Source organism: Rhinolophus sinicus, chromosome 2, assembly GCF_057876585.1.
Source record: "Rhinolophus sinicus isolate RSI-liver-muscle chromosome 2, RSI-T2T, whole genome shotgun sequence".
NCBI classification, from domain to species: Eukaryota; Metazoa; Chordata; class Mammalia; order Chiroptera; family Rhinolophidae; genus Rhinolophus; species Rhinolophus sinicus.
In genome coordinates, this window is record NC_142502.1 from 106269445 (window position 1) to 106391340 (window position 121896).

At 45.7% G+C, this 121896-nt stretch overlaps 1 protein-coding gene and 3 pseudogenes across 5 annotated transcripts; all 4 read right to left on the minus strand.

Annotated features, from left to right (window-relative positions):
- Positions 1–23298: 23298 nt before the first annotated feature.
- LOC148758871 (high mobility group protein B1 pseudogene) lies at positions 23299–23996 on the minus strand (annotated as a pseudogene).
- A 16807-nt stretch (positions 23997–40803) lies between these two features.
- Positions 40804–115228, minus strand: LOC148758872 (class I histocompatibility antigen, Gogo-B*0103 alpha chain-like). 4 transcript variants are annotated; one of them, XM_088795854.1, is made up of 8 exons: positions 114831–115082; positions 114218–114502; positions 113690–113965; positions 112818–113093; positions 112587–112700; positions 112135–112167; positions 41268–41315; positions 40804–41112 (listed from the first exon to the last, which is right to left on the minus strand). In XM_088795854.1, the coding sequence occupies exons 1-8, from the start codon at positions 114892–114894 to the stop codon at positions 41084–41086; spliced, it is 1125 nt and encodes a 374-aa protein (XP_088651980.1). In that variant the 5' UTR covers positions 114895–115082; the 3' UTR covers positions 40804–41083. The 4 variants fall into 4 exon arrangements, with proteins under 4 accessions (XP_088651980.1, XP_088651982.1, XP_088651983.1 ...); XM_088795856.1 differs by lacking the exons at positions 40804–41112; positions 41268–41315 and adding exons at positions 111379–111694; positions 111945–111992 and having other exon boundaries at positions 114831–115228; XM_088795857.1 differs by lacking the exons at positions 40804–41112; positions 41268–41315 and adding exons at positions 111379–111778; positions 111945–111992.
- Positions 42317–44591, minus strand: LOC148758873 (class I histocompatibility antigen, Gogo-B*0103 alpha chain-like; annotated as a pseudogene). Its single transcript, XR_016020358.1, has 3 exons — positions 44157–44591; positions 43559–43843; positions 42317–43324 (listed from the first exon to the last, which is right to left on the minus strand). The product of XR_016020358.1 is annotated as a class I histocompatibility antigen, Gogo-B*0103 alpha chain-like (transcript).
- Positions 57210–97361, minus strand: LOC109439859 (di-N-acetylchitobiase pseudogene; annotated as a pseudogene).
- Positions 115229–121896: the final 6668 nt, after the last annotated feature.

Genomic DNA, 121896 nt, shown 5'->3' on the forward strand with positions numbered 1-121896 from the left:
TTTACATTTATTGGGGTGACAATTGTTAGTAAAATTACATAGATTTCACGTGTACAATTCTGTATTACATTATCTATAAATCCCATTGTGTATTCACCACCCAGAGTCAGTTCTCCTTCCATCACCATATATTCGATCCCCCTTACCCTCATTTCCCACCCCCCACCCCCCCTTACCCTCTGGTAACCACTAAACTATTATCTGTATCTATGTATTTTTGTTTCTCATTTGTTTGTCTTGTTCTTTTGTTGTTTTTGGTTTATATACCACATATCAGTGAAATCACATTGTTCTCTGCTTTTTCTGTCTGACTTATTTCATTCAGCATTACACTCTCAAGATCCATCCATGTTGTCACAAATGTTCCTCTATCATCTTTTCTTACCGCCGAATAGTATTCCATTGTGTATATATACCACAGCTTCTTTATCCATTCATCTATCGAAGGACATTTTGGTTGTTTCCATGTCTTGGCCACCGTAAACAAAGCTGCAATGAACATTGGAGCACACGTGTCTTTATCTCTAAATGTTTTCAGATTTTTTGGGTAGATACCCAGGAGAGGGATTGCTGGGTCATATGGCAATTCTATTCGTAATTCTTTGAGGAACCTCCACACTGCCTTCCATAACGGCTGCACCAGTCTGCATTCCCACCAACAGTGTATGAGGGTTCCTTTTTCTCCACAGCCTCTCCAACACTTGTTACTATTTGTCTTGTTGATGATAGCCATTCTGACTGGGGTGAGGTGATATCTCATTGTGGTTTTGATTTGCATTTCTCTGATGATTGGTGATGTTGAGCATTTTTTCATATGTCTATTTGCCATTTGTATGTCCTCTTTGGAGAAATGTCTCTTCAGGTCCTCTGCCCATTTGTCAATTGGGTTGTTTGTTTTTTTGTTGTTGAGTTGCATGACTTCCTTGTATATTCTGCATATTAGCCCCTTATCGGAGGCACTGTTTGCAAAAATATTTTCCCATTCAGTTGGTGGCCTCTTTATTTTGTCGATGGTTTCTTTTGCTGTGCAGAAGCTTTTAAGTTTCATATAGTTCCATTCGTTTATTTTAGCTTTTACTTCCATTGCCTTTGGAGTGAAATTCATAAAATGCTCTTTGAACCCAAGGTCCATAAGTTTAGTACCTATGTTTTCTTCTATGCAGTTTATTGTGTCAGGTATTATGCTTAAGTCTTTGAGCCATTTTGAATTAACTTTGGTACATGGTGACAAATAGCAGTCCAGTTTCATTCTTTTGCACGTGGCTATCCAATTCTCCCAGCACCATTTATTGAAGAGGCTGTCTTTCCTCCATTGTATGTTTTTAGCTTCTTTGTCAAAAATTATCTGTCCATATTTATGTGGTTTTATTTCTGGGTTCTCAATTCTATTCCATTGGTCTATGTGTCTGTTTTTCTGCCAATACCATGCTGTTTTGACTATTGTAGCCCTGTAGTACAAGCCAAAGTCAGGAAGTGTGATACCTCCATTATTGCTCTTTTTTCTTAAGATTGCTTTGGCTATTCTGGGTCTTTTGTGGTTCCAAACAAATCTGATGATTTTTTTGTTCTATTTCTTTAAAATATGCCATTGAGATTTTGATGGGGATTGCATTGAATCTGTATATTGCTTTGGGTAATATGGCCATTTTAACTATGTTGATTCTTCCAATCCATGAGCACGGAATGTCTTTCCATTTCTTTGTGTCTTCTTCAATTTTTTTCAAAAATGTCTTATAGTTTTCAGCATATAGATCTTTCACATCTTGGTTAAGTTTATTCCTAGGTATTTTATTCTTTTTGCTGCAGTTGCAAAAGGAATTGTTTTTTGTATTTCTTTTTCTGAGATTTCATTGTTAGTATGTAGGAAAGCAATGGACTTTTGTACGTTGATTTTGTAGCCAGCAACTTTCCTGTATTCGATGATTGTTTCTAATAGCTTTTTGGTGGAGTCTTTAGGGTTTTCTATATATAGCATCATGTCATCCGCAAAGAGTGATAATTTAACTTCTTCATTCCCAATTTGAATGCCTTTGATTTCTTTCTCTTGCCTGATTGCTCTGGCAAGGACGTCCAACACTATGTTGAAAAGCAGAGGTGATAGGGAACAGCCCTGTCGTGTTCCTGAACGTAGAGCAAAGGGCTTCAGTTTTTCACCATTAATTATGAGATTAGCTGAGGGTTTGTCATATATGGCCTTTATTATGTTAAGGTATTTTCTTTCTATATCTATTTTATTAAGTGTTTTAATCATAAATGGATGTTGTATCTTGTCAAATGCTTTTTCTGCATCAATTGATATAATCATATGCTTTTTGTCCTTTATTTTGTTTATGTGATGTATCTCATTGATGGATTTGCAGATGTTGAACCATCTTTGTGCCCTGGGGATAAACCCCACTTGGTCGTGATGAATAATCTTTTTAATGCATTGTTGTATTCGATTTGCTAGAATTTTATTTAGGATTTTTGCATCAGTATTCATCAGAGATATTGGTCTGTAGTTTTCTGTTTTTGTGCTGTCCTTACCAGGTTTTGGTATCAGGGTGATGTTGGCCTCATAAAATGAGTTAGGGAGTACTGTCTCTTCTTCAATTTTTTGGAAGAGTTTGAGCAAGATTGGTATTAGATCCTCTTTGAAGGTTTGGTAGAATTCACTAGTGAAGCCATCTGGTCCCGGACTTTTGCTTTTGGGAAGGTTTTGGATGACTGATTCAATTTCATTACTGGTGATCGGTCTGTTTAGATTTTCCAGTTCTTCATGGTTCAGCCTTGGAAGGCTATATGTTTCTAAGAACTTGTCCATTTCTTCTAGGTTATTGTATTTGGTGGCAGATAGTCCTTCATAGTATTCTTGGATGATCCTTTGTATTTCTGTGGTGTCCGTGATAACTTCCCCTTTTTCGTTTCTGATTTTGTTAATTAGTGTCTTCTCTCTTTTTATCTTAGTGAGTCCAGCCAAGGATTTGTCGATTTTGTTAATCTTTTCAAAGAACCAGCTCTTTGTCACATTAATTTTTTCTATTGTCTTTTTGTTCTCTATTTCATTTAGTTCTGCTCTAATTTTTGTTATTTCCTTTCTTCTGCTGACCTTGGGTTTTACTTGTTCTTCTTTTTCTAGTTCTTTAAGGTGTAACATGAGGTTATTTATTTGGGAGTTTTCTTGTTTCTTGAGATAGGCCTGTAATGAGATAAATTTCCCTCTTAAGACTGCTTTCGCTGCATCCCAAAAATTTTGGTAGGATGTATTTTCATTTCATTTGTTTCTATGTATCTTTTGATCTCTCCTCTAACTTCTTCTTGACCCAGTCGTTCTTTAAAAGTATGTTGTTTAATCTCCATGTATTTGTGTTTTATCCCAATTTCTTTTTGCAGTTGATATCCAATTTCAAAGACTTGTGATCAGACAATATGCTTTGTATGATTTCAATCTTCTTAAATTTGCTGAGACTGGTTTTATGTCCCAATATATGGTCTATACTTGAGAATGTTCCATGTACACTAGAAAAGAATGTATAGTCTGATGTTTTAGGATGAAGTGCTCTATAAATGTCAATTATGTCCATTTCATCTAACGTGTCATTTAGGGCTGCTATTTCGTTATTTATTTTCTGTTTGGATGATCAATCCATAGCTGTCCATGATGTATTTAAGTACCCTAGTATAATTGTGTTTTGGTCAATTTCTCCCTTTAGTTCTGTTAGTAGTTGCTTGGTATATTTTGGTGCTCCCTGATTGGGGACATAAATATTGATGACTGTTATGTCTTCTTGTTGTACAGTCCCCTTCACCATTATGAAATGTCCATCTTTGTCTCTTGTTATCTTTTTCACCTTGAGGTCTGTTTCATCTGATATCATTATGGCTACACCTGATTTTCTCTGGGAACCATTTGCTTGGAGTGTCAATTTCCACCCATTCACTTTGAGCCTATGCTTGTCCTTGTAGCTGAGATGTGTCTCTTGGAGACAGCATATGGTTGGGTTTAGTTTTTTGATCCAATCTGCTACTCTCTGCCTTTTTATTGGTGAGTTCAGTCCATTTACATTTAGGGTGATTATTGATATGTCAGGATTTCCTGTCATTCTATTCTGATAGGGCTGTGTCTCCATTGTTTCTTTGCCTTTTTGTTGTTGTCTATTATTTCTGTGTCGTGATATTCTATGATGTTTCCCTCTGTTTCTTCTTTTATTACAGTATATATTTCAGTTCTGGATTTTTTTTTTGAGTGGTTACCCTTAAGTTTATGTAAAAGAAAGTTTGATATTTAGAGTATTCCATTTTCTTCAGCACGCTTACTTTCTCCATTCCCATATTCCAGTTCAGGCCTTTACTCTCCCCCTTTTTCAGTTTTGGTTGCCACAAATTGTCCCTGTTGATGGTGGTCGAATAGCCTCCTTTAGTATTTCTTGTAGTGCAGGTCATGTATTAGAAAATTCCCTCAGCTTCTGTATGTCTGGAAAGGTCTTTATTCCTCCTTCATATCTAAAGGATATATTTGCTGGATATATTATTCTTGGCTCATGATTTCTCTCTTTCAATAGTTTGAATATTTGGTTCCAGTCCCTCCTACCTTGTAGAGTTTCTGCTGAGAAATCTGATGATAATCTAATGGGCTTTCCTTTGTAAGTTACCGTCTTCTTTTCCCTGGCTGCCTTGAGCATTCTTTCTTTGTCGTTGATTTTAGGCAGCTTCAATACAATGTGCCTTGGAGAAGGTCTGTTGGGATTGAGGTAATTAGGTGTTCTACTTGTTTCTTGGATTCGAGGATCCAGTTCTGTCCACAAGTTTGGGAAGTTCTCATCGACAATTCGTTTGACTATATTCTCTGTTCCCTTCTTTCTTTCTTCTCCTTCTGGTATGCCCATTATTCTAATATTGCTCTTTCTGATGGAGTCAGAAATTTCTTGTAGAGTTCTTTCATTTCTTTTAAGTCTCAAGTCTCTTTCTTCTTCCATCCGTGTAATTTCCAGGTTTCTATCTTCGATGTCACTGATTCTTTCCTCCATCTGGTCAACTCTACTACCTAAGCTGGTTATTTCATTCTTAATTTCTTCTATTGAGTTCTTAATCTCCAGAAATTCTATTTGGTTCTTTTTTAAGATTTCAATCTCTTTCGTAAAATGCTCATGCTGTTCTTTGATTGAGTTTCTGAGTTCATTTAACTGCCTATCTGTGTTTTCTTGCATCTCGTTTAGTTTTTTCAGAACTGCAATCTTGAATTCTCTGTCATTTAAGTCACTTATTTCTGTATCTTTAAGTGCCTTTTCTGGAGATTTTTCCCTTTCTTTCTGAGCTATCTTGTTGCCTTGGTTATTCATGGCAACTACTGGTTTACTATTTCTCTTCCTAGACATCTACAGGAGTGGCTTCTGCAACAGCTTGATAGGAAGCGGTCTTTCTTTTGTTTTCCAGTACTTGTTGGTAGAATGTTTTATGTTTTCTCCAACTGCAGCTTATTTTTCTTCTCCCACACAGTAGTGCTATGTTTTCTCTGCACTATTCCAGCTTCTCACACAATGGGGGGATTCCCTGGGAGACGGGCTCCTCCTCTGTTAATAGTTCGTCTAGGTCACAGGGCGCAGTGTCCCGGTGGGTATGCGGAGAGCTTTTGATCTTCCAAAGCTCTTCCAGCTCCAGATTCAGAGCCCAAATGTTTCAGCAGTTCTGTTTACTCCTGCAGGGATCTGCCCAGATATGTGGGGCCAGGGGTGGGTTGAGTTTGAGACATGGCCCAGAGCAATGGCGGAGACCACCACCACAGTCGGTCCTGCTTTCACAGCTCCCTCCCCTTTGCCAGAACTAGTTGGGCTGCAAATCTTTGTCTGCAGTCCACAGTTCTCAGAACAGCAAATATTCTATTCTTTTGATCTGCACTGCCACTGTTATGTTTCTTGCTCCGGGTAGGTGGGGGTGGGGCGAACTCTGGGAAGTTAGGGAGGGGGCGGCTAGTCTCAGTGCCTAAGGCTTCCGTTCTCTGCTTGGCAGTGAGGGCTTAAACCACCGTTTGCAGCCTTCTTCCCTCAGTCTTTGCTCCGAGGTCTCTGCCGTGAGCGTTGGGTTCAGCCGTGTTATATGCTGCCCCCTCAGCCCTGTGGGCCATAAGCAGAGCCCTAGCAGTCCGAGTTCTTCACTGTCCCGCAGCTGCGGTAGTTTCAGGAAGCAGCGAGCTCGGGGCACTGAGCTAGGTCTGCGTCCTGCGCCCGGGCGGCTCGATCTCTGCACTTCTCCCTTCCCTCCTCCCCTGCTCACGCGAATCTCCCACCTGTAGGTGATTTCAGTCGGTAGTGGGCCTCTTCGTCTTGCCTGTCTGCTGTGCAGGGAGTCCAGTGTGGAGTTTTTGCTGTTCGATTTGTTGTAAATTCCAGGGGAACTTTACAGAGGCTCACCTCACACCGCCATTTTTCCTCCAAGTCAATTTGTACTTCTTAATGTCTTTACCTTTTCCACCCTGTCCCCCAAATCCCTTCCATCTATCACAATAAATCTAGTACCTATCTGGCACCATACATGCTTATTACAATATTATTGACTACATTCCTTATGATGTACGCTACATCCCCATGATTACTTTATAGCAACCAATTTATAGCTCTCAATTCCTTCCCCTTCAACACCCTTTCCTAATCCCCCCTTTCATCAGGCAACCATCAAAATGTCCTCTGTATCTATGAGTTTGTTTCTGTTTTATTTGCTTATTTTGTTCTTTAGATTCTACATATAAGAAAAATCACATTGCATCTGTCTTTCTCTGTCTGACATACTCCACTCAGCACAGTACCCTCCAGGTCCATCCATGCCACTGCAGATGGCAAGAACCCATTCCCTTGCCTGTTCTTTTATTTGGGGAATGGTTGTCTCCCCATTTTGGCTGCCTCCCTGTGTTTGTTTCTATGTAGACCTGCTATGCTTCCCGGTCTTAGTAGCATGGCCTTATGCAGTAGGTGAACTGTGGACCCCAGTGGTGCAGTCTCCCTGGTCACCATAGGTGGGTGCTCCAGGTGGGCCCCTTGTGTGGGTTGTGTGTGCCCTCTTGTTTAGTTGAGACTTGATTTTTGTTTGCACATCAGTAGGGGGTATTGACCCTCAGGCTGATTGGTTGCGAGGACAGGCTGTGACTACAGTGGAGGAGGTGCTATGCAGGGGCTGAGCCTATAGAGCAGGCTTCACTGGAGCGGGGCTCTGGTGTCTGCCCAGTCTGCTCTTTGGGTGTGTCATTGTGGAGGTGGTCAGGTGATGCTCTGGCTTGGTCCAAAGCTGGTCACTACGCCTGCCAGCTCCGGGACCTCCTGGGAGGGGACCTGCTGCAGGCCAAGTTCGGCCACAGTCTGTGCCCTGCCCAGGGCCACCTGGCATGAGCCACAAAGCAATCCAGAGATGACAACCACCCAAGCCACCAACTAAGTCCTGCTGTTGCTAGTGCTGGGTTTAGGGCTGCTCAGTTAGTGGTTCAAGACACATGAAGTGAGATGCTGCTTGTTTGGGTTTTGTGAACCCTGGAGAGATTTTAGGAAAGTTTACAGCATGAATCAAGGCAGGCCATTTATAAGGAAAAGGCGCTGGAAGTGGCTTGGGTGTGCCCAAACGTTGGGTAGGGTGTGGCCTCAGGTAATCACTAAGGTGGGGCAGATGAAATGTGATAGCCAGTTTGATAGAGACTCAGATATGGAGTCTGCCTACTTCTGCACACAGAGAGAGAGCTGTACAAAGAAACAATGGTTTCCACCAGCTCTTCTGTGTAAGAGAAAGCTGCTCCTCCAGCCCTCATCCTGAAACTGGACAATTTAGTTCCTCCCCGTATGTACCTGGTGCCTCTCCATCTGTTGCCCCAGCTCTGGAGCTCAGAACCAGTGATTCTGCAGGTGAGTAGGTCCAGCACAGTCCCTTTAAGAGGAATACCTGGGACTCCACCGCCCTCTGTCTCACTTAGCCACAATCTCTGCAATTTTCACAGCCAGAAGTTGTGGGGACTTCTCTCCCTGGCACTGAAACACTGGGCTGGGGAGGTGCTGGGTACCCTCGCTTCTCAGGGGGACCTCCACTGCCTAGATATTCTTCTCAATTTTTAATGTTCACACACGGATGTCGGACCAGGCTGTCAGGCATCTCTGCCCCTCCTACCACTCTCCAGGTGGCTGCTTCTGTGTGTCCTTAGTTGTAGGGCATCTCTGTACTGTACACTTAAAAATGGTTAAGCTGGTAAATTTTATGTGTTTTTTACCACGATAAAAATAATTAACCCCATTAGTAATTCAGAAGGGAAACAAAATACTTAATTAATTACAAATGTGTTAGTATTGGCTTACCACTGAGAGAGAGAGAGAGAGAGAGAGAGAGAGAGAGAGAGAGAGAGAGAGAGAGAGAGAGGTAGTAAACACACCTGGAGATGCAACACAGGAGAAAGACAAGGAGACATATTCTGGTGACCCCACTTGTCATCCATGGACCAGCAGAAGCAGCATCACAGGAAACTAGATAGACAGTCAGGCTCACTGTCCCCATCCTCGACATCTTGAATCAGTCTGCATTTCAGCAGGATGTCCAGGTGACTCCACTGCACTGAAAAGCACTGCCCAGGTGAAGGTGGAGGGAGATCCTAGGACCGTGACCATGATCCAGATGTCAGGGATCCACACCAGATGGGAGCCTGTCACAAGGCCCAGGATGGATATTTTCAAGAAGGTGAAATTGACAGGATACCCAACATATCTTCAACTCTAGAAAGAGTCATACAAATAGAAGAAATACCAAAGTTAAGTTAGTAGATGCTACATAGGAAATAATAAGACAAAAACAAAGGCAATTATTAACTTTGGGGAGAACCAAAGGTTATACAGGAAGTGAGAACTAGTAAAGTTTATATATAAGAGCATTAGTAATGGAAAAGAAAATGCTGCATGACTGAACTAAGTGTAATTACTACATAAATATATTGGGAAAATGAAGGAATGGAAAAGTGAAAGAGAACAATGACTGTTAACTATTCCATCAGCCACTGTGCAATGCAGCAGACAATGTCTGCCCCTGAAAGCTCAAGCCGCAGTGCTTACGACCTGGTATGTAGAGCTATGGAAGTAAAGACCAAAGGAATCAGCTAGAAAATATTGAAAGAGGTTCCCTCTAGGAAGGTATAAATTGAGAAGAGGCAGAGAGGACTATAATAGTAGATTGCATAATAAATCTTGTACAAATATTTGACCCTTTAATTTACAGGCAATTGTGACTTTGATGAAAACAAAAATCGAATGAGCATGAAGGTTTATGCCTAATGACAACTGGATGCAACAAATGACACTTGCGGGCTGACTGAAATGCAGGAATGCTGGGACGACAACATGCACGCACAGATGTGTGAGTCACATCGATGCTACATGAACGAACATGTGAGTATCCACACACCTGAATAAACAGATGCGTGGATGAGTTCCCGTCCCATTTCCTGACTGTTTGCCCTGTGAAGCCGGCAGGGAGGGAACAGGACCTGACTGGGGCCCTCGCCCCTCTCTTCCTACCGCGCAGGTCCTGCTGCAGGAAGGGCTCCTGTCCTCCACCCCAGCTGTGGGAGGCGCCCCCTAGTGCTCTCTGCCCCTGTGCCTCACTGGTGGGGCTCAGGTTGTCCTGACCAAGGAGAGCACCGCCCCTCTGTGCGCCCCAAGACCAGAAGTCAGGAAGGACTGAGCATCAGATGGGGGATGTCTCGCCTCCCCAGCTGCCCCGCACACGTCAGTCTGAGCTGACGGAGGTGGTGCCGATGCTGCCTCACTCAGCCACATTCTATGTTCATTTATTCTCTCAACTCAGCCCTCGTCCGCCAGCAGTCATGTCACCCCAGACGGAGACTGACGCCTATTGTTCATACTCAGGAACCCCCAGCACTGGTCCCGCCCCTGATGTCACACTTCAGCCCTGCTTCACTCCGTGAGGGTTACACCTGTTCAGAGCGCATTCCCCCCCATAGGGCAGCCCCTGAACACTGGCCCAGATGTCCCAGTTCATCTTCTCTCAGCCCTTTGTGCTTTGCTGTGAGTCACTGGGGCGGGGGTGGGGGGCGGGGGGCGGGGAGATTTCTTAGTGCTGCGTCAGGTATTGAGATGTACTTCTCCTTCTCACCGTCTACCCCCTCCCAGACACAGGAAATAAAACACAGACCAGAAATGTTTATTTACAGAGCATTTAAACACGTAATATATAAAATTATAGATATAATAGACATAAAGTATTGCATATGACAGTGTGATCGGGGAGAAGGGGACCTCAGGGTGCCAGAAAGCTGGTATTAGTCTCCTCATGAGGAGCCATGACAAAGAAGCTTATAGACAAAGCTCACAGACAAAAATAAAACTATTACACATGTAATATAGTACCTATAAAATAGCAAAAATAATGATAATAACTAATGTGGCAGAGCTACAAGCACCTCACGTGTACTAACACTTTAAATCTTGCAAGCACAACTGGACATAAATGCTGTTATTTTCCCCATTTCACAGATGAGGAAACTGAGGCACCAAGAGGGAAAGTGCTAGTGACACCAGAGTGGGAGCTGAACTCAGGCCTCCTGGCTGCAGATTCTGCTCTCTCAGGTGATCAGTGGGCCCAGAGCTGACAAGGGCACTGAGATCTCAGCTGCCTGCTGCCATTATGGTCTGTTGGCGCCATCTGCCATGGACCCAGGTCCTGTAGGCTAACGAGCTCCGGGGACAGAGAAACCAGTAAACGTTCAGCTGGTGGCAGAGTACTGCTTACTGTATTGTTCCCTCAGGGATTCTCCTTCTGTTGCTGCAAAATCAGGCCTGCCTTTCTCTGAGGGAAGATTACACCCCACTTTTTCCCTCTCACCCACTTTCCCAGTCCCTGCTGGTCTCCTCCCATGACTCCATGCACATTGTCACCTGTCCCTGCTTCTGGCACCCACCATGCAAGAGGGGGGGGGTGGCTCCCATTTCCCTCACAGGCACCCAACGTCCAGCTCCTCTTACAGAGGCTGGTCACCCCCACACCTGTCTGTGCAGAGGGAGATGGGAGGGACCCTATGTAACAATCAGATCCTGCCCCCAATGCACTGCCCAAATTTCTCACCTGGCTTATCCGCAGCTGAGGGTGTCTTCTTCTTGCACCAAAGGACACAGAGAATGATGACAGCAAGATCAGCAGCAGCAACACCCAGAATGGTTGACCAGCGACTCTGATAACCAGGGCCTTTCCTGAGAAAGGGCCTTGTTATAACCTGGGCACCACAGCCCACAGGCCTGCTCTCCCCTCCCCCACCCAGGCCCCTGGCCCTGCCAGGGTCAGAAGCCCCTCTAGGGTCACCCCAGGCTCACCAGAGGGCACAGGGTGTGCACTGTGGTTCCCGCTGTGTTCCCCGGAGCATGTGAACCTCTGCTCCTCTCCTTGGGGAGCCCTCATGGTCACCCAGCTCTGGTAGGTCCTACTCCCATCAGGCAGGACACCCCCAGACTGAGCGTCCTGGCTCAGGGGTTCCTCATCCTGAAGCCAGGCCAGTGGGATGTCCTGGGAGGGACGCCGAAAGCCCAGCACATCAGGGTGACCACGACATCCAAGAATGTGGCAGTGAGGCAGGGGTGCAGGGGAGGGCATGGCAGCGAGGGAGGGGCCATGAGGGGCTGGGTTGTGGCCCTAAGGAGTTTAGGGTGGGCCAGTCCCCCTGGGCAGGTAAAGGTTTGGGCCTGGGCCCAGAGTGGAAGAGACATGGTGGGGTCCTGGTAGAGAGGAAGGGGGACGTACCAGTGTCCCCTGGGGAGAGGCAGGTGGCAGAGGTCTCAAGGACTCAGTGCAGTGTGCCCAAGGGTAGTTTACAGTTAGACAGGAGGGGGTGGCAAGAGAAAACAGAACTTAACTGCCCAAGCTCACACCTTGGGGAAGGACGGACACGGTGAGAGTGGTTCAGGGTGTGGGGGTGTCATACCTCCACAGAGGCCAGGGTTAGACATCCAGCCCAGGAGGGGAGGTGCTGGAAGAAGGCCTGCCTCTTGCAGGGAAAGGCCAGAGCTGACCGAGTGGTATGAACAAGGATTTTGGACCCATGGTGTAGGGTGTGAGAGCCCACTGGGTCCAGGACCCAGTGGGGTGGGGGAGGGGTGAAGACCAAAGGGCAGATGGACCAAGAGGTGTTTGCAGGTCTGCGAAGGGTGGTGAGGTGGGAAGAACAAGAGGTACCAGGGGAGACTAGTGCTGAGGGCCTGGGACTGGGGGGGCAGGGGCGGGATGAGCCTGGTGCAGGGGTGACCCTGGGAGAACTAGGGTTAGGAGAGGAGGGGTGCTCTGGGTGAGCGTGGGGTGGTGACTGCAAGGGTCCCTCGGGAGGGGGCTGTGAGCTGTGAGAACTTGGTGAGGGCCCAAGGGCAGGTGGCTGCACTGGAGGGGTGTGGGGGATGGGGTACCAGGACAGGGAACAGGGCTGTGCACAGGGGCTGTGCTGTGCCAAGGCCCAAATGGGTCAGCACCAGGTCTGTCCTCGGTGAGGGTGCAGGGGAGTGGGGATGGGGGAAGATCCACTGGGCAGTAAGCACCCCCAGAAAATGTGGGTTAGTGAAGTTTGGGGAGGTGGAGCCATGCAGGGGAAGACTCCTTGGAGGCCAAGGCCCATGAGAGGAGGAGAAGGGGCCTAACGGTACAATTTATAGGGGCGAGTAATGTGATATATGAACCGCATCTCAGTAATAATGTTGATAATAACAATAACGCCATCCCAGATGTCGCCTCCTACTGACAGCTGTGCCTCAGCCCCAACACACATCTCCTGCTCCCTGGAGATGTCCCCGGAGGTCCGGAATCTCGGCTGCTTATAGAACGAGGTGGAGAGTTCTTCCACAGGCCCAGGCCACGGCCAAAGCCATTAAATCAGTACCCTTGGGTCGCACCCAGGCCTTCTGCCTTTTAAATCTCCCTGGTGACTCCACTGTGCAGGTGAGTTTTAGAACCACTGGTCAGCCCATGGTTGACCCTCCCTGCTGGTACCCAGGTACCCTGCCTTGAACCCACCTGACCATCTTACACTCCCCCCATTAGACAGTGAGCCGCTCCAGGACCAGGAGCTGTGTTCACTCTTCTCTGTCTCCCTGAGGATGCTTTCTTACAGTGGGGCTCTGCCCATTGTCACTAACCACAGGGACCCCCATCCTACACGTGTCTGTGGATGGAGATGTCACGTATCACAATGTTTTAACAATTCCTTAGGTTACACATTTTTGTATTGATTAATGACGTGATCATCATGATTTATTTAGCACGTCAGGGATGGGGTGTTGTTGTGACTGAACTTAGAATGGGTTCACCTCTTGGTGAGTCACGAATCAGACCATACACCAAGGGTAGTTAGCACACAAAGCAAGATTTATTTGCAGCGAATAAGGAGCCCACGGGGAATAATTTCCAAAGCCGTGGCTCTGCTAAGTGGGGAGACCTGTGTTTTGGTCCTTTCAAATCAATGCACATGCACAACGGGAATGTTGTCACACGTGCACAGGATGCAAAGCGTGGTGTTGGGCTGTCCCGGGCCGGTAGCAGCTGATGCTTCTTCACGTGGGGCATCTTCACATAATGGCGTCCAAACTCCTCCCAGAGGCGGGATTTACTATTATATGAGCTCTCCCTCCCCTCAAGTTCATAAAGGCTTCCTTATCCGGTTTGGGCAGGTTCTCTCTTTGGTGCCTTAGTGGTTTCTGCAGGTGGTTATCTGGGGGCCCAATTGTTTCCTGGAAAATAGGCTAACAGAGCAGTTATCAGAACACTTAGTGACTTTGTCAAACTTAGTTTGGGGTGACAAAGGAGTGTCAGCCTCACAACTAGCAACCCTCTTCCCTATTCTTCTTACACTGTCCCAGCTCAGAGAGATTCCTTTCATTGCTAAAGGTCACAGGGGAGTGCGGGTGTGGAGAGGGAGATGGAACCCAGCTCTCCTGACAGCTGGTCCCAAGCGCTTTCCTCCATGATGGCATCAGCCCTCCTTCCCGGGCTTCCTAGGTGTGGCAGGTCCAGCAAACGTCTCATTCAGTCGTCCCCACACCATTTCTGTTTTAATACAGTAATAATATTAATGACGATGATGAGGATGATGATATGCTAGGTTTGTTGCAAGGCATTTAGAGATGGTTGCAATGAGACATTGAATCCAATCCTACTCTTTCTGGGGATGGAAGGGGCCCTGATGGTCTGGGGCTCAGGATTTGGGGTGCACCCCCAAGATCTAGGGCATCAGCCCCTTCCCCACAATCCTCCCAGGTGGCCTTTTGCACAAAGTGTTTCCCTCCACCCCACCCTGCTTCCAGCCCCCTCTGCTCTGCCCCATAAACTGATCTGTCTCCACTCCCTCCCTTGGAGCCCCGCCTCACCAGCACAGACCCCCTCCCCTGCCCCGCAGACCTCAGGAGCCACTGCTGGGTCAGGAAATACTCAACCCAAGGCTGGGCCAGAATCTACATGGAGGATAGAAGGTCACCCATCCCCCCACTCTGGCGTGAAGGAAAGAAAAGTTGTTCAATGATCTCAAAGCAGAAGAAAGGTGCTTACGGGCAGGCTGGGAGCAGAGCGCGCTGCATGTCGGTTTCTGGTTCCTAAGCTGTGGGCGGTTGCACCTGCCGTTGGGGAAATGCAGACCTACCCGGGTTGGTGGAAATGGGATTCCCGGGGTCTGGAGGGGACCTGAATTCCAACTCGTTTTAAACAGCCCAGGAGTAGGGAAGCGCTTCTTCCAGCTTCCTCACCATGGGATGCCCGTGGAATCTAAGATCCCAAAACACCTCCTACAGCCCTTCCTCTTCAGGGAAGAAGGGCCTCCAGTGGGGGACACTCCAAATTGAGTCGAGATTGAGGCTTCACCCGCTTGGATGAAAAGCCACCACTAAGGATCGAGGAGAACCCCACCGAGGTTCTGCCACGTTCAGGGAGGACCTACTTTACACCCGGTGTCACCTCCGTCACAGACTGGAGTGACTTCCCTGAAATGACACAGGAACAGCGGCCCGACAGCACTTACAAAACTCCTTGACCAGCGCCCTTCCCAGTCTCTGTCCTTGACCTGTCCCAGGGGACACAGTCACCTGTGTTGACCATGAGGCTGGAATGTGCAGGGACAAGATGTAGAGGGGAGAGTGGAAAAGGAGGGAGGGAAGGGGAAAGTGTTGAAGAAAAGAAGTGGGGAGAAAAAAATTAAACGGGAAATAAATTTTATAAGTTGTAATATTATTTCTAAACTTTATTTTTACTCTCTATCTAGTTTCATCATTTATTGACATTTCACGCTAGCTGTTTGATCTCTCTGAAGACATAAATAAACACCTGTTACTGTTACTGCGGGACCTCTTGAGGGGAAGTTGTTACATCAGGAAACTTCACCTCCATTGTGTCAGGGTGTGTCTCTTTGGATCAAGGTGTTTCCTTTGTTTTATTTACACAACCAAAGTGCACATTTCAAAGAGGATAATATGCTTAAAGCCAACTTTGTTGGGACACACGTTACATGCAGTAAATTTCATCTGTTTGAAATGCACAGCTGGTTGAATTGTGGCAATTGTACACCCTCGTCACCATTACCACAGTAAAGATGGAGACCATTCCATTGTCCCCAAAGAAAAGCCTGTCATAAAATGCTATGCGGGGCTTGCCCAGTGGCTCAGGTGGTTGGAGTGCTGTGCTCTTAACTGCTGAGGTCTGGGTTCGATTCCACATGCTGAGATTGTGAATAATAGCTCTCCCTGGTGCTGGGCTGCCGTGAGTAGCCAGAGGTTGGCTGAGCTGCCCTGGGCTGCTGTGTGCTGCTGTGGGCTCCCGTGTACTGCCATGAGCTGCCTGTGGCCAGAGTGAGTGACTGGCAGCCCACGGAGAGCTGCTGTGAGCTGCTGCTGTGAGCGGCCAACCGCTGACAGACTGCCTCAGCTGCGGGGAGCGCAAGACTCATAACACCAGCATAGGCCAGGGAGCTGTGTCCTACACAACTAGACTGAGAAACAAGGCCTGGAACCGGACTGGGGAGGGGAGGCGGAAGAAAGGGGGGAAAATGCTATGCAGCCAATAAAGGAAGAAAGATCGATTTTAATGTACTGCTATGGAAAGATGTACCAACACACTTTTATGCTTTTTTAAAAGGTTAAGAATATACTGAATTATAATGTCACTGACACCACTTACAAATTAACTATGTTGTAAAGAGGTGAAAACCTGGAAGGTTCCTCACCAAAGTTTGGACAGTGGTGTCTCCAGGAAGTGGGGTAACTTGGTGACTTTCACTTTCTCTGCATGTTGGAATTTTATCTTTTAGTATAAGTTTGGATTTATATGAGGGTCAGGGAGAGAACATTTCAGTTTTAAAGTATCATAAACCTAAACCCCAAACTGAATAAATTACAGATTTTTAAAAAACAAAATAGCAATTAAATTCAACACCAGAAATTGTCTTTTGAGATACTCATTCACATTTTGATAGCATTGACTCTTTCTTAAAGTTCTTTTAAAGGGATGTTTTTACTGGAGTAGACAGATGTGTAATAAATATTTATAAAATATGCAGGCTGTAATTTTCAAAAGTGCAATATTGAATGGGGGCACAGGGGACTCTGTCACATTCATACTCAAACCCAGTTTGAAGCTGCAGTTGCCACAGCGTCCTTGGATCAGAAACAAATTTGGGGCAAATCTTGTTCCTTGAGCACCGATTTGCCATTGGGAACGTCAGAGGCTTTCACAGCAAGTCTGAAGAATGAGACTGACTTTCTGATCTGAAGAAGTTTCAAGAATGTCTGTTGCCTGGCTCCCTCCCTTCTCCAGGGGATTAGTGATGAGATAAACTGGAAGGAGACTGAAGCATTTATCCTTTGAAAAATAGGTCCTTATTTTTCACACCTGCTGGTTTTCCAAATTCATCTTAACAGAATACAAAAACAAAACAAAACAAAACCCCAAGTTCTATAGCAATGTTTCTGGCCAGTGGAAGGTCCTGCCTCTCCCCATTCCTCACGGGCTGCAGGACCCTGGGCAGTGAGGCTCTGGGCTCCTGACCTGCTGCCATCAGGCCAGGCCCCTCTCCTCCTGGACTCTCTTCACCTCCTGCCCAGCCCCACTGTGCTTTTTCCCTGTTTCCTCTTCCTTTTCCTCTCCCCACAGGCACCCTGAATATTTGTCACTTTCTACAAAGGCTTTCTCCTCCTGAGAATAAACTCCTCCAAACTCTAGCAAAACAAACACCAATCAAGAAACCCTGAAGACACCTGTGGCTGCTACTCTGGACATCAGCCCTCTTTCCACCCACCCCCACTTCTCTGTGTAAATGGAGAGTCAGGGTCCTAAGCTGGTGTCACCTGCACATGTGCCTTTATTTCAGGAAAGGGACAGTGATATTCAGCAGATCAGCAGACTGCAAAGACCCCCCCCACACACACTCACACCAAAGAAGACCTTAAAGGACTCTGCACTAGGGGGGCGTGAGATTAGGGGAGCCCCTTAACTCCAAGTCTACTGATGGATATGTTAACCTAAATAGAAAAGGCCTTTCGAAGTGAGAGTCAACAAGCATTTAGTTGAGATTAAAAAATAAGAATCGCTGTTCAGGAAGCAGTGATTCAGGCAGAAGCCCAAAGGTGTTCTGATTAGGAGACAAAGGCAGGGGGTGTTTATGAGAAGGGAAGGGGAACAAGTCCATCAATAGAAGGAAGACATTTCTATTGGTGCAGACATAGCGGTGTTTATTCTAAGGGAAGTTTTAAATTTTCAGTCACGTAATCAATAGTCATAATATCTGTGTTCTGCTTATCTTTGCAAACAGTTCTTTAGGACATAATTCTGCTTTAGGCCCAGTGCAAAGGTTATTTTGCTGCTTAAACATTCATACAGGTTTGAGGCATAAGATGCACAAGGCAGTTCCTCGGGGATGGCAGCTCTGGCTCCATTTTTAAAGTGGCTCCATTTATATTATGACTGAAATTTACACCCCTTTGATCAAGATCTTTCCTTTTTTTAAAATTATTTCTTTCACTTACAGTTGACACTCAGTATTATTTTATATTAGGTTCAGGTGCACAGCATAGTGGTTAGACATTTATACAATTTATGCCGTGATCCCTGTTGTGTCATTGGAATTAACCCCTCATCGTTCCTCACGACAAAAGGTGAAGAAATTCACAGTCTCAGCCTGAAATGAGGAGAGCAAGGAAGTAAGTTTATTCAAGAACAAAGATGCCGGCATAGAAAGTTGCCAGGGTAGATAACTGCACCTAACTTCAGGTTAACTTTTTTTTTTTTTTTAAGATTTTACTGGAGAGGGGAACAGGACTTTATTGGGGAACAGTGTGTACTTCCAGGATTTTTTTTTCCAAGTCAAGTTGTTGTCTTTTCAATCTTAGTTGTGGAGGGCACACTCAGCTCCAGGTGCCATTGTTAGTTTCAGGGGGCACCATCCCCTGCTGCAGTCAAACTGGCAACCTTGTGGTTGAGAGCACGCTCTCCAATCAACTGAGCCATCTGGGAGCTCAGCTGCAGCTCAACTCAAGATGCTTTGTTCAATTTTAGTTGCAGGGGGTGGAGCAGCCCACCATCCCTTGCGGGACTTGAGAAGTTGAACCGGCAAACTTGTGTTTGAGAGCCCACTGGCCCATGTGGGAATCGAACCAGCAGCCCTCGGCATTAGGAGCACAGAGCTCCAACCGCCTGAGCCACTGGGCCCACCCCTAACTTTTTCTTATATAGGAAAGGGTAGGTAAATTTCCTTACAGCAGAAGATGTGATGTACAGACTGAGGTCATTTGATTGACATATGTTGGTTATATAACTAGTTTCTTTCTCCACATGCTCTTACCCAGGATGCATACAGAAAAACCCACGGGAATGGGGGCAAGCCTTAATGTTCATTTTATTTTAATAGTATTATAATGAGGCTAGAGTTCAGGTAACGGACATGTGTGAGGAACCAGTTAATCCAAGTGGGGTCTTATCTCCTCTTTTTAGGAGTGTTTGGACAGTTTTTATTTATTTTTAGGGTATGAGCCTGGGTGGTTCCTGGGGAATGGATGCCAGCCTGGGTACTCTCCTTTCAGGTTCACTTTTACTAACCCTTGTCTGCCTCTTCAATCCCCTAGATTAGTCTATTACCCACCTGGCCCTCTATGTAGTTGTGGCAACATTATTGACTATATTCCCCGTGCTGTACTTTACATCCTCCTGATGATTTTGTAACTACCAATTTGTATTTCTTAACCCCCTCCAACACGCCTCCCCTCTGGCAACATCAATTTGTTTTCTGTACCTATGAGTCTCTTTCTGTTTTGTTTGTTTGTTTGTTTTATTCTTTAGATTCCACATGTAAGTAAACTCATATGGTGTTTGTCTTTCTCAGTCTGGCTTATTTCACTTAGCATAATATCCTCTACATCCACCCATGTTTTCGCAAATGTAAGATTTCATTCTTTTTAATGGCCAAGTAATATTCCATTGTATATATGTACCACATCTCCTATACCAGTCGTCTACTGATAGGCACTTAGGTTGCTTCTATACCTTGGCTGTTGTAAATAATGCTGCAGTGAACATAGGGGTGCATGTATCCTTTTGAATTAGTGTTTTGCATTCCTTCCGATAAATACCCAGAAGTGGAATTGCTGCGTCATAAGGTTGTCCTATTTTTAATTTTTTGAGGAATCTCCATACTGTGTTCCAAGTGACTGCATCAATTTGCAATCCCACCAGCAGTGCTCAAGGGTTCCCTTTTCTCTACATCCTCGTCAACACTTATTTATTGATTTATCGATGATAGCCATTCTGACAGGAGTGAGGTGATATCTCATTGCAGTTTTATTTGCATCTCTCTGATGATTAGTGACATGGAGCATATTTGCACATGTCTATTGGCCATCTGTATGTCCTCTTTGGAGAAATGTCTATTTAGGTCCTCTGCCCATTTTTTAATTGCATTGATTTTGATTTGTGTGTGTGTGTGTGTGTGTGTGTGTGTTGAGTTGTATGAGTTCTTTATAAATTTTGGATACTAACTCCTTATCAGATGTATCATTAGCAAATAGCTTCTCCCATTCACTAGGCTGTCTTTTTGTTTTGTTGGTGGTTTCTTTTGCTGTGCAAAAACGTTTTAGCTTGATGTGGTCCCATTGGTTTGTTTTCCTTGTGTTTTACTTGTCTGAGGAGACAGATCAGAAACATTACTAAGAACAATGGCAGTGAGTATAGTGCCTATGTTTTCTGTCGCATCCAGCGCAACACGGGCAGTGAGGGTGCGAGAAGGGGCGGTCAAGACTCTCATATCGTAACAGCTCCGTTGAGATAAGTGGAGAGAACTAATCTTTGTTGTCCTCATGACTTCTCTCACAAACAGGTGGCAGGGAAAAGCCAGAGCCGGCAATAGCTTTTCCTAGGCAGGGAGAAGGGGAGGCAAGGCTCTTTCCCATATTTTTCTAAGGCAGCTCATTGGAGGTCCCCACTCAGTTCCTCCTGGCTTAGGTTGTATCTCCCGTGAGATATCTGACCCGTCTTGGGCTGCAAACCATCTTTTGGGGACCAGACAGAGAGAAATAAGGTGTAAACACAAGGATGGAACAGAGTCCCAGAAAGGCACAGTCTCACAGACTCTTCTTTCCTTAAGGAAAGACACGGGGGGACAGTTGGCTAGGCTGTTGTGTGACTACAGTTTTCTTCTAGGGGTTTTATGGTTTCCAGTCTTACATTTAAGTCTTTAATCCATTTTGGATTTATTCTTGTATGTAGTGTAATAAGATGGTCCAATTCCTTTTTTTCATGTATCTTTCCAGTTTCCCAACACCAGTTATTAAATAGATTGTCTTTACCCCATTGTATATTCTTGCCTCTTTTGTCATAGATTAAGTGACCATATAGGCGTGGGTTTATTTCTGGGTTCTCTATTCTGTTCCATTGATCTAAGTGTCTGTTTGGATGCCAGTACCAAGCTCTTTTGATTACTTATAGCCTTAATAGCCTTGTAGGATAGTTTGAGATCAGGTAACATGATACCCTCACGATGCTCTTTTCTCAGGATTGCTTTGGCTATTCAGAGTCTTTTGAAGTTCCATATAGGATTATTTGTTCTACTTCTGTGAAAGATGCCATTGGTATTTTCATATGGATAGCATTGAATCTTTAGGTTGCTTCGGATAGTATGGACATTCTAATGACGTTAATTTTTCCTGTCCATGAGCATGGATATGCTTTCATTTATTTGTATCTTTTCAATTTTTTTCTTCAATGTCTTATAGTTTTCCAAGTATAGGTCTTTTACCTCCTTGGTTAAATTTATTCCTACGTATTTTACATTTTTTGATGTAATTGTAAATGGGATTGTTTTCTTAATTTCTCTTTCTGATAGTTCATTATTCGTGTATAAAAATGCAATCAATTTCGGAATATTAACTTTGTATCCTGCTACATAATGAATTCACTTATCAGTTCTAGTAGGTTTTTGGTGCAATCTTTTGGGTTTTCTATATATAGTATCATGTCATCTACAAATAACAACAGTTTACTTCTTCCTTTCTAATTTGGATGCCTTTTCTTTCTTTTTCTTGTCCGATTGCTGTGGCTAAGGCTTCCAACACTATGTTGAATAAAAATGGGGAAAGTGGGCAACTTTGTCTTGCTCCTGATATAAGGAAAACACATTTAATTTTTCCCCATTGAGTATGTGCATTTGTCATATATGGCCATTGTTATGTTGTGATATGTTTCCTCTATTTCCACTTTGCTAAAAGTTTTTTTTTATCCTAACTGGATGCTGAGTTTTGCCAAGTGCTTTTTCTGCATCTATTGATATGATCATATGATTTTTATCTTTCATTTTGATTGTGTGGTGTATCATGTTAATTGATTTGCAGATATTTAACCAACCTTGCATCCCAGGAACAGATCCACTTGATCATGACGTATGATGATTTTAATGTATTGATGAATTCAGTTTGCTAATATTTTGTTGAGGATTGATACGTCTATGCTCATCATGAATATTGCTGTATAATTTTTTGTTTGTAATGTCTTTGTTTGGTTTTGTGATCAAGGTAATGGTGTCCTTGTAAAATGAGCTTGCAAGCCTTCCCTTCACTTGAAATGTTTGGAATAGTTTGAGAAGAAATGATGTTAATTCTTCTTTGAAGTTTGGTAAAATTCACCTGTGAAGCCATCTGGTCCAGTCAGGATTGTTGTTTGTTGGGAGTTTTTTGATTACTGATTTGATTTTGTCAGTAGTAATCAGTCATTTTGTATTTTGTTTCTTCTTGATTCAATCTTGGAAAATTGCATGTTTCTAGAAATTTGTCCATTTCTTCCAGATTGCCCGATCTGTTCCCATATAATTGTTCATAGTTTTTTCTTATAATCCTTTGTATTTCTGTGGTGTCAGTTGTCACTTCTTCTCTTTCATTTCTGATTTTATTTTTTGGGTCCTCTCTCTTTTTTTCTTGATGCCTCCAGTTAAAGGTTTATCAGCTTTGTTTACCTTTTCAAAGAACAAGCTCTCATTAATCTTTGTAATTTTTTTAGTCTCCATTTCATTTTTTTCTGCTCTAATGTTTATTATTTTTCCCTCTGGGCTTTGTTTGCTTTTCTTTTTCTAGTTCTTTAATTGTAAGATTAGATTGTGTATTTGAGATTTTTCTTGTTGCTTTTCTTCCCCCCTTTCCCTTCTTCCCAGCTCTGAGTCAAACCGTTGTTCAATTTGCTCTGACCAGCTGAGCCATTCAGCCGCTGGCCGCTTGCCTCTCATGGCAGCTCACCACAGCACATGGCGGTTCACACCGGCCGCCTGAAATTCCCAGCAGCTCAGTTCCAGATGAGCTGTTGTTCTCATCTAGTTGGGGTGGTTGCAGCTCACTGGCCAATGTGGGAATTGAACTGGCAACCTCGGTGTTATGAGCACTGTGCTCTAACCACCTGAGCCACTCGGTCGCCCCCTGTTGCTTTTTTTTTTTTTAATTAAAAAATTGTATTTACTTAGAAGCATTCAGAATATCAGCAAAACAACTGCATTTTTTTCCCTGCAATTACAGAGTGGTATTCAGTTAACAGAACAACACTTATTTTGTATAAGCTGCACCAGAGACAACTAAAGATGAAAAAACTACCGTCCCCATTATGGCTAATTTGTGCTGTGCACCAACAAGGCCGGCTTTAAATTTCCATGCCAATTTACAGCCCCCACACTGTACCAGACAGGGTTAGTCGCTATAGAAAATACCAGCAGTCCAGGGCTATCTAAAGACACATTCAGTAGTGTGTTAACTATACAGAAAAAAGACACTGTACAGTTTGAAAACAAATCTCACACAGCCTTACACTTCAATTTCTTTCTTTAAAAGGAGTGAATTGTGTACAGGTTGGGGGGGGGGGGGTTAAATGTTTGTAGACAAGAAAAAACTGCGCTAGAACCAGCTTATCATCCTCTTCATCTTCCTCCTCTTCATCATCCTCTTCATCCTCCTCCTCTCCCATCTTTTTCTTGCTCTTTTCAGCCTTGACAACTCCTTTTTCTGCCACACCAGCCTTCCTTTAGCTCAGCATGCAGCAATATCCTTTTTGTAGTTTTCCTCCCGCTTAGCAGCCTTCTTCTCATAAGGCTGCGTGTCGCCTGCAGCAGTGTTGTTCCACATCTCTCTCAGCTTCTTTGCAGCATCACCAATGGTCAGGCCGGGATATTCTCCTTTGATTTTTGAAAGATATACAGAACAAACAAAGCAAAAAAGGTGATGGAGACCTCTTGGGTGTATTGGGATTCTTGAACTTCTGTTTCATTTCCCCTTTAGGAGGATATAAGTTTTCATTCCTCTTTCATAATGGGTCTTGTCCGCCTTTGCCATGTCTTCAAATGTTCCTTTTTCGTTAGCAGACGTGGTCTCCCCCTCTCTGAGCACTTCTTAGAAAACTCTGAGACATGACTGAAGCATCTGGGTGCTTCTTCTTGGCTCCTCGCGGCAGGTTTGCACAAAGGTGCCTATGATGACACTGCCTCTTGGCTTCTTAGGATCATCTGTGCCCATTTAATTATTGTTCCTCAGCGAGCACAGGGCCACCCAGTGCCCATCTGACTCACACTGGCCCCGGCTCTGTCTCTATGGAGCTCCCTGTACTGCAATGGCTGGGTTTTTTTGTTTGTTTGCTTCTTGAGGTAGGCCTGCAATGCTGTGAATGTCTTTCTTAGCAATGCCCCGTGTATCTCCTTCTACATCCTCTGCTTTCCTAAGCTTTTCAGTCTGAGTGCTGCTGTGTCCCATAGACTTTGAGTCATTGTGTTTTCATTTTCATTTGTCTCAAGGTGTCTTTTGATTTCTTCCTTGACCTCATTGTTGACCCATTCATTATTTAGTCGTATGTTATTCAGCCTCTGTGTGTGTGTGTGTGTGTGTGTGTGTGTGTGTGTGTGTGTGTGTGATCATGTAATTGACTTCTACTATTATACCATTGTGGCCAGAGAAGACACTTGATATGATTTCAATCTCCTTAAATTTATTGAGACTTCTTTTGTGACCAAATTGTGGTCTATCTTGGAAAATGTTCCATGTACACTTGAAAAAAAAATGTATATTCTGCTGCTTTGGGGTGAAATGCTCTAAAAATATCAATTATGTCCATCTGGTCTAGTGTGTCATTTAAGGCCGTTGTTTCCTTGTTGATGTACTTCTGGATGACCTCTCCATTGTTGCCAATGGGGTGTTAAAATCCCTGCTACGATTGTATTACTGTCTATCTCTTTATTTCAGTCAATATTTGCTTTGTATATTTAGGTCCTCTTATCTTCTGTGTGTAGATATTGATGAGAGTTATTTCGTTATGTTGGATTGATTCCTTTATGATTATGAAATGTCCTTCTTTGTCTCTTGTTACACCCCTTGTTTTATAGTTCATTTTGTCTCATATAAGCATTGCTGCCACAGCCTTTTGTTTTTCTTTCTTTCTTTTCGTTTTCATTTATATGAAATGAAACATTACTTACTTACATTTCAGTCTGTGTATGTCTTTCACTCTGAAGTGGGTCTCTTGTAGACAGCATATGTAGGGGTCTGTTTTTTAAATCCCTTTAGGCACCCTATGTCTTTGATTGGATTGGAGTACCTAATCCATCTACAATTAATGTAATTATCAGCAGGTATGTAGTAATTAGCATTTTATTGTTTTCTGGTTGTTTTTGCTGTACTTCTCTGTTCCTTTCTTATTCTCTTGCTCTCTTCTCTTATATGTTGATTGATGATTTTCTATAGTTTTGAGTTTGGATTCCTTTGTCTGTATATCCTGGGTATCTCTTGTAAGTGTTTGGTTTGTGTTTACCTCATGCTTCATATATACCAAGCTAAGTTTATAGCAGTCTAATTTAGCTTGATTTTTGTTTAGTTTCAACACGTTCAAAAGTCACTACAATTTTTACTCACCCACTCCATGTTTATTTTTTTGTCATTTTTAACTTATTTTTGTGTTTATATGTATCCCTTAATTTATTGTAATTACATATGATCTTCCTACTTTTGCCTTTTAGCCTTTCTACTTTATAGTTGGTTGAATCAGTGCTTTTAATGAGTGTTTGCCTTTTTCAGTGAGAATTTCTTCCTATAGTTTCTTATTTATATTTTTATCATTTCTATTTAAAGAAGTCCCATTAACATTTCTTGTAATACTGGTTTAGTGGTGATGAACTTTTGTAGCTTTTACTTGTCTAGCAAATTTTTTCTTTTTGGATCATAAATGTTAGCCTTGCTGGGTAGAGTAATCTTGGCCATAGGTCCTTCATTTTCATCAATGTGAATATTTCATGCTGCTCCCTTCTGACCTGCTTCTGTTCAAAAATCAGCTGACAGTCTTATGGGAGGTCCCTAACTGCTTTTCTCTCGCTAGATTTAAGATTCTCTCTTGGTTTTTATCCTTTGGCATTTAAATCGTGATGTGTCTCAGTATGTACCTCTTTGGGTTCATCTTGTTTGGGACTCTCTGCACTCCCTGGGCTTGTCTGTCTATTTCTTTTGCCAGGTTAGGGAAGTCTTCAGTCATTATTTCTTTAAACGGGGTCTCAATTCATTGCTTAGCCTTTCTTCTGCTGGTACCCCTATGATGTTAATGTTTCTATGCTTGATGGTGTACCAGATGTCCCTTAAATTATACTTTTTATTTTATTTCTTTATTTATTTCTTTACTTTTTGCTCTTCTGACTATTTTCCACTGCCTTGTCTTCCAGATCACTGATTAGATCCTCTGCTTCATCTAGTCTACTGTTGATTCCCTCTAATGAATTCTTCATTTCAGTTATTGCATTCTTCATTTCTAACTGATTCTTTCACATGTTTTCTCTATACATTTTTATATTTCCTATATCTTTGTTGAAGATCTCACTCAGTTTATCTATTCTTCTCACTCAAGTTCACTGAACATTTTTATAAGCAGTGTTTTAAACTCTGCATCTGGCAAACTGCCTGTCTCTGCTTTGTTTAGTTATTTTTCTGGAGTTTTGTCCTGTTCTTTTATTTAAGACATGTTTATTTTTATCCTCATTTTGCTTGACTCTTTTAGTTGTGTTTGTTTCTATGTATTAGGTAGATCTGCTACCTCTACCATTCTTGGTAGAGTGGCCTTATGTAATAGGTGTTCTGTGGGACCCAATGGCACAGTCTCCCTGGTCACCTGATATGGGTGCTCCAGGGTTGTCCATTGTGTGGGTTGTTGCCCTCCTGTTGCAGTATAACCTTGATTGCTGTGGGCATGTCAGTAGGTGGGATTTGCACTCAGGCTGATTGGCTATAAGAAATGTCCATGACTACAGTGGACAAGCTGTTTTACATGGGCTGACCCTATGAAGCACAATTTATTTTAGGAGGATCTAATGTCTGCTGAGTTTGCCCTTTGCTTGTGTTATTTGTGGAACTGGTTTGGTGTGGTCTGAAGCCATACACTGGGTTCGTTGGTCTTGGAGAGTCTTGGGAGGGACTCTGGGGCAAGCCAGGTTAGTTACCACTTGTGCACAGCTTGGGGCCATGTGATAGGAGCTACAAACTGATCTGTGATTGATTGCCACTTGTGCTAGGCTTGAAGTCGCTTGGGAGGCGCTACGCTGTGAACCGAGGCTGGCTGCCACTAGTGGAAGGCTTGGGACCCTTTGATGGGCACCGTGATGTGAGCTGAGGCCAGCAGCCACTTGTGCTGGACTTGTGGTCACTTAGTTGAAACTATTCTGAGCCAATGCTGACTACAGCTTATGCCAGTCTTGGGGCCATCTGGTGAGAGTTACAATGCATGTTGTTAAATGTTGCCACTTTTGCTGGGCTTGGAGCTGTTTAATAAGAGGCATGGAACACATCTAGGCCAGTTAGTGCTTGTTTGGTGTTTGTGGTCCTTTGAGAGATTTAGAAAAGTCTGTAGCATGTGAACCAAGGCAGTCCACTTGTCTGGAAAAGTTGCTGGAAGTGGTTCAGCCTCCTGCACGAATTGGGCGGGGTGGGTTCTCAAGGAATCACCAGGCCTGGTGTTAGCCAGATTAATGCAGACCATAGATTTGGTGTCCACTTGCATCTGCTGGTGGGGTGGCCAGATGTTATGGGGATTCCTGTCCCTGGCACTGATGCCCTGCGATGGGGAACCCAGTGTGGGGCTGGTACCCCTTGCTCCTCAGGGGGATCGTTCACAGCCAAGACATCCCTCCTGATTCTTAATCACTACAGCATGAATATGGGACCTGTCTGTTCTGTCTCAGCCTCTCCTACCAGCTTCTTTTTTATATCCTTAGTTATAGGACTTCTGTGCAGCTAGTTTTCAGGTGTTTCTCAATGATGGTTGTGCTATTAATATAATTTAGGTGTAATTTTGATGTGGTCATTAGAGGAGGTGAGCATAGAGTTTACTTACTCTGACATCTTGACTAGAATTCTATAGCTGCTTCTTGGCTTAGTGACTTTTCTAAACTATTTTTGTACAGACTGTATTTTGTCATGTGTGACCATTATAATCCCTATTCCTTTTCTTCAGTGGTCAGCTAGCAATTGTACAGAGGTTTCCTTCAATAGTAGAAGTCAAAAAAAAATATATAATATTCTCTCAGACGTGGCAGATTGGGGCACTTCCAAGTTGGGGCACTTCTTTGGTGCTTAACCAGGCTGTTTTCAACTCCTCCTTAGCCTTCCTCTCATGCTTATACACAGAGCATAAAGATCATCTCTTATCTCTTTTGAGCATGTATGTAGCCCTGGGCATGCATGTGGTCTTGTAGATTCCTCAGTATATGCGGGAGCTTTGCAAAGCCTTTATTCCCCCATGTTTCTCCTTCTATAGCCTCTACGTTCCTAAGCTTTTCAGTCTGACTGCTGCTTGCCCCATTTATTATCTTTTGTTCCAGGCAGCCAATGACTAGTGTATGCCTTTAAAAGCTATCGGGAAGCAATGCTATGGAGACCATTCCAGCCCTAATAAAGTTAACAAGTGTGTTAAACAATGACAAGCCTCTTAGTTGTTCCCTGAGGAGCCATCAGACATGTCAAAGGACACAACCACAATTCTTTGAGAACATAGTCCATATTTCCTTCTGTCACATCAGGCAGGTGCACCAGGAATGCGGGCCACTATCTCCATGGCTACCTCAGAGCTGGTGGGAGGGGGTGGGAGGCGCATCAGTGGATAAGTAAAAATGCCAAAATGCTTTGTCACCAAAATTTAGTAGTTGTTCTTCATTAAGAATTCCCCTGGTTGTTGTATTATATTAGATTCCAGTGTTGAGGGATTGATTCTGATAGTTTTGTTCACGTTAATAGTCGCTTTACTGGAGTGATGCCACGCAGCAGCCTACCGGTCTGTCCCCTCGTGCCTACCCTTAAAAAGAAAGGAGAGGGGCCAGCCCAGTGGCTCAGGCGGTTAGAGCTCCATGCTCCTAACTCCGAAGGCTGCCGGTTGGATTCCCACATGGGCCAGTGGGCTCTCAACCACAAGGTTGCCGGTTCAATTCCTCAACTCCCGCAAGGGATGGCGGGCTCTGCCCCCTGCAACTAAGATTGAACACAGCACCTTGAGCTGAGCTGACTCCCGAATGGCTCAGTTGGTTGGAGTGCGGGCTCTCAACCACAAGGTTGCCAGTTCAATTCCATGAGTCCCGCAAGGGATGGTGGGCTCCAACCCCTGCAACTAAGATTGAACACGGCACCTTGAACTGAGCTGCCTCCCGGATGGCTCAGTTGGTTGTAGCGCATCCTCTCAACCACAAGGTTGCCAGTTGAATTCCTCGAGTCCCACAAGGGATGGTGGGCAGTGCCCCCTGCAACTAGTAATGGCAACTGGACCTGGAACTGAGCTGCACCCTCCACAACTAAGACTGAAAGGACAACAACTTGAAGCAGAACGGCACCCTCCACAACTAAGATTGAAACAACAATGTGACTTGGAAAAAAGTCCTGGAAGTACACACTCTTCCCCAATAAAGTCCTGTTCCCCTTCCCCAATAAAATCTTAAAAAAAAAACAAAAAAAAAAAACAAGGAAGAAGAGTCTGTGAGACTAATCCTTTCAGGGACATTGCTTCCCCTTTGTGCCATCTCTTTGTTTGGCCCCAAAGATAACTGGACAGTCAAAGACGGGTAAGATTTTTCACGGGAAAACAACCTAAGACAGGTGCAGTCACATGGGGACCATCTGCAGAATTCACGGGGTCGATAGAGGTGGGCACAGCACCCCACTTTCCCCCGTCTAAGGAGAGCCTCTGCCTCTGTGGCTGCATTCCTTCCCACAACCTGCAGTGGGAAGTGACTCAATGATGTGCCCTCCAGCTCTTCCTGCATAAGGGTGTAGTCCCTTGGGAGGCACATATTATCATTACAAAGACATCCTGGGGACCTCGGGCTCTGGCTGTCTGCAGACAAGGGTGATTGGCTTAAATCCGTTTCCTAGTATGATGCATGAGGTTCACAGATCTTGAGATTGACAAACTTCCTCACTTAACTAATAAAAGCTATGTGTTGGTCTAATTCGGGGCTCTCAGTCCTTTTGAGGCTGTGAGACTCTTGGCCCCGCTTGCACCCTACCCTTGAGTGTTGTCTTTCTTAACCCTGTGCCGCCCTTCGTGCTCCTCACAAGCTTTTGTCGTGCAGGACGCGACACTGGATAGGTTTTGGGAGTTTCAGTGAAGTTACTATAATTGTCCTATAAAGAGATTTAAGTAGTAAAAAAAGACATCTTTCATATCAGCCCATGTAGTTGCCATGTCTGGTACTCTTTTGACATATTTCTATCCAGTATCAGTTTCTTTTCACCTGAAGACTTAAACACGTACTTATAATGCTGGTCTTCTGGTAATGAATTTTTTAACCCTTTGAATATTGGAAATGCCTTAATTTAAAAAAAAATGCTTTTGTTGGGAATAAAATTCTAGTTTGACTGCATTTTCCTTTCAGTGCATTAAAAATATTGCCCATTGGTCATCTCATTTACATTGTTTCCAATGTAGAAACTGCTGTCATTCTAATCATTTTTCCTATAAAGTGTCTTCTTTTTCCTCTTGCTGATTTTCACATTTTTTTCTTGTCTGATTTTGAGCAAATACAAATATTTTTTTTCCCACATACTAAAGTGATTTTGGGAAACAAATTACAGGAGGGCTGTCTGGTAGTTGATTACAAATTCTCAGAAATAGCTGTTGCTCCTTGTCTTATGAGGTCAAAGGAAATTTTCCTTAGAATATTCTTGTACTGAAGGATGTGGTGATTAATTTTATGTGTCTATTTTTCTGGACCACAGCATTCAGAAATTTGGTCAGACAATATCCTGAGTGTTTCTGTGAGGGCATCTTTTGGATGAGATTAACACGTAAGGTGCGGGACTTTATGTAAAACGGACTGCCCTCCATCCATCATGTGGGGGCCTTTATCTACTCAGTTTAAGCCCTGAATAGATAAGAGGGAATTCTGCAGCAGATGGACCTCCCACTTTAACTGCAATGTTGGCTCTTCCTGGTCTCCATCCAGACAACTTTCATACTTGAAGAGCAGCAGTGGCCATCCCTGGGTCTTTAGCCTGCGCACCCACTCTGAAAATTTTGGACTTGCAAGTCTCCAAAATTATGTGAATCAATTCCTTGAAATAAATCTTTCTAACACAGATACACACAGACACACACACACACACACACACACACACACACACACACACTCACCCTGTTGGTTCTGTCTCTCTGGAAGAGCTTGGGTAGTATAGAGAATGTGACAGATTTTCTTTTGTTTCACACTTACTCTAAGGATATGAATCTTACATTGCTCAGGTTTTGGAGAAATGGGGGTGTCTCCTAGTAGACTATCCATGTGAACAAGCTCTGGGGATCATCTCTTATACTAGAATGTGTGAGTCTGAGAAACTAAGAAGTACTGTTTTCCAAATTTGACAAATATCCTCAAAATAAAAGCAAGTTTTCCCTCTAAATTCCTGCCTGCATTTATATTTGGTGGGATACAGTGTGGTCCATAAAGGCGTGTACTACACTCCAAAGAACTACTTGATTGTTCTGATTTATGAAGACAGAAATCCAGGGAATATGTATGGGGGTTAACAGGAAATAATGGTGGAAGGAAATGAAGCTGGATTTCTTGATATGGGCTCATTAAGTAGAGATCCTGCATTTAATGTTTCAGATTGGGGGGTTAGAAAGGACTTTAATGGATTGTGTGGTTAGTTGGTTGGTTCATTGAAATATGGGCCAAAAGATGCCCTGTGGTCATTGACTTGGAAATGCCAGACCAGCTTTAGTTTAATGTAGAGGAAAGGATTCAAATATTTACAGAGATTGGCATGTTAGAGTAGATTTCTATTTAAGACGTGCTCATCCAACTGGGAGGGTCCAGAAGACACACCGTTCACTAATACTGTGAAAAATAAGTTTATGAGGGAGCTCCTCAAGCTTTGTGATCACCCTTCTATGTTAACAGGAACACAGCCGTGTGGGAATCCTGGTCACAGTCTTGCTACTAAAAGTTGGATCTGAACACCAGCAGCGGCACCAACCTCCTTATCAATCTGAGTCTCTGCTTTGCTCCAGACTTTCTGAGTCTTAACAAGATGTCCAGGTGATTCCCGCCCAGGGAAGTTTGGGACTCGCTGATTTACATGCCTTATCGACGTGGGGCGAGAACTGTGCCGTCTGCAGGGTGTGTGGTCTGATCAGATCACAGCACTGGGGGTCCAGGGTTCAGTCCTGTTCCTTTCTCTTCTACGGCCAGCACTCCCTTGGTGACCTCATCTGTACTCAAGGCTTCAAATATCATTTATATGTGTCACCTCCCTAGTCTATTTCTCCAGCCCAGACATTTCCTCTAATCTCTAGACTCATCTGTCCAACTGCCAGTCCAATGACCTCACTTGTATTTCTAACAGACATCTCAGCTCCAACATCTTTAAAATCAATGTCTGTGAGGCCCCCACCCCTCAGATATGCTCCTTCCAGAGCCTTCCCCATCTCTGCTGACAGCAACTCCATCCATCTACTTGTATCCTCTGAGATGTTGGGTGTCCCTGACTCTCACACCCCGACTGACCCATTAGGAAACGCTGTAATGTCCACCTTCAGGACGTACCCAGAACCCCACTCCCACTATTCCCACCGCTCACCCCCAGTGGCAGCAGGTCCAGCCCAGACCCTGCAGATTCCTCCACTTCCTGATGGCCTCCCTCCCCCAAGTCTGTTCTCAGCACCGCAGCCCCAGCCGTCCTCTGAAAGGAGGTCACACCCTGTCCCCTTCTGCTCCTAACTGTCCTGTACCTCCCCCCTCACTTAGCGCACAGGTCACTGCCCTCTACCACCCTCCCGGCCACGTGGTCTGGCCGCACCTGTCTCTTCTCCATCACTCTCTGCTGCAGCCTCACCGGCCTCCCTGCTCTTCCCAGAAACCAGACACACTCCTACCCCAGGGCATTCCCACTGCAGCTTCCCTGCCAGGAAAGAACGAGCCCAGACGTCCTCCTGGGTAATTCCTTCTGTCCTTCACATCTTCCCTCAAAGTCAGCTTCCCAGTGAGGCCACCTGAGCACCTCAATCAAAACAGCCGTCTTCCCTGTCCCCACACCCCACACTCTGGAACCCCTTCCCCACTGCATTGTCCCAGAACACTTATCTCCTTCTAACATAAACACCTTCCTCATTAACTGTGCTTATAGGATATAGTCTGTCTCTTCCCACTGGAACAGACGCTCCCCAGGGGCAGCCATTTTTCTCACATTACTTCAGTGATGTTTCCCAGATACAGACACTGTCACACATCTGCAGACACCCAATGTCAGTGAATAGTCAGTGACAGCGACTCAGTCCCCGTCCCTTCCCTACCTGAGCTCTACCTGTTCTAGAGACAGTGTCTTTATTAATGTAGCCTCGGGTCAAATGCTGTTTTGTGGCAGCTACAGCACCAAGTCCCCTCACACTGGCATCAGGGCCACCTCCACTTTTCTCACAGGTGCTGCTCTCCCCCGCCCCCCTTCTTTCTCCCACACCTGCCCTCCTGCTCACCACAGCACAGTGATATTCCCTCTTCAGGAAACAGTGAGCCTCCACTTACGGGTCCTGTTTTCCAACCAAATACAAATCTAAAGCAGACTCTGCTTCATAAACCCGAGTTTGGACTGGAGCCAGCACTAGAGTTCAGGGCAGGGAGAGAGGGCGGCGAGCAGAGCAGAATTCCAGCAGGAACTTATCTAAGATGGGAAATCACGGGATCCCTCCTCTGCTCATTCCAGACTCTGGTTCCTCTGATAGTTTGGGAAAAGATGGAAAGAACCGGCTACTTCCGGAAAAATGGCGGCGTGAGGTGAGCCTCTGTAAAGCTCCCCTGGAATTTACAAAGAATTGAACAACAAAAACTCCACAAAGGACTCCCTGCACAGCAGACAGGCAAGACGAAGAGGCCCACTACCGACTGAAATCACCTACAGGTGGGAGATTCGCGCGAGTGGAGGGAGGAGGAAAGGGAAAAGTGCGCGGAGACGGAGCTGCGCGGGCACAGGACGCAGACCTAGCTCAGTGCGCCGAGCTCACTGCTTCCCGGAACTACCGCAGCTGCGAGTGAGGGAGGAACTCGGACTGCTAGGGCTCCGCCAGGGCTCCACAGGGCTGAGGGGACAACATATAACACGGCTGAACCCAACGCTCACGGCAGAGACCTCGGAGTAAAGACTGAGGAAAAAAGGCTGAAAATGGTGGTTTAAGCCCGCACTGCCGAGCAAAGAACGGAGCCTTAGGCACTGAGACTAGCCGCCCCCTCCCTCCCCTCCCAGAGCTCGCCCCGCCCCCACCTGCCCGGTGCTAGAAGCGAAACAGTAGCAGTGTCAGATCAAAACAGAAGATTTGCTATTTTGAGAACTGTGAACTGCAGACACAAATTCACAGCCCAACTAGTTCCGGCAAAGGGGAGGGAGCTGTGGAAGCAGGAATGGCTGCGGTGGTGGTGGTTGCCGCCATTGCTCTGGGCCACCTCTCACAACTTACCCCGCCCCTGACCCCACCTATCTGGGTGGATCCCTACAGGAGTAAACAGAACTGCTGAAACATACGGGCTCTGAATCAGGAGCTGGAAGAGCTTTGGAACATCAAAAGCTCTCCGCATACCCACCGGGACACTGTGCCCTATGACCTAGACGAACTATTAACAGAGGAGAAGCCCGTCTCCCAGGGAATGCCCCATTGTGTGAGAAGTTGGAATAGTGCAGAGAAAACATAGCACTACCGTGTGGGAGAAGAAAAATAAGTTGCAGTTGGAGAAATAATAAAACATTCTACCAACAAGTACTGACAAACAAAAGAAAGACCGCTTCCTATCAACCTGTTGCAGAAGTCACTCCTGTAGATGTTTAGGAAGAGAAATAGTAAACCAGTAATCACCATGAATAACCCAGGCAACAAGATAGCTCAGAAAGAAAGTGAAAAATCTCCAGAAAAGGCACTTAAAGATACAGAAATATGTGACTTATATGACAGAGAATTCAAGATTGCAGTTCTGAAAAAACTCAACGAGATACAAGAAAACCCAGATAGATAGTTAAATGAACTCAGAAACTCAATCAAAGAACAGCATGAGCATTTTACGAAAGAGATTGAAATTTTAAAAAAGAACCAAATAGAATTTCTGTAGATTAAGAACTCAATAGAAGAAATTAAGAATGAAATAACCAGCTTAGGTAGTAGAGTTGACCAGATGGAGGAAAGAATCAGTGACATCGAAGATAAAAACCTGGAAATGACACAGATAGAAGAAGAAAGAGACTTGAGACTTAAAAGAAATGAAAGAACTCTACAAGAACTTTCTGACTCCATCAGAAAGAGCAATATAAGAATAATGGGCATACCAGGAGGAGAAGAAAGAGAGAAGGGAACAGAGAATATATTCAAACAAATTGTCGATGAGAACTTCCCAAATTTGTGGACAGAACTGGACCCTCGAATCCAAGAAGCAAATAGAACACCTAGTTACCTCAATCCCAACAGGCCTTCTCCAAGGCACATTGTATTGAAGCTGTCTAAAATCAACAACAAAGAAAGAATCCTCAAGGCAGCCAAGGAAAAGAAGACGGTAACTTACAAAGGAAAGCCCATTAGATTATCATCAGATTTTTCAGCAGAAACTCTACAAGCCAGGAGGGAGTGGAACCAAATATTCAAACTATTGAAAGAGAGAAATCGTGAGCCAAGAATAATATATCCAGCAAAGATATCCTTTAGATATGAAGGAGGAATAAAGACATTTCCAGACATACAGAAGCTAATTTTCTAATACACGACCTGCACTACAAGAAATACTAAAGGAGGCTATTCGACCACCATCAACAGGGACAATTTGTGGCAACCAAAACTGAAAAAGGGGGAGAGTAAAGGCCTGAACTGGAATATGGGAATGGAGAAAGTAAGCGTGCTGAAGAAAATGGAATACTCTAAATATCAAACTTTCTTTTACATAAACTTAAGGGTAACCACTCAAAAAAAATCCAGAACTGAAATATATACTGAAATAAAAGAAGAAACAGAGGGAAACATCATAGAATACCACCACACAGAAATAATAGACAACAACAAAAAGGCAAAGAAACAATGGAGACACAGCCTTACCAGAAAACTAAAGATAGAATGACAGGAAATCCTCACATATCAATAATCACCCTAAATGTAAATGGACTGAACTCACCAATAAAAAGGCACAGAGTAGCAGATTGGATCAAAAAACTAAACCCAACCATATGCTGTCTCCAAGAGACACATCTCAGCTACAAGGACAAGCATAGGCTCAAAGTGAAAGGGTGGAAATTGACACTCCAAGCAAATGGTACCCAGAGAAAATCAGGTGTAGCCATAATGATATCAGATGAAACAGACTTCAAGGTGAAAAAGATAACAAGAGACAAAGATGGACATTTCATAACGGTGAAGGGGACTGTACAACAAGAAGACATAACAGTCATCAATATTTATGCCCCCAATCAGGGAGCACCGAAATACACCAAGCAACTACTAACAGAACTAAAGGGAGAAATTGACCAAAACACAATTATACTAGGGGACTTAAATACACCATTGACAGCTATGGATAGATCATCCAAACAGAAAATAAATAACGAAATAGTAGCCCTAAATGACACATTAGATGAAATGGACATAATTGACATTTATAGAGCACTTCATCCTAAAATATCAGACTACTCATTCTTCTCTAGTATACACGGAACATTCTCAAGGATAGACCATATATTGGGATATAAAACCAGTCTCAGCAAATTTAAGAAGATTGAAATCATACCATGTATATTCTCTGATCACAAGGCTTTGAAATTGGATATCAACTGTAAAAAGAAAGCCGGAAAAAACACAAATACATGGAGATTAAACAACATACTTTTAAAGAAGGACTGGGTCAAAAAGAAGTTAGAGGAGAGATCAAAAGATACATAGAAACAAATGACAATGAAAATCCATCCTACCAAAATTTTTGGGATGCAGCAAAAGCAGTCTTAAGAGGGAAATTTATCTCATTACAGGCCTATCTCAAGAAACAAGAAAAATCCCAAATAAATAACCTCATGTTACACCTTAAAGAACTAGAAAAAGAAGAACAAGTAAAACCCAAGGTCAGCAGAAGAAAGGAAATAACAAAAATTAGAGCAGAACTAAATGAAATAGAGAACAAAAAGACAATAGAAAAAATTAATGTGACAAAGAGCTGGTTCTTTGAAAAGATTAACAAAATTGACAAACCCTTGGCTAGACTTACTAAGATAAAAAGAGAGAAGACACTTATTAACAAAATCAGAAACGTAAAAGGGGAAGTTATCACGGACACCACAGAAATACAAAGGATCATCCAAGAATACTATGAAGGACTATATGCCACCAAATTCAACAACCTAGAAGAAATGGACAAGTTCTTAGAAACATATAGCCTTCCAAGGCTGAACCATGAAGAACTGGAAAATCTAAACAGACCGATCACCAGTAACGAAATTGAATCAGTCATCCAAAACCTTCCCAAAAGCAAAAGTCCGGGACCAGATGGCTTCACTAGTGAATTCTACCAAACCTTCAAAGAGGATCTAATACCAATCCTGCACAAACTCTTCCAAAAAATTGAAGAAGAGACAGTACTCCGTAACTCATTCTATGAGGCCAACATCACCCTGATACCAAAACCTGGTAAGGACAGCACAAAAAAAGAAAACTACAGACCAATATCTCTGATGAACACCGATGCAAAAATCCTAAATAAAATTCTAGCAAATCGAATACAACAATGCATTAAAAAGATTATTCATCATGACCAAGTGGAGTTCATCCCCGGGGCACAAGGATGGTTCAACATACGCAAATCCATCAATGTGATACGTCACATAAACAAAATAAAGGACAAAAATCATATGATTATATCAATTGATGCAGAAAAAGCATTTGACAAGATACAACATCCATTTATGATTAAAACACTTAATAAAATGGGTATAGAAGGAAAATACCTTAACATAATAAAGGCCATATATGACAAGCCCTCTGCAAATCTCATAATTAACGGTGAAAAACTGAAGCCCTTTGCTCTACGTTCAGGAACACGACAGGGATGTCCCCTATCACCTCTGCTTTTCAACATAGTGTTGGAAGTCCTTGCCAGAGCAATCAGGCAAGAGAAAGAAATAAACGGCATCCAAATTGGGAATGAAGAAGTTAAATTATCACTCTTTGCAGATGACATGATGCTATATATAGAAAACCCTAAAGACTCCACCAAAAAGCTATTAGAAACAACCAACGAATACAGTAAAGTTGCTGGCTACAAAATCAACGCACAAAAGTCCATTGCCTTCCTATATACTAACAATGAAATCTCAGAAAAAGAAATACAAAAAACAATTCCTTTTGCAATTGCAGCAAAAAGAATAAAATACCTAGGAATAAACTTAACCAAGGATGTGAAAGACCTGTATGCTGAAAACTATAAGACTTTTTTGAAAGAAATTGAAGAAGACACAAAGAAATGGAAAGACATTCCGTGCTCATGGATTGGAAGAATCAACATAGTTAAAATGGCCATATTGCCCAAAGCAATATACAGATTCAATGCAATCCCCATCAAAATCCCAATGGCATATTTTAAAGAAATAGAACAAAAAATCATCAGATTTGTTTGGAACCACAAAAGACCCCGAATAGCCAAAGCAATCTTAAGAAAAAAGAACAATAATGGAGGTATCACACTTCCTGACTTTGGCTTGTACTACAGGGCTACAATAATCAAAACAGCATGGTATTGGCAGAAAAACAGACACATAGACCAATGGAATAGAATTGAGAACCCAGAAATAAAACCACATAAATATGGACAGATAATTTTTGACAAAGAAGCTAAAAACATACAATGGAGCAAAGACAGCCTCTTCAATAAATGGTGCTGGGAGAATTGGATAGCCACGTGCAAAAGAATGAAACTGGACTGCTATTTGTCACCATGTACCAAAGTTAATTCAAAATGGCTCAAAGACTTAAGCATAAGACCTGACACAATAAACTGCATAGAAGAAAACATAGGTACTAAACTTATGGACCATGGGTTCAAAGAGCATTTTATGAACTTGACTCCAAAGGCAATGGAAGTAAAAGCTAAAATAAACGAATGGGACTATATGAAACTTAAAAGCTTCTGCACAGCAAAAGAAACCATTGACAAAACAAAGAGGCCACCAACTGAATGGGAGAAGATTTTTGCAAACAGTACCTCTGATAAGGGGCTAGTATCCAGAATATACAAGGAACTCATGCAACTCAACAACAAAAAAACAAACAACCCAATTGAAAAATGGGCAGAGGACCTGAAGAGACATTTCTCCAAAGAGGACATACAAATGGCAAATAGACATATGAAAAAATGCTCAACATCACTAATCATCAGAGAAATGCAAATCAAAACCACAATGAGATATCACCTCACCCCAGTCAGAATGGCTATCATCAACAAGACAAATATTAACAAATGTTGGAGAGGCTGTGGAGAAAAAGGAACCCTCATACACTGTTGGTGGGAATGCAGACTGGTGCAGCTGTTATGGAAGGCAGTGTGGAGGTTCCTCAAAAAATTACGAATAGAATTGCCATATGACCCAGCAATCCCTCTCCTGGGTATCTACCCAAAAAATCTGAAAACATTTAGAGATAAAGACATGTGTGCTCCAATGTTCATTGCAGCTTTGTTTACTGTGGCCAAGACATGGAAACAACCAAAATGTCCTTCGATAGATGAATGGATAAAGAAGTTGTGGTATATATACACAATGGAATACTATTCGGCAGTAAGAAAAGATGATATAGGAACATTTGTGACAACATGGATGGATCTTGAGAGAGTAATGCTGAACGAAACAAGTCAGACAGAAAAAGCAGAGAACCATGTGATTTCACTGATATGTGGTATATAAACCAAAAACAACAAAAGAACAAGACAAACAAATGAGAAACAGAAACTCATAGACACAGACAATAGTTTAGTGGTTGCCAGAGGGTAAGGGGGGCGGGGGGTGGGGGGTGGGAGATGAGGGTAAGGGGGGTCGAATATATGGTGATGGAAGGAGAACTGACTCTGGGTGATGCACACACATGGGATTTATAGATGATGTAATACAGAATTGTACACCTGAAATCTATGTAATTTTACTAACAATTGTCACCCCAATAAATTTAATTTAAAAAGAAAAAAAAAAGATGGAAAGAACCATCAAGCCCTAGAAGGAGGCGAGAGCTGGATGAGTCTGAAAATTCATCTCTCAATCCACAGACTCCTGTGTGCAGGGTCCCCTGGGCCTTGTGGGGACAACGACAGACAAAACACCTCCTGCCGCTGACAGGCAGGGGACACCCAGAGCAGAATGATACAAGGATGCGTAACCAGGACAAACACAGTCATATTCCTCTATAGACACAACAAATGAACACCCAGTAGATGGGGGCCGAGGGCCAGGCCAGGCCTGAGCCTTGGTGACCTGGCCACGCGAAGCAGTCACTGACAAGACCAGACCTGGGTGATGATCGAGTCCCTGTGATCACAGGTCCTTGTGGGAAAAAGTCCTACTGAAGGGACGAGGACAAAGGGCAGAGAGGTGACCCCGCCGAGGAGTGACCACGTCAGAGCCCATGATGCACTGAGCACTGACTGGGCTCAGGCCGCGTCCACGCTCCTTCCTCACAGCCTCTCCTGTCTCCACCTGCGACAGACTCAGTGCAGCAAACACAGGGATTCTGGAAGGTTCTCAGTGCTTCCATTTATTTCCTCTCCAACTTTAGGATTTTCTCCTTCAATTAACCCTTCATGGCAAGAACTGAAAAAACAGATTCGTATCTAGATTTTTATTTCCATAGGAAGCAGGAAGTTGCCACTCAGTGTAACATGAAGTAAAGACGGGGATGGAAACAGACTCTGCTGGAACAGGACAGTGGGTCAGGGAAGAGACTCGGTCAGTGTGGGGAGGAGGCATGGAGGGCAGGGGGCGGGCAGTCTCCCACCACCTCACATGATGCAAGAGGAATGCAGACACATTCAGATGCCCTTTGCAGAAAGAGAGGTCACAGGTTCCTGTGTCACAAAGTGGGGGCAGGAACAAATCTCGCATCATCAGTCCCCCACAAGGCAGCTGCTTCCCGCTGTAGAAGAAAATAATCATGAACAAACTCAGGTTAGTGCATGTAGTGGTGACATTCTCAACAGTCCACTGCTTCTCTAACTGTCCCAAAGTATCCCCAGTAGCCAGTCCTGTCCCCTCTGCCCCCCCCCCCCCCTTCAGGCCTCCAGGTCTCACCTTTAGAAGCCGTGAGGGACACATCAGAGCCCTGGGCACTGTCACTGCCTGGAGGAGAACAAAACAGGATGTGGTCAGACCTCATAGCAGATGTGGCTAAAGGAGGAATTATGGGGGTGGGTGAGCTCCCCCAAGGGCTTCCATCTACACTATCCCAAGGGTCTCAGGGATCACCCCACTCCATACTCACCTGCAGCCTGAGCGTAGCTCCCTCCTTTTCCACCTGTGGGAAGAAAACATCACATGAGATCCCAAGAAGGAAGCAGGACCATGAGATCCTAAAGGAACACCCTAGTCTGGACCCTAGAGAAGTTTCCAGAACCTCTCTACTCCTGGTCCTGAGCTGTGACTACAGACCCAGGGCAGGACCAGGAAACCTGAGGAAAGTACATGTGTGGGGACTGGACCAACCACCCTCATAGAGGTCTGTCCTCAGCGGGGACCCTCCGCTCTGACCTGTGAGTATTGAGAATCAGGTCCCCATCACCAGAATCATCAAGGTGATAAATCTGTCCCTCATTTTCACACGTGTGTTAATAAAGAGTAAGTGTTAGCAAATAGGGCCCTAGACTGGGAAAGCACACGTGTGTGGATGGTCCTTCCCACTAAGGAGGCAGGACCCACGTCTACCTGGGGCTTGAAACCCCCAGTGGGACAAGACACCTCAGTCCCCGCCCCTTCCCTACCTGAGCACTTCTTCCTCCACAGCACAGCTCCAGTGACCGCAGCTCCAAGGAGGACCAGCCCAGCAATGACGCCCACCACCATACCAGCGGGGATGGCGGCCTGAGGAGGCGGCTCTGGAAGGGACGGGAAGTGAGGGCCCTGACCCCCAGGCCTCAGCCCCAACCTGACGTCCTCCAGAGGCCCCTGCTTTCCCTGAGAAGAGGCTCTGTGCCCAGGGCCCCCTCTGTACCCCATCTCAGGGTCAGGGGCTCGGGCAGCCCCTCGTGCTGCACATGGCACGTGTATCTCTGCTCCTCTCCAGAAGGCACCCCCACGGCTGCCCACTTCTGGAAGGTCCCGTCCCCCGCAGGCCTGGTCTCCACGAGCTCCGTGTCCTGGGTCAGGTCCTCCCCATCACGCTGCCAGGTCAGGGTGATCTCCGCAGGGTAGAAGCCCAGCGCCCAGCACCTCAGGGTGATGTCATGGTCAGAGGTGCGGTGGTGGGTCACGTGTGTCTTTGGGGGATCTGAGGAGAAGGGTCAGAAAATGCAGGAACTTTGCATCCCTCATGGGACACTCCAGCAGTGGGCATGTGACCATCCGAGAACCATCAGGACAACTTGGGTGGGGGAAGGGAGCACAAAACCCACACACCAGACTCGACATAGGCATCCGGGATAATCTGTATTTTTTAGAAAGTTCTAGAATCAGGCTGAGATAGCCCAGGGCAGAGATAGGTCTCCGATGGAGACAAAAGGGATTCGTGGTCCTGAGCTGGGTGGAGGCCACATGACTCAGAAAAGCTGGGGTTACAGCTCAGTCACACTGTGTGCAGGGCAGCGAACAAGGCCTGAGGCAGAAAGTCCCCCAGGTTCCCAGAGCAGCTGCCAGAGTCACAGGGAACCGCTGATCAGTTATTTCTGAGATGGTCCCCCCTCCATCCCCTGAGAGACTGCACCCCTAACTGTCCCTGAGAGAAGGGGGCCCTTCGGGTCACTCTCTGGTACGGGATCTGAAAACCCAGGCGGACTCCATCTCCCGGGGTCGGGGAGGGGGGTCCGGGTGTTGATCCCGTTTCCTCCTCTCCTCGTAGGAGGCCCTGCGGCCCCTCTCACCTGCGCGCAGCAGCGTCTCCTTCCCCTTCTCCAGGGATTTGCGGAGCCAGTCCACGCACCTGCTCTTAACGAAGTCCCTCAGATACTCTCCGACCTGTGCCACCTCACGTTTCCTCTTGGTGATCTCAGCCGCCGGGTCCGCCGCGGTCCAGGAGCGTAGATCCTCGTTCAGGGCGATGTAGTCGGCGCCATCGTAGGCTTCCTGAACGTACCCGCGGAGGAGGCGCCCGTCGGGTCCCATCTCGCAGCCGTATGTCACCTGGAGGGTGTGAGACCCTGACCCCGCCCTAAGGTCAGGTCCTACCTTTAACCCCGCCCACCCCACCCCGCAGTGATGGAGCCTGAACTGGAAATGAAACCGGATCAAAGTCCCTGCGGGCTCTTCCCGGGTGGAGGCGCCGGGCGGATCCCACAGCCTCGGGGTGAAGCTCGGATCCGGAGACTCGGGGAGACCCCGGCCGGTCCGTGGGGGTGGGGGTTGTGACCGGGACCCGGGCCCGCGTAGCTCACCGGCCTAGCTCTGGTTGTAGTTCTCCAGCGCGCTCTGCAGGTCGGCTCGCAAGGTCTGTTGGAAGAACTTGGCGCGTCCTGTCACCCGGTCCCAGAACCCCGGCAGCTCCTGCTCCAGCCACGGCTCCTCCATCCACGCCGCCCGCGGCTGCACCCTCGGACTCGCTGCGTTGCCGTCGAACCGCATCAACTGTGTGTCGTCCACGTAGAGGAAGGCGATAAAGCGGGGCTCCCCACGGCCGGGCCGGGACCAGGTGGTTCCGAAACACCTCAGGGAGTGGGAGCCTGGGGACGGGGAGGGGCTGAGACCCAGGCGACCCTCCTCCCGGCGCCGGTCCAGGTCCGAGGGCGATGGACCGGAGGGGGCAGGGGTCCCGGGAGACGGAAGAAGGAGGGACGGAGAGGGGAGGGGACTGGAGACCCGAGTGGGCGACCGGAGTGGGCGGGACACGGGACGGGGTCAGGGAGGGGCGGGGCCGGGGGTCTGTGGTCTGGACCCGGCGGTGGGGACACATCTTCCCTGGGATCCTGCGTCCCCACCGGGAGGTCCCCTCCCTTTCTCCCCGCGGAGACCGTTCCCTCCCGACCCCGCACTCACCCGCCCGGGTCACCGTCAGGGCCAGGGTCCCCGAGAACAGCAGGAGGAGGGTTCCGGAGCCCATGATGCGCATCCCCGGGGTCTGGGTACAATCTGCGAGCGGGCGGGTCCATGGAGGCTTTATAACCGGAAAGGCGGTGACACTGATTGGCTTCTCTAGAACCGGACACGCAATGGGAGTGAGAACTGGGGCCGCGTCACGAGTTTCCATACAGGAGGACCCGACACAGGTTGTGAGAAGGAGAAGTGAAACCGCGGGGAGGTGGGGACTCCCCAACACTGAGCTTCCCCGCTCCAGGCTCCACCCTCAGGGGACCTGGGACTCTGCCCTGACCCCTCCTCCTGCTCCGAGCGCTCTGTGTCACACTGTCACCCTGAGTCCTGGCCCAGGGGCTGTCTGAGGAAACCCAGCTGGGTTCATCCCCTTTTCCTCTTCTTCTCTTTCCGGAATCCCTCTTCCTGAAATGGACGCCCAGCCTCCCACCCTTTACCTCCCCCCCTGGACTCTTCTGGAAGAAACACCCCCAGGGAACTTGATGCCACAGAGTGAGCTCGCCCTGGGAATAGAGGAAGGACAGGGCTTTTCTCTTTAACCCCGGAGAAGTTGTGCCTGAAAACAGCAGCTGGAGATTCTCATAGAGACCAGTCTCCTTGTTGTTTATTAACCACAGTGGGAACAAGCTTGGAAACCCCTGATCACCAGGAAGCTAATCTGTAAAACCGTGATTTGTCCCCCTTGGTGCAGAAATGTGTGTAAACAGCGCTGCAGCCAGACTCTCAAAGCTCCTAAGTCTCACTTTCCCAGACGGTACACCTGTGACTCCGGATGTTTCTATTGTAAAATGATCTTCCTTCCACAGCCCTGAGTTTGTCTGTTGAGTCCCCGCCTCCTCAATACAAAGAAGCACTGAAAGCAGTTTGTTACTGTGCATTTCAACAAGGAGCATGGACAACCTCAAAGTTGCAAGTGTTCAAAGCAGTTAAAATGCCCTTCACCAGGGCTCCTGCGTTGCCTATGTTTATGAATAATTCACATCTCAGCGGTGTGCATATTTTATTGGGACACATTATTTTTAAACTGATTAGCGTAAGGAGGTGATTAGTTTTTAGGCAGCTCCACAGAGCACCCCGCTAGGTCCTAGATAATTTACTAAAGATCTATAACACAACATATTTCAACCTGAGAGTTCCACTGCTTTAGGATTCTTTACCTCTGCCTCTTTCCCTCCCCCTGCTTCTCCAGCCCTTCTCTGTCTCTCACCCCTCAGGCCCTCTTCCCCCCTTAGTCCCCACCACCCTCTCACTCCTGATTGTGGCACTAGTGCCACCCCCTCACCTGCCAGCCAAGGACTGTTCTCCCCACAGGGACTGGCAATCCTGCTAATGTCAGTGAGGCTGTGTCATTTCTTCACTAAAATCACTCCAGTGGCTCCGTCTCACTTGGGAAGCTTGTAGAATGTCAGGCACATGAGCACAGGGGCTTCGGGCTGTTTACGTCAAAGTTGTATCCCAGGCATATGAAGCTATTCCTTATAGATAGTGGGCATTAAATTATTTGTTGAATGAATGAATGAAAATTTATATCACTTAAAATACAAAGAAAGTTAGAAAATGTTTTATTACAAACTAGTGGGCATATCAGTTTATAAATTCATTCCAGTGGAAAAATGCTGTGTGCTTATTTGTTGCACAGTTGAGCCTGTGTGTTAGTTTTCTATTGCTGCGTAAGAAATTACCACAACTTAGTGGCTCAAAACAACACCCACTTATTTGCTCACAGTTCCTTAGAAATCCAGGCCCGGTGTGGATGGGATCTCTGCTCAGGGTGTCACAAAGCTGTGAGCTCATCCTGAGCTCAGGATCTTCCTCCCAGCTTACAGAGAGCTGTGAGCAGAATTCCGTTTTTTCCAGTTGTAGGTCTAAGGTCCCTGTTTCCTTGACAACTGTCAGCGAGGGGGGTGCTGCCCCAATCCCTAGTGTCCACCAGCAGTCTTTGCCATGTGGCCCTCCATTTTCAATGTCCCCAGTAGAGAAAAGGCCTCACACACTGAATGCCTCTCATTTGAAATCTTTGGGGAAGGGGAAACCCCAGTCAGTCCTCACCTGATTAGGACATTCCCCATGGATAGTCCCCGTGTCTTAAGGTCAGCTGATTTGAGACCTTAGTTACATCTGCAGAATCCCTTCCCAGCACCTATATTAATGTTTGATTAAATAACGAGGGGAAGGTGAATAGTCAGGGTAGTTATTAGGGACCATCAGAGAATCAGCCTAGGATGGCCTGCTGTTCCGTTTGTGTTTATTTGGGTCACAGTTGGAAATGAAGTTCAAGTTAATAGATTGTTGTGAATGGTAATAAAATGCATCCTGTCTATTCGCCCAGGAAATTCTTAAATCTTAAAAACAAATGACATGTTTAATATTTTATAATTAATTTAGAGCAAATGAAAAAGTGCAATAATTCATTCCCTCTTTGGATGCTGTATTTCTCATGTACTGTAGAGTAACAAATTACCCGAAAGTCAGCAGCTCAAAACAGCAAATGTGTATTATCTCCCACAGTTTCCCAGGGTCAGGAATCCAGGAGAGGTTTCCCTGAAGCTTCTGGCTCAGGGCCTTTCTCAAGGTTGCAGTCAAGTTGTCAGTCAGGGCTGCCTCATCTGAAAGCTTGACTGGGGCTGGAGGACGCGCATGAAACACGGCTCAGTCATAGGGCTGTTGGAAGGGGCCTCATTTGCTTCCTGGATGGTCCCAGGAGGCCTCAGTTCTTTGCTGTGTGGACTTTGGGATAAAGCAGCAAATGTCTAGGTAGTTGGCTTCCCCTATAGCAGTGGAGAGAGAGGAGAGGAGAGGAGAGGAGAGGAGAGGAGAGGAGAGGAGAGGAGAGGAGAGGAGAGGAGAGGAGAGGAGAGGAGAGGAGAGGAGAGGAGAGGAGAGGAGAGGAGAGGAGAGGAGAGGAGAGGAGAGGAGAGGAGAGGAGAGGAGAGGAGAGGAGAGGAGAGGAGAGGAGAGGAGAGGAGAGGAGAGGAGAGGAGAGGAGAGGAGAGGAGAGGAGAGGAGAGGAGAGGAGAGGAGAGGAGAGGAGAGGAGAGGAGAGGAGAGGAGAGGAGAGGAGAGGAGAGGAGAGGAGAGGAGAGGAGAGGAGAGGAGAGGAGAGGAGAGGAGAGGAGAGGAGAGGAGAGGAGAGGAGAGGAGAGGAGAGGAGAGGAGAGGAGAGGAGAGGAGAGGAGAGGAGAGGAGAGGAGAGGAGAGGAGAGGAGAGGAGAGGAGAGGAGAGGAGAGGAGAGGAGAGGAGAGGAGAGGAGAGGAGAGGAGAGGAGAGGAGAGGAGAGGAGAGGAGAGGAGAGGAGAGGAGAGGAGAGGAGAGGAGAGGAGAGGAGAGGAGAGGAGAGGAGAGGAGAGGAGAGGAGAGGAGAGGAGAGGAGAGGAGAGGAGAGGGAAGCCAAGATGGAAACTGCAGTGTTTTATGTCCTAGACTCGGAGTCACACACAATTACATCAGCCTGATGAGAAGTGAGTCATTAAGTCCAGCCCACACTCAAGACAGAAGGAATTACTCCACCTCTGGAAGGGAGGAGTGTCAGAATTTACATACATATAAAAATAAAAATTATAGTTAAATATTGTTTGAGGATTGTATAAATCAAATGCTTCTTTTATCTGATTAATTTCTTTAATGCCTAAAATTTCACTTTTAGAATGTAGCGATTAAAAGTTTGAGACAGAGAAAGGAGATACAACAATATTTGTAAGATTTTATTGCAGATGCCGTTAATAACAAAGTTCCCTACAATAACTGGCAGCAAAGTTGAGAACATATAGTAGCTGATCACACAGTTTAAAGCCTGAGCGCCACAACATTAATGCCTTTACAATAACTGTCTTTGCTTTTTCTTAGAATTTTCACATTTATTTCATTAAGAATGTCAGAAATATTGGCTACAATGCCAATTTTCTTACTCAACCTCATCTTCAAAGATATTTGCCTAACGAAGTCACTTTTTAAAATGTTAGGGAAATGTGAATCCCCTGTCTCAGTCTATACACTTAGCTTGGCGTCCTGACAACAATTTTGGTGTGATACATTGGGCTGTGATGGTTAATGCCAATTTAGGGACAAAGTGTTCCAAAACTGGCTGTCTTGTTGGCATCCTAGAATAAATGTCACATCTTTCACTGTGTTTTTGAGATTTGGTAGATGTGATTTAGACACCAACGTGATTCTAAAATGCACTTGATATGCGCCACTGAAGTTTGTTTTAAAGCAGCTCTGTTGTATCTTCCATTCATACTGTCCATTCTATCAGTGGTTTCCACTTTAGCGTTTTCTAGTTTAACTCACATTTATCAACAATGTGCATTTCCATTCTGTAAAAGTAGTTAATTCAGTTGTATGTGAGGTTAAATGTAACACACCAAATCTTTTGCAGATAGAATCACCTTGCAGGTCACACTGAACATTGTATCCCAGAAAATCTATAGAGATGCCAGTGATCACATGACTCATTTCTAGCCAAAGCTGTTTCCTGTGACACCCCGGCCGTCTCTCTGACATGGCTCATAACAATTGGCTGTAGATTGTTCCAAGGTGGGTGGTTCTTTCTAAGGATCATTGCAATAAACTGGTATTTCCTTTTCTATTTCCTTATTTAAAAATTAATCAAGAATGCTTCATAAGTCACAGTTTGAGAAATGTCAGTTTAGGAATTATGATCAAGTAAATACCTGGGCACACACTACTGGTGTCAGAAACGGAACCTGTGAAGAAGCCTCTGTGGCCGCATCCCCAATCCTGTCCTTCAAATGGACCCTCTATCTTGAATCTTGTGTTTACTATTCCCTGGAGATTCTCTAAAGGTTTTACAATAAGTGTATATATCCCCAAACCAAATATTATTTACTTTTGCCCGTTTTTGAACTTCCTGTCCAGTGAACTCACTGCATGGACCCTTCTGAGACTCAGCATTACGCAGGGAGTTACCCCCATGTGTGAGGCTGTCCTTCATTTGTTTTCACTGCTGACGTCTTACATTTCATGCTGACACCACACTTCCTCTGTTTCCCGGCTGATGCATAAGTGGTTGTCCCAGTTGCTGTAAACATGAGTGTGCTTGTCTCCTGGGCACAAGGCAAGGAATTCCCCGGAGAGGACGGTCAGGAGGGAAGGCTGGGTACAGGGGTGTGAGCTTTAAGCACAGGAGGTAAGATGATGTGCATTTGGTTTCTGAAGTGCTTGTTCCAGTTTAAACTTTTACCAGGAGTGTGTAAGGCTTCATGTTGCTGATGTGTCTGTTCTGAAAATAAACCAAACTCAGCTTAAGTAGAGGAATTAAGAGTTGGAGTTCAGTTTCTTGGTTGTGGAATCACCCAGACATTTTCTATTCAGACTATTAATTACTTCCTTTCCTTTCCTTTTATTCCATATAGTGTCATTATACGTTTAACATATGCACCCAGATAATGCTTCCTTTAGCTGTCATCTAGACAAATAATTCTCCAGGTAGTCCACCAAAAGAGCGATTTATTGGGTAAAAGAAAAAGAAACAAAGCCACTAAGGAGTGTGTGAACGCACATTTGCTGGCCAGTGTTCCAACCGGCTGCCCAGGTGCAAAAAAAGCCTCGATTCCAAGGTGGCGTCCTTATTAGCATCCCTCCCCCGGAAGTTACCACAAAGTTTATCAGGAAGTCAGGACCAGAGAGTTAACAAGGGGCGCAGCTCCACCCATAGTCCTTCCAGCTCTATGGTTAGTCATCTTCAGACGCCAGTTCACTTTTATCATTCCCCCCTCTTGATCAAGATCTTTTCTCTAAAAGATCATTTATCAACAGTCAGGTCTTCTAGTTTCAGGTTTTCCAGTGTCCAACCTTTTTCCCCTCAATGTCAGAAGGGCTTCGTCTGGGTGTCATCTCTTCCATCATGGGGAAGAGTGCATGGATCGGGAAACAGCTTGCGTCCAGTGTCGACCGGCATCAGAAGCAGAGCTTAAATAGAGCAAAGTTAAAGGTAGAATTAGAACAAAGCAACCTAGCTTATGTGGCAGGCATAGACCAGGAACTCAAGCTTCTTAGAGGTCACCTGCTTTAAATTTTGACAGCTTTAGTTTCAGGTGACCGGACTGTGTGCTTTTCCAGTCAGGGTTTGGTGCCTTCTTGAGGTGTGACACATGTATCCAAGAGGCTACTCCCTGCAGTTTGGCAGCACATTGGTCAACAATACCTGATAAGGGCCATCCAGCATGGCTGGAGGGAATCCTTTTTGAGGTGTCTTTCCCAATAAACAAAATCTCCACGTTGTAAAACATGAATTTTTAGTTTTTCATTTCCCTGGAGGACATGGTGAAACGATTGTTTGACTAAAGCATAATTATTCTCGATGGAATCAATTAAGCCTTTATAATACTCAAGTATGTCTCCTTTCCCCAGCTGTGGATCAAGAGAGGCGGGGGCAAATGGACAGGGCATCCTGAGAGTTTAGGAGTCTCGAAAGGAGTAGACATGAGATTTAAAAGGACTAATGGCAATGCTTTTGGCCAAGGTATTTTAAGAGTTTCTGTAAACTTTGCCAACTGAGTCTTAATAATACCATTAGTGCATTTAACCAATCCTGAAGACGGGGGATGGTAAGTGCAGTGAAAATGTTGCAGAACTTGCTAAATAGCACAGACTTGCTTTAGCACCTGACCAGTGAAATAGGTTCCTCGATCACTGTGGAGTTCAAGAGGAGTTCCCCAAGTGGGAATAATCTTTTCTAACAGTACTTTAGCCACTGTAGGTGCATTAGCTTGTCTGCAAGGGAAAGCTTCAGTCCAGTGAGAAAACAAACATATCATGACTAGAGTATACTTGCATCCATGAGATGGGGGAAGCTGTATGAAGTCTAGTTGCCAGAACTCAAGTGGTCCATTGGCAATTTAAAATGTCCAGGGGCAGTGTGAATAGGCTTCCCTGAGTTATACTTTGCACAGGTGGGATACCTGAGGTGGGCACTTTTGCAGCCTTACTAATATTTCTCCACCAAAATTGGTGCATGAAAGCTACCATTTTGTCAGCTGACCAATGGTTCAACGCATAAACAGTTGTGAGGAGTAAGAATTTTAGAATTTCTGGTAGGACTGGGTTATTATTTGGTCTGAACAGAATCTCTTCTCCTTATTCAACCAACAATTGTTGGATTTCCAGTTTTGTTTTTCTTCAGAAGCTGATTGTTGGGCTTCTCTGGCCAGTTTTTCTAAGTTATAAGCTGGACAAGCTTCTCTCTGGACTATGACAGAGGTTTGACTGTTTACTAATGCTTTTAAAGGCGGCATTTTTAGCAGAAATGTCAGCCAGGTGATTCCCTTTGGCTTCCAAGGAGTCAAGTTTAGAATGCCCTGGAATCTTAATAATGGTTAAGGCATCAGGTAGAAGTATAGCATCCAATAATTTTTGTACATATGGGCCATTCTTAATTTTATCTCCTTTGGAGGTAAGGAAACCACGTTGTTTCCATAGCATTCCGAAGTCATGGCCACCCCAAAGGCATATCTGCTGTCAGTATAGATGTTGACAGCTTTACCCTTTGCTAAAGTGCAAGCTCAAGTGAGGGCATATAACTCAGCCTGTTGTGCTGAAGTGGCCAGAGGCAAAGGTGCTGCCTCAATTATTTCAGGAGTTATAACAGCATAACCACTACAGTACTCACCATTGTTGTTTTTTAAGTACGAACCATTGGTAGGTAAACCATGAGAAAACAGCTTTACCCAGAGGAGTTTTCTGCAAATCGTCATGAGGAGTCAGGAAGTGAACAGTTAATTAATGTCAGATGGTCACGAGAGGCTTCCTCAGTCTCAGAAGAAAGAAAAGTAACTGGATTAAGGTTATTACAATGTGAAAGGTTTATATGGAAAGTGGTTAACAGAAAGATTTCATAGGAAGTATGATAACTAACTGAAAGATGGTGTGTGACGAGAATTCAGGAGAGCTTCTTCTGCAGTGGCACAAAAATAGTTAGAAAGGATCCCACAACAATCTTCTCTGTGGCCTTAACCAGGAGGGCCGTGGCAGCAATGGCTCGGAGGCAAGGGGGTATCCACAAGACACAGGGCCCAGTATCCTAGGGGTCTATATTGATTCCCTTGTTTCTGAGTGAGCAGCCCAAGGGCAATTCCTTCCTTTTCATGCACAAAAAGGAAGAAGGGAATCTGGTAGTAGGGATGTCCAAGGGAAGGTGGGTTTATTAAACTCTCCTTCAGTGCCTTGAAGGCCACATCATCCTTCATGAAGTTAGGTCAGGACTGTCATTCCTTAATAGGACATACAGAGGTTTTGCCATAAAATAGAGATCTGGGATCCAATTCCAGCAACAGCAGACTAGCCCAAGAAAACCTCACAACTGGTGCTTAGTCTTGGGCCTTGGGAAACTTAGAACGCCATGAAGCCTGTCTGGATCCAGGTGCATAACTTGTTCTGATATCAGATGTCCCAAGCATTGAACCTGAGCTTGGGCAAATTGTAGTTTCTCTTTAGAGACTTTGTGTCCCTTTAAGGCCAATAGTGTCAACAAATGGATGCTATCATTCTGCGAAGAAACCTGAGAAAAGCAAAGAAGTAAACCATCCACATATTATAATAAAGTGGAAACTTTAGGGAAAATGATATCATCCAAATCAGTCTTCAGAATCTGTGAGAAATAAGGGCTGTCAGTAACACCCAGTCCAGGTAAATTGCTTTCCTTCCCAAGTGAAAGCAAAAAGGTATTGGCTAGCTTCATCAACTGGGATGCTAAAGAATGCATTGCATAAATCAATTACTGTAAAGAATTTACGTCCAGTTGGAATGGATGCCCGCAGCGTATGAGGGTCAGGAAGGACAGTGCCGAGGGATAACGGTGTGGTTTACTGCTCGGAGGTCCTGGACAAACCTCCACCCTCGTCCCTTTAGCTTTCTCACAGGTAGAATAGGAGTGTTACAAGGACTAGTGCAAGGAATAATAAGACCCTGAGTTATGTCATCTTCTGTTATGCGCTTTATACCTTGGAAGGCCTCCTGACTTATAGGATATTGATTAATTTTGGGCAGAGGCTTTGAAGCAGGGGTGTCAAAACTGCGGCCCGCGGGCCAGCTGCGGTCTGCAATCCATTGTTACGTGGCCCGCAGCAAATTCCAAAAATATATTTAGTTTATTTATATAAACCAGGTGAGGCAATATGTACTTCACCTCGAGTGAAGTCCATAGTTTTGTTCGGAGGCCTCCATATACCACTGCAAATAGGTATTCCCTTCCTCTTTCTTAGTTACAATGCTGTTGCTATCCAATTGAGTTTTCAAAATTCAAATTTGGGAGTCTCAAAAGTTCCCCAAAGCGGCCACTGATATTTATAATTATCCATAGTCAGATCTGTTCATTTAGTTAAATACATGCATGAAAATTCCCTTCAGGTTTTAAACATATACTCGGCCAGTGTCCTGGGAGAAGGGACAGTTTTAGAAGGCTTGGACATCAGAGATCCCATTTTTAACATTGGGCCCAAAAACAATTCTCTACTTGAATAACCTGCGGGTCACCCTTCAGCTCACCTCACTCTCGCTCTGGAACAGTCTGATCACTTCGAATCAGAACAAAGGCTAGAGCCAATTCCAGGCAGATAACCAAATCCTGGGAAGTCAAATTACAGGCAGAGCTGGCACCGGGCCCAAACCAATTCACAATTCAAGCAACCCATAGGTCTTCAGCCCGCCTCCCTCTGGAACAGTCTGATCACTGAGAATCAGGCCGAAAGCTAAAAGCCAGTTCCAGGGAAATAGCAAACTCTCAGGCAGTTAAGCTGTAGGCTGAGCTGGGTGGCACACTTCTTGCTTTCTCAATGAGATGGCACACTTTAACACCGGCCAAGACTTGTTGTCACGCAGCAGTCTAGCCGACTGTCCCCTCGTACCTTTCCCTAGGGAAAGAAGAGTCTGTGAGACGGTTCCCTCTTGGGACTTTGCTTCATCTTTATGTTTACACCTCACGTCTCTCTGTCCGGTCCCCAAAAGATGGTTTGCAGCCAAGGACGGGTAAGATTTCTCATGTGAGGAACAACCTAAGACAGGCAGAACCGTGTGGGGACCCCCAATGACTATGGAAAATGTGGGAAGGAGCATTGCCTCCCCTTCCTCCTGCTTAAACGAAGCCACTGCTGACATTGGCTTTCTCTCTCACCTGATTGTGAGAGAGGATTAGGAGAGCAATAATAACAGCTCTCCCTGTTTAGCTCAATGACAAAGTTTTATCAAGAGAGGCTTATCCCCAGGAGGGTACATACCTTAAATAAGTCAGGGATAATCGGATTAAGACCATAGATAAGATCATTTTTACTTCCTTGTATAATCAATTAAAGCCACCAGTTGGCCTGATTTTGCGCTCCAGTCTCTCACGACTGTGAGACCCTAGGCCCTCTGAGATTCAACTGCATTAAGTCTGTTTCTTTCTTTCTTAAAACTTAACCTAACTCCGCCCTTTCTCGTTCCTTCACCGCCATGTTTTGCTGGACGCGACAAAGACTGAACAATTTCAGTAGAAATAACCTTTATCCTCAAAAGGACTTTAGGTGAAGGTCATTCTTTGTCTCAAAGTACAGTTTGTTTTTCCAAAGAATTCAAGCTGATGTGCCACAACGAGTACCCAGACAACATAGACAAATAGGCCTTTAATGCATTCACACAGCAACAAGCAAAAAAAAAAAATATATATATATATTTCTAAAAATAATTCCCGAATAAAGCCTGGAGAGCGCCAGACACAAAAACCCGCTGGCTCAGATTCAGGAGAGGAACTTGACCGCAACCCCTCAGCCGAGGACCACAGCATGGAGCCAAAACGGCTCAGTAGGCGCCTATTTGGTTCGCTCACCGGTTAGGCCATCAGAGATCCGTTCTTCTCTGGTTCCCGGACGGGCCACCACAAATGTCAACTGGCCAAATAATTCTCCAGGTAGTGCACCAAAAGAGTAGTTTATTCGGGAAAAGAAAAAGCAACAAAGCCATCGAGGAGTGTGTGCAAACACACACTTGCCGACTGGTGTTTCAACTAGCCACCCACCTGTAAAAACCACCTGGTTCCAAGATGGCTTCTCTATTTGTCAGCATTTCTTCCCCCACCCCGGAAGTTACCACAGAGTTTAACAGGAAGTCAGGACTAGAGAGTTAACAACGGGCCCAGCTCCACCCACAGTCCTCCCAGCGCTATGATTAATCATTTTAAAATTCCAGTTCATATTTATCATAGCATAACCACATAGTATTATTTTGCATGTCTGAGATATCTGCTAATGAGAATAAAGGAAGGAGGGAAAGAAAGAAGGAAGAAAGGAGAAAACACAAAAGAGAATAAAAGAGAGAACAGGCAGAGAGGAATTGGACACAGAGAGTGCAGATAACATTTTCAAAGTGCAAGGAAATAGGGATGTAGACTAACACAAACTTAGAAGAGCTTCATTAGTTATCTATTCCTGTGCAACAAACTACCCCAAAATTTAGTGGCTTAAAACAATAAACATCTGTTACTTCTAAGAGATAATGCAAAGACAAGCAAAATGAAGCAGATACTGGTGAGAGAAGTTGGGAGAAGAGAAGGATTTTACAAAGTGGAATAAGCAATAGGTCATTGGTATACTGATAAAAATTATTTTGTTACTCAAGGTGCTCCAAGAAGCAGATCGCAAGATGGGATTAAACTCAGCAGTGTGTTATCAGGAGAAACACGTCGGAGACTATGGAGAAGGAGCCAGAAAATGCTGGGTGAGCCAGCAGACGGGGACGCCAGTCTGATGGTCAGGGGAGAAGGTTCGTCAGCCGTATCTCAGGTCCCTGCCGGGCAATCTAAGAGAAGTGGAGCCAGGCCCTAGGAGAGTGCTCGAGCCACACTGGCCATCAGAGGAGCCCCTGTGTCCCAGGAATGGCCTGACTCAGTGTCCCTCCTGTGACCCATCATTGTCTGGGAACAGCCCCGGGCCGCAGGGCCTCTGCACAAATGCTGCCATGGATTTCAGAGCACAGGAGTGGGGACCCTGGTGGCTTACCTGGGGGATGTGACCCAAACCTTCCTGCCTGAGGGGCCTACGCCCTTGGAACTCAAAGCCTTCTCAGACTCCTTTGCTATACATGTCCCTTCACAGTTACAGGGAACGAGAGGAAACTACAGGGTATTACCCAGATCCCCACGTATTCTCCCTGCCCTCGTTATGTAACAGCAGCTCCATCCCTTCCTATGGATCAGGGTCCATTACTCCTGGCTCAAGAAGAGGGGACTTGTCTTCTCACATGCTGGTCTCTAGGTAGGTAGTGTCCACACTTCCCTCGTGACAAACATAGTGTATAGTACAATGGGACCTTTGTTGTGTCCCCTTGTAAGAGTGGCCCCCTCTTTCGGAACCTGGATCTCCTGCCCTTGAGAGCCCAGAGTTGTAGAGACAGGAAGTGCCACATCCTCCAGGGGGTGACTCTAAGTGATGGTGACCAGAGCCACACCTGCTTCCACCCCCTGGTCCTGGATCCACCTTCTCTTCCTGCTGAGAACTCTGCACCACAGAAGTCTCTGATTCAGTAATTATAGTGCATCCTGGAAGATGTCACCCCCTCCCTTCAGGGCGTGTCCTCAAGGCTGGCACTTCACTGGCACCTTCAGGAGGTCTGCCCAGCGTTCTGTGTGGCCAGCAGCCCTGGGTGGTGCAGATGTGACATGACCAGTGGACCCCACGGTCATGCCCGGCTTGCACCTCCTTCTTGTCAAGTGGGTCCCCGGTCGGATGCTGTGCCGAGAGCTGTTCCAAGACTAGGTCAGGGGTTTTGAAGCCCCAGGTGGTGGTGCCGCTGATGTTCTGGGGACAGGAAAGGAAAACCCACACATGGCATAGGTGTCTGTCCCTGTGGGGATGACCCTCCAGGATGGAAGGGCTCACTGTAGTCAGCTTGTCACTTGGTGGCTAGTGGGTCACCTACATAAATAGGACCAAATAAGGGCCTAGTATTGGACAAATGCTGACACTTGGACATTCTGAGGTGGCAGCAGCTGGGACAGCCTTAGTACGTGGGAGTCAATGCTGCTGGGCCGGATGTAGCCCCAGCTCTTCCATCGTGGTCACTCCATCCATGTGCCCGTCTTCCTGGTCCTGGACTGACCAGTGATGAAGGCTGGCTGAGGTCAGTTTGTCTGCCTGGCTGTTCAGGGCCTCTTCAGGGGGATGCTGTCTGGTGGGTGTTAGCATGTGACTCAGGCTTAGCCACAGATGGACCATTTCCACCTCACGATGAACTGCTGGGCTTGTCCAATGTATGACTTACTGGGTTATGCAGACCCCGAGTCCTGTGGACGTTTGTAATCCCATGGCTGCTTGGTGTCCAAGGTCAGCATTCTGTCTTATCAGGCCCAGTAACACACCCAGAGTTCCTTCCCAAAGGTGTCTGTCTCCGCTGTGGATGGCATGGCCTTCCTCCAGAGCCCAGGGGCCAGCACTGTGCTTCTCCTACTGGGCCTGGTTCAGCCCCACGCTGCATCCCCTCCCACCACTGATACCTCGAACAGCATGGGGGCTGCTGGATGGTGGTGATGCACCAGGGCCTGGAGCTGCTGCAGTGCCCTTCCAGGTCCAGGTCCCACTCAAAGCTGGCATCCTTCTATGTCACCCAGAGTGTGGGCCCAACAATGTACCAGGTGTGGAATGTGTGTGTGAGAACCCACAGGGCCGACCAGGCAGCGTGCTTCCTTCTCTGCAGCGAGGGAGGCAGGATGCAGCAGTGTGTCTTCCTGTAGAGGGGATATGGCTGCATGGCCCTCCCCTCTGGACCTCTAGGCCTGAACTGAGGCGGCCACTCCCTGCGTCTCTGCAAGGTTCAATTCCACCTCTGCAGTGCCCGTGTTGCCAAGGCGCCCTGTCCACCTCTTGCTCACACATCCCAATCTGCATGATGTTGTCAGTGATGTGAGCTACAGTTGACACTTGAGCAACGGGGGTTTGAACTGCGTGGGTCCCCCTGTAAGAAGATTGTTTTCAGTTGACCCGTACAGTTCTATTAACCCACTTAATTCAAAACTGATATGTTCAAGGACCAACTGGCAGTTGGGAATCTGCGTGGGGAAGGACCAACTTCAGTTATGTGCAGATTTTTGACTGCACAGGTGGCCGCTGCCCCTAACCCAAGGGCTGTTCAAGGGTCACCTGTCACGAGTATGGGGTGTGCAGGAGGCCCCATCTCTTCAGACTGTATCACAGAGGGTAGGGAGGTCAAATCGCCCTGAGGCAAATGTAAATAAATATTGTTCCTTCCACGTGCTAATCATTTCTCCTCCACTTTCTGACGGGAATAAAAGGAGCTCACTCTCACAGTCCCACCCACATGCCGTGTGCCTGCGGCCTTATCACTCCGCCCCAGCAGTGGTAGCGCATCCAGCGTGCAGCTGCCATCAGGGCTGTACCTGCTCAGGTCTGAGGTAATCTCCCGCCTTCTTTAGACCCCGTCAGGTTCCTGCAGGGACAGTTTCCTGGGTTAATGGAGATAATAGTCAACGCCAACACGGCCCATGCTTCCCTCAGGTCTCTACTGGTGGTGCTCACCCTACAGCACCTGCCAAACCCTCCACAGCACCGCCCCTGGGGCACAGTGTCGTTTCTGACCTGGCCCGGATGGGGCAGTTTCAGAGTTTTCCGTCTGCCCTTCAGCACAATGAGAGACCCTGCTCCACAGACAGGGACCCCGTGTGAGGGTTCCTCCAACCGCCAAGTGCATCAGTGGTCATCAGTACTTGGGAAATGGGGCAACAACCCCAGATGGTAATGGACCCAGTGGTCACAGTGAGACCCAGGCTTGTCCAGGACTCCACCTGTGACCTGGCACCTGTAGGCCCCACTGTCATAGGGGACGTGGTGATGCTGTGGGAATCCGGGAACCGATGGCAACACACACCCTGTGTGCAATACTGCTCCACAGTCTGGTCGTTTCTCTGTCCCCAGTGTCCAGCCACCTGAGTAAACGGCTGAGGTGCCTTTGCAGATGGATGAGGGGACTGTCCCCTCCTTACCACGGTGTTCCAGGGTCCTTCCTCCTGGGGGTTTGGACACCTCTTCAGTCAGTGGGCTCTGAATCTGAAAATTGGCTCAGGTCTGGGTACTGAGCAAGGGATCATGACTCTTTATTGGGCTAAAACCCCTCAGTCTGCTGCTCCTCAGTCTTGCTTTTCTATTCTAGATACTAAGCAGCTCACTTGATGACCATCCATCTGCTATGGTCTGAATGTTTGTGTCCCCCCATAATTCACATGTTGGAATCCTTCCCCCAAGGTGGTAATATTAGGAGGTGGGGCCTTTGGGAGGGTGGGGCCCTCAGGAGTGGGGTTAGTGCTCCTATAAAAGAGACTGAGAGACCCCTCGCTCCCCCACCACTTGAGGACACCGCTAGGAGGCGCCTCCGCTCTCACCACACATGGAACCTGCCAGCACCTGACCTTGATGCGAGAACTGTGAGAAGTAAGTTTCTGTTGTTTATAAGTCACCCAGGTTATGGTACGTGTTACAGCAGCCGATGAGGACTGAGACACCCCTGTTCCGACCCAGGGACACCACTCCATCAGCCTCCGTCACCACTCCCGCGGGTCAGGCTCCCTCTCCGTTGCTGCTCTGGGGTTGTTATGGTCACTGTGGCCTCTGGCTGTTGCTGGTAACTGCCACCATTTGGCCTCTCTCTTCAGGGCCATACCCTCCCCATGAAACTAATGAGCTGACTGGGATCTCCTTTCACTGTCATCCCAGTCTGCAGAGGACACAATGTCCCCAACCTTAGTGACGCAGGGCCCTCTCCTGATGGCTTTGGTGACTGGTGTGCCCTCTGGGTTCTCCTGTGGAATATAATTCTCTGCTGGGTCTCTGGCCTCACACAAGGAAATCCCCATCCCTTCAGCCTGTTTGTCCGTCCTCTGCCATCTGCCAGGGCGACTCAGTCACGTCTCCTTCATTGAGAGTTGGACATCACTGTTTCCAGGCTGTGAAGAGTCACCCAACAGTAAGTCTGCCCACATCCTGGGTCCCTGATAAACCCATGGGCTGAGAAAGTGCCTCTAAGCCAATGAATTTGTGTTTCTCCAGCCTGACGTTCTGGCTACTTGATCAAAACCCTAAAATCCCACCCCAGAGGTGCTCCATGGGCTGCTACAGATACGTGCTGGCTGGTTCTTGCCGAGTTCCCCATTGCATCATGGGGGCTTCTACAGCATCCCCCAGCACAGTGGGAGGGCTAACAGTTACTAGAGAAGGGGAAGCCCCTCTGTATGCCCAGTGGGTCCAGAAAGCATCCCTCCCACCAGGGCCCTGATTTTCACGTAACAAGTCTGTCTTGGCTGAGTGTCCAACCATCTCTGTAGGGTTCTGCGACCCTCACAGGTACATCTTCAGCTGCCACCCATCTCCACCTGCTGTCCTGTACGTGAGATAAATGCCTGTCTGTGAGCCACTGCCGAGGCTCTCACACCAGCCTGTGACGCTGTTAACGCCTCAGATTCCCATGATCCTTCTCTAGGGCTGGGGCATCCACACAACGTGCAGTAATCAGTCACCTCCACTGTCTCTGTAGGCCCCCCACTCCCACCAAGTGTTTTTCAAGGGCTTTTGTCCTCACACTTGCCAGAGCCCCCCCCCAAACCAGGACATTTTCTCAGGTCACCAGGAGTGACGTCCAGCAGTTCAGCTGCCACCCGGTGCCCCACCTACCGATCTGGACAGCCTCCACTTGGTCTGCAGGCAGTGGGTGCGCTAGTCCCAAATTCCGCTTTTGCCTGTGTTCTTGGGCCACTCCTGACACCACTTGTGTTAGTGAGGGTCCCTGAGGAGCAGACACCAACACAGTATTAAATGTGCAGGATGTTATCAGAGGAAACACCTGTGAGAGAAAATAGGGAGGGAGAAGGAAAAGGCTGGGAGAGCCATCGCATCTGAATGCAAGTGAAGGAGAGAGGAGAAAAGTGGGCTGAGGCATCCTAGAGCCAGGGCAGAGTAAGGACACGTCAGTGAGGTGTCAGGGCCCCTGGAGCCTCAGCCAGCCTTCAGAGGAGCCAGGGTCCTGCCCTAGTTTCCTGCTATTCTCAGTCTCTGATGGGGAGGAGCCTGTGGGAAGCACAGACTCAGAGCAAACGTGCCAACAGATCTGAGAGCACAGCACTGAGGACATCAGTCAATGATCCTCCCTCTCGCTGAGGGCCTGGGACGTGCACTCTCGTGACTGCCACAGTGACTAGTGGAGGGGAGATGACAGACGAGAAAAAGGGAAGAATCGCTAGAGCAACACTTTAAGGAGACGAGAAGGGACGAGGTCTAGGGCACCAGCAGGGGGACTGGCTCTGGCCGGCAGCAGGGACAGTGAACCTGTGACAAAGGTCTGCAAGTGGACGGTGGTGGAAATCTGTAAAGGTGCCTTCTAACGAGCTCAGCGTTCTCAGTGAGGTAGGAAACAAGGCCATCAGCAGTAATGAGAATGGGAAGGGGGCTGGATGGTGAGCAGAGAGGTGTGTAAGGGCAGCCAGGATGGGAGCAGACCGAGTGAACGTGCAAGGACAGGGTGATGGCTGGGAGCCGTGTGGGCTCCCCTGTGGTTTGGGTCATGACACTGAGGTGACAGTGGTCAGTGTGGCTGTGAGTTGTTCTCCAGCCTCCTGAAGCTGCACGGGGGCAGGTGCAGGGTGGACAGAGGTCAAATTCACCAGCTGTGTCACTTTTCCAAACTAGGCTGACAAATCAAGTGACAGACAAGGGAGGGATTGAAATTACTTATCATGGAATATCAAATGAGTGAAGAGGGAGGAGGGGACATCAAGGGGTGAGGGACAGTGAATAGATAGTAGGATCAATAAACTGGGACCCCAGTGGGCTTAAGGATTGTTGGAATTGATGTGCTACGGGGTGGACCCCAGGCCTGGGAAACAGGCACATGTGTGGGTTTTTAAATATTTCTGGAATGGCCATCAGAGCTGTCGTCGTATTACCCTTGATGTCCTGAATGTCATCAAAATGTCTTCCTTTCAGTACTTCCTTTATCTTCTGATGAATAAAGAAGTCACTGGGGGCCAGATCAGGTGAGTAGGAGGGTGTTCCAATACAGTTATTTGTTTACTGGCTAAAAACTCCCTCACAGACAGTGCCCTGTGAGCTGATGCATTGTCGTGATGCAAGAGCCGTGAATTGTTGGAGAAAAGTTCAGATCGTCTACCTTTTTCATGCCGTCTTTTCAGCACTTCCAAATAGTCAACTTGGTTAACTGTTTGTCCAGGTGGTACAAACTCATAATGAATAATTCCTCTGGTATCAAAAACGCTTACCAACATCGATGCTAAACGTTTACGAACTCAATTGTCAGATCTTGTATAATGCCCTTGTTTGTCTCTTTTTATAATCTTATTTTAAAGTCTATTTTGTCTACTATAAATTCTGCTACCCCAACTTGGTTTTTGATTCCTTTTGCCTGAAATATCTTTTTTTATCCCTTCATTTTCAGTCTATGTGTCCTTTAGATCTGAAGTGAATCTCTTGTAGGTATCATATGTATGGGGCCTGTTTTTTGAAAATCCATTCAGCCACCCTATGTCTTTTGATTGAAGCATCTCATGCATTTACATTTATATTAATTATTGATAGCTATGTTCTTTTTTTTTGGTTGGTGTGAGCTTATAAATATAATTTTTTTAAATTAAAGTTTATTGGGGCGACAATGGTTAGTAAAGTTACATAGGTATCAGGTGTACAATTCTGCAATACATCATCTATATATCACATTGTGTGTTCACCACCCAGAGTCAGTCTCCTTCCATCACCATATATTTGATCCTGTTTACCCTCATCTACCACCCTCCTCCCCCCTCACCCTCTGGTAACCACTAAACTATTGTCTGTGTTTATGAATTTTCGTTTCTATATTTGTCTTGATCCTTTGTTGTTTTCAGTTTTACATACCACATATCAGTGAAATCATATGGTTCTATGTTTTCTGTCTGACTTATTTCACTTACCATAATAATCTCAAGATCCATCTATGTTGTCGCAAATGACACTATTTCATCTTTTCTTATGTCAGAGTAGTATTCCATTGCATATATATACCACATCTTCTTTATCCAATAACCTATCGAAGGACATTTTGATTGTTTCCATGACTTGGCCACCGTAAATAAAGCTGCAGTGAACATTGAAGAAGCACATATATCTTTTGGATAAATGTTTTCAGGTTTTTGGGGTAGATACCCAGGAGAGTAATTGCTGGGTCATATGGTAATTCTATTCGTAATTTTTTGAGGAAACTCCACACTGCCCTCCATAGCAGCTGCACCAGTCTGCATTCCCACCAACAGTGTATGAGGGTTCCTTTGCCTGCACAGCCTCTCCAACACTTGTTACAATTTCTCTTGTTGATGATAGCCATTCTGACTGGGGTGAGGTGATATCCCATTGTGTGTTCACCACCCAGAGTCAGTTCTCCTTCTATCACCATATATTTGATCCCCCTTACCCTCATCTCCCACCCCCAACCCCCTTTCCCTCTGGTAACCACTAAACTATTGTCTGTGTCTATGAGTTTTTGTTTCTCATTTGATTGTCTTGTTCTTTTGTTGTTTTTGGTTTATATACCACATATCAGTGAAATCATATGGTTCTCCGCTTTTTCTGTCTGACTTATTTCGCTTAGCATTATACTCTCAAGATCCATCCACGTTGTCACAAATGTTCCTATATCATCTTTTCTTACCACCGAATAGTATTCCATTGTGTATATATACCACAACTTCTTTATCCATTCATCTATTGAAGGAGATTTTGGTTGTTTCCATGTCTTGGCCACCGTAAATAAAGCTGCAATGAACATTGGAGCACACGTGTCTTTATGGATAAATGTTTTCAGATTTTTTTGGTAGATACCCAGGAGAGGGATTGCTGGGTCATATGGTAATTCTATTCGTAATTTTTTGAGGAAACTCCACACTGCCTTCCATAGCGGCTGCACCAGTCTGCATTCCCACCAACAGTGTATGAGGGTTCCTTTATCTCCACAGCCTCTCCAACACTTGTTACTATTTGTCTTGTTGATGATAGACATTCTGACTGTGGTGAGGTGATATCTCATTGTGGTTTTTATTTGCTTTTCTCTGATGATTAGTGATATTGAGTATTTTTCATACGTCTATTCGCCATCTGTATGTCCTCTTTGGAGGAATGTCTATTCAGGGCCCCTGCTTATTTCTTAATTGGATTGTTTGTTTGGCTTTGCTTTTGCTGAGTTGTATGAGTTCCTTATATATTTTGGATATTAGCCCCTTATCGGAGGCGTTGTTTGCAAATATCTTCTGTCATTTGGTTGGTTGCCTCTTTATTTTGTCAATAATGGTTTCTTTTGCTGTGCAAAAGCTTTTTAGTTTGATATAGTTCCATTCATTTATTTTAGCTTTTACTTCCCTCGCCTTTAAGGACAAATTCATAAATATAGACTCAAAATGAAAGGGTGGAAATTGACAGTCCAAGCAAATGTTATTCAGAGAATAGCAGGCATACCCATACTTATAGATGAAACAGACTTCAGGATAAAAAAGTAACAAGAGACAAAGATGGACATTTCATAATGGTAAAGAGGACTATACAACAAGGAGACGTAACAGTCGTTAATATTTATGCCCCCAATCAGGGAGCACCAAAAAATACAAAGCAACTAGTAACAGAACTAAAGGGAGAAATTGGCCAAAACACAATTATACTAGGGGACCTAAATACATCATTGACAGCTATGGATAGATCATCGAAACAGAAAATAAATGAGGAAATATCAGCCCTAAATGACACATTACATGAGATACCTATGTTCTTATTGCCATTTTGTTATTTATTTTATGGTTTGTTTTGTAATTCTTCTCTGTTCCCTTCTTCTTCTCTTGATCTCTTGTCTTGTAGTTACTGGTTTTCTGTAGTGTTTTGTTTGTGTTTCTTTCTCTTTGTTTTTTGTGTAACATAGGTTTGTGGTTACCATTGGGTTCACATATATTGACTTATTTATATAGCCGTCTATTTCAAGTTGATAGTCCTTTAAGTTTGAATGCATTCTAAAAGCACTATATTTTTTACTCTCTCCTCATACTACGTTTTTGAATCATATTTTACATCTTTTTATTTTGTGTATCCCTTAACTACTTAGTTTAATTATATAGTTGATTTTTTTGTCCCTATAACTATTCTTGCACTCATCTCTTTTCTGATTAACACTGTTTCACCTAGCAAGTAGTATCTTTTGTAGGCTAATTGTTTTCTTTCATCCTAGGTGACTTACTTTACCTATAGACACAAAAACATGATTGATAAGATTTATAGTTTCCTTTTAGTTTGTAATTTAAGAACTCAAGATTTGCGTTTGCTCTACGATATTTTCTAAGCTTCACTGCACACACACAGCTTCTATCTGTGAATCAGGAAGCAAGGTCTCATTAGACACCAAATCTGTCAGCACCTTAATCTTCGATTTCCCAGCCTCCAGAACTGTTAGGAATAAATTTCTGTTGTTCATAAGTCCCCCAGTCTGTGGTGCTTTTGTTATAGCAGCCCGGATGGACTACTGGAGCAGGAGACGGGGGCCATCTGGCCCAGCGGAAGGAAGGATACAAGGCCTTGGTCACCCCCAAAGCTCTCCTGCAGGGGGAGCTGCCTGACACTGCCATCAGGACCCCAGGAGCTCACATGACATTCTGGGTAATTTCTGATGAGGAACTGGTGCTCTCCCAGAGGCATAACCTTGATCAAATCAGGGCCAGGTGGAGTTAGACAAGGCACTGCATGGACTCAGAGGCATCTCAGTGTAAAGTAAGGTCTCATCTCAGCTTCCATCACAGCAACAGGCTCAGTGGTAATTCATTTCTGCTGTTGTTGTATTTGGAAGAGGAAGAAAAGCACACGTAATTGGAAAACTAAGACATGGTCCAGGGAATGGGAGTGACCCTGTCTTTCCTGTGGTAGATAGTGGGGGCTCTCTGCCATCTTGGTCCTGGTGTCCTGAGTGCAAAAGTTAAACCTTCTTCCTGCTTTCAGCTGACTCAGCCAATGGAAGTTAGACATATATGTATCAGTGGCAGCCTCTCTCTCTCCATCCCCAGCCCAGTAAACCAAAGACAAGGACTTAGGGAGATCTGGCACTTTATTCTCACCATGTATTTTCCTTCTCTGCTTAAAAATAACCACATGTACGAGGAACCAAGGGCTGCATTTCCCAGGGCAGCACAGAGAGCTGGAGGAGGGATTGAGTGCCAGTTGTTTGTCATTGTCCCACCGCTAAATTGCTGCTTGGAGGAAACAAATCTCTCCAATTCCTGGGCCCTTTTTTATTCATCTGTGAACCATGGATAAACACAGCCATTCTAGTAGCCTTACTGAAGTGCAGTGAGGACGCAGGGGTAAATGTGAAGACAAACATCAAAGTGATGACACTGACCCCCAGTCTGGGCTTTTTAGAACATGGCGCCTAAAAACTAGGAGGAAAACACACAGTACCTAGAAAGCCCTGGCTAAAAGCCCCTTCTAGTTCAGTAATTATGGTAATTTGTCCGCTTTCTATAAAATCAGGGCAAAACTAATTTTCTCATTATCTCAAATAAATTAAATATAGCTTAGATAACCAAGCTGTAGTTATATTTAACCAAGTTTAGATAACCAAGATGGCGCAGTAGGTAAATGCTGTGTTTACCTTCTCTCACAACCACATCAAAATTACAACTAATCTACAAAACAACCATTATTGAGTATCGCCTAAAACCAAGCTGAACTGAAGCCTCTCAACTAAGAACGTGCAGAAGAAGCCACCTCCAGACTGTCAGGAAGGTCAGAGATGCGGAATGGGCTGGTCCCATATCCACGTGTGACCATGAAAGATCAGGAGGGCTATTTTGGCTGTGGGGGTCCCTAGAGGAGTGAGACATCCCAGCCCCACACCAGCCCAGGGTTTCAGTACCAGGGAGAGAAGTCGCCATAATTTCTGGTTGTGAAAATCAGCGGAGACTGTGACTGAGTTAGACTGAGGGTGGCTGCACTCCAGGACCCTCCTTTTAAAGGGACCACGTAAGGACTTACTACCCACCAACAGAATCACTTGCTCTGAGCTCCAGCATGGGGGAGCAACTGGAAAGGTGGTGGGGACAAATGGTGGGGAATTAAGTTGTCTGGCTTGGGACAGGGACTGGAGAGGTGGCTTTCTCCTGGATGGGGGAGCTGGTGAAGGCCATTGTTTCTTTGTGAGCCCTCCCCCTTCCTGGCATGGGAACACAGGTGGCCAAGATATCTGAGTCTCTGCCGTTTGTTCTTTCGTCCTGCCCTGGTGATTCGAGACCTGGCCCCGCCCAGTTTTGGGGCACACTCAGGTTGCTCTCAGTGGCTTTATCATGCACACCTCCTGCTTTGGCTCAGCTGCAGACTTTCCTAGACCTCAAAGGTTCACAGAACCTGGAAAATCAGCATCTGACTTGCGCGTGTCCTGTAACTCTGGCTGAGCAGCCCAAGCCGGCACTAGTGGCAGTGGGGCTTAGTTCAGGGCTTGGCCTCTCAAGGTGCTTCCAAGTGCAGCACAGGCGGCACACATCTGTGGATTTCTTTCTGGCTCCCACTGGGTGGCCCCTGGGGGTTCTCGGGTTGTAGCTGAAATAGACCTACAGCAGGTCCCCTCCAAGGTTGTCCTGGGGCTGGTGTCCCCAGTGGCTTGTTTCAAAACAAGCTGGAGCATCACCCAGCCACCTCCTAGATGACACACCCAAGGGGCAGTTTGAGCAGACACCAGAGTCCTGCTGAGGCAGATCCAGCTCTGTAGGATCAGCCCTTGCACAACTCTTCCACTATAGTCAGTGCCAGTCCTCACAATTAGTGAGCCCAAGGGTCAGTCCCTCACATTGATGTGCAGTTATCAACCAAACTCAACTACAAGAGGAGGGCACATACAACCCACACAAGGGACACACCTGGAGTGCATGGCTCAGGTGACCAGAAAGATTGCACCACTGAACCCCACAGTACACCTGCTACATAAGGCCATTCTACTAAGACCAGAAGACATAGAAGCCCTACCTAATACATAAAAACAAACACATGGAGGCAGCCAAAAAGGGGAGACAAAGAAACATGTCCCAAATAAAAGAACAGAACAAAGTTCCAGTAAAAGAACTAAGCAAAACAGAGATAAGCAAACTATCAGACGCAGAGTTCCAAACACTGGTTATAAGAATGTTCAATAATCAGGGCGAACTTCATCGGAGAGATGAAAGCCATAAAGAACCAGTCAGAAATAAAGGATACAATAACAGAAATGAAGAATATATCATAGGGAATCAACAGTAGATTTGATGAAGAAGAGGATCCAACCAGCGATGTAAAAGATAAGGTAGCAGAAAACACCCAACCAGAAGAGCAAAAAGAAAAAAGAATCCAAAAAATTGAGGAGAATTTAAGGGGTCTCCAGGACAACATCAAGCACACAAACATTCGCATTATAGGAATACCAGAAGGAGAAGAGAGAGAGCAAGGAATTGAAAACCTATTTGAAGAAATAATGACAGAAAACTTCCCTAACCTGGTGAAGGAAATGGACATACAAGCCCAGGAAGCACAGAGAGTCCCAAACAAGATAAACCCAAACAGGCCCACGCCAAGACACATCATAATTAAAATGCCAAAGGTTAAAGACAACGAGAGAATCTTAAAAGAGCAAGAGAAAAGCAGTTAGTTACCTACAAGGGAGCCCCCATAAGACTGTCAGCTGATTTCTCATCAGAAATTTACAGGCAAGAAGGGAGTGGCAGGAAATATTCCAAGTGATGAAAAGCAATGAATTACAACCAAGATTGCTCTACCCAGCAAGGCTGTCATTTAGAATTGAAGGACAGATAAGGAGCTTCCCAGACAAGAAAAAGCAGAAGGAGTTCATCACCACCAAACCAGCATTACAAGGAATCTTAGAGGGACTTCTTTAAGATGGGAGGGGGGCTAAGGATGGGTGAAAGGGGAAGGGATTAAGAAGTACAAATTGGTTGTTCCACAGTAGTCATGGGAATGTAGGGTACAGCATAAGGAATATAGTCAATAATATTGTAATAACTAGGTATGGTGCCAAATAGGTCCTAGATCTATCAGGGTGATAGATGGGAACAGGGTGAGGAGCAGGGTGAAAAAGGTGAAGGTATTAAGAAATACAAATTGATAGTTAACACAGTATGGAGAATATAATCAACAATGTTGTAAAGATCAGGTAAGGTGCCAGATGGGCACTGGACTTATCAGGGGGATCACGTCATAGACTGTGTAGATGCCTGACCAGTGCTCTATACACATAAAACTGAAGTAGAATAATATTGAATGCAAATGTAACTAAATATATAGGTATATGTAGTCACGGCATGTAGAGTACGACATAGGGAAGATAGTCGATGTTATTGTAACAGCTATGTAAGATGTCAGAGGGGTAGTAGCTTGGGGTCTGGGTTATCATCTTATGAGGGGTTTAAATGTCTAACTATTATATTGCTTTGTACATCTGAAACTAATAAAAAAATTAATTAGTTAAATATAGCTTATGATTAGATATCAGATTGGGGCCACAATCTGTTCTGAGTGAAACTGAAAAGTAATGGGAACATGTCCACTCTAGTGTGTCACCCAGTGGGATCCATGAGGGCTTTAGACAATCCTTCATCGTCTGCCTTTGTCAGTCATCAACTGATTCACTCTGGGCTTTGGCATCAGACAGTCCAGACTCCTAAAGGATCCTGTGTTCAGGTGCAGAGCAGGGCAGCAAAGGTAATATCTGGGTATTAGTTTGCTAAGGTTGCCGTAACAACAAGCCACACATTGGGTGACTTAACAGAAATGGACTTTCCCACAGTTCTGAAGGATAAACGTCTGAGATCTCCTGAGGCCTCTCTCCTTGGCTTACAGATGGCCATCTTCTCCCTTTGTCTTCTCACACTCTTTCCTCTGTGGGTGTCTGTGTTGTAATCTCCTCTTCTTATAAGAACACCAGTCATATTGGATTAGGGTCCACTCCTAATTTAACTGCTTTAAAGTCCCTGTCTCCAAGTACCAAGGGTTAAGATGTCAGAATATGAATTTGGGGGGACACAAGTCAGCCCATAACAATTGGGATAAACCTATATTTTTAAGTAGCAAAAGGGAGTAAATGCCTTTTACTGGACTCTGTTTATTGGCATTCTGAAAATTTGGTCTTGTAGTAAAAACAAACAATTAAAAAGAACCAGGTTAATTTTACCCAGAAGGTGAGTTCTCCCTGAGTCAGACCACCAGGATACCTAGATCCAGCTCTGCATAGCTCTTCACAGTCCTGTCCACTCAGTGGTAATTCTGGTTCTGTCTTTTTAAGCTGGAAGAGGATTTCTTCCTGGGAGCCACCACTTCTCTGACTATACGGGCTTTATTTCCTTAATGCTTGTAGGAGAAATAAAGTTGCTGCTAATGAAAAGGAAATATTTACCAAATTTTTATCATGCTAATACTTTTTTTTACCTTTGGCAATACCCCATTTTGTGTTGAGTTTGTTGGTTTTATTTTGCTGGTAGGAAAATGAGACTGCACCTTTTAGCCAGGATTTCTCTGGGCCTTTCCAGTGAAATCAGTCTCTGCCAAGGTGAGAGAGATTTCTTAGTGTAGGATTGGGGGCCAGAATGAACCATATTGTTTGGGCACCATATTGGTTTGTTTATCTCTTGCATTGGGAAGCTTAGGTGGAAATGGGGTCCTCGTTCCCACTCAGAAAGTCAAGCTACAGCCTTGTGGTGAGAAACGGCACTGTGACAGACAAGAGCATGCTTTTACCTTTGTCTTGGCAAGGATATACCCAACTGTTTGATGTTTTATATAATGGAAATCATGACCCAGATGAACTTAGGTGTAAAGCAGAACTGGGGGGAGGGAACCATGTTATCACCACCACTGGAGAATTTTGTAAGCCCCATTTTTGTAGAAAATGACACACAGCCATCATCAAAATAAAATGTAAATTGGAGCTAAACATGGGTCTTCATTTAGAGCTTTGACTCCACACTTGTTCCCTCAAACATGGTCTCTCTGCCAGATAGAACCGCAGGACTGAAAATTGGGGATGGTGGTGCTCTTCCATTTTGGTAAGTAAAATATTTTAGCTTGTGTGTCTTTTCCAAAGATAGCTGTTGAAACAATACTTTCCATCCTGATGGAGAAACTGACCTAAAATGGTGGCCTGAGCAAAGAGAGAAATCCTCAGCCTAAGCCCCAGTCCACTTCCGCATAACCCCCTCCAAGCCACACCCTGAGCCAATCACCAGAGGACACCTGCCTCTTCCCCAATTCAAGGAAATCCCCAACCCATAAAAACCTGCTCAAAACCTTGCTGGGGGCTCAGTATTTTGAGAGAGATCCCGCTGAGCCTGCCAGCATAATAAAGCTGACCTTCCTAACTCTCTGAGTGCCTCTTGGGTTCTTTCCGGTCCTGGTATCCGTAACATTCTTGATTCCCTGACTGGGAAACCCAACCGCGCTGGCCCCTTGAGCCACCGGTTTGGGCGGGAGCGGGCCATAGGGTGGCAGGAGAGCCAGGACGGGGCTAGGCGTGCCCTGCTGATTTCAGCAGGCCCGGGACAGGCAACCTCCCGCCAGCTCTGGCCTGTGACTCCCTGCTGGACCCCCAGTAGAGAAAAAGGATGGACAGTCAACTGGGACATCGGACACGGTAAAACCCTGGGGCCTGGACCCAGTTAGGCCTGCCTAAGGGCAGAAGGGGAGCCTGATCACCTCCCGCTGAGTCCCACTTCAGACTCTAGTTAGGGCCATTGCGGGGGAGGGCGTCTTTCCGCCCTGAATGAATGATGTATGCTTGGTCCCCAATGCGATTCTGTGTGGATCCACGACCTGTCGGCTATGGAGCCCGAGTGAGCCCCAACCTGCGTTCCGTGGTAACGTTGTATGGCATAACGGTGATTGGCACTCTCGGAGTGCGACCGAGCCCACGACTTATACGGGCACACCTTAGCCAAGACGTACCCAAGGTTCCCGCGAGGGACGCGGCCAGGTGGGCGCCTGATTGAGACCCTTCCCTGGTCTACGTGACACCGAACATCGTGGGAGGGAGTCACGGGAAGCCCACGGTTCTAGACTGCATGTTAAAGAATTTTAACAAGGGTTTCAGAGGCGACTACAGAGTCAAAATGACCCCCGGACATCTCCGGACTTTATGTGAGCTGGAGTAGCCAAGTTTTGACGTGGGATGGCCCTCAGAAGGCACTCTTGACTTCCCCACGATTCGCCGAGTCTACATAGTTGTCACCGGGACCCAAGGACATCCAGACCAGTTCCCTTACATTGACTCGTGGTTGGAAATAGCCAGAACCCTTCCTCCTTGGGTGCGGTTCTGCTCCAATAGTAAGGGACAGTCCAGGGTCCTCATTGCACGGAACCCACGAGGCTGCACCCAGAAAGACAAGACTAAGACCATTAACCAGGGGAGACCCTGACAAAGAGCCGCCACCACCTCCCTACGCACCACGGCCAATGACTGGCGCAGCCCCGCCGCTTCCAGACACTCTGCTTCCAGCCTCGGCCTCCCCATGGTCCTAACCCAACCACCCGGGAGCCCGACTTCATAGGATTAGCAGGAATTGAGTCGGACTGAGGGGGACCAGGCTCGTTCGAACTCGGCCCCCACGAGCCCACGGTCGACTTAGATGTGGGGGGCCAAACAGTGACTTTTATGGTAGATACCGGCGCAGAACACTCGGTAGTCACCATGCCGGTGGCACCACTCGGGGACCGCAGAGTCACCATAATGGGAGCCACCGGAGATCAAGCCAAGAGCCCACCATTCTGCCAGGCTCGGACTTGTAATTAGGAGGACACACCATGTCGCACGAGTTCCTCTACTTACCAGACTGCCCAATCCCGCAACCGGGATGTGACCTCCTTACCAGGTTAGGGGCGCAAATCTCCTTCGAACCATCAGGCCGAGCCACCATGTCACTGCAGCCCCTGTCAGAGGGACTTATTCTGTCTATCACCACCCCGAGGGAAGAAGAATGGAGGCTTTATGGGACCGGCAGTAGAGAACAGAACCCGGAAGCATACAGGGCCGATTTCCCGGAGGATTGGGCTGAAGATAACCTGCCCAGGCAGGCAAAACATAAGGCCCCAGTTTTGGTGGAACTGAGACCCGGAGCTCAACCCCAACAGCTACGCCAATACCCCATCTCCACAGAAGCTCAGGCAGGGATTCAAAAACACCTCGCCCCTGTCAGAGCAGCAGGGATACTCGTAGAGTGCCAGTCACCATGGAATACGCCCCTCCTGTCAGTAAGGAAGCCTAATGGAGAATACCGGCCAGTACAAGATTTAAGAGCAGTGAACCAAGCCATGGTCTCCCTACACCCCGTGGTCCCAAATCCGTATACTCTCCTCAGTCAGCTGCCCCTGGAGGCCGGATGGTTCACCTGCCTGGACCTGAAAGATCCATTCTTCTGCATTCGGTTGGTTCCCCAGAGCCAATCACTGTTTGCCTTCGAATGGACCGATCCTGATACCGGCCGGCAGCTCCAGCTGACATGGACTCGGCTCCCACAGGGCTTCAAAAACTCCCCAACCCTCTTTGGGGAAGCGCTAGCCTCAGATTTAGCCACCTTCCCTCGAGAATAATACCACTGCACTCTATTGCAATATGTGGATGATCTGCTCTTAGCCTGTGCCACCAAAACTGAGTGCCAAATAGCGACACGGGCACTCCAGTCCCACTTAGCCGAGACAGGGTATAGAGTCTCCTGGAAGAAAGGCCAGGTCTGCAGAAAACAAGTACAATACTTGGGCTTTGTCATCTCCAAAGGACAGCGGGCCCTCAGCACCGAGCGGAAGAAAGTCATCACCTCTCTCCCTCGGCCCTCCAACCGGAGGGCGCTCTGTGAGTTCCTTGGGGCCGCTGGCTTCTGCTGGATATGGATTCCTGGCTTTTCAGCAATAGCCCAGCCCTTATATGAGGCTCTAACTGGTGAATAAGAGGCCCCCATGCTATGGACAGAAGATCAAGAACACACCTTCCAGCAGCTCAAGAGATCACTTGGACAGGCCCCAGCCCCGGGTTACCTGATGCTGAGAAGCCATTCCACTTATTCGTCCATGAAAGAGACAAAGTAGCCTTAGGACTGCTGGCCCAAACAGTTGGACCGTGGCTCCGTCCCGTCGCCTATCTCTCAAAGAAACTAGACCCAGTAGCAGCGGTTGGCCACCATGCCTGTGAGCCCTAGCAGCCACTGTGATTCTCATCAAAGAGGCAGAGAAGCTCACCTTAGGCCAGAGACTCATAGTTAAAGTACCCCACTCGGTCACCACCTTAATGAACAGTCAAGGACCCTGAAGGCTGTCAAATGCACAGCTGACTCAGTATCATCAGGGGCTACTCCTGAAAAACCCTCGGATCTCGTTAGAAACTGTGTGCGCCCTGAACCCAGCCACTTTCCTGCCAACCGAGGAAGGGGATCCAGAACATGATTGTATAGAAGTTGTCAACCAGGTCTGTGACACCAGTCCCGACCTCCGGGACATCCCACATCCTAACCCGGACATTACTCTGTATTCTGATGGCAGCAGCTTCCTGAGGACCGGAAAACATCACACAGGGTATGCAATAACCACCACAGATGAGGTACTCGAGGCAGGGGCACTCCCATCAGGGTGGTCAATCCAACAGGCAGAACTGTGCGCACTAATAAGAGCCCTCACTCTATCTGAGGGCCGGAAAGTCAACATCTACACTGATTCTCGGTATGCCTTTGCTACCATCCATATCCATGGGCTATAGACAAAGAAAGAGGCCTTCTGACCGCAGAGGGAAAAACTATTAAAAATAAACAAGAAATCCTTAAGCTCCTATAAGCCATTTGGCTTCCCCAGCAGGTTGCAGTTAGCCATTGTCGGGGCCACCAAAGAGGCAACGAGCCCTCAGCAGTCGGGAACAGGCTCGCTGACACCATGGCCAAATCAGCGGCGATGGGAAGACCTAGTGAACTACTCACTGACACTACCACCACGTCTCTCCTGCGGTACACAAAAGAAGAACTCAGATGGGCAAAATCAGAAGGGGCCACCAGATTGCCACAAGGGTGGTGGCAACTGCCCAATGGAAGACTCTTCATCCCAGCCCTGCTACGTCCTCATGTAACCGCTGAATATCACAAGTTAACCCACTTAGGAAAAACTGCTCTTGAGGGCCTCCTAGCCAAAAACTTCTACATTAGCCGGCTGTCAGCTCTTTGCAAGTCAATCGGAGAACGCTGCCTCACTTGTGCAAAGAACAATCCAAAGTCCGGCCTTAGCCCCATGCCTGGGATTCAGAGAAGCGGTACCGCGCCTTTTGAGGACCTCGACGTCGACTTCACTGACCTGACAAACTGCCGTGGTACTAAGTACTTGCTGGTCCTGGTCTGTACCTACTCCGGTGGGTCGAAGCCTTCCCTACTCGGACTGAGAAGAGCCGCGAAGTAGCCAAGGTCCTCCTCAGGGAGATTATCCCCTGCTACGAGATTCCACTTTCTATCCACAGTGACAACGGGCCAGCCTTCGTAGCAGAGCTTCTCCAGTCGGTAGCCAGAGCCATGGGCATCAACTGGAGACTCCATAAAGTTACCTACCATAATGCTCAGGGAAAGTTGAACTCATGAACCATACCTTCAAGGACACATTGGCTAAACTCCACCAGGAGACCTCCGTAGGGTGGGTGGACCTCCTATCGCTAGCCGTCCTTTGGGCGCACTGCACCCCTGGCAAATCTGGATTCTGTCCCTTGGAAATTATGTTCGGTAGGCCCCCTCCCCTGCTGACCAGCCTCCCTGGTGACATTTGCCAGCTGGGGTTCTCCAGCTTCCAAAACCAGATGTCTGTGCTAGGCAAGGTCCTCACAGATGTATGTGCTTACATTCTGGAAAGGGTCTCAGGACCCCGGTACACCCCTTTACCCCGGGAGATCAAGTCTGGGTCGAAGATTGGAAGCGCGAGCCCCTCCGACCCCGGTGGACAGGCCCTCACACTGTCATACTTGTTACTCCCACCGCTCTTAAAGTTTCAGGCATTGCTCCGTGGATCCATCACACTCGGGTTAAAAGAGCCCAGCTGGAGGACGACGCCTGGATCGCCCAACCTGACCTGGCCCGTCCACTCCATCTGACCCTCAAGAAACAGCCCGGATGAGCCTCACTGTCATCTGCCTGGCCTCCATCTTCGCTGTTGTTGGACTCCTATTGTTTCTAGGCTTTGCTGGTCTCATTGCATCTGCCTCCTTGCTACCATGGGGCCATGCATAGTTAACGCTGTCATATGTTTCATAGCGACCTCCGTCACCCATTGGGCTACAGCCCGGATCCTTGCCCTGCGGGGTTATTGTCCTCTTAGCCCATATGATGATCTCCAAGTTGTTACCACTTACGATCATCAACAGGGGGACATGATGGAGAAACTGACCTAAAATGGTGGCCTGAGTGAAGAGAGAAATCCCCAGCCTAAGCCCCAGCCACTTACGCATAACCCCCTCCAAGCCACACCCCGAGCCAATCACCAGACGACACCTACCCCTTCCCCCACCCAAGGAAGTCTCCAAACCATAAAAACTGCTCAAAACCCTGCTAGGGGCTCAGTATTTGGGAAAGATCCCGCTGAGCCCACGGGGGTAATAAAGCTGACCTTCCTAACTCTCTGAGTGCCTCTTGGGTTCTTTCTGGTCCTGGTATCCATAACAATCCCACTTGCTATTCTTCAGTGTGACTCAGCCATTCCTTCATCAAGAGAGGTTGTCTCTTCACCCAGCTGAACCTGAGAAAGCCTGATTTCTTCTTTGGCAAATAGAATATGGCTGAAGTGAAGTTGTGCCGGTTCTGAGCACAGCTGTTAACTTTCCTGACAACTTCTGGTTTCTTCCTCTTGAATCTCTGAGCCATGTAAGAATTCCAGGTCAGTCTGTTGAAGAGAGAGGCCATGAGGAGAGCCCAGACATGCGAGAGGAAGCCATCTGGGATACACAGTCCAGCTGAGCTCTCAGGTGACTCTAGCCCAAACCACTATTTAGCTGCCACCACATGAGAAACCACAGGTGAAACCACATATCCTGCCCCGTCAACTGATAGAACTATGAGATGACAAAAAAACTGATGGCTGCTATTTGCATGAATCATTTTCTCCCGTTCTTTCACTGTCAACCTATTCCTGTCCTTAGATCTGTGCGTGTCTCTTGTAAATGGCACATAGCTGGATCCTGGTTTTTGTTTGTTTGTCTTTTAAATCAGTTCTGACCATCTCTGGCTTTTGATTGGGAAATTTAATCCCTTTTAATGTAAAGTAATTACTGATAGGGAAGAACTTACTTTTGCCATTTTGGTGTTGGTTTTCTGTATGTTTTATTGCTTTTTTGTGCCTCATTTCATCCATTACCACCTTCCTTTGTGTTTAATTGATTTTTTTTAATGACATCTTTTGATTTTCTTCTCATTTCGTATCTTCTGGTCTGCCAGGTTTCTGCTGAGAAATGCACTGATAATCTTGTTGAGAATCTCTTGTATGTGATGAGTTGCTTTTTTCATGTTGTCTTCAGATTCTGTCTGTTTTTGGCTTTCTACAGTTTGTTTATAATGTGTTTCAATGTAGGTTTCTTTCAGTTTATCTTGTCATTGTTTCTGGAGCTTCTTGGATTTGTAGATCCATGTATTTTCTCAAAATTGGGAAGTTTTCAGCGATTATTTCTTCTCTGCCAATTTCTCTCTCTTCTCCTTTTGTTATTCTATAATGTGCATATTTTCTGCTTGGTGGTGCCCCATAAGTTAGGCTCTTTTCACTTTTCTTCATTCTGTTTCTTTTTGCTGGTCACACTTGATCATTTCAAATGATCTGTCTTCAACTTTGCTGATCCTTTTTCTGCTTTTTTAAGACTGCTGTTGAACACCTCTAGTGATTTTTAAAATTCATTTATTATAATTACAGCTCTAGAATTTTTAAAACATAATTTCTTGCTCTTTGTTAACCTTCCCTATTTATATATCATTTTACTGATTTCCTTTATTTCTTTGTCCATGTTTTCCTTTAACTCTGAGTGTCTTCAAGGAAGTTGTTTTAAAGTCTTTGATCAGTAAGACTGAAGCCTGTGTTTCTACACAGATGCTTTCTGCATATTTATTTTGTCCATTTGAGTGGACAATATTTTCTTGTTCCTTTGTATGCCTTATGATCTTTTGTTGAAAATTCTATATTTGAAAAAACTACCATCTCTCCCAGTCTTTGTCGACTGACAGGAAAGACCCTTATATTTAGTAGGGTGTGCTCTAAAACTGAGCTCAGCCCAAAGTGAAGGTTTAAAAGGTTTTCTCAGGTCTTTTCTGAGCATTTGAGATATTCCTCCCAGCATATGTGTCAGTTTAGTTCAAATAAACTCATTTTTATATATATATATATATATATATATATATATATATATATATATATACACACACACATATATATCCTAACTTGGATAATTGCCAGCAGCAGACACAGCAGCCTAATTGTATTTACAGGGACCAGCCTCTGTGAGTTTTCTCTTCCTGACTCTACGTTGGCCGCACTGCTCCCCCCCCACTCCCTCATTCTCCCTTTAAAACGCCCAGTCACCTCTGTGCAAATTGAAATGGGGTTCAGCTCTTTCCCCTCCTGTCAGGAACTACTGAATAAAAGCTGTTTTTACTGCTTCAGCTAAAGTCCAGCTTTGTTTATCGTTGGCAACACACACACACACACACACACACACACACACACACACATACACGCATACTTTGGCTCAGTAGTTAAACTTCTCTTGTTATTTCTTTTCTGTACCATCATCTGCACTATTTTAAAAAACAAAAACAAAAACTTTCCAGTGCTCACAATTACCTTCCCTCAAACTAAAAAATAAATGTACAGAAAAAAAGTTAGCATGAAAGGAAGGCAAAATACGGCATGATTCAAAACACACTCACGCTGAGAGGAAACGGTTCTGGTGAACACTGGATTCCCTCCACATAGTGGGGGAAGCAGAGTGCACAGGAATTAGAATGTCTCTCTGTACTGATATGAAGGGATCCCCAAGATGAAGTGCATACAGTCTGCTGATGTTTTGTAAGAAAGGGGGCGGGGTTGTGTGATTGTATATGTGTGTATAAGTGTGTGTGTGAATGTAAGAACTGTCCAAACTTATAGAGAAGCTTAAAGAGTTTATTTGAGCCAAACTGACAATTGCCAGGAAGCAAAATCTCAACGGATTAAACAAATGTTCCAGAGAATGGCAGTTTTGCGGTATATTTTATACATTGGAATCAAAGGAGAAAACGAAAGGAGGGTTACACAAAATCTGTCCATGGTAGATTAAGGGGGTGGGAGAAAACAAAGTGGAGAAATCCCTGGGACTGGATAAAAATTAAATTGGAGAGACACATACTTATTTTACATTGGTGGGCACAGAATAGTTAGTTAACATTTACAGCACATAGAGGTGGTATCCGGGGAACAAGATGACAACGAAGGGTTCTGTAGTCTGGTGCTCTGGTGCGGTGGGTTGTGCCCTGAGGGGTCTTGCAAAAGGGGATCACTCTGACATTCCAACAGTCAGTTATCTTAGATGCAAAAAGACAACAGATAAGCTCAAGTGAGGTAAAGATTGACCTTTGTCAGGAAAGCTACAGGCCAAAGATGTGACTACCAGCCATGACCAGCTTTAGTTAGAAATTTTTATGTTCAGAGCACCTGCGTGGTTAATTTTGCTCTCTGAGTTTTCAGGGCCTGACATGCCAGGCTCCCCTTAGCTTGTTAGGTTTAGTACATGGCCCCGTTTTTGTCCCTCTTTTCTGGTTCTTTTTGGTTTGAGAATCAAAGTTTTCAGTTCAAAAAGGAGATGTGTAGTTTTCCTTCAGTCTCTGTTTTCTACTTTATGTGTGAAATCAGTATCCCTTGTTCCTTAAATTTCAATAAGAATTCTGCACAAAGCCGCCTGGTCCTGGTGACTAATTGTTTGAGGATGTTTGGGAGAACTTCTGAGTGCTAGTTCAGTGTCTTAATTTTAACATTTGTTCCTGACAACAGTCTACTGAGGTGTAGAATGTAAAGCAGAAAGATTGGGCCACCTGCCAGTCACATAGTGAGTTAGTGGGAGGACCAGTGTTCTTACCCAGGTGTCATGTTCTCAGCACCATGCCACGTGGCCTTGTGGTGCTCTGGCTTTTTATTTGTAATTGAGTCCATTTTGGTAATTTCTGTTTTTATCAAGAAGCGTGTGTGTTCTATCTGGTTTTCTAACTTTGTTTTAATTAAAGTTTATCGGGGTGACAATTGTTAGTAAAGTCACATAGGTTTCAGGTGTACAGTCCTGTATTTTAGCTTTTGAGCACAAAGTTCCTACTATTTTCATGTCATCTTTTAAATCTCCAGTGTATCTAGAGTTATGTCTCTTTTCTCCATAATCTTTTTTTTTTTTTTTTTTTTTTTTTTTTAAGATTTTATTGGGGAAGGAGAACAGGACTTTATTAGGGAAGAATGTGTACGTCCAGGACTTTTTTTTTTTCCAAGTCAAGTTGTTGTCCTTTTCAATCTTAGTTGTGGAGGGTGCCGTTCAGCTTCAAGTTGTTGTCCTTTCAGTCTTAGTTGTGGAGGGCGCAGCTCAGCTCCAGGTCCAGTTGCCGTTTTTCTAGTTGCAGGGGGCACAGCCCACCATCCCTGCGGAAGTCGAACTGGCAACCTTGTGGTTGAGAGGATGCGCTACAACCAAGTGAGCCATCTGGGAGCTCAGTGGCAGCTCAGCTCTAGGTGCCATTCTCAATCTTTAGTCGCAGGGTCGGCGCCCACCATCCTTTGTGGGACTCAAGGAATTGAACTGGCAACCTTGTGGTTGAGAGCCCACTGGCCCATGTGGGAATCGAACCGGCAGCCTTCAGAGTTAGGAGCATGGAGCTCTAACCGCCTGAGCCACTGGGCTGGTCCCCTCTCCATAATCTTATTTATGCTTTCTCTCTCATTCACCACTGCGTGAGTGTCTTACCCACCATTGTCAGAGGCATATCTTCTCAGATACCCAGCTTACAGTTCTGTGGATCATCTCCATTTTTTCTTTCAGTAATTTGTGAATTTTGCTTTTTGTCTTTATGGCATCTTTTTTTCTTTATTATTTTTTGCTTTATCTCTCTACTCAAGCTGAGCACTTAGCTCTTTTATTTCCAATCTCTATTTTTTTCTAATAAATGCACGTAGGCCATAAATTTTAATGTTTTTATATTTAGTACTTTCATAATTTGAGCACTTGTAAATATTATGTGCTTTCCTGCTTTGAATCATGAATTTCTTGAAGTTTCTAAATGAATCATTTAGTGGGAACTTTATTGTCAATGTCTAACTTTATTGCATTAAGTTATGTGTGACATACAGTCTTTAGAATGTACTTCGTTTATGGTCTAATACTTTGAATAATTTATATCTACTGGTTGTATTTCCAAAATCTGTATTCACTATTTGGTGTGGGGCTAGTAAGATAAGTAAGTAGATGAGTGGATGGATTGATAGGGACACAGAGAAATAGACATAACGAGGATAGATAGATAGATAGATAGATAGATAGATAGATAGATAGATGGAGTCATGCAAACTTAACAACGGGGATCTGTTCTAAGAAATGCATCCTTAGATGATTTTGTCATTCTGCAAACATCATAGGGTGCACTTATGCAAACCTAGGTGGTATATATAACCTCCTACACACTTAGGCTCTCTGGTACAGCCTACTGCTCTTGGCTACAAGCTTATACAGCATTTTACTGTACAAAATGACATGAGTTTAAATAAAGCACAAGAGAAAATGATGCAAACACTGTAAACACAAGATGCATGATGCTGATGCTGGCCTAACACTGCAAACTGTTTTACAGAAAACAGTACGATGTACTGTACATGATTGTATATGCTCTACACCACTGGCAGCACAGTAGGTGTGTTTACACAGGCATCACCACAGACACATGAGTAATGTGTTGTGCTACAGCATTACGATGGCTACATCATCACCAGGTGACAGGAATTTTTCAGCTTCATTATACGCCTGTGGGATCACTGTCGTATGTGTGGTTCATCAATGACTGAAATTTCGGTATGTGGTAGTTGCCTGATTGTTGATGTCTTAGATAGATAAATATAGACAGATGTTCATTGAGTATCAGTCAAGTCTTCTATCCCCTACTTACTTTTATGTGTGTGATTTATCAGTTTCTGTAAGCATTACCAGCATGGTAATGGGATTGTCAGTTTTTCTCATAATCTTACCTACTTTTGCATTATACATTTCAAGGCTCTGTTGTCAGGGGCCTCAAAGCTCAAGACTGTTTTATTGTCTTGAAGGATTTTTCTTTTGATCAGGAGTAAATTTTTTTCACATGCAGTAATTCTTAGGAAAATTTTATTTCTAAATATCAACCTTATGAACATGCTAGCTCTATTTTGACTAGCATTTGCTTCAAATATCCTTCTCCATTATTTTACTTTGAAATATATTTTTCACTGTGTCTCCTGTAAATACTATATACTTACTGGACTATTTAAAAATCAGTTCCAAGAATCTCTGTATGTTAAAATGTGAGTTAAGACTTTTGCACTTATTGTGACTATGGCTATTTTTAGACTTATACTATCATATTTTATGTTTTATTATTTTGCATTTTTTCTTTTGTTTCACTATTTTCTTTTGAGTGAGTTTTCCTTACTCCCTGCTTGTGAGCAAAAAATGTATTCACTTGCAAGAGAGAAGAAGCCTAAGTATAAACGGTATAAAGAAATGGCCTTATTTGGAAGTAGGTAACTTCTGGTGCTAGTTCTGCACTTAATGACCTCAGGCCCAGTGTATCTGAGATTCTCTTGGCCTTTTCCTCATGATTCTCATCGCAAGAACATAGGCTGGCTGCTGTAACTCCAGGCATCATGGCCCCATTCTAGGCAAGGATATGGAAAAGGGGGAATGTTCAAGGGGCTTTGTGACTGAATCAAGTTCTTCCTCTTTAAAGAAGGTGTTTTCCCAGCAGCAGCACCCATGTTTCTCCACTTCCACAGCACTGACCAGAGTTCCATCAGATGGGCACCCTTGGCCAACCACTGGAAAGAGGTGGGGTCCATCATCTAAGTGGTGGTGTCGACCACACGTACTTTTGAATTGGTTTTGTTATGATACATACTATTTTTATCGTTTTAATGGTTACCGATACATTTTAAAAATAGGAAATATTTTTTAAATAATCTGAAGTTAATTAGTATTTTATTTCATCTTGCTCTTGAAGAGGAGAAGAAGCTTACCATGCTTTACCTTTCCTCAGCATGACTACCCTCCAGCCCAGCTTCAATAGTGTGATCTAGTTTTGGATGCAGAAATAAACCGTGGCAGAATCAGCAATCCACAGGAGGATACGCTCTTTTGTTGAGCATAGTGCAAGAACCATCTTGTTCTGCAGGATAGAATCCTAAAAGCAGCCAGAGAGTAAAAATTTTAATATACAAACAAACGTCATTAGGCCATTAGCAGATTTCTCCACAGAAACTCGACTGAAGCCAGTAGACAGTGGAATGACATAATCAAAGTGTTGATAGAAAAGAATTACCAGCCAAGAATACTCTGTCTGGCAAAGTTATCCTTCAAAAATGAAGGAGAAATAAAACCTTTCCCTGGGAAACAAAAGCTGAGGGAGTTAATCACCACTATATGTGCCTCACAAAAAATGCTGAAGTGAATCCTTAAAGTTGAAACGAAAAGACACTAATTAGTGATAGGAAAACAAAAGAAAGTATGTGCTACACATTAGTAAAGGTAAATATGCAGTCTGATAGTATCAAGGCTAAAGGAAAAAACATTTAAAATAGCTATAGCTATTATAATTTGTTTTTAAAAACCTTATATACAAAAGGGTAAATTGTGACAATTTAAAAAGGGCCTTAAACGAGGGGAACTTTTGCATACAATAGAAGTTCAGTTGCTATCAGTTTAAAATGAATTCTTTTATCCCTAAGATGCTTTCTGTAAGCCTGATGGTAACCACAAAGCAAAAACCTAGAGTAGATGCACATAAGATAAAGAAAAAGGAAACAGAGCATAGCACACACCATGGAAAATCACCAATTTACAAAGATAGACACAAATAGTGGGTAAAACAAACAATGGAAATAAAAAACAACAAGGAAGCAATTAATAAGATGGCATTAATAAGTCCTTACATATGAATAATTACTCTAAATGTAAATGGATTGAATTCACCAATCGAAAAGCAGGATGTGTAAAACACAAGACCTACTACATGCTGCCTGTTAGAGACTCACTTCAGATTTATGGACACTCATGAGATCAAATTGAAGTGATGGCAAACAATATCCCATGCAAGTGGAAACCAAACGAAAATACACACACACACACACACACACACACACACACACACACACACACAGATCAGACAAAATAGACTTTAAGCCAAAAATGGTAACAAAAGACAGAAAAGTGCATTATTTCTGACTGGTTCTTTTTCATGTTTTCCATCTCTATTTTTATGTTACCTATCTCTTTGTTGAAGCTCTCCCTGAGATCATTGAGCATCTTTGTAACGACTGTTTGGAACTCTGCGTCTGGTAGATTGCTTACCTCCATTTTGTTTAGTGCCTTTTCTGGAGCTTTGTTCTGTTCTTTTATTAGGGACATGTTTCTTTGTCTCCCCATTTTGGCTGCCTCCCTGTGTTTGTTTCTATGTATTAGGTAGGGCTGTATGTCTCCTGGTCTTAGTAGAGTGACCTTATGTAGTAGTAGGTGTGCTGTGGGACTCAGTGGTGCAGTCTTTCTGGTCACCTGAGCCACACACTCCAGGTGTGTCCCTTGTGTGGGTGTGTGTGCCCTCCTCTTGTAGTTGAGCCTTGGTTGAGATTTGCACATCAATGGGAAGGACTGACCCTCGGGCTCACTGGTTGTGAGGACTGGCCTTGCCTACAATGGAAGGGTTTTTGTGCAGGGGCTGATGCTATAGAACAGGATCTGCCTCACCAAGGCTCTGGTGCCTGCCCAATCTACCCCTTCTTGGGTGTGTCATTCTTGCAGGTGGCTGGGTGATGCTCCAGCTTGTTTTGAAGGTGGCCACTGGGAGCACCAGCCCCAGGATGACCTGGGAGGAAACTTGCTGCAGGTCAAGTACAGACACAGCCCATGCCCCACCCAGGGCCACCCAGCAGGAGCCACAAAGAAATCCACAGATGGCCACCATCCCTTACATGCTTGGAAGAGCCTTGAGAGGCCAAGTTGCGAACCAAAGCTGGCTGCCGGGCTTAGGGCTGCTCAGCTAGAGGTAGAAGACAGGCTTAAGCCAGATGCTGCTTGTCTGGGTTCCAAGAAACTTTGAAAGACCCTAGGAAAGTTTGCAGCATGAACTAATGCAGGCAGTTTGTATGAAAAAGCCCCTGGAAAAGGCTTCGGTGTGCCCAAAAGTCGGGCAGGGTGGGTCTCGAATTGCCAGGGCATGGCCAATGCACAGTGGAGACTCAGATATGGTGGCCACCTGCGTCTGCACACTGGGAAGAGGGAGGGCTCAACAAAGAAACAATGGCCTCCTCCAGCTCTTCCATCCAGGAGAAAACCACCTCTCCAACCCCTGTCCCAAGCCAGACAATTCAGTTCCTCATATGTCCCTGCCCTTTCCAGCTGCTGCCCCAGTGCTGGAGCTCAGAGCGAGTGATTCCGTTGGAGGGTAAGCCTGTGCGTGGTCCCTTTAAGAGGAGCGCCTGGGAGTGCAGCCGCTCTCAGTCTCAGTCAGTCACAATCTCCACTGGTTTTCACAGCCAGAAGTTATGGGGACTTCTCTCCCCAGCATTGGAACCCTGGGCTGGGGTGGGGCTGAAACCTCTTACTCCTCCAGGGGTGGGGGGACATTCACAGCTGAGATATCCCTCCCGATCTTTACTGGTCATACGGGTGTGGGTCCAGCATGTTCCACGTGTCAGCCCTTCCTGCCAGGCTCGAGGTGGCTTCTTCTGTGTATCCTTAGTTGTAGGGCTTCAGTTCAGCAAGATTTTAGGTGATTCTCAATGATGTTGTTTTGTAGTTTAGTTGTAATTTTGATGTGGTCATGAGAAGGTAAGCACAGCTTTTACCTACTGCGCCATCTTGGTCCTGACCCTCAGAATCTTACTATTTTCAATATTTTCCTAAAGTTTTTGTCTTTAGGATGAAATGGTTCACTTTAAAAAGAGGAGTAGATGGGTGATGATTCTTACAATTTGGAACAAGAAATGTAAGACCTGATCAGGGTGGGAGATCCATCTCTTTGTTGAGGCGGCGACAGGTGGGCAGAGGAGAAGGGCAGGTGAGGAGGGGAGGTGAAACGGTGCATATTCCTCTCTGCGCTCAATGAAGTTTCAGGTTTGGCTTGTGCTGTGGACTGAATGTTTCTGTCCCCACCAAATTCATTGGATGAAATCCTAACCTCCAATGCACTTGTAGTTGGAAGTAACGCCTTTAGGGGGTGTCATGCAGGGTGTCACGCGGGGTCTCTGGTCCCGCTCCCCGCATAAGAACGCAGGATGTGGCTAGGCCAAAAAGGAACACCCACGGAGCCATAGGTAGGGGAATCATACCACTATAGTCTCGATGGCGGCTGGGTTGGAGACACAGGGAGCAGGAGCCACACGATCCACAATCCACACTCGGTCGCTTACTGGTTCTGCCACCATCTTCTTGCTAGCCCCCATTTTCTGCTAGCGTAGCCACGACAGTCATATTAGTGGCCAATGGCTCACTGGTTACAGCTGACGGCCAACTAGCCACAGCTGATGGCCATCTGATCACAGTTGATGGCCAATTACTACCTGAGCCAGCACCTTTCCACGTGAGGCCAAGAGCCTGGAAACTGACATAAACTGGGTTAGGCCATCTGGATCGCAGACTCAGGACACATTTCCTGCCCTAAGGGAATCAGAACTCTACTTGGGTCAATACCAGGTATCATATGTGTCTAATAAGCTAATTACTAGAAGTGAATTTGACACATTCCTGGATACACCAAAAGAATGGGTGAGGAAGGATTAAAGTGAATGAAGAGATAAGGAAACCAAAGATGGATATAAGTTGTAAGAACAAAAAAGTAGAGAGAAGGAGGCCTTATTTGGACCAAACAAAAGACGAGCTCACAAGTCAGGTGGGAAAATGCCTGACCTCGTCCTGCCTGAAGCCCAGACTAGCCCCAAGCTACAGAGCCCGGGTGGGGGAGAGGAGAGCAGGCCTGTGGGCTGGGGTGCCCAGGTTATAACAAGGCCCTTTCTCAGGAAAGGCCCTGGTCGTCAGAGTCGCTGGCCAACCATTCTGGGTGTCGCTGCTGCTGCTCTTGCTGTCATAGTCATTCTCCGTGTCCTTTGGTGCAAGAAGAAGACACCATCGGCTGCAGAGAACCCAGGTGAGAAAGCTGGGCAGTGGGTTGGGGGAGGGCTCTACCTGTTACACAGGGTCCCTCCCATCTCCCTCTGCACAGACAGGTGTGGGGGTGACCAGCCTCTGTAAGAGGAGCTGGACGTTGGGTACCTGTGAGGGGAATGGCAGCCACATCTGCATCTAACCCCTTAGCCCTGCCCAAAGCCCGGCCTGGGCCAGGGCCCTTGAGTGTTCAGCTGTGGCTTCCTCCTGCTCTGGCTCAGGACTGGGCAGCAGGGAGGGCCGAGGCCCCCTGATGGGGTCATGTGCTCACTGTGCGGAGGGGGCCAGGTAATCACAGAGTCAGAGGGAACAAGCAGTAAGACGTGTATGTCCTGGTGGGGAGGGGTCGGGCACTGGGGAGGAATTCAGAGGAGAGGTGACACCTGTAGTCCCTTCCCCCAATTTCTCCATCCATCATGAGGAATCCAAGTAAAAGACCCATGGGGCCCATCTAGGGGATCATGGATGGTGCCAGAGCCCTGCCCGTGACAACCCCTTGGGAGGCCCCGCTTATAAGAGACACATGGGCCCATTTACAGCCCCTCAAACTCCTCCTCCAGGACCGTCGCTGAGTTTTGTTCCCTCTGGGTCACTCCGGCCTGTACTCTTTCCCAGTTCCCACCACACGTCTCCATGCTTTCTGGAGTTTCTCTGTGGATAATACGGAACGGCAGGAGAGCAGACGCCTCTTCACCATCTGGGGAGAGGGCCAGCCCGTCCCAGGACAGCTGTGGGCACGGAGTTGTCCTCCCTCGAGGTTTCTCCTGTCCCGCCCTTGGGGCCTTTCCTGAGAAAGGGCCTTGTTATAACCTGGGCACCTCAGCCCACAGGCCTGCTCTCCTCTCCCCCACCCAGGCCCCTGACCCTGCCAGGGTCAGAACCCCCTCCAGGGTCACCCCACGCTCACCAGAGGGCACAGGGTGTGGTTCCCACTGTGTTCCCCGGAGCACGTGAACCTCTGCTCCTCTCTTTGGGGAGCCCTCATGGTCACGCAGGTGTGGTAGGTCCCCATCTCCCGTCCGTCCCACCAGGAAGCCACTGCTTAAGCCTCTCCCTCCTCTGGGTTACTCTCCCCTCTGCCTTCCCACCCTCAGACCTGCACATACTAACGTGTCATCCCAATTGGATAGTGGTGATGGTGGCACAACCTCAGGATTATACTAAACACCACCCACCTGTACACTTTATTGGGGTGAATTATGTGATATATGAACCACATCTCAGTAATAATATTGATAATAACAATAACGCCATCCCAGATGTCGCCTTCTACTGACAGCTGTGCCTCATCCCCAACACACATCTCCTGGTCTCTGGACATGTCCCCCATAATCTGCAAGCTGGAGAGTTTTTCCACAGGCCCAGGCCACAGCGAAAGCCATCGAATCAGTGCACAGGGCCGCTCCTCACACCATTCAGGGCTCTGCTCAAGTGTCCAGGGGTCAGTCAGTCCTCACAAACATCGTGTCCAACAAACTCCGACATATATGCCCTGCCATCCACCTACCAGTCTTCTAGCCCAGGCATGTTTGTCTGCAAAGCAATTACCACTGATCTCATAAAAACTGTGTTTATTGTCAGTATCACTGTAATATATGCTCCTTGAGGAAGGGGTCTGTCTGTTTCTTTATCACTGTATCCTCCACATCGTTCCCAGCTCGTAGCAGGGACTCAATAAATGTGTGTTAAATAAACGAATATGTCAGTGCAGCAGTTTCAAGAAGCAGTTTGACCATATGTATGAAAAGGCGTAAAAATGTTTAAACTGTTTGACTTCATATTGACCATTAGTCTATCAATTTAAAACATCCCAAGTGTAGAGGAATCTTTATGCACAACAACGCTTGTCAAATCATTATTTACAAGAAGAAGAGATGAACGCTAATGGATAGAAAAAGGGTCTGTTTATATCCCGTTGTTTGAAACATATGCAGCTTGTAAAAGTGGTGTAAAACTTACGCAGAGTTTATAACATGGAAAACTGCATGTTTTATAGTAACGCATTTCAGAAAGTAACATTTAAATTAACCTGTACCATACAAATGCAACTTTGTAAAATGAGCACGTGTGTCTTTACTGTTACTTTTACATAACTTTATTTACATAATTTTATGTATACTGTAATATTATTATTATTATATTATATGTGTTTAATATACATCAACACGTTGAAAATCAGGACGGCTACAAAGGGCGGCTCCACGGGGCACCGTTCACACTGGAGTCTGGGAAGTTTCAATGATGTAATAGATCAGTGTTTTCTGAAAAGAGGCAGTATTTCTACATTTCTTCTGTTCATTTTAAAGTTTTCTGTGATTGAACAGGTTTCTATTTTTCGAACATGAAAAACGTATTTGAAATTTCACAATAAAGCATCTGAAGTAAAGTAATAACAAAAAGAAGTTCAGATCTCCTTCCCACCTCAGCTGACACAGCATCTCTCATTAGGATCCACGGGCAGAAACGCCTTCTCAGAAAGAGAAATGAACTCTTCCTGCACCGTCCATGCTCCATCCCAGTTACAGAGGGCAGATGGGCGATAAAGGCAACACTAAGAACACCACCAGTCTATCGATTACCGATTGCCGTGCACATGATTATATACGAACGTATGTATGTATTAATATACACGTATGGATGAATGTATGCGGTTTATCCCACCGCATCTGAAAGAGTGGATGGATTCTTCCCTTTTAAATCTTCGGAAGTTGAGTCCCTGAGGACCTAAAGCCTTGGCCTGGGGTCACAGAAATGTTGGCCTTGAGAATTAAAGGCCACTCAGCCTCCTGCAGAGCCCCGCTGGGCATGAGCCATATGGACCAAAGGAAGATCTTCCCACAACAGCAAAAGATCAGCTGAGATCTCCCAGTGTCACTCACTGGTCATTGTGGGTGTCACTGCTGCTGCTCTTGCTGTCATCATCATTCTCTGTGTCCTTTGGTACAAGAAGAAGACACCCTCGGCTGCGGAGAAGCTAGGTGAGAAATCTGGGCAGTGGGTTGGGGACGGGCTATACCTGTTACATAGGGTCCCTCCCATCTCCCTATGCACAGACAGGTGTGGGGGTGACCAGCCTCTGTAAGAGGAGCTGGACATTGGGTACCTGTGAGGGGAATGGCAGCCCCCACCCCTTGCATGGTGGGTGGTGGAAGCAGGGACAGGTGACAATATGCATGGAGTCATGGGAGACCAGCAAGGGCTGGGAAAGTGGGGTGAGAGGAAAAATGTGGGGTGTTATCTTCCCTGAGAGAAAGGCAGACCTAATTTTGGAGCAATGGAAGGAGAATCCCTGAGGGAATAATAAGCAATACCCTGCTACCACCTGAATGTTTACTGGTTTCTCTGTCCCCGGAGCTCGTTAGCCTATGGGACGTGTGTCCATGGCAGATGGCGCCAACAGACCATAATGGCAGCAGGCAGCTGGGATCTCAGTGCCATCATCAGCTCTGGGTCCACTGCTCACCTGAGAGAGCAGAGTCTGCAGCCTGGAGGCCTGAGTTCAGCTCCCGCTCTGGTCTCACTAGCACTTTCCCTCTTGGTGCCTCAGTTATCTCATCTGTGAAATGGGGAAGATAACAGCATTTATGTCCAGTTGTGCTTGCAAGATTTAAAGTGTTAATAATATATGTGAGGTGCTTGCAGCTCTGCCACATCAGTTATTATCATTATTTTTGCTATTTTATACATACTATATTACATGTGTAGTAGTTTTATTTTTATATGGTAAACTACTAAGGTTTGCTTTAGAATCTGCCCATCTGTCTTCTCCCCTTAGGACTTCATCCCCTACTTAGAGAAGCCCTTGATCTTCTGCCTATAGAAAGCTTTCTGTCAGATCATCCTCCTCGATCAGCAAAGTGCAAACTCCAATGTGACTTTCTGCCTTGTATACAAATACTCAGATGCAAGGCTGAGGCTAATTTTCAGGGGAAGGTAGGAGATTATCCGATTAGTAGGATTCACTGGGAGAGCCAATGATTGGTCTTAATGCTCGAGATGTCATGTTTGCAGATCTGAAGAGAAGCCTGCTCAGAAACGAACATATCGTTTTGGTGTGTGCAGGTAGGGTCCTCAGCAGAGGAACCAGGGGCAGCACAGGGACACCGGGCACCTGCACATCCCTTAGCTGAATGCCTCAGCCATTTACCCATCTGTCACCACAACTGAAGAAAGATGGCCACTCTTACCTCAGCCCATCTTTCAGCTGTGTGCCACTGGGGACATATTGGGAGTGTGACTTTGATGACCAGACAAGAAAACAGACATAGACAACACTTTAGTGGTTACCAGATGGGGTTACCAGATTCTAGCGGTTACTAGTGGGGGGAGGTGGGTGGTAGAAGAGGGAAAAAGGTCAAATATATGGTGCTGGAAGAACTGACTCTTGGTGGTGAACACACGATGCAAAGAATAGATGACATATTATAGAATTGTACACTTGAAACATATAATCTTACTAACCAACGTTACCCCAATAAATTTAATAAAAATTAAAAATTTTTAAATTAAAAAAAAAAGATTTTCTCACCTCCCTGGGGCTTATTGTTGTTGCTTGTTGTGGATTGTAGGTGTTTCTTTGTTTATTGACTTTTCTAAACAATTTTGTACAGATAACATATTTATTGTGTGTAGTCACTGAAGTCTGTGTTCTGTTAGCTTAGTGTCAGCTCGTGATTTGACAGAGATTTCCTCAAATGTCTGGAACCAAAAAGAAAAATAGGAAAGAAAATACCTCTCTGTCTTTGGAGTTGGTCTCTCTCTCTCTCTCTTTCTGTGTGTGTGTGTGTGTGTGTGTGTGTGTGTGTGTGTGTCTGTCCTCCGGTGTGTGTGTGTGTGTGTGTGTGTGTCTGTCCTCAGGTGTGTGTGTGTGTGTGTGTGTGTGTGTGTGTGTGTGTGTGTGTGTGTTGGGACATGCCTTCAAACTCACCTGGGCAGGTTACAGCTCTGTCTTTGCCTTCACTTCCCACTTGTGCAGAGACACGATCTCACGGCCTCTTCGGGTCTTCTGATCACGTGCCCCACGCTGGGCAAGCACGTGGCCTTTTACATCCCCAGCAATAGGTGCATGTTTCACAGCTCTTACTGTCCGAAGCACCTCACCTCCTAGCTCTTCCTCCCATGCTTTTCTACATGACTATTGTTTGCCCCAACTGATGCTTTTTAACCCAAGTGACAGCTGTTGGTTCACTGACAATTAAAAATTTTTGACAAATGCCCTTTCCTTTAACTGCTTTTTAGGTCCTTTTCTGCCCTGAGAGTTCTGAGTTAGGTAAAATAAAGATAAGACATTTCCATTCATCCTGCAGGGAACCAGCCACCTGACGGTGAAAACAGAAAATCACAATTCTTTGACAACAGTTGTCCACTCTGATTCCTGTGGCCCAGAACCCACACCAGTAGCCCTGCCTTCAAGGTGACAGCTCTTCTGGGGAGCGGGGAACGGTCCAGGGGCCACTCAAGACACCACGAAGCTCTCCTACTGAGTTTCCATTGTCTTTTTCTGCTTTAGCATTTTCTTGGTATCTATAAACACTGCATTACTTTATAGAGGTCTGATAAAATTGATTCTGACAGTTTTTGCTAGTTTTTTCATTGTTCTGTGTAAGGATGGACCCTTGAAGTTCCCTCTACCACCACTTTCTTCGATGTCACTGCCTTCAGCCTCTTTTGAGTTCTATGTATGCATCACAATTCCTGGTCTTCTAGGAGCTTCCGGGGAAACTCATTCACTTGCTAAACATGGACTGAATACCTAATTTATTCTGGGCATTACTTATAAGAAGTGGAGTGTGAATTAAAAATTCAAACTCTCTCAGCCCTCAAATAATTATAACATGATAAGTATTTTATTTATTTTATTTTTGTGCTTTGAAATCCACATTAGCAATATTTTATAAATGCAGTATTGATTTACCTACATCTATCATTACCAATTAACTTTTCTGTTTGCTTTCTCATATATCACTTTAAACCTTGTATATACCTTTAGAGTAGGTATTTTGCTATTAAATGAATGGAGTTTCTTTTTTTTTTAATTTATTGGGGTGACAATTGTTAGTGAAATTACATAGATTTCAGGTGTACAATTCTGTATTACATCATCTATAAACCCCATTGTGTATTCACCACCCAGAGACACGTCTTCTTCCATCACCATATATTTGATGAATGGAGTTTTTATATGAAAGTGTCTTTTTTTACTTGAAAGATCACTTTCCCAGTCTCACATTCCTGGTTTGACACTGGTTTACCATCCCCCCCACCCCCCCATATGGCATTTCACTGTCTTCTGGCTGCCATTCATATGCAGGGAGAAGTCAGCTTCATTCTAACCGTAGTTTTTTTCTACATGATGTTTTCCTTCTACAGCGACCTATTTTTTTTTTTTTTTTAATTTTTTAAAGATTTTATTGGGGAAGGGGAACAGGACTTTATTGGGGAACGGTGTGTACTTCTGGAACTTTTTTCCAAGTCAAGTTGTCCTTTCACTCTTAGTTGTGGAGGGCGCAGCTCAGCTCCAAGTCCAGTTGCCGTTGCTAGTTACAAGGGGCGCTGCCCACCATCCCTTGTGGGAGTCGAGGAATTGAACTGGCAACCATGTGGTTGAGAGCCCACTGGCCCATGTGGGAATCAAACCGGCAGCCTTTGGAGTTAGGAGCACGGAGCTCCACCCACCTGAGCCACAGGCCGGCCCCTCTGTGGCGACTTTTGAGATCATCATTTGTCTTTATCGTCTGATGTTCAGTGGAATATGAATCGTCAGGGGTCTCTTTTTCAGATTCGTAAGGCTCTGTAAACATTTACTTCATCTTTAGCCATAGTCTCTACACTGTGCCTCCCTCCTTTTCACCTTCTGGGACGTTAACTGGACTGACGTTAAACCTCTTCATTCAATCACTAAATACGCTGTGGTCGGCAGAGTAATGGCCGCACAAATGTGTCCAAGCCCAATCCCCAGAGCCTGTGACTATGTCGCCATACACAGCCACAGGGACTCTGCAGGCGTTAAAGGCAGGGACCTTGGAATGAGGAGATTATCCCCATAATGGGGGTGGGGTGGGGGTGGGGCTAATCTCATCACATGGGTCCTTCAAGTGGAAGATGACAGAAGTGTGAGTCAGAGGGAGCTCTGAATTTCTTCTGTAGTAATTTCTACATTTGCTAAGATGTGATCATCCCTGTCTTTTTAGTGGTGAAGTGCATTAAATGATTTAAAGATTCAGTATCTTTGTGCTCTTGGGATACCTAACTTGCTCAAGGTATTTAATTGTTTTATAGTATATTGGTGACTAATATATATATATATACAATCAAAGAATCTCTTTGTTTTTGAGTACAATAATAACTAAAATGTATAGCAACATGACAAGAAAGTATACATTTTTTATCCCTTGGAGAAACTAGATCTGTTTATACAGATAATGTTCTAAATCTCAATTGTTTGACAGAAGATGTGCATGTTTGTACAGGTTGCTTTTAAGACTTTCCACATTTCTTCAGTTTGCTGTTTGGCTACAGCAGCTCCCGAGTTTGCCTGCCACATGCCAGTGCCGTGTAAGCCACATGCCAGTGCCGTGTAAGCAACATGCCAGTGCCGTGTAAGCCACACACCAGTGCCATGTAAGCCACACACCAGTGCCGAGTAAGCCACACACCAGTGCCGTGTAAGCCAAATGCCAGTGCCGTGTAAGCAACATGCCAGTGCCGTGTAAGCCACATGCCAGTGCCATGTAAGCCACACGCCAGTGCCGAGTAAGCCACACACCAGTGCCGTGTAAGCCACACACCAGTGCCGTGTAAGCCACACGTCAATGCCATGTAAGCCACATGCCAAGGCCGTGTAAGCCACATGCCAGTGCCGTGTAAGCCACATGCCAAGGCCATGTAAGCCACATGCCAAGGCCATGTAAGCCACATGCCAGTGCCGTGTAAGCCACATGCCAGTGCCGTGTAAGCCACATGCCAAGGCCATGTAAGCCACACGTCTGTATATATGCTGCCTTTAAAGACATGCTCACGGGTTATCACACCACACATGATGGGTACGGCCAGCAGCATCTTTGCAGTTATAATAAGGAGGCTTTTGATCTTTATCCCACTGGATTCCAGAATAGAACTGTTTACTTGCTTCATAATAATTTTGTAGGACACCTGACATCCTGCTGCATCACTACAAGGACCCCCGGGAAGGGACTTTTGCAATGGTACAAACGTGATCCTCCAATACAGCCGGGCAGGTATAATCACAACCACACAGGGAACACCCATTACACGTGCCTTAGGGTTAATGCCCACCTTGGTGTAGTGTCATATGCAGTTAATGTCTGATCATAGGGAGCCTTGGCTGCTGCAATACATTCTGACCGACCTGCCTTTGTTCATCACAAGACGTAACAAAGAGAAAGTCACAGCATCTGCATTTCCAGTATAATTATAGCACCTGTGTCTATGCACTTTGGAGACCAAGCTACATCACACGTTACCTGGGATCCCTCGATTTCCCGATGGAAAGGATCTGTCGTTTCTTTGACTAAAGCAGCTAATGCATCATATTCAGGTGATGAACAATTAGCTTCTTGCTCTGTGTCTATATTAATTCCATCCATCCATCGTGTTTTGGACAAGTTAACTTGTTGAGTTACCCAGGACGCTCTGAGAGTAGGATTGACGATCTTCTTTACCCACATGTCTCCTTTTAGCACTGCGCTGGCCCTTCTTGAATGCGCATAGCACATAAATCCTGAGTCATGTTTCCCAAAGACTGTCACAGTTCTAATCTGTGACCAGTCATAAGATTCCCCAGTTTTGTCACTAACACAAAACACAAAGATCGAAGTCGGAGTGGTGGTGGATGGGTTGGCAGAGCGCTGGATCCCGGCACGGGCAGTTGGCCCCTCCCGGAGCGGCGGCATCAGCGCAGTGGCCGTAGCTGCAGCGGAGCCATCCCAGGGGCGCTGCCCGCGGGCGGGCGAGGAGGCGCCAGAGCCTGAGCGCGGGCCTGAACGTGCTGGGGCTTCACCCGGCTGTCGGTACTACTGTATTTTATATATAGTTTATATACACACACATAATGGCTTTGTTCTCAGGATCTAATTTCTGAAAGGTGGTTTTCCCAGAATGCTTGCTTCTTATTTGTTCCCTGACTACCTTTAGGATCAGCGTTACCCCTGCCTAATAAAACGAGTTGTTTGGTTTTCCCTGTATGTCTCCATTCTTTTGAATATTTTATATAAGAGCATGAACCGTCCTCAAAAGTTTTACAGAACTTACCTGTAAAAGATCCCGGATATTCTGAAGGGAAACAGAATTTTACAACCGCTTTGACTTATTTCCTTGCAGTGAGACTTTTCCATTGACATAAAGGTCTTCATAGTTTTAAGATTGTTTAAATCTCTCCTATGCCTGCAGTGACGTATTTACCTGAGACGACTCTTTTTTTCTTAATTAATTTCACCTATTCGATTTCTCTTTTCAAAAAAAAAAAAAGAAGCTGCCATCAGCAGCCTGGGCACTCAGCACTGGCAGACGCCAGGTCAGCCTGGGTGAGTGGAAAGCCACACTGCTGTGCCCATACAAGCTCCATCCCAGCTGTTGTTTTGTACAGGGTCCCCATGAGAAAGCCTTGGGGTTCTGGGAGAGGCTAAGTGACACCATCTAACAAGGCACCGCCCCCACCGGGTTCCAGCAGCCCCCACCACAGGGATAACCTCTGCTGGCATCCACACGCACACCGGTGCCTTCACCACTCTGCCCACGGCAAGAGGTGTATGAACACATCTCTCCTCCACCTCTCAATTTTCCTGCTTTATTCTCCTCTAGTTCTGACTGTCCTGCCAAACCCCAGCCACTGCCCAGGAGGCATTCATGCACTACTTAGGGCATCTTTCACATTCTCCCCTCCCAGGGACCTGTTTGGGTTTTCATTCCTTGGTCCCGCTTGACGGCCATTCCCAAAACTATCTGGTTCAGCTCCCAGGCTCACTGCCGTTGCCTTAGATGCTATTCTTCATAGCTGAATCACAGGAATGTGTTTACTTGGATTTTTTTTAATTGTAGTGATTTTTTCAATTCAGCATTTGTAAGGGCTTTCAGTAAAAAGAATTCTATGTTAGCTTAAATAGAATTGTTTCAAACATCCAGAACATTATACTTTTATGAAAGAGAACAACACCTCTCAAAAAATAATTATAAATGGAGTCACTTTAAAATGTAGCCAGAGCTGCCATCCCAGAGGAACTGCTTTGCATGTCTTGTGCGTTAAATCTTTGAAATGTTAAAACAGGGCACAATAATCTTTGCATTGGGCCTAGAGCCACCATGTGCCCCAAAGTACTACTTACAAAGATAACAGGAAAGCAGTTATGTGGGCCGGCCTGATGGCTCAGGCGGTTGGAGCACCGCGTGGAGAACAGAGAAGACCTCTGGTTGGATTTCCACGTGGGCCTGTGAGCTGCGCCCTCTACAGCTAAGATTGAGAACAACAGCTCTCCGTGGAGCTGGGCTGTGGTGAGCAGCTGGAGGTTGGTGTGAGCTGCCATGTGCTGCCCTGAGCTGCCCTGTGAGGCTGTGAGCTGCCATGTGCTGCCATGAGCTGCTGTGTGCCACCATGAGTGGCTGGCAGACAGCGTGAGTGGCCATCAGGCAGTGAGAGCTGCCCTGAGCTGCTCTGAGTGGCCGACCGACACCTGGCGACAGGCGCCTGACTGCCTCAGCTTGGAGACTGACTGCCTCAGCTGGGCCTCGCCAAGGCTCATAATACCAGCATGGGCCAGGGAGCTGTGTCCTACACAACTAGACTGAGGAATGATGGCTTGAACTGGAGGGGGACGATGAAAGAAAGGGGGTGGGGAAGAAAGCAATTATGATGACTACGGGACTAAACAAATGTTTACTCATTTAAAATTAGCATCACTACATTACATTATCTGCACCAATAGAAATGCCTTCCTTCTATTGATATAATTGTTCTCCTTCCCTTTCTCATAAATATCCATTGCCTTTGTCTCATAATTGGAACATTGTTTGGGCTTCTGCCTGAATCAGTGCTTCCTGAGTAGTTATTCTTTTTTTAAAAATCTCAAATAAAAGCTTGTTGCCTCTCACCTGGAAAGCCTTTTTATTTTTAGGTTCATGTATCTTGGTGACTATGAAGGAGCCTAAAGTGGCCTCACCTTTATGGTCCAGCGTCCCCTGGAACCAGGAATGGTACCTACAGAGGATCTTTTGTGCTCACGGCTTCCATGGACTGTTGTCTCCCTGACTGTGAAGTCCTCATAGATTCAAGCCTTCTTCCTTTTTCGGTTGAGGTCAAATACCTTTATTTGAGGTCAGGAGGGTTTTTCTCTCAAGGAGAGATTTTTCACCTCAAGAGAGGGATTTTTCTCTAATGGGGTGGTGGTGGGGGGCTTGCCTCAGGTGCTGGCATACGAAGAAAGGTCATATAAGCTTGTTACTGATGAGACAAGTAAGGAGTTAACAGGACCAGGCTTATAAGATATGGCAGGAACGAGCTCAAACATTAACCACTTGGCTCTGACTCCCCTGGCTAGCACTGCACCTGCAGGCTGACAAGCACCTTACATCCATCATAGATGGGAACAGAAAAGTTCCCAATCACAACGGCAACCCTCTGCAAACTAACAAACATCTATCATAGCTGGGAACAGGACAGTTCCTGGGGGAAGACAATTGTAATTGCAGCCCCCCTGCAGGCTGACAGGCACCCTACATCCTGCATGGAAAAATATAAAACCCCAGCACTCCTTCTCATCAGCACAGCTGTCTCCGTTGGACTCTGCCCTGGCTAAACTACATTTGCCAGCATCTCTCTCTTATCCCTCTGTCTCTGCAGATCTCTCTCAGATGCCCTGGCAAAACTCCCTTTGCCAGAATTCTCTCTCTCTGCCTGACTTTCAATAAAACTTTCTTGTTCTCCCACTTTCCAGAGTCTCGTGAATTCTTTGCACGTTCTGTGAATGACCAGGGGTTAATTCTATGCCAATGCAGTTATGTGGGAACAAATTTTCTTTATCAGGAGTGGCTTTTCACGGCTTTTGCTTGGAAGAAGCACCCAGGGAGGTGAGTAGCTCTGCAGGGATTTCCTGATGGATGAGCACTCATTTGGTTATTTTACACTCTTTTGTTTCTTTTTCTTGTCTGTTATGTTGCTTGTCATAAGAAAAAGATTTCATAGGAAGAGGAATCCAAACGTCTCTGGGACAATGGAAAGCAATTTTTGGTTAATAAGCAGAAGTTTCTAATACATGAATAATTTTTGACCATCTGAGTAGGTACTTTAAAATTTCTTACTGTTTGTTAATGGTCTACTTCACTAGTAATATATGGCATTTTGTCTCCCTGACATATCACTTTAAAATCCATAGGTATTCCATTTCTTATGTACAAGAAGCAATAACAGCATGTTTTCACTTAAAATGCAGTTGTTATTTTAAAGAGAAAAGACAAACTCTTTTCTCAGTGGAGGTAAAAAGATATCAAAGAATTTAATTCTATGTATATAAAATGTTTACTCAAAAAAAAAAAATTTCTTACTGTTTGTTTTACCTGAAGCCTGACAACTTATTTAAAATAATTTCATAACTCTATGATCAGAAATTTGGCAAAATTAGAAACCTAATAGGAGTTTTCTAAGCCTCAGTAACTTGCAAGGCCTTGCTAACAGATAATCAGAAACGTAAACACAGCCCACAACTGCCTGAGACTAAATAAATAAATAAAAAAAAAAAGGGCAGGAGGTAGGAAGAAAGCTTTTTCAAAAACACAAGCAGCTGAGTTCCTTTGCCTAAGCAGCACCCACTGTCTCCTTAACTAAAGTGTTTATCAAGGACAAATACAAATCTTAGAGCCTCAGCCACCTGAATGAATACACTTAAATTATTCCAACTGTTATAAATTAAGGGGGTTTTGTCTTATTGTACCTGTCCCATGGCTAAAAAATATTTTTCTTTTATGAAACTATCAGGTCTCTGGCTATGTCTGTTTCTATATGTGTATGTATGTCTACCTCCAGAGGAAATTACTAGAATTGGTTTATATAAAGAGCTCTGTTTAACTGGTAAAAAAATTAAGTGCTTATATTAAGTAAGAATTATAATAGCTGCAAGCGACTGACCGATGACTGGCAACCAACTACCTCATCCGGGGAGAGCACAAGGCTCATAACACAGCACGGGCCAGGGAACTGTGTCCTGCACAACTAGACTGAGAAACAACGGCTTGAACTGGAGTGGGGGGGGGGGGGGAGAAGGAGGGGGAAGAATTATAACAGAAACTAACTCAAATGCTTTTCAGGATCATGTGATCTGAAAACATATTTACTATTAAAATTTATTTAAATTTGTTGGTTTAATTAAAACAGACATGTCTTTAGAGTTATCAAATTTAATGTATTATTTATCTGTGTTTACAAAACAATTAAGTTCATGTTATCTCTACTACAGGGTTTGTCAACAGGAAAAGAGCTGGGGATAACAATTGACTTTAATGTCTCATAACATTTTCATGAGTAATCCAAGTATAATTGTTGAGAATTACTAAATTAAATAGATGTAAAAAAAATAAAAGAATTTTGGTGAAACTTTTCATCAATAAATGTTTTACGGTATGTGTACTTAAAAATAGTTCCCCACAGTCTTTTGGTAACTTGAAACCTTAGAGATTTACTACGTTAAATGAAAAGATGAAAATTATTGAATATCTAGGTCATTTGAAATAAGATAAAATACTGAGACATTAATTGCTAAATGAATCTAAGTTTACCTACTTTTGGCTTTTTAATATAGGAAAACTAAAGATATTTGGGTCTATTAATAAAAATGTCTTACGTTAAGGAAGTACATGCTTCTAAAAATGATGAAATATATTTGCCAGTCAAAAACCTATGTTTCTAGAGATTACAAAATATATTAATAAATTTGTCAATCTAAAGAATGTTAATCAGTCTGAGATACGGAGACATGTTTTCATTAAAAAAATGAAAATAATTTTGTTCTGGTTATTTCAGAATGGGAAGAGAGAAAGAAAGATTTTATCTCTTACAATTAAGCAGGTTAAATTTAAATTGTTATCATAAGGACTTTTTAAAAAAATTAATTAAGCTTTCACATCAATGATGTGCTTATGCAGAGCTAAAACTTAATGTTATTTCTCTGCTAAAAGCGCAAAATTTTCCTTTATTATTGATGTACTCTTAAGAACGTATAAACGGAAAGCAAAGATTTTATGTTTTATTTAAATGATTTCCTGTGTTCATTGTCATCAGGTTTTTAATTGCCTAACTAAACCAAGTCTTCTTAATATTAAAAAACAAAAAACAACTAAAATTTTGCTCATACCTATGTAACCTTATGTATTTCTCTTTAAAATCTCTTCTTGTTACTTTGGTTAAATGCATAATTAAGTATTGTTCTATTAAGTATTGTTCCACAATGACCTATGATTCTATTTCATGAAATGTTTTAAACCTCTTGATGTGATTGACAGGCCTTCCAAGATCAGATTCCAAATTGTCTTATTGACATAGGAATAACTTGGGGTGTTCCAGAAGGCCCCTGAAACGTTTCAAAGAAAATTTCTCTCTTTATAAAAGGGAGAAATTAAACTAATTAGGTTTATTTGGTATGTTAATTACACGGGAAGCACTGTCAAATAGTGATGCTAAACCTTTGATTATATTTATATAGTCGATACGCTATTATTATGAATGTTCTAAAAATTATATAAAATTCTGACACGTCCTGGGAATGCTGAAAAATGTAAAGTCCTTCTCTGTCTCTTAAAGCTGTAACTCTTAACCATGTTTTGAAATGTAACCACCAAGGAGTAACTAAAATATCACCCACAGAGAACGAAGGGAATAAAAATGTGGCCTTTTTAAAACACAGCCTGCTGTATAAATTCCCTTGCAGAATGTTGAGTTATAAAGAAATTATGTTATTTACAAAACTACTAAAAATCAATGGCAGATAAAACAAATGACTGTGCATGAAAATGGGATGTATGTTTTTAGCAGAAGAAGGTGTGAAGTGCGAAGATGCATTTTTTTTAGGGAAAGGAAAATACAATGTGTTTTTTGGATAAGGTAGCATATAAAGGATATGAGGTTGTTTTTGTTTTTTGGGTTCTTTTCTTTTTCTTATAAATAAAGCAAAAGGAAAGTAATTTGTCCTAAACTAGAATCATTGTTTTGAAATTAGAAAGGAAAAGATAAGACAAAAGCGGAAGGTATAAGTCATTTGCAGGTTTGTGGATATTGCAGAAGTTTGTGGAGGAGTAAAGAATTTCCATGTGGTCCAGCTAACTAAGACTGGAATGGGAAACTGAGTCAACTACATTATGTGTATATGGATGTATATGAACTCTCACCAGACTTTTAACCATGGCCATTTTTAAGCCTTTTATAATTTATGGACAGTTACGGTTTTACTCTGATGCTTTGGCAAAATATATTCCCACAAATGTGTTTTGTCTTTAAATATTCATTAAAAATACCTTACAAGTATTCTGAAATACAGGTTTCTGGTAAATTTAAAAACACAACACTGAATTAGGTAAAGATTTATACAACTCTAAGGAAAAACTGGATTTATGAAACTACTGACAAGAAGATAAAGATCAACAAGAATTAATAACATGGGTAAGAGTGATTCTAGTTTTTGTAACTTTTCACATAAAATATTACTGGTGAGACAGGTTAGTTAGCATGTTGTTAGGTAGACAGGAAGGTCCCTGGTGGAATAAACAAAAGGCAGTCATTTCCTAAAATTCCAGATTCTAAATTCTGAAGTAACTCGTTCATCCAGGACAAATGGAGCAGATTTAATAGATAGGAATGAGTTATTGTGCTAATGCTTTCAGGATGGGCAATCAGAGCAAAAAAAAAACTGGTACACAAATTCCATTAGAAGGCGTCAGTTCCTTTCTTCAAACAGGCAAGAGGAGACATAAGAATAAGAGCCTTTGCCTGATGCAGGCACCCCATTTGGGACCCACTCCTGCTCGGAAGCTCTGACCCTTTGCTTTTTAATAAACTGTCCTCTTTTACAACACCTTGCCTCTCCTTGGTCCGTGCTTCCATTCTTTGGTTTCATGAGACACGATCCCGGCACGCACTCAAAAACTCTCCTACATCACTGGTTTTAATCTGTTTTCCAGGTATAAGAAAATGTTTTCCTAAACTACCTATGAGCTACAGCAATTTGGTAAATTATACCTTTGTAAACAAAATTAAAGCATTGATCTTTTCCTTCCTACCTGAAGCCTCCAGATTTCAGGTCCTCTTAACTAATCCACCTGTGACCAAACTGAAAGGTGTTGACTCTTGGACTCATGTTTCCTAATTTAAAGAAAGCTCTTGCACCAAACTGGACAGCTCGACAAACAGAACATTTGAAATTTAAAATGACTGGGAAATGAAGCAGATCACCTCTGTTGTGGAAGCTAACCCAAGATTCCGGACCAAGCCTGTATAATTCCCCTGCCTTTCTTCTCACTTTAATTCCTTCCTATCTCACAAAAATATGAGAGGTCAGCCACCCACTGTAATAGTTGTTGTTTGCTTTTCCCCTCAGTTTCTATCTGGGCAGATAACATTGGGCATCACCTTTAAACCTACTTCACACGTCCAAATGCACCCTAATTACACACATAGACAAGGACATTTCATGCCTGGTGATGTCAGCCCCCGTGAAGGCACCAGATTAGGAAGAATACTTTTTCCCTGGGAAGGTATTAAAGTGAAAAACAAAATAAAATATAAAAAAATAAAATAAAATGAAAAAATACATGATTATCAACACATCAAAAACCTTGCAGGAAATCACTGTATCTACCAATAAAACAAATTCGACCAGGAAAAAGCTTTAAATCCCCGTATGTGAGTTATATTAGGCAGTAGATTTGCTCTTGACCAGCTCCCAGCTGAGCATGTGCGGTTTGCTCTGTTGTTAATACCTTTGTACTTGGATGAAACACCTCTGGAAAATACACAGAACTAAATAAAATCCAGGCACAAACCAAATGACTAAATACAGTGCCCACTGACACCTCAGGTTTTTTAATCTTCAACTGACTGCCCTCAGGCTTTGCCTCTTGGTTCAAATCTATTCTTCAAATTGAACTTAACATTTTATTTGTTATTATAAAATAGTTGCTGCTCTAAAACCATTAGTTTCGCATGTCTTGGTGTTGTAAAAACACCATTCTGATAATACTTGCTCAACATTTTTGAAATGCTCACTAAGGCCTGTGAGACTACATAAAAAACCTCAAGAAACCACAGACGATGTCTGCCCTTAAAGGAACAGGATGGCAAAGCCTTCCTCTGTGCTGGCGCTCTTGCTGCTCCAATGTAGCTAAAGTTCCTAAGAACAAGGAAAACCACTTTCCCTCCCACGTGGGACATGACATACCAGGAATGACTTTTCCTGGCAATGAGAGACTGACAGTGGCCTGACACCCTGAAAATGAGCCGTCCTAACAATAGAGGGCCAAGGATGCTTCAATGACGGATCAGTGCTGCTTTCCAGTGATTTATCAGTCATGCTTTGAAGGAAAGATGGTGATCAAAATGGGGGAAATGTCAAAAAAATATTAAACAGCCACTTTAAACTGGAGCGGGAGCTGCCATCCCAGAGGAACTGCTTTGCACATCTTATGTCTCAAACTTTTGAAATGTTAAAACCGGGCAAATAACCTTTACATCTGGGCCTAAAGCAGCATTATGTCCCAGAGAACTGTTTGCAAAGACAACAGGAAAGCTGTTATTCTGTTTACTGCACTGAAAATTTTAATTATTTAGAATTAGCATCACTACGTTTTGTTATCTGCACGAATAGAAACGCTTTCCTTCTATTGATGTAATTGTTCCCCTTCTTTTTCTCATAAATACCCATTGCTTTTGCTTCCTAACTGGAATATTATGTGTGTTTCTGTCTGAATCAATGCTTCCCAAATATATATATATATATATATATATATATATATATATATATATAATCTCAAATGCTTGTTGCTTCTCTTTGAAAGCCTTTTTATGTTTAGGTTAACCCACCCATAGAAAGAGGTGGACGAATCATAAGTGTACAGTAGATTTTCCCAAAGTGAACATTGAGATAAGCAACACCCACATCAAGGAACATTTCCAGCTCCAGGAAACGCTCTTGAGAGGTATTGAGTCATAAACCAACCTCTCCCCAAATAGCTCTTAGCTTGATTTTTAACAGCACAGATGAGTTCTGTCAGGTGTTGGTAGACTGGAATATTACAGGGGAAACCCCTCGGTATCTGCCTCTCACTCAACATAATGTCCCCGGGTCTCACCCCTTAGGTGGTGTGTGGTTGTAGATTATTCATTCCCATGGCTACAGGGGGTCCCTTGTATGAACAGGACCACACTTCTGTCCTCTGACGTTCATGGGCATTTGTGCTATGCCCAGATTTCACAAATCATGCTGCTATGAACGATTTTCTCATATATGTATTGCACACACATGCACACATGTCTATTAGGTATATAAATAGGAGTGGAAATGTTGGGTCATAGGGTGGGTGAATGCTTGGCTTTAGAATGTACGCCCAAAGAATTTTCAAAGTATTTGAATCAATTTACTCTCCCACTAGCAATATATGAGAGATATAATTAAATTCTTGCCAACAATTTTACTCATTCTGGGACGCGTGCACTGATATCCCATTATAGTTAATTTGAATTTCCTGTCTGACTAAAATTGAGCAATTTTTGTAAATTTACTAGGTATGTAAATATCTTCAATAGGACACTGGACGGGACTAATTGTTAATAACTGAATGGGACTCCTGTAATTTGCCAGCATTTTTTAACTGTTATGGTCCTTTTGTTATAAATGGATCTGTGGTCAAAGACCTGTGATATAATAAAAAAAAAATTTTGATCTGTGTCCCCAGTTCCTGATACAGAACTCCTAAAACGTTTGAAATCTCCTGAGTGAGCAGAGTGACTTTGGGATGACATGACTCTTGGCTGAGGGGTCCTAGAGAGCTTCGGAATGGGGGATTGTCACCAAAAAGACCAGCCACGATTAGAAAGTTGCAACTTTCAGCCTCACTCCCTGACCTCTGGGGAGAGGAGCTGGAGGTTGAGTTCAATCACCAATAGCCAATAACTTAATCAATCATGCCGACGTCATGAGACTTACATTAAAAAAAACAAACCCTTAAATCTACAGAATTCTGAGAGCTACCGAATTGCTCATCACATCCATGTGCTGGGAGGGTGACACACTCCACCTCAGTGACACAGGCTTCTGCGCTGGGGACCCTTCCAGACCTCGCCCTAGGGACCTCTTCATCTGGCTGCTCATTTGTGTCCTTTATAACCAACTGTAACAGTAAGCTTAGCATTTTCCTGAGTCCTATGAGCTGTTGTAGCAAATTATTGAACTTGAAACGGGGGACCCCAACTTAGTACCGAAGTCAGACAGAAGTGCAGGTAACATGAGGGGGGGACCTGAAACTTGTGACTTAGGTCTGAAGTGAGAGCAGTCTGTGGGATGGAGCCCGTAACCTGTGGGGTCTGATGTAACTCCAGGTAGTGGCAAGATTCCGATTATGGGACACACAGGTGGTGTCAGAGCATCAGAGAATTGGCTCAGTGGAGAGAAAAACATCCCTCACCATCCCAGAACGGAATTTAGAGTAAGAGAGCAAGTCAACCTCCCCCTTGGATGTCAATTATTAGTCCCTGTTCTTCCAGCCAAACCTGAGTGCCTAAAAGTACCAGAGAAAGTTCTAGTCTCAGATCTTTGCTCCAAGAATTAAAATTAGTCATTCTTTTTACATCCCTCACCTTGAACACCTGAACTCTTTTCCTACATTAGGAAAATTCCACAAATAGAGTCTTGGTGGGGGGCAGAGGCCACTTCACTCCGTAAGAGGGAAACCCACTGTCCCCAACACTCTTGCAGCTGGACACGGCATAAGGCTCCCCCATCAGGTGACCACATGCCAGACTCTGACTCAGGACATGGTGACACAGAGGCTGGAACCGAGCAGAACTCATTTGGCAGTAGCACTAGCTGCCAGGAGCAGCAGTGACAGCAGTCATGGCTGCACGGTCCAGGGTCCACATGGATGTCAGTGGTGTGAGCAGTAACACGTGTGCACAGCAGCTGGGGCTGTGGTTCTCACATGGGACCCGAACTGGGGGGACTGTGGGTCAGTTTCTGGTGTGTGGCTTCAAGCGTGTTTTGTGGCCTCCCCAAAATAGTATTAGGTCAGAATATGCTACACACACACACACACACACACACACACACACACACACACACGGGCGTGCATGAAGTCGGACAATTAAGTTTGTGAACTTGTTGCAATGATTTTGTTAACCTTTTTTGATATCAGAGGGATAATTCATTATGAATTTGTACCAACTGGATGTAAGGCTTGCGGTGAGATAATGAGGCTAAGAGAGTCTGGCGGGTTGTGAGTGCTTTATTCTGCACCGCCGGGCGAGGTTCACCAGTCCGCAGATGGGGGCTGGTGAAGTCGCGCCCAGGGCAGAGTGAGGAAGGCATATATGCGATTTTTGGGGTTGGGGTTGGCTGAGTGAGGTGGCAGATGAGCAGGCATCCCCAGCGCAGATCGGGCGCGAGCGGCTGTATCCGGAGCTGTTTATCGCACCAGCAGTCTGCTGCCTTTTCTGGGAAACGCCAGGGGTCCCAGTTTCTATCATGCAAGGAGGGGTGTGACTTGGCAGAGGGGTATTTTTGGCTTCTGGCCACTTTGACCATGCCTGCAGCTGACCTAACACTGGACAGTTAACTAAGTTTACTATTCGGAAGTGCTGAAAAGGCTGCGTGAAAAAGTTAGACAACCTGAACTTTTCGCCAACAATTCATGGCTCTTGCATCACAACAAGGCACCAGCTCACAAGGCACTGTCTGTGAGGGAGTTTTTAGCCAGTAAACAAATAACTGTATTGGAACACCCTCCCTACTCACCTGATCTGGCCCCCAATGACTTATTTCTTTACCCAAAGATAAAGGAAATATTGAAAGGAAGACATTTTGATGACATTCAGGACATCAGGGGTAATATGATGACAGCTCTGATGGCCATTCCAGAAAAAGAGTTCCAAAATTGCTTTGAAGGGTGGACTAGGCTCTGGCATGGGTGCATAACTTCCCAAGGGGAGTACTTCAAAGGTGACCATAGTGATATTCAGCAATGAGGTACGTAGCACTTTTTCTAGGATGAGTTCCCGAACTTAATTGTCTGGCCTCATGTGTGTGCGTCTGTGTGTGTGTGTATGTCTAAATTAGAAAAAAATTAATTCCATTGTTTGCTCCCAGAAATCAATGTGGGGAATAGTTTCAGGAACGAGCATTCACAGATTTTACTATACTGGCCTGTGACCCACTCCTAAATCGCCCACCTGACTCTACCCCATAGTAGAGAGAATGACATGTACCTCCCAACATCACGTCTCATAATTGACGATGTATGTCCTCCCCTTTCTGAGGAAAAACACCTTTAAAAGTGTATGTAAGACCATTCTTCACCCTGAGCTCCATCACTGACCTCAGAGGTTCCCAAGCTGGCTGAGCCCCAGGACAGCTTGTGAGCTTGTTACAGACACTCAGGGCTCCCAGACCCACCGTCTCAGATAACCGGACACAAGCCCAGGAGTCGCTTCTGTAACAAGCCCTGCAGGTGAGGCTGACGCACAGCCTGTGGGAATCCTGGTGACGGTCTTGCTACTGAAAGTGTGATCTGAAGACCAGTAGCAGCACCAACCTCCTTATAAATCCAGAGTCTCTGCTCTGCTCCAGACTTTCTGAGTCTTAACAAGATGTCGAGGGGATTCCCACCCAGGGAAGTTTGGGACTTGCTGGTCTACGTGCCTTATCGACGTGGGGCCAGAACTGTGCCGTCTGCAGGGTGTGTGGTCTGATCAGATCACAGCACTAGGGGTCCAGGGTTCAGTCCTGTTCCTTTCTCTTCTACGGCCATCACTCCCTTGGTGACCTCATCTGTGCTGAAGGCTTCAAACATCATTTATATGTGTCACCTCCCAAGTCTATTTCTCCGGCCCTGACATTTCCCTTAATCTCTAGACTCATCTGCCCACTGCCAGTCAGATGACCTCACTTACATTTCTCACAGACATCTCGCTCCAGCATCTTTAAAATCAGTGTCTGTGACACCCCCACCCCTCAGATATACTCCTTCCAGTCTCCCACATCTCTGCTGACAGAAACTCTCCATCCATCTGCTTGAATCCTCTGAGATTCTGGGTGTCCCTGACTCTCACATCCCAGACTGACTCATTAGGAAACGCTGTAATGTCCACGTTCAGGACGTACCCAGAACCCCACTCCCACTATTCCCACCGCTCACCCCCTGTGGCAGCAGGTTCAGCCCGGACCCTGCAGATTCCTCCACTTCCCGATGGCCTCCCTCCCCCAAGTCTGTTCTCAGCACCGCAGCCCCAGCCGTCCTCTGAAAGGAGGTCACACTATGTCCCTTTCTGCTCCTAACTGTCCTGTACCTCCCACCTCACTCAGCACACAGGCCACCGCTCGCTGCCATCCTCCCGGCTACATGGCCACTGTCCTCTGTAACTGTGCTTATGGGATATAGTCTGTCACTTCCCACTGGAACAGACGCTCCCCAAGTTCAGTCAGTTTCCTGACTTTATTTCAGTGATGTTTCCCAGATGCAGAAACTGTCACTTATCTGGCAGACAGCCAATGTCAGTGAATGATCAGTGACAGCGTCTCCCTGTTCTAGAGACAGTATCTTTATTAATGTAGTCTTGGGTCAAATGCTGTTTTGTGGCAGCTACAGCACCAAGTCCCCTCACACTGGCATCAGGGCCACCTCCCCTTTTCTCACAGGTGCTGCTCTCCTCCCTCCCCCCTTCTTTCTCCCACACCTGCCCTCCTGCTCCCCACAGCACAGTTATATTTCCGTCTTCAGGAAACAGTGAGCCCCGACTTATGGGTCCTAGTCTCAAACCAAATACAAATCTAAAGCAGACTCTGCTTCATAAACCCCTGGATTTGGACTGGAGCCAGCACTGGAGCTCAGGGCAGGGAGAGAGGGTGGTAAGCAGAGCAGAATTCCAGCAGGAACTTAGGTAAGATGGGAAATCACGGGATCCCTCCTCTGCTCATTCCAGAATCTGGTTCCTCTGATAGTTTGGGAAAAGATGGAAGAACCATCAAGCCCTAGAAGGAGGTGAGAGCTGGATGAGCCTGAAAATTCCTCTCAATCCACAGACTCCTGTGTGCAGGGTCCCCCTGGCCTTGTGGGGACAATGACAGGAAAACACCTCCTGCTGCTGACAGACAGGGGACACCCAGAGGAGAATGAGACCAGGACGTGTAACAAGAACAAACACAGGCATATTCCTCTATAGAAACAACAAATGAACATCACAAGATGGGGGCCGAGGGCTGGGCCAGGCCTGAGCCTTGGTGACCCGGCCACAGGAAGCCGTCACTGACAAGACCTGACCTGGGTGATGTTAGAGTCCCTGTGATCACAGGTCCTGCTGGGACAAGGTTCTACTGAAGGGACAAGGACAAAAGGCAGAGAGGTGACCCCGCCGAGGAGTGACCACGTCAGAGCCCACAATTCACTGAGCCCCGACTGGGCTCAGGCCCACTCCACGCTCGGTCCTCACAGCCTTTCCTGTCTCCACCCGCAACAGACTCAGCACAGCAAACACACGGATTCTGGAAGGTTCTCAGGTCTTCCATTTATTTCCTCTCCAACTTTACGATTTTCTCCTTCAATTAACCCATCAACCCTTCATGTCAATGTATGAAAAAACAGATTCAATCCAGATTCTTATTTCAACAGGAAGTAAGAAATTGCAGCTCAGTGTAATATGAAGTAAAGGCGGGGATGGAAACAGCCTCTGCTGGAACAGGACAGTGGGTCAGGGAAGAGACTTGGTCAGTGTGGGGAGGGGGCGTGGAGGGCAGGGGGCAGGCAGTCTCCCACCTCCTCACATGATGCGAGAGGAATGCAGACACACTCAGATGCCCTTTGCAGAAAGAGAGATCAGAGGTTCCCGTGTCACAAAGCGGGGCATGAACAAATCTCGCATCATCAGTCCCCCACAAGGCAGCTGTCTCACGCCGTAGAAGAAAATATTCATGAACAAATTCAGGTTAACGGCTATAAGTGGTGATTTTCTGAATAGTCCACCACATGCTCAAACTGTCACAAAGACTCCCCAGTACCCAGTCCTGTCCCCTCTGCCCCCCCCCCCACTTCAGGCCTCCAGGTCTCACCTTTTGAAGCCGTGAGAGACACATCAGAGCCCTAGGCACTGTCACTGCCTGGGGGAGAACAAAACAGGATGTGGTCAGAGCCCACAGCAGATGTGGCTAAAGGAGGAATTATGGGGGTGGGTGAGCTCCCCCAAGGGCTTCCATCTACACTGTCCCAAGGGTCTCAGGGATCACCCCCCTCCATACTCACCTGCAGCCTGAGCGTAGCTCCCTCCTTTTCCACCTGCAGGAAGAAAACATCACATGAGAAGCCAGGAAGGAGGTAGGACCATGAGGTCCTAAAGGAACCCCCTAGTCCTGGACCCCACAGAAGTTTCCAGAACTATGACTACAGACCCAGGGCAGGATCAGGAAACTGTGTGGGGACTGGACCAACCACCCTCCTGGAGGTCTGTCCTCAGCAGGGACCCTCCACTCTGACCTGTGACTATTGAGAATCAGGTCCTCATCACCAGTTCATCAAGGTGATAAATCTGTCCCTCATTTTCACATGTGCATTAATAAAGTGTTAGCAAATAGGGCCCTAGACAGGGAAAGCGCACGTGTGGGGATGGTCCTTCCCACTAACGAGGCAGGACACACGTCTACCTGGGGCTTGAAACCCCCAGTGGGACAAGACACCTCAGTCCCCCCCTTCCCTACCTGAGCGCTTCCTCCTCCACAGCACAGCTCCAGTGACCGCAGCTCCAAGGAGGACCAGCCCAGCCATGATGCCCACCACCATGCCAGCGGGGATGGCGGCCTGAGGAGGCGGCTCTGGAAGGGACGGGAAGGTGAGGGCCCTGACCCCCAGGCCTCAGCCCCGACCTGATGTCCTCCAGAGTCCCCTGCTTTCCCTGAGAAGAGGCTCTGTGCCCACGGCCCCCTCCGTACCCCATCTCAGGGTCAGGGGCTCGGGCAGCCCCTCGTGCTGCACATGGCACGTGTATCTCTGCTCCTCTCCAGAAGGCACCACAACAGCTGCCCACTTCTGGAAGGTCCCGTCCCCCGCAGGCCTGGTCTCCACGAGCTCCGTGTCCTGGGTCAGATCCTCCCCATCACGCTGCCAGGTCAGGGTGATCTCCGCAGGGTAGAAGCCCAGCGCCCAGCACCTCAGGGTGACGTCACGGTCAGAGGTGTGGTGGTGGGTCACGTGTGTCTTTGGCGGATCTGAGGAGAAGGTGAAAAAATTCATGACCTTTGCATCCCTCAGGGGACACTCCAGCAGTGGGCATGTGACCATCCCGAGAATGGTCAGGACAACTGGGGTGGGGGAAGGGAGCACAAAACCCAGACACCACACTGGACATAGACATTCAGGATAATCTCTAGTCTTTAGAAAGTTCTAGAATCAGGGTGAGACAGCCCAGGGCAGAGACAGACAGGTCTCCGATGGAGACAAAAGGGATTCCTGGTCCTGAGCTGGGTGGAGGCCACATGACTCAGAAAAGCTGGGGTCACAGCTCAGTCACATTGTGTGCGGGGCAGCGAACAAGGCCTGAGAGAGAAAGTCCCCCGGGTTCCCAGAGCAGCTGCCAGAGTCACAGGGAACCGCTGATCAGTTATTTCTGAGATGGTCCCCCCTCCACCCCCTGAGAGACTGCACCCCTAACTGTCCCTGAGAGAAGGGGGGGCCCTTTGGGTCGCTCTCTGGTACCGGATCTGAAAACCCAGGCGGACTCCATCTCCCGGGGTCGGGGAGGGGGTGTCCGGGTGTGGATCCCATTTCCTCCTCTCCTCGTAGGAGGCCCCGCGGCCCCTCTCACCTGCGCGCTGCAGCGTCTCCTTCCCCAAGTCCAGGTATTTGCCGAGGCACTGCACGCACGTGCCCTCAACGTAGCTCCTCCAGTCCTCCGATTCACGGGCCGCCTCCCACTTGCGCCGCGTGGTCTGAGCCACCGTGTCCGCCGCGGTCCAGGAGCGCAGGTCCTCGTTCAGGGCGATGTAGTCGGCGCCGTCGTAGGCTAACTGCTCGTACCCGCGGAGGAGGCGCCCGTCCGGCCCCACGTCGCAGCCAGACAGCCACTGGATCGTGTGAGATTCTGACCCCGCCCCCTCGGTCAGCCCCGCCCCTTAAACCCAACCCCGCTGACAGCCCCACCCGCGGGCAGCCCCCGCCCCCACCCACCCTGCGGTGTTGGAGCCTGGTCAAAGTCTCCGGGGGCTCTTCCCGGGTGGAGGAGTCGGGCGGGTCCCGCAGCCTTAGGGTGAAGCTCCGACCCAGAGACTCCGGGACACCCCGGCCCGTCCGTGCGGGTTGGGTCGTGACCGGGACCCGGGCCCGCGTCGCTCACCGGCATCACTGTGGTTATAGTTCTGGAGCGCGGTCTGCAGCTCCGCTCGAGCAAATTGTGCGTGGCTCTTGGCAATCCGTGTCTCACGGTCCCAGTAACCCGGCTCCTTCTGCTCCATCCACGGCCCCTCCATCCATGGTGCCCGCGGCTCCACCCTCGGACTCGCCGCGTCGCTGTCGAACCGCAGGAACTGCGTGTCGTCCATGTAGCCGACGGCGATGAACCGGGGCTCCCCGCGGCCCGGCCGGGACCAGGAGGTGTGGAAATACCTCAGGGAGTGGGAGCCTGGGGACGAGGAGGCGCTGAGACCCAGGCGACCCTCCTCCCGTCGCGGGTCCAGGTCCAAGGGCGATGGGCTGGGAGGGGCAGGGGGCCCGGGAGACGGAAAAGGGGGGACGGAGAGGGGAGGGGGCGGGAGACCCGGGTGGGCGACAGGAGTGGGTGACAGGAGTGGGCGGGACACGGGGCGGGGTCAGGACAGGGAGGAAAGGGGGGTTCTGGGGTCTGGGCAGGGCGGTGGGGACACATCTTCCCCGGGGTTCAGCGTCCCCATCGGGCGGTGCCCTCGCTTTCCCCACCGGTGGAGACCGTTCCCTCCCGACCCCGCACTCACCCGCCCGAGTCCCCGTCAGGCCCAGGGCCGCCGACAGCAGCAGCAGGAGGGTTCCGGGGCCCATGACGCACCTCCTCGGGGTCTGGGGACAATCTGCGTACGGCGAGTCCGTGGACACCTTATAGACAGAAAGGCGGTGACACTGATTGGCTTCTCTGGAAACTTGACACGCAATGGGAGTGGGAACTGGGACCGCGTCGTGAGTTTCCGGACAGGAGGACCTGACACAGGTTGTGAGAAGGAAAAGTGAAATCACGGGGAAGTGGGGACTCCCCAACACTGAGCTTCCCCGCCCCAGTCTCTGCCTTCAGGGGACCTGGGACTTTGCCCTGATCCCTCCTCCTTCACCCAGCACTCGGTGTCACTCTGTCACCCTCAATCCCAACACTTCGCTGTCTGAAGAAACCAGGCTAGGCTGAACTCCTTTTCCTCCTCTTCTCTTCCCAGAATCCCTCTCCCTTAAATGGACGCCCAGCCTCCCACCCTTTACCTCCCCCCCTGGACTCTTCTGGAAGAAACACCCCCAGGGAACTTGGTGCCACAGAGTGAGCTCGCCCTGGGAATAGAGGAAGGACAGGGCTTTTCTCTTTAATCCCGGAGAAGTTGTGCCTGAAAACAGCAGCTAGAGATTCTCATACAGACCAGTCTCCTTGTTGTTTATTAACCACAGTGGGAACAACCTTGGAAACCCCTGATCACCCGGAAGCTAATCTGTAAAACCTGATTTGTCCCCCTTGGTGCAGAAATGTGTGTAAACAGCGCTTCAGCCAGACTCTCAAAGCTCCTAAGTCTCACTTTCCCAGAAGGTGCACCTGTGACTGCGGATGTTTCTATTGTAAAATGATCTTCCTTCCACAGCCCTGAGTTTGTCTGTCGAGTCCCCGCCTCCTCAATACAAAGAAGCACTGAAAGCAGTTTGTTACTGTGCATTTCAACGAGGAGCATGGACAACCTCAAAGCTGCAAGTGTTCAATGCAGTTAAAATGTTCTTGCATTGCCTATTTTTATGAATTATTCACATCTCAGCACTGTGCATATTTTATTGGGACACATTATTTTTAAACTGAGTAGCATAAGGAGGCCATTAGCTTTTAGCTCCACAGAACATCCCTCTAGGTCCTAGATAATTTACTAAAGATTTATAACACAACATATTTCAACACGAGAGATCCACTGCTTTAGGATTCTTTACCTCTGCCTCTTTCTCTCCCCCTGCTTCTCCAGCCCTTCTCTGTCTCTCTCACCCCTCAGGCCTCCCCCCACCTTAGTCCCCACCACCTTCTCACTCCTGATTGTGGCAGGAGTGCCACCCCCTCACCTGCCAGCCAAGGACTGTTCTCCCCACAGGAATCAGCGATCCTGCTAATGTGAGACAGGGTGTGTCATTTCTTCACTGAAAACACTCCATGGCTCCATCTTACTCTGGGAAGTTTCTAGAATGTCAGGCACATGAGCACAGGGTCTCGTGGGCTACTTAAGTCAAAGTTGTATCCCAGGCATATGAAGCCATTCCTGATAGATAGTGGGCATTAAATTACTTGTTCAATGAATGAATGAATGATTATTGTATTAAAATTTATATCACATAAAATCATAACCCGAAAAATACAAAAAAAGTTAGGGGATATTGTATTACAAACTAGTGTGCATATCAGTTCATAAATGGAAAAAATGCTGTGTGCTTATTCGTTGCACAGTTGAGCCTGTGTATTAGTTTTCTATTGCTACATAACAAATTACCACAACTTAGTGGCTCAAAACAGCACCCACTTATTTGCTCACAGTTCCTTAGTCAGAAATCCAGGCTCGGTGTGGATGGGTTCTCTGGTCTGGGTGTCACAAAGCTGTGAGCTCATCCTGAGCTCAGGATCTTTCTCCAAGCTTATGCAGAGATGTTTAGCAGAATTCAGTTTTTCCAGCTGTAGGTCTGAGGTCCCTGTTTCCTTGACAACTGACAGTGAGGAGCCGTGGAAAGAATGGTCCTAAATCCTCGTGTCCACCAGCGGTCTTTGCCATATGGCCCTCCATTTTCAAAGCCCGCAGTGGAGGAAATGCCTCACATTGAACCCTTCTCACTTGGAATCTTTGGGGTAAGGGAAACCCCAGTCAGTACTCACCTGATTAGGACAGTCCCATGGATAGTCCCCAGGTCTGAAGTGCAGTCACACAACAGCCTAGCCAACTGTCCGCCATGTCTTTCCTTAAGGAAAGAAGAGTCTGTGAGACTGTGCCTTTCTGGGACTCTGTTCCATCCTTGTGTTTACACCTCATGTCTCTCTGTCTGGTCCCCAAAAGATGGTTTGTAGTCAAAGACGGGTAAGATATCTCACGGGAGATACAACCTAAGCCAGGCGGAACTGAGTGGGGACCCCCAATGAGCTGCCTTAGAAAAATATGGGAAGGGGCCTTGCCTCCCCTTCCCCCTGCCTGGGAAAAGCTGTTGCTGGCTCTGGCTTTTCCCTGGCACCTGATTGTGAGAGAAGTCATGAGGGCAATAAAGATCAGTTCTCTCCATTTATCTCAATGGAGCTGTTACAATATGAGAGACTTGACCCTGAGAGGGTACATACCTTAAGACATCATGGGACCTTGTGCTTCGGCTGTTTACAGACAAAGGGTGATTGGAATAAACATTTTTCTGCTATGATGTATGACTCTCACAGACCGTGTAAGAAACAATGTTACTTTCTTGTTTTTGTCTACCTATCAATAAAAACCTTCAGTCAGCCTTATTCTGGGTTCCAGTCCTCTGAGACTGAGAGACCCCTGGCCTTCGGAGGGATTTAACTACATTAAGTCTCTGTTTGTTTCTTTCTTAAAAACTTAACCCAAACCGCCCCTTCTCGCACCCTCACTGCCCGTGTTGTGCTGGACGCGACACTGAAGGTCAGCTGATTGGAGACCTTAGTTACATCTGCAGAGTCCCTTCCCAGCACCTATATTAATGTTTGATTGAATAACTGGGGGAAGGTGAATATCCAGGGTGGTTATTGGGAACCACCATAGAATCTGCCTAGGATGGCCTGCTCTTCCCTTTGTGTTTATTGGGGTCGCAGTTGGAAATGAAGTTCAAGTAAATAGATTGTTGTGAATGGTAATAAAATGTGTTCTTTTAGCCATGGAAATTCTTAAATCTTAAAACCAGATGACATGTTTAATGTCCCACAATTAATTTGGAGCAAGTGAAAATTAAAGTGCAGTAATTCATTCTCTTTTTGGACGTTGTATTAGTCATGTATGGCAGCGTAAAAAATTACCCAAAATTTAGCAGCTTAAAACAAATGTGTATTATCTCCCAGTTTCCCAGGGTCAGGATGCAGGAGAGGTTTCCCTGAGCGCTTCTGGCTCAGGGCCTCCCTCAAGGTTGCAGTCAAGTTGTCAGCCAGGGCTGCATCGTCTGAAGGCTTGACTGGGGCTGGAGGACTCACATGAAACACGGCTCAGTCATAGGGCTGCTTGAAGGGGCCTCATTTCCTTCCTGGATGGTTCCAGGAGGCCTCAGTTCCTAGCCATGTAGACTCTTCCATAAGGCGGCAAATGACTAGGCATCTGACTTCCCCTATGGCAGTGAAGAGAGACAGACAGAGAAGAGAGACAGAGAAAGAGACAGAGAGAGAGAGAGAGAGAGAGAGAGAGAGAGAGAGAGAGAGAGAAGCTAAGATGGAAGCTGCAGTGAGTTATGTCCTAGACTCAGAGTCTCACAACATTACATCAGCCTGATGAGAAGTGAGTCATTAAGACCAGCTCAAACTCAAGAGAGAGGGAATTACTCCACCTCTGGAAGGGAGGAGTGTCAGAGAATTTACATACATATAAAAATAAAAATTTCAATTAAATATTGTTTCAGGATTTTATAAATAAAATGCTTCTTTAATCTGATTATTTTCTTTAATGGAATGTAACGTTTAAAAGTTTGAGACAGAGAAAGGAGATACAACAGTATTTGTAAGTTTTTATTGTAGATGCCTTTAATAACAATGTTCCCTACAATAACTGGCAACAAAGTTGAGAACATATAGTAGCTGATCACACAGTTTAAAGACTGGGCACCGTAGCAATAACAGCTTTACATTAACTATCTTTGCCTTTTCTTAGAATTTTCATATTTAGTTCATTAAGAATGTCAAAAATATTGTCTAAAATGCCAAATTCCTTACTCAGCATCATCTTCAAAAATCATTTGCCTAATGAAGCCACTTTTCAAAATGTTAGAAAAATATGAATCCCCTGCCTCAGTCTATATACCTCGCTTGGCGTCCTGACAACAATTTTGGTTTGAGGCAGTGGGCAGCGATGGTTAACTCCGATCTAGGGACAAAGTGTTCCAAAGCTGGCTGTCCGGTTGGCATCCTAGAGTAAATGTCCCATCTTTCACTGTTTTTGAATGAGGTTTGGTAGAAGTGATTTGGACTCTGATTAAATTCTAAAAAGCATTGTTGATATGCGCTGCTGAAGTTTGTGTTAAGGCAGCTCTGTTGTGTCTTCTTCACACTCTCTGTTCTATCAATGGTTTCCCCTTTACAGTGTTTTCCAGTTTAACTCACATTTATCAACAATGTGTGTTTCCATTTCTGTAAAAGTAGTTAATTCAGTTGTATGTGAGGTTAAATGTAACACATCAAATCCTTCACAGGTAGAATTCCCTTGCACGTCACATTGAGCATTGTGTCCCAGAAAACCTATAGAGATGCCAGTGATCATATGACCCATTTCTAGCCAAAGCTGTTTCTTGTGACACCCTGGCCGTCTCTCTGACGTGGCTCATAACAACTGGCTGTGGCTTTGTTCCAAGGTGGGTAGTTCTTTCTAAGGATCATTGCAATAAACTTTGGTATTTCTTTTTCTATTTCCTTATTAAAACATTAAGCAGGAATGGTTCACAAGTCACAGTTTGAAAAATGTCAGTTTAGGAATTATGATCAAGTAAATACCTGGGCACGCACCACTGGTGTCAGAAACAGAACCTGTGAAGAAGCCACCATGGCCGCGTCCCCCATCCTGTCCTCCAGATGGAACCTCTGTCTTGAATCTTGTGTTTACTATTCCCTGGAGATTCTCTGAAGGTTTTACAATAAGTGTATATATCCCCAAACCACATATTATTTACTTTTGCCTGTTTTTGAACTTCCTGTCCAGTGAACTCACTGCATGGGCTCTTCTGAGACCCAGCATTACGTAGGGAGTTACCCCCATGTGTGAGGCTGTCCTTCATTTGTTTTCACTGCTGACGTCTTACATTTCATGATGACACCACACTTCCTCTGTTTCCCTGCTGATACATAAGTGGTTGTCCCAGTTGCTGTAAACATGAGTGTGCTTGTCTCCTGGGCACAGGCAAGGGATTCCCCAGAGAGGACGGTCAGGAGGGAAGGCTGGGTACAGGGGTGTGAGCTTTAAGCACAGGAGGTAAGATGATGTGCATTTGGTTTCTGAAGAGCTTGTGCCAATTTAAACTTTCACCAGGAGCGTGTAAGGCTTCATGTTGCTGATGGGTCTGTTCTGAAAATAAACCACACTCAGCTTAAGGAGAGGAATTAAGAGTTGGAGGTCAGTTTCTTGGTTGCGGAATCACCCAGGCATTTTCTTTTCAGATAATTAGTTACTTTCTTTTCTTTCCACTTATTCCATATTCTCTCATTGTTAACACATGCACCCAGACAATGCTTCCTTTTAGCATAACCGCATAGTATTATTTTGTATGTTTGAGATACCTGATAATGCGAATACAGGAAGGAGGGAAGGAAAGAAGGAAGAAAGGAGAAACGACACAAGAGAATAAAAGAGAGAACAGGCAGAGAGGAATTGGAAACAGCGAGTGCAGATAACGTTTTCTGAGTACAAGGAAATAGGGATGGAGACTCATAGAAACTTAAGAAAACTTTATTAGTTATTTCTTGCTGTGCAACAAACTCCCCCAAAATTTAATGGCTTAAAACAAGAAACATGTTACCTCAAAGAGGTAATACAAAGACAAGCAAAATGGAGCAGATGCTGGTGAGAGAAGCTGGGTGAAGAGAAGGATTTTACAAGATGGAATAAGTAATAGGTCATTGGTATACTGATGAAAATGATTTTGTTACTCGGGGTCCTCCAAGAAGCAGATCACAAGATGGTATTAAACTCAGCAGTATTTTATCAGGAGAAACACCTATTGGAGACTATGGAGAAGGAGCCAGCAAACGCCAGGAGAGCCAGCAGATGGGGATGCCAGTCTGATAGTCAGGGGAGAAGGTTCGTCAGCCGTATCTCAGGTCCCTGCCGGGCAATCTAAGTGAAGTGGAGCCAGGCCCTAGGCGAGTGCTCGAGCCACACCGGCCATCAGAGGAGTCCCTGTGTCCCGGGAATAGCCTGCCTCAGTGTCCCTCCTGTGAGCAGTCATTGTCTGGGAACAGCCCCTGGGCATCAGGGCATCTGCACAAATGTTGCCATAGATTTCAGGGCACAGGAGTGGGGACCCTGGTGGCACACCTGGGGGATGTGACACAAACCTTCCTACTCAGGGGCCTGGGCCCTTGGAACTGAAACCCTTCTCAGACTCCTTTGCTGTATGTGTCTGTGGGGACAGAGCCCCAGAGAGCAGTTTCCAGGCTCTCAGCCTCACATAGAAAGGTGCTGGCTCAGGTAGTAGATGGTTATCAGCTGTGACTAGTTGACGATCGGCTGTCACCGGTTAGCCATTAGCCACTGATATAACTGCCGAGGCTAAATAGCAAATGGTAGTGTAGTGGCGTGGAGTGGTGGAGTGTGGATTACGGATTGCAGCTAGCAAGTGAGGTTGGTTGGCAGAGAAGTGGACGGCGGGTTGCGGATCGTGTTGTTCCTGCTTCCTGTGTCTCCAACCAGCCACCAGCGAGAATATAGCGGTATGACTCCCTTATCTATGGCTCTGTGGGTGTTCCTTTTGGCCTCACCACATCCTGTGTTCTTATGTGGAGAGAGGGACTAGAGACCCCGCATGACACCCGGCATGACAGTGTGTGTCACCCGGGAGACCCTGCTCATTGTGCCATTTGTCATTCGGGGGACCCTGCTCGCTCTGCCATTTATCGTGCGGGGCAACCTGCGG

Bases quoted from the DNA above. Each gene is read 5' to 3' on its own strand.
- LOC148758872 (XM_088795854.1), bottom strand. From the start codon at position 114,894: ATGGGCCCCGGAACCCTCCTGCTGCTGCTGTCGGCGGCCCTGGGCCTG. The intron at 113,966-114,217 runs GTGAGCGACGCG...GGGCGGGGTCAG, and splicing joins CTATAACCACAGTGATGCCG to AATCTCACACGATCCAGTGG. The intron at 113,094-113,689 runs GTGAGAGGGGCC...CCTTCTCCTCAG, and splicing joins GGAGACGCTGCAGCGCGCAG to ATCCGCCAAAGACACACGTG.